Consider the following 144,179-nt stretch of genomic DNA (forward strand, 5'->3'; position numbering starts at 1 on the left):
CAATCATAGGAATCTTAAAGCATTACCCCGCCCTCTCTCTTTTTTGTTTAGAGACCAGATGAGTTTCATTTCTCTGGATTTAAGGTTCTTAATGTTTCTTTCTTCAAATGACTCAGCATAAAGGCTTCTCTCGATCTTTCTCTGTTTCTCTCTCTCTCATATATCCGTAATACAAATTAAAAGATGATGTTACATTAGAATTAGACGCTAACTATGGGTTGGATAAAATGATGCTTACAGGATATTATTCATGCCAGAACATAAATATTGTTGTGGCATGTCACTATGGTAATGATAGCACTGGCAATGTTCCATTAATGGGCTTCCTGTTATTCGAGACAGCACAGCTATCGCTCTTTAAATGGGTACATATACTTTCTTATCAGTCTTTGGGCACTGTATTGATTGGTCAAAAGAATTCCTGCTCTAATGTGCACAAGGGTGGAGGTCAGGGCACCTTTCACTTAGCCTCCAAGCTCTTTGGAGAACATCTATCTGTCAACATTTCCAGGCACGGCAAGGTCGATCTCACAAACACACACACACACACACACACACGTGTGTGAAGGAGCTTCAATTGTTAAAATAGCAACAGTTTTAAGCAATATGTTTTTATTTACTCATCTCCAGGAGGCAACCAGCTGCTGCATCTCTGAGAGCTGAGAAAATGTGGAGAGCATCATAATGAGGGTTTGGGAATGCGTTTTCTATTTGGGAGGATGAAGCATGAACAAAGTTCTGGTATTAGAGGCCATCGTACAACTATGATGTGAAGATTAAATGTTTTTCTTGTTGAGTTTGAGACACCTCAACACACACACCTGCACACGCATGCACACAGACGCCCCCCCCCCCCCCACACACACACATACTACTGAAACTCGCAGCAGGGGGGAAAGAAGTGGAGGGGATCCATTTACTCTTCCTTGCTTATCTTTCACTTAACCAAATCTTGTGATTAGGACAACTACCATCTGTTGCACTCATTTTCAAACGTGCCAGCTCTGAGTGAATATGGCACCGAAGACACGTTCCTCACATCATTTGTTGCCAGACTGTATATACAATACGTGTGTTACCTCAGCCTTGACTGTTTGTGTGTTGTACTCTTTCAAAACCTTTGGAAGTGTGTGTGTGTTTGCAATGCATTTTTCAGCAATAAGAATGTACAGTATATCACTGTACTGAGTTGGAACTGTTTACGACACCAACTAATATTTCTTGCTCTCAGATAATGTTCTCTGTCAAAGGACGAACCTTCTTATGCGCCAGAATCCAACACAAGGTGGCTTACCTGAAGCAAAACACCAATTCTTTGTATGTTTCTTTTCACAAGTCACAATCTCAAGCTTAAACTTACTCAAGCTGTAAGGAATAAGATTCTGTGGCAAAGCAAGCACTATCACAAATATTTTTCTGGATGCTTAACACACATTTTTAATGATGCCATAAGTTAGAACAGTTTGGTCCATCTTGCTAAATAATGGTCTACCAGGCACAATGTTCATCTTGAAGTTATTGTCATACCGGTTTCTACAGTACCACAAGGAAAATGTCACATCAGTACAGCTTCATTTTCAGTCATTAACCAGACAAAAATAAACAAAATATTTAAGGTCCATACTGTTACAGCAACTGTAGTAATATTATTAATCCAAATTGTAATGTTTTGTAGTTGTTTGCAAGTAGTGAAATACTGTAACCAATAGTTTGTTTGGAGATGATTGTTGTTAAATGAGAGATTATATGATTATATGAGAGAATAAAACAATGATTATCAATTTTATTGAATACTCAATGTACTGTGTAGCTGTAGTTAATTGTGAAATAGATTTATTTTTTCTTCTCAGCGATCAAAATATTCCACCGAGTCTTTGTCAAACCTTCATGAACATCTCTTTGTCACAAACATCCAGTCTCCCACACGTTCCCTTCTCCTGTGTATCCAGGTCAAGGTGTGATTTATTTTCCACCAAACTCAAAAAAGCTGTAGAGCATCCTGTTAAGGCAAAGAGGCTTCTCGGCTCCAAGGCTCCAAATCAGCAACCTTTTATTCCATTCTGGCAGGTAAGTGTGGGTGGAGCAAGGCTGTCTTGATGGGTATTTTTCCAACAGGCTGTCTGAATGATTAAAAGATAAATTAGCATTGAAAGATGTGCACACCTCCTTACAGGAGCTTATTTCACCAACCAGAAAGATAGATAACTGTCTGAGAGAGATGGCTCAAGAAAGAAAGCCAGAGCCTGAGAGAAGTTGTCTTCTTCAGCTGCTTAACTTTTAGCCTCTCCTTTGGCCCTGGGTCTCGCAACACCAAGTCTGATTCCTTTTCTCGCCTCCATTCACCCCCTTCCACCTCTGTCCCTCCTTCTGTTTTGTCAGGGCTGCTACCTGGGAAATTGAACCAGTGGTTAAGGCAGCTCAGAGAGACCAACCTGACCCAAAGACCAGACCACCAGAGAATATCTTGATGCCTTATTCTGCGTGCTCTTGGGTTTTTTAGTGGGGTCAAATCTCCAAGCTCATCTCTCATGTTGGAATCACCCTTATGCTCCACTTCCTCCAACAACACTTCTGGTGGCCCAGCATAGTTACCCGGGAATTCATCCTTGCTTGCACCGTCTGTGCCCAGGGACAGGCCTCACATCAGCCAACAGCTGGTCTGCTCTGCCCCTTACCTATGGGCTGAGCCAGTCCTCAAAATCATAATCAGAATCATCTTAAATGGCCAAGTACGTAACAACACACAAGGAATTTGTCTCCAGCAGTCTGTGTCGCCCTGGTACGACGTTCAAGTCGAGTACAGAGAAGAACAAACAAACTAACATTAAAAAAATAAATTAATCGGGAACTATTTCTTATAAGAGTCACAGGTGTGCAAAGATGCAGCATCTTCTCGCATTTAGAGGAGTTAGAGTGCGTCAACACCCCCACACAATGAAAATCTTTTACAGTGTTGTTACCCATATGGGGTTCATCGTTATAGAGCACTCTAATGACAATTTTGCAAAGGGTGCAGTTTAATTTGATGAATCATGCCATAGTCTACAGTATATATTTCTCGTAGTAATTGGACTGATTGGACCAGCAGGGTGTGAGGGTGTGTGTTAACAATCGCACAAGGCAGAAAATAGTAGGTTCACTGATCAAGAATTTATTGACTTAATTGCAAGAGGGGAAAAAAAACTTGATTGCATTCATTGGTAGCCCCTAACTGATGGAAGGAGCCGGAAGAGCTGGTAACCAGGATTAGGTGGGTCTGAAAGGATCCTGCCCACGCTGGTCCAAGTTCAAGTGGCGTGCAAGTCTTCAAGGGTGGGTATGGTGTGCCGACAATCCAGTCAGCAATTTTGATTGTTTGTTGCAGTCGGAGTTTGTCCCTTTTTGTGGTAGCCCCAAACCCGACCCTGAAGGAGGTACACAGTGCTGATTCAGTTACCACTTTGTAGAACTGTCTCAGCTCTTGTGACAGTCTGTGCTTCCTCTGAAGCTCCAAGAAGTACATCATTTGCTGGGCTTTTTTGAGGATGGCATTGATCTTCATTTCTCCGCTTAAGGTGCTATGAGGCTGTAATTACCAAGAACCTGAAGGTCTTGATGATTGACACAAAACAGTTGGAAAGCGTGAGGGCAACTGTTGTTAAGGATGCCTCCTGAAGTCCACAATCATTTTTGCAGTCTTGAGAATGTTCAACGCCAGGTTGTGTTGACCTCACCAAAGCTCCAGTCTTGCCACTCCCTGTTAATATGCAGACTCATTGCCGTTTTTTTATGACACCGATGACTGTGGTGTAATCTGCGAAGTTCAGGAGTTTGACAGCCAGGTGCCTTGAGGTGCAGTCGTTTGAATAGAGCGAGAAGAGCAGAGGGGAAAGGACACAACCTTGGGGTGCCCTGGTGCTGATAGTAGGTGTGCATGAGGTGGTGTTCCCCAGCTTCACCTGCTGTGTCTTGCCCGTCAAGAAGTTGTTGAACCACTGGCAAATGGCAGGTGAGATGATGAGCTGGTGAAGCTTGAGGTTTGTCAACCTGCATGGAATGCTATGGGTTGCAACCCCCTCTGTTTAAGCAGAAGGAGCATTCTGTGGTTGTTTCTTCAGTGAGGGATATTGAGAAGGATGTCAGGGCAGCTCACCCTCCTTCAGCCAAATGTAATGAAGCAAAAATGTATTTATATCACGCATTTCATATACAAACTAACTCAATGTGCTTTACATGAATAAAAGCATTTGAATACAAAGACAAATAAAAAAATAAAATAAAAAAAATCAATCAATACAAGAAATATCATTAAAAAGTGGAAATACTTTAGAAGGGATAAGAAAAAGGAGTTTTCAACCTGGATTTAAAAACATCCACAATTGGGGCTGACATCACCTCTGTTCTCAACATATTCTATTTGTGTGTAACACAATAGCGAAATGCTGCTTCGCCATGCTTTATTTGGACTCTGCAATCCACCAGTTGTCGATCTCAGTCAGTCAATCTCAGAGCCCCACTGGGTTTGTATTTTGTAAGCATTTCTTTCATGTATTCAGGACCTAAACCATTTAGTAATTGATGGACCACTAGGAGAACTTTAAAATCTATTCTAAAGCTGACTGAAAGCCAGTGTTAATACTTGAGAATTTGAGATATTTGCTCTGACCTCTTAGTTCTGTCAAAACCCGAGCTGCAGCATTCTGAATGAGCTGCAGCAGTTTAGTGCTATTTTTAGTCAGTGGATGAGTCGCTGGCAGCAGGACTCATCCGACCATCATCATCACCGGCTGGAGCATGATTCTTCTTCGTCAAAATGGACACATCGTTACGGCCCTGTATTGATTACCAGGGGCTTAACGACATCACCAACCAAAACAGGTACCCTCTTCCCCTGATCGCCACCGCATTCAAGCTGCTACAAGGGGCCCGGATCTTCACCAAGTTGTATTTACGAAATACATACTATCTGGTACGCATCGGAGGAGGGGACGAGTGGAAGACTGCCTTTAATACACCAACAGGCCACTACGAGTATTTGGTGATGCCGTTTGGTCTGACTAATGCGTCGGTGGTTTTTCAGAATTCGGGAGAGACTGAACAAGAATGTGTTCGTCTACCTCAACGACATTTTAATCTTTTCTCCGGACGACGCTTCCCACATTGAGCACTTCAGGGAGGTGCTGCAGCAGCTCTGACGACATAACATATATGTCAAGATGGAAAAGTGTGAGGTTCACCCACCTTCCGTCACATTCCTGGGATTCATCTTGGCCGAGGGACAGATTCGCATGGATCCCAGTAAGGTCGACTCTGTTCTCCAATGGCCCACTCCCACCAATCACAGGGATGTGCAGAGATTCATTGGATTCGCTAATTTCTTCCCCGAGTTCATCAGGAACTTCATTTCCATAGCTGCCCCCTTGCACGCCCTTAAATCACCCCGCAATTCATTCGAGTGGGATGTGACCTGCCAGGAGGCCTTTGATAGACTTAGGTCGAGTTTCACCACAGCTCCAGTCCTCATCATACCAGATCCAGTGAGGCAGTTTGTAGTAGAAGTGTGAGCAGTACTCTCCCAGAGGTGTGCAAGGGATGGAAGACTTCACCCGTACACCTTCTTATCTAAGAGACTGACTCCGGCAGAGCAGAATTATGACGTGGGTCATTGAGAATTATTGGCAGTCAAAACAACGCTGGAGGAACGGAACCACTAGCTGGAGGGATCCCAAGTGCCATTCCTGGTCTTTACTGACCACAAGTACTTCCAGTACCTGAGGACCACCAAAAGATTGAATGCTCGCCAAGCCAGGTGGGCACTTTTGTTTACCCGCTTCCATTTCACTCTGTCCTTTCTTCCAGGCTCGAAGAATAGCAAACCGGACGCAATATCCCAGATCCATGGAGGGGAGCGAACAGAGGCTGTGAGTGTTCCTATACTTCCAGAGGCCTTCGTATCCGGGTTCACCTGGAAGATCGAGACACGGGTAAAAGAGGCTCTAAGGGACTCTCCGGGTCCAACCGAATGTCCTTCCGGTTGTCTGTTCATGGTACCCTTGCTATGAGAAGACGTCATCGATTGGGCCCACACGAACAAGACCGTCTGTCACCCCGGCATGGTGAAGACCCGCTTAGTAGTTGAAAAACGGTTTTGGTGGCCAAACCTGGGAAAGGACGTGAGGGAGTATGTCAATCCGTGCCCGATCTGTATGGCCAATAAGACCTCTCGCCTGTGACCTATGGGTGAGCTACGGCCGCTACCAATTCCTTCTCGTCCCTGGTTACACATTTCTCTCGACTTTGTTACAGGTCTACCCTGCTTGCAGGGGAACACAGTGGTACTCTCAGTCATTGATTGGTTTTCTAAGATGGTTCACTTGGTACCAGCTCCTAACATTCTGTCCACCAAGCAGACTGCGCAGCTACTGCTAGACAAAGTCGTCCGCTATCATGGTCTGCCAGTGGGTGTAGTGTCGGACAGAGGACCGCAATTCGTGTCTCGATTCTGGAAGGAGTTCTGCACCCTCGTCGGGGCAAAAGTAAGCCACACTTCAGGCCATCACCCTGAGTCGAATGGCCAAACGGAAAGAATAAATCAGGATCTGGAGACCGGTCTATGCTGTCTGGCATCACATGATCACAGCACAGGGAGCCAGCACCTCGGATGGGTGGAATATGCCCACAACTCACGGATATGGCTCCGTTCCATATCGTTCATGGTTACCCTCCATCCTCCTTCATCTCCGCGGTGCCATCCGCATTGGCGGTGGTGAGACGGTGCAAGCAGACCTGGGAACTAGCCAGGAAGACGCTACTACGCATGGGAAGCTCCTACAACTCCGCGGCAGACCTCAAGAGAAGAAGGGCACCAGCGTTCAAAGTGGGACAATGCATATGGCTGTCCACAAAGGATCTTCCGCTGCGGACAGAGTCATGCAAGCTAGCTCCCAGGCTCGTGGGTCCCTTTCCTATCACCAAAATCGTTAACCCTGTCGCTGTTTCCTTAAAGCTTCCCAGATCGATGAGGGTTCATCCCACGTTCCATGTAAGCCGGCTTTGACCGACTTGTCCATCACCATTAGTCCCCCAAGTCAATCCTCCTCCGCACCCCCGCATGATTGATGGAGGTCTGGTCTACTTGGTACGTTGGCTCTATCATCCCGTTGTAGAGGAAAGGGGGTTCAATACCTGATGGATTGGGAAGGGTATGACCCAGAAGAACTTTCCTGAATCCCGTCCCGTTTTATTGTGGACCCTCGCCTTATCAGAGACTTCAACGCATCCCATCCTGAGGTTCCTGGGCCATCTGGAACCAGCCGTTGGGGGGGGGGTAACGGTCATGGTTCTGCTGGTACAAGCCCTGGCGGTGCAGGTCCCCTCCACACCTGCCCCTCATCAGGGATAATTAACCCAAGTATATATAGGACACAGCGGACAGGCTGGCTTTGCCAGATCATTGCCATCCATGGCTCCCTCCCGTACTTCCTTGTTCCTGATCCTGAACCCCTGTCTACCGAACTCCGCCTGTCCTCCGACCAACCCAGTAAGGTTGACGCTCTTGATACTGCTGCTCTCTCTGACTGACTCTCCGGCTTTCAACCTTGGAACGAATAAAGACCTTCCTTTAATTGCCTCCTATTCTACCGACTCGTGCATTTGGGTCCACACTAGAGTTCTGGTTATGACACCATTAGAGATAACCAGGTCATAAAGTGTGCTGAGGTGTATTGAGTGATATCAGTCAAATATTGTGAAAATCTGTCAGATTTACAGATATGATTCTTCATCGGTGTCACATCTTTGTGAAGGGTGGTTTAGAGCAAGGGGATTTTGGAGGAAGGGTTTGGCATGCTCCGGGTTGGACTCCAACTTTGACAATTGTCTTCATCCCATCTGTCACACCTAACAGTTCATTTGGGCCCGTAGAGAGGGAATTTTTGTGAATTTTGCATTGGGCTTGGCACCAAATGGGCAGGAATAGGTTTGGGAGATTTTAAGTGCTGGCTCATCTCATTTGTTGTTTGTTCCACTAATTGTTTGAATGACCCAGATGAGTCTTGTGTCGCCTTATCCCTTGTTCCTCTGATTGTTTGGGAACAACTCCATCCTTTGTCCTTGATTTGCGTAAGCATTCCAAGTGTTTTCTTTTCGGCCCGGTGAATTACGTACACAATAAAAAATGTTAGCAGCCAATAACTTAAAGTGCCACTGGCATGAAATGCATAATTTTTAGTATGTTATGAATGCAAAGTGGCACCCAACAGGGACCCATGCATTTTTTCACCGCAAAACATGATTTTGACGTTTACAGCTTTTTCTAACTCCTGCCATGAAAATCCTCTCGAGGGATTTGTTTTCAAGAAGAAGCAGGAAGTGACATACATGGCAGGACCGCCCTCAAGTGGACTCGTTTATTTCTATTAGTTTTACCCAGGGAAGGTCGCTCGTTGTTCCTTTGTCTTAGCCAAAGCCCTTGTGGATCTTATTGGCCTTGTGAACAACGCCGAGCCGGCCGCAGCCTTGTTGACAAGGCCGAGCCTGCCACCGGCCTTGTAGGCCGGGGTGGCTAGTTGTTGCAGTGGCTCATGTCCGGGGCGGAAGTTGGCCTTTATCACAGCCGCGCGGAGAGGGTAGTGCGGGGAGGTGGTTTGGCCGTGATGCGCATGTCATCTGAATATGGCTCGAAACAATAGTGTAATATTGCCCCGGACACTTCAGTCAGTTATGAGATGTTTTCTTCAAAAACAGCTTCCGTGTCTGAAGGAGCGTGTCCTACAGTAGGGGCCACAGCATGTTTTCAATGTCGAATGTCCAGGGTGAGGTCACGGACAGTAGATGCACCCAATATGGTGAACTTGGATGTCGAATGAGACTTCTGCAACTTTGGGCATGGATGACGCGCTCTCCGCTCATATTTATTTTTTTTTTTGTGTAGACATTGAAGTTAATAATCTTATATGTATTTTTCATTTTAATATCTTTTTTAGAATGTTTATAGGGATGACACTAGACCTTTCAACCTTGTCTATTTGGACAGAATCTGTATGCTCTATAAAGATGTCTGTGCTCCCCAAAAATCCAGAAATTGTCAATGAAACACATAGTGCAGTACACACTTCAAGTACACATCTCCAAATCTTACAAGTGTGAGAGGGCTGCTTATTAAAACCTCAGCATCCAAACATTGCACTTTTGTTAAGAGATCAATGAAGTATCGCTTCAGTACCTCTGATAGTGGCTAAAGAACATCCAGGGCCCCTGTGTGTGCAATGACATATTTCACAGTTGGATGCTGATTTATGATCTCCAGGATTTTTTTGAGGGATATCAGACATCGTGGCGGGAGCGTTGGCCTCACAGTTCTATCCAAATCACCCCGCCCCCCCTCCTCCCCTGTGTGGAGTTTGCATGTTCTCCCCGTGGCTGTGTGGATTTTCTCCGGGCACTCCAGTTTGCTCCCACATCCAAAAAACATTAATTAATTGAAGACTCTGTCACTGGAGGTGTGACTGTTGTCCCTCTCCATGTGCCCTGCAATTGGCTGGCAACCAGTTCAGGGTGTACCCTGCCTCCTGCCCGATGACATCTGGGATAGACTCCGGAACACCCACAAATCTCGTGATGATAAGCGGCTCAGACAATGGATGGATGGAGGAGCCATGGTGTCATTAGTAAAACACAGTACTTTGGTGTTCTTCTCACAGCAAAAAGTTTCACATCCTTGACAGCTCCATCACAAAGGATTAACTTTTGGGGTCCCAGTTTTTTCTTGATTTAATTTTAAACCTTTCAGTGGCTCGAATCTATTTGTTAGTCAATTTTTTGCCTTGAGTCACATTCTTTTTTATTTTTCTTCATTGTAGTGACTGTCCATGCCCACTCACTCGGGGGTTGAGGAAGTCCACAACGCAGGCCAGCCAGATTCCTCAGTAATCTCCTGCTGTTGTGCCTTCCCTTTTAGATGTCCCATATTTTTGGGCGTTGCGCCTAGTAAATTCGCAGAACTGTTGGATGATGTTTCCACGGACCACATCTGTCCTAATTGCTAAGCTAAGGGGATGGCTTTTTGCACACTTCTGCTCACTATTTTGGGACATCAGTAGATTGCTTTCATTCCTCAACTGTCCATTTACAGCCAAATAAATTTCAAGTTGGTGGATTTTTTCCTGGGTTCATATCCTCTGCAGCAGTCTGTGATAGTCATCAGTGGAAAAGGGACGCATCCCGCTGCACGGCAACAAAGACACCGTGCTCATCCTCCCACTCCTTACCGGCAACGGAGAAACCAGCAGACCCGCAGCAGAGCGCCGAACTGGCAGTCCTCACGGCCCAGGTCCGGCAAGGATTAGAGAACCAGCCATGCTACGCTGACATCGTGACTGCTACTGACTTGCTGCTGACTCAGCTTCACGCTGTAGTGGCTACGGATCCACTACCAAGCAAGGCTCATGTTTTTGTCACAACGGATCTGCTACCGAGACACGCCCACGTTGCAGTTTCAATGGACTCGTTACTGACTTTTGCTCACGCGGCAGTGGCAACTGATCCGCTACCAAGCCAAGCGCACGTTGCAGTGGGAAAGGATCCGCCACCTCGCCATTCCCAAGTCGCTGTGGGAATGGATCCGCCACCTCGTCACGCCCACGTCGCAGTTTTGGCTGTTTCACTGCAGGCTCATGCGGCGGTGGCCACTGATCCGGTGCCGAGCAGAGGTCACGTGGCAGTGAAGACCAATTCGCCGCCGCCTCACATTGCTGTCCGGGAGGTGGCGATGTCTCCGCGGCCACTCCACGCTCCTGTTTCCTCGGCGACCGGTCCGCGGCCGCCCCCCGTTCCTGCTCCGACGGTGACTGGTACGCCCATACGTTCCTGTCCAGGAGGTGGTGACGCTTCCCAGCCGCCTCACTTTGTTGTCCAGGAGGTGGTGATGGCTCGGCTGCCGCCTCACGTTCTCGTCCAGGAGGAGGTGGTGATGGCGCTGCTGCCTTCTCACGCTCCCGTCCAGGAGGAGGCGGTGATGGTTCCCCAGCCGGCTCACGTTCCTGTCCGGCAGACGGCGGAGGTGGTTCCCAGGCTGCCTCATGTCCCTGTCCGGCAGACGGCGGCGAGGGTTCCCCAACCACCTCACGTTCCTGTCCGGGAGTACGGCGGCGACCAGCCCGCAGCCGGTCAATGCACCTGCTTCGTCGACAAATAGTCCGGGGCCGCCCCACGCTCCTGCTTCATCGGCGACCGATCTGCGGCCGTCCCACGCCCCTGTCTCGACGGCGACAGGAGCTGCGGAGTTCTGATAGGCCACCCCGGAACTGGAAAGCCTTTGGCCTTCTCGCCGTCAACCTCTTCGCTTCTGATGGCTCCCAGCCGCTTCATGACCTGGCCTCGTTGGTGACCACAGCTTCCTCCTGGCCAAGCCTCGGCAGCGACCAATCCCTGGTCGTCTCGCAACCACGGCGTGGGAGCTCCTCGTCCGGAGCAGTTGCATGCCTTGGTCTGGTTCCTGCTTCGCTGTTTGGTTCCTCACCGAGGTCATCCACCCGAATCGCCCTGTGGGGATCCAGGTGCTGGGCGTCTGGGTCGTCCTCCTGACCTGTCCACCCGGACCCCCTTCCACCCACCCCTGGATGTGTTAAATCTTGTCTCTGTTTCTTTCGTTTAGGCACGTCTGGGAGCCGTGCCTGAGAGGGGGGTACTGTCATGATCCTGCTGGTCCAGCCATGCCTGTGCGGGTGCCCACGCGGTCGCGCTGATTGGGAGGTGCACACATAGCTATGTATTATTAATTATCATTCTGTACTATTATTGGACTTAAAAAAGTTCATTGGGACATTTTTTTAACAATGGTTTTAGAGCATTATTTCACTTTCAGCTTTAGAATAGATTTTAAAGTTCTTCTACTGGTCTATAAATCACTAATGGGTTTAGGTCTTGAATACATGAATGAAATACTTACGGAATATAAACCCAGTAGGGGTGTGAGATCGACAGACTCATGCCAAAAGGTGCAGTGCAGAGTCCAAAGCAAACATGGTGAAGCAGCATGTAGCTATTTTACTGGACACAAATGGAATAAGTTACCAACAGAGGTGACGTCAGCCCCAAGTGTGAATGTTTTTTAAAAAAAAACTCTTCTTTTTTTCAGGTGCTTTTTAGAGTATTTCCACTTTTTAATATTTCTTGCACTGTATGCTGTTTAAATTGTACTTTTATATTTATCCCTTAATCCATTTCCTGACCCACTTATCCTTTGACCAAGTGGATATCAATTGAACTGAAAATGTTCCAAAAATTCAAAATTACTGAAGCACCAAAATGAAAATTAAAATAAACAAATGTGTGATGCATTCAAATAATGATTTGTGATGGAAAACTGATGCTCAAAACCAAAAGCCCTAACACCAAAAGAAATTACCATTCAATCAAACTTCATATTTTAAGCACTTGTCATAGAAAATATGATACACGGACCACAAAATATAAAATAATTCAAAAATTTAAGAAAACAAACATGTAAATTATTCATTATAAAACTTTTACAATTATTAGTGAAATTGCATTTATGGCTATGATTGAAGTGCTGCCAACTATAAAAATGAACATATCAGCCTAACAGCCTATCCCAGCTACCAATGGGCAGGAGGCGGGGTACACCCTTAACTGGTTGCCAGCCAATCGCAGGGCACATCGAGACAAACAGCCGCACTCACAATCGCACCGAGGGGCAATTTAGAGTGTCCAATTAATGTTGCATGTTTGGGGATGTGAGTGGAAATTAGAGTGCCCAGAGAAAACCCGCGCAGGCACGGAGAGAACATGCAAACTCCACACAGGTGGGTTCGGGATTGAACCCTGATCCTCTGAACAGTGAGGCCAACGCTCTACAGTTGCACCCTTTTTATATTTTTCTTTTTTTGGTGGTCATTTTAAATTTTCCCCGTTTGTATTTTTTCCTTTGTATTCAAATGCTTTTACTATGTGGCGCAACAGGTTAGAGCATTGGCCTCACAGTTCGGAGGAATGGGATTCAAATCCTGGCCCCGCCTGTGTTGGGTTTGCATGTTCTCCCCGTGCCTGCGTGAGTTTTTTCCGAGCACTCCGGTTTCCTCCTACATCTTAACTGTTGTCTGTGTCTATGTACCCTGTGGTTGGCTGGCAAACAGTTCAGGTTGTACCTCACCTCCTGCCCAAAGTTAGCTGGGATGGACTCCAGCACTTGTGAGGATAACCGGTTCAGATAATGGAGGGATCTACTCTCAAGAAGCATTGATCCACCAATCACCAGTGTCTGAACTTTTTGTCAAACTGTCAATGTTCATCATTCACAAAGCATTATGTAACATTTTGCAGTGCATTGTCCCTTTTTGTAACTGTCTTCATTTTTTGGCATGTGAGGAATTTTAGACACTACTGCATACAGTTGTTCGCACACACCACTTCATTTTACATTTTGAGTTTGCCATCTCTAGTTTGGTACAAGCAGAAGTGCTGCTCATTGTAATATGGGGAAAACGGGTGAACAACATCCCTAATTACACTTCACCCACTGACACTCATTTACATATAAATACAATCACACTCCAGTCCAAAACCTTCATTATCTCCGAATTCCATTCTTGTAGGGCATGATATTCTCACTGCTATATTTTACTGAAGCTCCATTTCTTAGCACTCGTGTGTAATTACCACAGCAACTGAGTAGGGATGTTTTGACTGTGATGTCTTTATTTTTCCTCCAGAGTCTATATATCTAATATGTTAGGCGATACCATTGTGAAAATTGGTCCTTTCTGAGAGTGCTCGGACTTTTATATGGAGGGTGCATTCATCAGTGGCAGTGTACTTACAACTATCATAATAAACATTGCTCTCTATCCATCCATCCATCTATCCATCCATCCATCCATTCATTTTCTTTGTTGTTTAGCCTCACAAGGGTCGGGGGGATTGCTGGAGCCTATCCTAGCTGTAAACAGGGAGAAGGCAGAGTACACCCTGAACTGGTTGCCAGCTAATCGCAGGGCACATAGAGACAAACAGCCGCAGAGTTTCCAATGAATGCATGTTTTTGGATGTGGGAGGAAACCAGAGTACCTGGAGAAAACCCACACAGGCACAGGGAGAACATGCAAACTCTACACAGGCAGGGCCAGGACCTCAGAACTGTGAGACCAACGCTTTACCATCTTAGCCACCGTGGCGCCTCATTGCTCTCTACACAGTCTAAAATACAGATGAAGTAGTTTATTTCCCCCACCCCCACACTCGACTTTTACCGTTTGGGAGCATACCTGTACCTTTCGTTCCCTGGAGAAGGGTGGTTTGTGTTTTTAATTTAGAATTCAGCCTCTAGATATGCTACAAAAAATGTAATGAAAATGCAGTGGTATTATTTCCAATGTTTGCTTTGGATGTGCAATTTATGGGACGAAAATGTAAAGTGTCTGCAATACCTTTGAGGATACCAGGCACACTTCTTAAAGTGCACAGAAATCTAAAAAAAAAAAAAAAGAATAAGACATACAACAATCATTTCAGGGATTACCCGGTAATCCCCATTATGTATTACATTAACTACAGACTGACCATCAACTATATTTACAGTTTTGAGTCGTGTTCACTTTTGTTTTAGCTTAGAATTTTAAGGCATGGAATGGCATTGAGGGAGAGAGTGTATTTTGATTTATAGTATACCCTGTACATAATTTTAAATATAGGCTACTTATAAATAGTGCCTCAAAGGGAAATGCAACAATCTGCTCATGCTGCACATCACATAAAGAAGTAGATCACCCAAATACAGCATGCAAGTAGAGATGTCATAGTAGCACACTTCTTAAGTGTGGGTTGGGTGTTTGGTGCCTTGACAATAACCAAGAAGCAGCCTGGCATCTTTTCAATGTCTAAGTGGCATTTTCTTTGCCCATAGGAGTACTCAACCCGTAACCCTCTGCTTCCAAAGTCCTTACAGATGCTGCCCTATCTAAATTGTAAAAAAAAAAATCGATAAATAAAATAAATCTTGAATGTTTGACGACAATGCCAAAAGAGCAACTTTTACTGAAAATGTATTCATGTATTGTACCTCCTATGAAGTAATTTTCCCTCTGCACCTTGTCCATCACTCACCACTTAATATCATCTTGTATTTAAATAGGGTTTAGATTATTTATCATTTGTATGTCAGTTAATAAAAACTTTAACCCTGGAATAAAATATTGTTTGTATCCCATTCAGTAAATTGCTTTTAAATCCAAACAAGTCAAAGTTCATAAAGCATTTCCGACTGGATTGTGTTCGACCTGAGAGCTTGCATTCTCGAGGCGAAATGTCTTTTTTTTTTGCTGAGTGCACAACTTTGCCTGAGCCTCCAATGTTCCCCTCACAACTCTTTCTCTTCATCTTAAGGACTGGGCCTCCATCAAAACTCATGCACACACCCCAGATAAGTTCTTTTGTGTGCCCATTACAATGTGAATGAAGGGGCCAGTTAGCTCCATTGAGAGGTCCATGAGAAAGTGTGTGTCAGTGCAAACAGGTTTGGGAGAGAATGATGAACTCGTGAGGAGGGAAAGGGGGAAAATCTAATCAAGTTAAACTTGCTGGATTGGCATGCTTTTCCTGGCAGATAGACATCTGCCACTTGTGGATCTGGAAAAAAAAAAGCAGAGGGGGAGGACCTGTTCAGAAAATCACAAATGTAAAGGGAACCCTGTTTATCATGAGGACCATACATTACAGACCCACCCGTGAAAATCTGCAATGCAGAACAACTGCATAAAAATCTTTTTTAAAATGTAGTTTTACCCACCCCCCACACTTAAAGCATCTTTAAACGTATTGAAACAAACTTAATCCTTTTGAGAATTCCTTGGTATCAATTGTCAATCTCTCACTCCCACAATTCTCCAAATAAAAGGAAAAGGGTGCTTGCTGCAATATGTGCTTTTGCCAGTCTCAGTTGAAGTTCACTGTAACTGACGCAAAACAAAATGAATAAATATTGTATTATGTAGTTTGGATACTCTGCCCTTAGCTGCGTGGGTTTTCTCCGGGTACTACGGTTTCCTCCCACATCCCCAAAACATGTGTGGTAGGTTGAATAAAGACTAAAAATGGGAATATGAGTGCAAATGCTTGTTTTCTTTATATGTTCCCTCTGATTGGCTGCCGACCACTTCAGGGTCTAGCGATCGTGCACCTACGGATCACCATATTGCTGGTCAAACAAAGCATTGTTACAGGTTTATTCCGTTGAGACGAAACGAAAATATGTCTTATAGCATGACAGCCAGAGTTTTGGCCGATACCGTTAAGATGATAATAAATGAAGGTGCGTGGAAAAATTAGAGACACTTGGCATAGAGGATCCATATTTGTTTCCAAAGTCGATGTTTTCGGCAATAAGAAATTGGGCTGTTAATTCGCTTACGCTTCGTCTTGGACATCTTGATATACACATGTATCTGGTGAATAAGTCGTCAAGATTTACACAGAAGAGTTTGAAAACGAATAAAAATTTGGACGCATGCAAATTCTTTGTTGCTGGATCTGTTCTCAATCAGGAATAAATCAGATTTTTTCAATGCAAATATATATTTAAAGTGGGACTAACATCCCTATAAACATTCTAAAATATATATTGTAATTTAAAATACATATAACAGTATTCACTTCAATGTCTACACGAAAAAAAAAGTGAGCGGAGAGCGCGTCTTCCATGCACAAAGTTGCGCAATTGAGTGTCCCTCGACATCCAAGTGGTCACCATATTAGTCGCATCCTCTGTCCTTGACGTCCTCGTCACTTCCGCCATTGAAAACGCGCAGTGCCTGCTACTATTGAAAGCTGAACAACAGAGATATTTGCATTTTTCCGACGCCTCTTCTGACACCGAAGCTCTTTTCGAAAAGGACAACACCACACAACCGAGTGAAGTTACCGGAGCAATATTACACTATTGTTTCGAGCCCTCAGGGCAATATTACACTATTGTTTCGAGCCATATCCAGATGATATCCGATCACGGCCAAACCGCATCCCGTCCGATCCACTCCCGCGGCGGAGATGAGCCATCGCGGCTCATCACAGCCGGCCTGTGTGGCTGATGACAGAGCCGAGCGGTGCTGCTTTAGGGGGCTGCTCGCAGTCGAGCCGGGGCGCTTTATGCGCGCATGCGACTGAGTAACGCATTCTCGGCTGGGTTCTTCAGAGCCGCCCCCGTCGCAAAGCCCAACGCGCAGCCTTCGCAGAAGCTGTGACCGCCGAACGCGGCGCCTCAGCCGGTGTGGCTGAGTTTTGGCACCCGTGGTCGCATGTAAGGAGGAGGTGGAGCCGAGCTATGTTGCTTTTAGGGGTATGTTCAAAGTCGCCGCAGTACGCGATGAACACTATCGAGACATTGTTAGCTGGGCGACGCGCGCATCGACACATTTCATACGCGGATCTTTTGTTATGTTATGAGAGAGACAGATTACGTGGTCTGCCCCAAACTATTATTTTTTTTAGTAGCTGTATGCGCACATCAACGCATTTCATAGGCAGATCTTTTGCCACATTATGAGAGAGACCTATTACGTGGTCCGCCCAAAACTATTTTTGTTTTTTTTGGAGCTGTATACACATCTACCTGTTATTTGGAACCCATGAAGCTCTCGTCCTCTGCACCCGTGCAATCCATTTTTCACAACGAACAGGGTCTCTTTCAAACTTATGAAGGGTAATTACATTCTCCCGAGTGTTCAAGCAATGTCCAGCAATGCAATGAGCCGGCATTTTGGCTAACACGAAGGAACAACGAGCTACCTTCCCGGAGGTAAAACTAATGGAAACAAACGAGTCCACGAGGGGCGCCGATGTCCTTTATGTCACTTCCTGCTTCTTCTCGAAAACAAATCCCTGAAAGGATTTTCATGGTGGGAGTTACAAAAAGCTGTATACGTCAAAATCATGTTTTGTGGTGAAAAAACACATGGGACCATATTGGCTGTGGGTTTTTAATAATATACCAAAAATAATCCGTTTGATGACACTTGATCTTTAAATAAATGATACAATAGGTCTCGGGCATTGTGAAAAATCTGCTCCGGTTCAAGACTCCTGTACTGCCGAGCAGCTTTGTTTGACCGGCAATCCATCGATCTTTTCTTGTCTTTTCAGCTGGGATTCTATCGAATGATATCTTTGAAGAACTGTCTCGTCTATTGTGACAACCAACAGCACAACAGGTCTTGGGCATTGTGAAAAATCTCCTCCGGTTCAACGACTCCCGGACTGCCTAACAGCTTTGTTTGACCGGCAATATGGCGCTGTGAAAAGAGTGATGTCACATGCACGATCGCTATAGCCTACCGCTCTCCAAAGTTCACTGCAATAGGCTCCAGGAGGCCCTCATCCCTAGTGAGGTTAAGAAGTGTAGGAAATCGATGGATTTATACTCTACTTGAAAATATAAAAAGTGATTAACCAAACCATGTAATTTTTGGTAACCGGAGTCAGCTGGATGGAACACTGGAGCAACTGGTTAGAGCGTTGACCTCACAGTTCTGAGGACTGGGGTTCCAACACCAACCCTGTCTGCGTGGAGTTAACCTTCGCTGGGCACTTAGGTTTCCTTCCACATCACAAAAACCTGCATTCATTGGGCACTCTAAATTGCTCGTGTGATTGTGAGTGCAAGTGTTTTCTGTCTCCATGTGCCCTGTGATTAACTGGCAACCAGTTCAGGGTGTACCCTGCCTCCTGCCCGATGACAATTAGGATAGGCTCCAGCACTCCCGCGACCCTCGTGAGAATAAGTACCTCAATAAATGGATGGATGTTACAGTAATGACTGACCTTCAACCAAGTTAATTTATTTGTATTTTACTTCTGCAAATAAGTATTTGAATACCTGTGAAAATTAATGTTAATATTTGGTACAGAAGCTATTGTTTGCAATTACTAAGGTCAAAAGTTTCCTGGACTTTTTCACTGAGGTTTGTCCCATTCCTCCATGCAGATCTTCTCTAAATAAACCAGGTTTCTGGGCTGTCACCAACAAACAGGGAGTTTGAGCTTTGTCTTTACGCAGCTAATGATCTCAAAGAGTTACTTCTAATTTAGAATAATAAGTCACATGTTGATTGATTTTTGAGAAGGTGAAAAAGAGGTCTTGGAGAAACAGATTTTTTTTCTAATTGGCAGGTGTTCAAATACGTATTTGCAGCAGTGACATAAACGGAAACTGTTAAAAACAAATCTTACATTGTGATCTATGTTTTTTTTTTTCTTTTAGATGAAAATTTCAGAGTCCTTCATGACATTACAAACACCAAACTGTAGTGCAGTAGAACCTTGATAGATAGAACAGACCAGTTTTGTTGTATTTTCCTGTGGCCTATAACGTCCAGTACATTATTGTAAATTCGTTTTTAAAAGTTTGCTTGAGAAAAAAAAATAAAAATATCTGTTTCTGTAAAAAAAAAAAAAAAAATAGCATGTCCTGGAGTCCAACGATGTGTTTTTGTACTCCCCAACAACTTAACCCAACTGCCACTTTCTCTATGTCAGCACTGTGTTCTATGCACAGTAGACAATAGAAGCATTAGAACCCAGCACATAGTTGCCACATCAATGCCTTATGTTCAAGGTATGTCTTTTGGAATTGGATCTAGCCATATTATAGATCTGCGACCCGGAAATACCTCAGTCCCTTTCTAACCCTGCATTGCACCAGACTGACAGATTGTAGTGATGGGCTAAGCAGTTCTACGAGGGTACTGAATCACTCAAGTCGGTTAAAAGATTCATTCCCCAAATTGTTCAGTACTTTTCCATAAAATGAGTGCTTCTTCCTTCCATTAAAGATCCATCCCTGAGGTTGACCTTCACTCATCATGTGTTGTTGGTGTCGAATATTTGAAAGCAGGAAAGTTGGCAAGATTAAAAAAAAAAGACACCCGTGTGCTTGTTTTCATGTGCTTGACTGACACAAAATTATCAGTTAGCCTGAAGAAACAGCTGCAAGGATGTCAGGACTTGCTATTAAAATCACTCATGAGTACGCTCACTGCGTATGAAGTACGTTGTTCCTCTGGCAAACAAATCATTCAACCAACTAGAACATCGCACCTTAGCAGATCACAAACGAACAAATCACTATTCAGTTCCTCAGTACACCGATTCACTGAAGTAATCAATCACTTCTCTTCAGGCCCTTCCCTGAATGAATCAACCTTTAGTTTCTCAGTACACCAGTTCATTCACTGAACGAATCATCCAGTTCACTGGAGTCACTCCCCTGTATGCACGGCGCTGCCTGAAGCTGGCTGTTAATTGGTCATTCTCTGAACAATCAGAAGGGAGTGAAAGAACACTTCAACAGTTCCCTTTCCGCTCCCAGGTGACGTGGCAGGTGGGAGCCAAGCAAAATGATCAAATTCTTTCATAAAGTGATATGGTTCAGTTAGTTCACTCCAAAGTTTTTTACTTCTAAACGCGAACAAAACAACATTATCACATTGCCACTGCATCGCACCACAGCGCCAGTAAACAACAGTGGCCAACTTTGGAACTAACAGACTTTCTCAACAGCATTTTAATTAACAAATAGAAACTCTCTTTAGACACATTGTTCATTCCTGAAGGCCATTTTTTCCGCTATCTGTTATGTCAGGGTTCATTTTTTCAAGGAACAGAACTGTTACCATCCAAAGATCATAGTCTTGTTGCTGTTTGTCACACTGCATCTAAACTTTTAAGTTAACTATTTTTTTGGTCAAGTTTTTCACTTTTGGCAACACATTTGAAACTAGGAAGCACACTAATTCCTCGCAGCTCATAAAAGGGACTCGCATATAATGTGTACTGTATGTCACTAATGTCATCTCTATATGTCTAAATTTAGACTTCTTTGCACACTATAAAAGCTAAAAATCACTTACAAATTTTCAAAGGGCTACGGTGGAGTGGGAATATAGCCATTTAGCGATAGGTTATACCAAACATACATGGTTTGCATGCATGTTTGGTATAGCTGTTAAACAAGTAAATGTAATTAATTGGTACAGTAAAAGTTAAGGGATAATGTGGAGTGAGTTGGTTATTATTGCAATAGCTAAAAACAAAACTGCTTCCAGGCTAGTGACGTCTCACCTGAAGTCAGCTGAGATACCAGCCAGCACACCCGCGACCTCAGTAAGGCTAAACGGTTCATAAAATGGATGGATGAATCAAAATGTTTGCCTTGAATCCACACATCCATCCATTTTCTGAGCCACTTATCCCCACAAGGGTTGCGGAGTGCTGCAGGCTAACCCAGCTATCTTTGGGCAGGAGGCAGAAAGTGTACACCCAGAACTGGTTGCCACTCAATCGCAGGGCACATGGAGACAAACAAAAGCCACACTCACAATTGCACCTAAGGGCAATTTAGAGGCTTTGAATCATTTTTAAATATTATTTCCTGTACAATAAACTTGCTGGCAATAACAGTGTTTTACTTCATTTTTATGTTTAATATGGTCATTACACATTAAATTATCTGTGTGGTTATGCTTTTTGCCATTTCTGCTTTATCCATCCATCCATCCATCCATTTTCTTAGCAGCTTATCCTCACAAGGTTCACACCTAGGGGCAATTTAGAGTGTCCAATTAATGTAGCATGTTTTTGGTATGTGGGAGGAAAATGGGCATGCCCAGAAGAAACCCACGCAGGCACAGGGAGAACATGCAAACTCCCCACAAGGAGGGCTGGCATTGAACCTGAGACCTCAGAACTGTGAGGCCGACGCTTTAGCAGCTGCGCCGCCGTGCTACCCCTTTTTGCTTTATCTTGAGCAGAATTTGACAGATTGTTTCTTTACTCAATTCTTTGTTTGTTTTGTTTTAGACCATTGGCCAGATTAAGAGGAGCAGATGAATCTGATGGGGCTGGGGGGCACCCGAATGGGGGTTTCGCACAATTCAGGCTCGGACAACCACTGCACATAATTGATGAATTGAGAACGTGTCCTCCCCCTTCATCTAGTGTTCTGAGTAACACAACGTTCAATAAGGTTGATAAGCAGAGCGCGCCATTCACGTATCCGCCTGTGACACATCCTTCATCGCACAAACGCCAACTAACGGGCTATGAGCTCTTACCGGGACCGTGATCACTGGAGCTGCGGATGAAAAAAAATGGGGTTGGGGTGCCTTTTGTGTCAATCACCCACCCCAATTTCTACCCTCCACTCCAACCTAAACCTCCATGAGCAGAGCCTCATCCGCGTGCAGGCGCCCCTCTAGAAGGCTGTTTTTACGCACGGCCGCCAGTCGTTAAGGGGCAAACTGCCGTGGGCGATCGCTGCCAATCTGCAGCCTTAAAAGCGGAGATAAAGGCAGCTTGGCGGCGGCGAAGAGGAGACCGTAAGTAGGGGGGACAGAGTGTGATAAATGGAGAGGAATGATAAAAGGGGGAGGAGAGCGCATCATTCCGGGTGGCTGCCCCTGCTGCTCTAGTCGAGGGTGGAGAGAGAGAGAGGGTGGAGAGAGAGATGGCACGGAGCTTCAGCATCCAAAACACACGGGGGAGGTGCGCCACCGAGACCAGAGCACCGGACCCACACGGAACACTATAACGCTCACCGGTTCCCCGTCAAACCTCCTCTCCGCGTAACTGCGCTTCAACCTCGGCGAGAGGTAAGTGGGGGAGCCAGTCCTCGAGACCGATGGAACGGGGTGCATTCCTCTTGTGTTTTGTTTGTGGTCTTTTTGTCATTTGAGTCTCGGTGCTCTATACTGTTTGTTCCTTGTTGTTGCGCTCTTGTTTTACCGCATGTGCAACACTATAGACTTATATGATTTTTATTTTCATTTTATTACTATTGGCAAGTTTCCAGGTTTGCATGAAATTGAATTGGAACATGTTAAAAAATAGGTAGTATATTAACTCTAATGAAACTGTTTGTGACTTAACCCAAGAAAGGATTTTGTTTCTTTAAATTACACAAAAAATAATTAATAAATAAAATTTGTAGTTTTATTTACAGCAATAAAAACGTACTTTTTTTTACTATCACTGGACAGAGATATTAGTTTAATAATAACTTTCACACGAGCTGTTTGTTCTAAATTCAATGCCCTCGTGTGGCAACCAATGGCACGACACCAGGAGAGTAACAGGTTTCTGATATGAGATTGTTTTGCTTGTAAATTTCAGTCAATATTGAGAATATATTGACTTTAATTTGCAATACTTCCTCTTTTAATTTAGGCGAGGACTCAACTGAGCATAAGATTTGTTTCCTCGTATATGGGCCAATTTGAGAATCAAGACAAGTTTATTTGGAGATGTTAAAGAAACAAGTTATTTTCTTCAGACAGTATATACAATGATTCCTCCCCCATGAATTGTCATCTCATCAAATGATGTGGAACAAGTATCAGGAAAAAAGTGATTTAATTTCAACTGCTATAAAGGGTGAAGAAGAATGGTGTTGGTGGTGGTGGTGGTGGTGGTGGTGGTGGGGGGGGGGGGGGGGGATATGCAAAGGGATCTTTTCTCCTCTGGCTCCCGGCACACAAATTAAGATGCTAATCCTTTTTTGACTCTTTCTGTAATTCACTGCATTTTGTTCCCCCCTCTCTCTTTCTGTCGTTTCTCATTGTGTCCCTTTCTCAAATTCTCTCTCCGCTCCCCATTTCCTCTCGACTGTCCTGAGCAAGACCCCCAGATTAGCGCTCCTGGTGAAAGGAGCCCAACTCTAATTTTGCGGTACTTTAGATGATTAGGTTCAGAAATGGGACATAAGTGCACCGAGTTTGGTGCAATTACAGGGAATCTCTGCAGAGCATTATAGAACTGATTAGTTGCGCTGCTGTCCACCTCACCACATATTAACACACGACAGCTGTTGTTTATTGAGTTTTGTGTTTTTGCTGGGATGTCACGTGCGCGGGTACGTGTCCATGTACGTGTGTGAGTCGGGTAAGCCCTAAGGATGCAAGTTGTTTTCAGTCATATATACCAGCTGTGCCCTCATGTCGGGAAGTAGTACGAAAAGTACTTACACTCTGTACTTAAGTAGAAATACAAATACCATGGTTGAAAAAAAAAATCAATCAATGACTCATTCAAGATTTAAACTGTGACGTTGTCATCTGCAGAGATAAAAAAAAAAAAAGTAGCGAATCCATTTTGACACAAGAAGAAGAAGAAAGTACAGACACTTTGCATTTAACTTTTTTAAATTTTCTGACCCAAATGACTGGAACACACAATAAATAATAAAATTATTCTCTTTCATCCCATACCACTGTTTAAAATAGTGATGTATTCTGTGCAAAAAAAACCTGCATTGTTTTTAGCTCATTAACCACCATATGCCGTGATGTAAATATGGAACTACATCTGCCCATATTTTTATTTACTTACTTTTCTATTTTTAATTTTGTACTGTATTTATTTGTCCCTGCTTTAATCTTGCTTTGTTTTACTCTGCTGTCTGAAGCCAGGTCATTACTGCAAATGCCTTCGCTGGACAAAGCTAGGTTAAATACATAAATGAACAAATAAAATATAGAGAGTAAATGAAACATCAGAAAAACCTGTAGCAAAAACTCAAAATTTAAATTCAGTGCACTAATGATGTATTTGTACTTTTTTTACTTTCTACCACTGCCGGTGGCAGCACACACGAATACGTAGCCTTCATACTTGTTATTCACACCTGTACCCTTTTTGCAGGGATGGATCTCTGCACTCTGTCCATGTGAAGCCCCCGCTTCCACCGAAGATGTGTGCGCTGCGACCTCCAGCACCGCCCACATCTCCACCTGCCATGGTCACATGATGCACCCCTGAGTGGCTTTGCTCTCCCATCATAGACCAGTGGAAGTGCCGGTTCCGAAAGAGGCGTCTGCGGCCAGCCCGCCATGACGGTGGCCGTGCGCTTCCGCCGCCACTTACGGCGGCTCCTACTCTTGCTGGCCTCCTGCTGTCTCCTCTCCTTGCTCGTCTCTGCTTACTTCCTCTTCTCAAACACCTCCCCTTCCATGCAAATAGGACAGTCCTCAGAGCCCGCCTGCTCACAGCCCCTGTCCATGTCCCCGTATCGTCAACTCCCATACCCATACCCTCCTAATCCGCCTCACACGCATGTCCACACTGACTCAGCGGTGCTGGTGCTAGTGGAGTCGCAGTACTCTCAGTTGGGTCAGGACATTGTGACTATATTAGAGTCTGCGCACTTCAAGTTCCGCATGGAAATTGTGTCGGGGAAGGGTGACCTACCGCCTTTGACGGACAAGGGCCGGGGACGATATTCACTCATCATTTATGAGAATCTTCTCAAGTATGCACATGCAGACACATGGAACAGACAGCTGCTGCATCAGTACTGCACCGAGTTCAGGGTGGGCATCATCGGCTTCTACCGCTCCACTGAGACCTCGCCCCCTCTGCTTAGACTCAGAAATTTCCCGCTGGTGCTCAGGACCAATCAGGCCCTTTGGGACTGCTGTGTGGTGTCCAGCTCTCCCATCATCCACCTAACCAAGCCCGGCACAGACCGAGGGCCCTTACCCGGTGAAGAATGGACTTCCTTTTCCTCCAATCACTCCAGCTACCAAGCTGTGCTGCATGCCCGGGCCAAGGATGGAGCAGGGGTGGGTAGCGGTGACAATCCAGGGCCGGGGTTCAGCCTGGGTCTGCAGGCTACTGTAGTGCAGGACATGGGGTTCTATGACGGGGTGAGGAGGATCTTTTTTGGTCAGGGGCTGAACTATTGGCTCCACAGACTCATCTTAGTGGATGCCATCTCCTACCTCACTGACAGGAAGCTGACTTTGGGTCTGGACCGGCATATCCTGGTGGATATAGATGACATTTTTGTGGGGAAGGAAGGCACCCGCATGAACGTGAAGGATGTGAAGGTATTTCGCGGGGGGTGATGGGTAAATGAATCATTCTGCTCTCATGTAGTAACTAATGGCTACACAGTTCAAGCAAACATAAGAAATATGAAGCTGTTGCGCTCAAAATCTGAAAACCTCAGCAAAATAATTGCGGGTTCATATATTGTAGTCTGTGTTTGGGTACCTGCAGTGTGAGGAAGGACATATGTTTGGGTTCAGTGAGAGAGTCATTATATTAAATAGAGACCATTTACAGGGACAAGGATATTGAGTGAAAGGGGGTTAGGGGAGGGATGAGAGTGAGCAAGTGAATGAATAAGTGAAAAGATGAATGGCTCCTATTCCTCTTTTCCCACGTTATTCCTCTTCGGCAAACTAAAGGAGCGCCAACCCCCCAAGGCAGTTTTTGTTTCAACGCACACGCTCGTTTGAGTGGCCGCAGTCAGCTTTTCCACACAAAGATTAATCTTCTGGAAATGTACACTATTTACACACATTAGCTGGAATTTTTGTAAAAATTACCACGAGTTTTGTTTTCATGGTCCTTTCCTCACATGTAGTGGAGAAACATGATTTTAGCCCTGAAACTTTGTGAAACGCTTAAACGCTGATCAGTAACAACTGTGCCTGTTTTGGTTCAGAGCCACAATAAATGGATTAAGTTAATTAGATTTGTTCAATACAGTGGATAGTTTAAATTGTTGTTTTTCTTAACGCCTCAGTGAATTATGCTTACGTCTCACTAAAGTTGCACAACCCTGAATTTGGCACCTCAGCATCTAAGTTTCACAAACTTTGCGTCTTCATCACATTTAAAAAACACTTTTTTTTTTTTACATAAAAACAACCTACTGTACATAGTTAGTAATTTTTAAAGAGCTTTTGGCAAACAAAATTTCATGTGAAACAAGTAAATGAGTTAGAGTGTGGTGTTCATAATAAACAGGGAACAGGATCTTGCGGGGAAGCAAAAATTCTCTCAGTAAACACTTGGGCTTTGGTCCTTTGGGTGTGGTCAGAAGCTTGAGCAAGGCACTAAATTCTAAACTGTACATAGGGTTGACCTCATCAAATGGCACCTGATATCTCTGAATTATTCCTTTAGTCTCTTTTATTACATTTTTCTTATGCCAGTGGCAAGGTGCTGCTCCTACTTCAAAGTCCATTTGTCCAGCTTTCTCACACTGCGTGGGTTTTCTCAGGTCCAAAGGACAAACCTATTGAATGTGGGCTCTGATCGGAATATACAGTACACCAACTATGTGACACTTTTTACCCACATTCTTTTAGTATAATCAAAAGAGACAAATGACAGATTATTTTCCACAACTTCAAATAGTTCCCAGCTGTCTTGATAAATGTATGCGATTCTTTGGTCAAACTAAAGAAAGGATACAGGATTTCAGCAAAATTAATGTCCATTTGTTAAACGTTGGTTCTTGGGGATTTATGACTCAGGCAAATGCCAAATACAGGTTTTGTTACTTTTACAACTGAACAGTGAAAATGTGAACAGCTACTCCAATAATTCTAGTACTAATAATACGAGTTTTACGAATTAAAAAAAAAAACAACAACTCTCAGATTCCCCCCAGAGAGGATTTACCCCCCGTCCATGTCCAGACCGAGAATGAAAGTTGCTTGTATCCCAACAACTGAAAAGTAAATTTCCCATTTAACGTTCCCTTTAATAATTGGGAAACCATTTCTATAATTTTTGTAATTTTCTTAATTCGGATTGAGCTTGGTGTTTTTCTAGTTCTCATGTTTTCCCACTGTGATCATGAACAGGTTGTCAGAGTGTATGTTGGGGCTGTGAAACATTTCAGTACTTGTGTATATCCGGTACAAGCATGTTTCCATCTATGTCATTTAGAATAGAATGCCACTTTCCATCAATCCCTGGCACAAAAAAAAGGTCTCACCTGTCCATGGTTGAGATGTGGGGCGGAGATGTGAAGCATGTGGCAGCTAGAAAAGAAAAAAACATATCATAGGCGTGAAGGGAAGTGGAGAGAGGATTCCACGCTTGAATTTGAAAAGGATGCTTGTATCCCCCAAAAAGGATGAAAGAGTATACTCTGACACACACACACATAATTTACAAATTGCACAGCGGCGCTCCCTTTAGTATGAATTTTCATTTGAAGTCAGCCTGACTCCTCAGCTTTGTCGCATAAATATACATGAGGATGAACTGGTGGTGAAACACGACAGAGAGGCATGGAAGGGGAGGTCAGGAGACATAAAAACACAGAGCCGTTCAACCACAAACGTTCGCACAAGGCTGCCACATTTGCGCCTTCAGTATAGCAGCGGATCACAGAGGGGAAGAGGGAAGAAAGGAAGGAGGAAGGGAGGCGGTGTGATGCCTGGGGGGAAGAGCTTGGAGCAAACTTCCTCATTTCACAGAGACAAAATGCTGAGGGAAAATGGGGATGCTCAGGGGAGGTGGAGGAATTATAATATTGTGAGGAGGAGCAACCGTCTTTTTCACAGAAATTGCTGATGAAGGTTGAACAAGGTGACAGTGGTGATCGTACTGTGGTATGTGCTGTAATTATTTCACCTTTTTTAATTTAGTGAACGCAATGGAATTGTAATGTTGGTCAACCTCAGAAAGTTTTGCATTTTATATGTAACTGTACTATAGATGCTCACAGATATTGACTTAACTACTGGCTCAAACTACTCCCAGAATCATTTGTTTGAGCTTATTTGTGGAACTACATATGTAAAAAATGTCTTGCTACCAGAATTATGACTTTGATAAAATACGTGTAAAAAGTGCTGTTCCTCCATACCAGTAAAAGCGAAACTAAATGACATGACAGCAAAAATCCAAAACTTCAGTAAAGCTGGTTTAATAATAGCCGAGAAAACAACTTCAAACACATTTTAATGAATTAAAATTTTTTTAAAAAAATCATGAAAAAATGACAAAATAGGTACGATTAATATAGGATAGGATTAATTAACGATACTCACAATAAAATCAAAATGTGTCATGAGCAAGACTTGGCCACTGCCAAGAGGGCCGTGGCCACGCCACTGCTCTGGTAGGTGACACCTGTCACTGCTCACAGCTGTTTCACATTGGGACTGTAATTAGACGGGCATTTAAATTGGAGATTTTGTCACTGGCATTTGCCAGTTAGTTGTTTTGTGTTAGTGAGTTGCATTCACTGCCCGTGGGACTCTACGCATAAATTAGAGTAACCCTAGTCACAGTGATTCTGTGCCCTTTTGTTTGTTACTGTCCTGTAGAGTTGTTAGTTTGCCCCATTGTCGTCGGACCTCGCTGCATGTCTAGCCTAGTGTTTCTGTGCCTCTGCCTTGTCGGACTGCTATACCGTGTATGGCCCAGTTTCCGGAATTAACTACATTGAATGTTATGCCTCCGCCTCAAAGTCTTGCATTTGTGTCCGCCCCCGTATCGGAGGTTCGTGGCAAAATGTATTTTTGAAACATTTTAACACAAAAATATAAATAGGATCTTTTTCCACACCATTGAATATTACAACAATAAAATATTCTTTAAATATTCTTTAAATATTTTATTGTTGTAGTCCCAGATCATACATCTCATTTTTCTATATTCTGAATTCTATAACCACTGAAAAACTTAACAATATGGTCAGTCTCCTTTTTTCTCAGTTGGTGTCTTCTCCCCGCTTTTTGGGACTTTCCTTTGGGACTTTCTCTTTCCTACATTGTCATAAAACAGAAACTAGTTCCAGTGATGTGCGATATTCTGAGGTTTTATGTTTGCTAGCACAGTGTTTCACAAACTTTGGTTGGCCAAGACACACAACTGTTAAAATCTCAACATACGTCCCCAGAGAAAACTGTTAAACATTTTTAAACACGGAATTAATGACGATCTTATCTTAGGTGCTCTAAATTGTTCACAGTTTTACTGTAAAATTAGGAACTCATCCCCCCACCCCCAACTCCCAGGGCTCCTGGACAGGTGTCCACTTTTTGCCCCCACCCCCACCTCCCTGTTCAAACACCCTTGCCTCTAGATAAACAAGCATCCACATTCACAGTCACACCTATGGACAATTTCGAGTCTCCAATTACGATTATGTTCAATTATTGTTAGCAGGACTGGGCAAAAATGTTTTCAATGGTAAGAAAATGTAAACAGGTTCAGGATTGGGTATCTATTGTATATAGCTGTATGATTTTGTCTCAATGCGAATGATTACTATGTAGCCTTTGCATATGTTTGTACTATATTCAATGTTTCCAGTTGGGAAGTTGCTCAGCCTGGTGAACACGTTTTATTGTAAGTGATGTGAATACATATGGAATATTACAGTAGTACAACCTATATTACTTTTGGACTTGCTTCAAGTTGATATTTTGCCTCATATCAAATCTAGCTACCATTTGAATTCCAGTTGAGAAGCTTTAAAACAACTAAACCAGACTGTTGGTAACCCTGCATCAAATTAGGAAATTTTATTCAGTAGTTAGAACTCTCCATTTTCTCGTCTCCCTTTCTCCAACAGAGAAGAAGAGTGAAGAGTGAGGCAGACCAATTAAAGTGCTGCCCTCTTTCTTTCACCACTCTTCATTAGTCTCACCACATGAGTTCATCTGGTGACAAAATAAAAGACACACAGCCTTTCTGACTACACACACACACACACACACACACACACACACACACGCACACACCTTTATTCCCTCCATTAAAAATGATTCACAAGGAGGGAATCAGCAGATGACATTTCTCAAAATGAGGGATGATGCCAGTCAAAAAGTGCCATCAAAGATCCAAATGCGCTGCTCTGGTGTTTTTTTAATTTTGTGCAGAGCTCCCACTTGACATCAAGGAGGTGTCCCATCCTCGTTTTCCTTCTTACTCAACCACCCCCGGCCGCTTCCCCAACTCATTGATCACGATCTGTGGCCTCTTTATATTCTCCTCCTTGCTCTTTTGCTCATGACCCGCTCTGTGGACTCAAGCATTTACAATTGAAAGCAGTGTCATTGGGCATCCTTCTTCCCTGAATGCTCTGCTGTGCTTAATATATTGTGATGTTAGTACTAGTTAAATTTGAGATGGTCAGCTAGGATGTGGAAAGGAATATCCTTATGTTCGTGTAGTTACAGGCTGTGCTTAGCGCAACTGAAAGTTTGAGTGAAAAGAGGGTTTGTCTAGTGTTCATGCATTCAAAAATTCACTTTAGGGTCCACAAGAGCATCTGCATTCTTTAAAAAAAAATTCAGTTCAACACAATATCATTCCTATTTTGGCATAGTTATGAATTAGTCATTGTTAACATTTTTATTGGTATCATTTGGCTGGAAAGGACACCAAGACAGCGACAAAATACAGTGAAGAAAATAAGTATAATTTTAAAAGTCCAGCTCCACTCCATGTATTATCCTGAATCAGATACACCTGTGTGAGGTCATGAGCTGCATAAAAAAAACCTGTCCATCCCTTAAAATCAGTAAGACTCAAACTTGTAACATGGCCAAGACCAAAGAGCTGTCCAAAGACACCAGAGACAAAATTGTACAACTCCTCATGGCTGAAAAGGGCTATGGAGAAATTGCCAAGCAGCTTGGTGAAAAAAGGGCCACTGTTGGAGCAATCATTCTAAAACGGAAAAAGCTAAACGTGATGGTCTATCTCAATTGGAGTGGAGCCCCATTCAAGGTATCACCTCGTGGGGTCTCAAAGATCCTCAGAAAGGTGAGGAATCAGCCCAGGACTACACGAGAGGACTTAGTCAATGACCTGAAAAGAGCTTGGACCACCTTTTCCATGGTGACTGTTGGTAATACACTAAGACGTCATGGTTTGAAATCATGTATGGCACGGAAGGTTCCCATCCTTAAACCAGCACATGTCAAAGGCCGTCTTAAGTTTGCCATTGACCATTTGGATGATACAGAGGAGTCATGGGAGAAGGTTTTGTGGTCAGATGAGACCAAAATGGAACTTTTTGGTCATAATTCCTCTGACTGTGTTTGGAGGAATACGAATGATGAGTTCCATCCCAAAAACACCAACGTTACTGTGAAGCATGGTGGTGGTAGCATCATGCTTTGGGGGTGTTTTTCTGCACATGGGACAGAATGACTGCACTGTATTAAGCAGGGGATGACCGCAGCCATGTATTGTGAGATTTTGGGGAACAACCTCTTTCCCTCAGTCAGAGAATTGAAGATGGGTCATGGCTGGGTCTTTCAAAATGACTTTGACCTGAAACACACAGCCCGGAAAACCAAGGAGTGGCTAGGCAAGAAGCGTATCAAGGTTCTGTCGTGGCCCAGCCAGTATCCTGACCTAAACCCAATAGAAAATCTTTGGAGGGAGCTGAAACCCCGTGTTTCTCAGTGACAGCTCAGAAACCAGTTTTATCTAGAGAAGATCTTTGTGGAGGAGTGGGCCAAAATCCCTTCTGAAGTATGTGCAAACCTGGTGAACAACTACAGGAAACGTTTGACCTCTGTAATTGCAAACAAAGGCTACTGTACCAAATATTAACATTGTTTTTTTTCTCAGGTGTTCAAATACTTATTTGTAGCTGTATCACACAAATAAATAATTAAAAAATCATAAATTGTAATTTCTGGATTTGTCTTTTTAGATTATCTCCCTTTCAGTGGACATCCACCTACGAAGAAGATTTCAGACCCCTCCATGATTTCTAAGTGGGAGAACTTGCAATATAGGAGGGTGTTCAAATACTTATTTTTTTCACTGTAATATACAACAGAATTTAACCAAATCCTTAAGAATTGGGAAAAACATTTCCTCATTATTGCCAGGGATCTTAATAATTTTATTATCGATTGAGTATATAGCACTCATGTGTATGCCATTGGACAAACTGAGATGATAGTAGCTTATACAGTGTAAGACAGTACCATTGGAAGGTCATCAGGCTTTGTTTAAAACATCACGATTTATTTAGAAAGCAGGAAAATTACTTTATTATTCATAAGTGGGATGTGATTATGTGACCCAGTGCGCAAACACACTGTACTATGTTTACCACATGGGATAGGCCCCGGCTCACCCAAGACCCTAATGAGGAAAATCTGTATATGAATCAATATGGATAATGTATATGAGGACATACTCATTTGTTTGTGTACAAATTATGTAAGTAAGTAAGTTTCTTTCGGCTTGTCCCTTTCGGGGTCGCCACAGCGTGTGTCATCTCAGATGAACGCACATATGTTTGGCACAATTTTTACGCCGGATGCCCTTCCTGACGCAACCCTTCTCAGGGAGTGGAGGCCCCAGTGGGATACGAACCCACAACCCCTGGTTTATCAAACCAGTGCTCTAACCACTGAGCTACAGGGCCTCTTGTGTACAAATTATGTACTGAGTTAAATTTTAGGCCGCAGATAATGTGCTAAAGACGTCTTTGTTGTCCTCGTGTTCACTTTAGTTCTTGCTCTGACTTCAAATTGAAACTTAAAGAAAAGGCTTTGTACAATATGTTAATGGTCCTAACTTCAGTCAAGGTTTTTGGCTGAGCAGGCCGCTATTTATTGCGCATTCCTACTTTGAGTTAATCTTTAGAGCTAATTAATATGATGCATATTTGCCACTTAAATCTGCAGAATTGAGCTGACTCCTTATCCATTTGTCACCCAGCCAAAGGCATAGCAGAGTTGGAAAGGAGGACAAAAATGCTATTAAAAAGAGTTTCAAAGTTATTTCTCATGCAAGTCCAGACTACATCATTCATTTATTTCACGGCGGAAGGTGTTATCCTTAATCATATGAGATAAGTGAAGAAAACCACATCGTACTTTTCAGGTATTGGCATCAGCCTTGCATGAACTAGAGACACTTGTCCTTTGAGGACGGTGCTTTCATTACAATGAACAAGTGATGAACACAACATGGTTTTTATTTGACCGTCTTGTAAGCTTTGTGATTCAAGAGCTATAACAAGCACTAGTGATCCACATACAAGACTAGCAAATGCAGTGCTTGGTGAAACGATGCTATGTAAAGCAGGCATTGGCTCGAAGTTGAAGAGCAGGAGGGACAGAGACTAGCGAGAGATACAAAGAGACTGGCATCGACTCTCTCATCAAATAGAGATGCCTGACCCACTTAAGTTTGCTGGTCTGGTGTTCGTATTAGACGCATAGCTGCACAAACAGGCGCATGCACTTCACAATCCATAGCAAGAATTAAATCTCATATGCAGCAATGTTTTTTGACAGATTAAAACAAAATAATTCAAAACATATTGAGAAGAGCAAACCACTTAAGAAGTACTACATACAAGAAAAACGACATTATTCGTTCTTACTGCCAAATGTGCTTTCATAGCCCTGCCTAAGCCATTATACTTGGGACTAAAGCATATATTACATGCTGGAAATGTGTCATACTGATTTCATGTTGTTTCTGAATGAGCAGATGAAAAGTAAGAGAAGAAAGGGATGCACATCTGCAACATTTATAAAGTACTGTCACACATTTCAGCCCATAACTGTAGAAACAAATCCCGCCAAGCAACCTTATATTGGTCTGGATGTTGTTGAAATTATGGATACACATTATTTTTATTCAACAATGGATAAATAAATTGAATAATTGCTCAAGTATTTTTTTTCCTTTTGCTAGTATGTGTTCAGACTCTAAACTGTCTGTAGGTGTGAATGTGAGAAGTTGTGTGTGATTGTTTGTTTCTATGATACATCAGTGTACCAAAATTCCAATAATAAACAAAGGGGTGAAAATAGCATGACAATGCTATTGAGTATTCCAGTGTCTGTAAAACTGTTGTAAATCTCCTTTTTTTTTCTTTTTAGGGTTGAGGGGGACTACTTCCTTGATCTGCAGAACAAAGCCATTTGACGTCATTTATATTGGTTTATATAGTTGAGCGTTCCTCATACGAATTACTTCACGGTTAGGCCGTGGCCCGGGCTTCCTTCACCCGCATTCGGAAATGATAATCTGTAAGGCTTAGGGAGAAATTCAGATAACGTAGGTCGAAGATGAAAAAAAGAGGACGAGCCCGGCTTGGTCGGCAGAAGAAGAAGAGAAATGCACAGACAATACAGCTGTGTGTAGGGGACTTTGGATGTTGAGACTATGACAGAATAGCTCAGGAGTTAGCTAACATGATGATTAGGAGAAAGGTTGCTATATTGTGCATCCAAGACAGCAAGTGGAAAGGGAGTAAGGCTAGATGTTTAGGAGCAGGGTTTAAATTATTTTACCATGGAGTAGATGGGAAGAGAAATGGAGTAGGGGATATTTTTAAAGGAGGAGCTGGCTAAGAATGTCTTGGAGGTGAAAAGAGTATCAGATTTAATGATGATGGTGAAACTTGAAATTGAGGGTGTTTTGTATAATGTGGTTAGCAGCTATGCCCCACAGGTAGGATGTGACCGCGAGTTGAAAGATAAATTCTAGAAGGAACTAGATGAAGTAGTCCTGAGCATCCCAGACAGAGAGAGAGTTGTGATTGGTGCAGATTGTAATGGACATGTTGGGGAAGGAAACAGGGCGATGAAGAAGTGATGGGTAAGTACAGCATTCAGTATAGGAACTTTGAGGGTGGTGGTGACTTCGCAAAAAGGATGGAATTGGCAGTGGTGAACACTTATTTCCAGAAGAGACAGGAACATGGAGTCACCTACAAGACCGGAGGTAGAAGCACGCAGGTGGATTATATTTTGTGCAGATGATGTAATCTGAAGGAGGTCACCAACTGTAAGGTTGTGATGGGGGAGAGTGTGGCTCGACAGCATAGGATGGTGGTGTGTAGGATGACTCTGGTAGTGGGTAGGAAAATTAGGAAGACAAAGTTTGAGCAGAGAATCCGGTGGTGGAAGTTGAGAAAGGAAGAATGTTTTGTGGCCTTTCGAAAAAAGGTGAGAGAGGCTCTACATGGTCAGGAAGCGCTCCCAGAAGACTGGAATACTACTCCCCAGGTATTCAGAGAGGCAGGCAGGAGAGTACTTGGGGTGTCTTCTGGTAGGAAAGGGGAGAAGGAGACCTAGTGGTGGAACCCCAAAATACAGAAAGTCATCCAAGAAAAGAGATTAGTGAAGAAGAAGTGGGACACGGAGAAGACAAAGGTAGAGGTGGCGAAGGCTAAATAGTGGGATATCGCAACATATACTTCAGGTTGGATACGAAAGAATGAGAAATGGATCTCTACAGTCTGACCAGACAGAGGACTAGAGATGGGAAGGGTGTGCAGCAAGTAAAGGTGATTAAGGATAGTGTTGGAAATATGTTGACTGGCGCCAGTAGTGTGCTCAGTAAATGGAAATGGAATGGAATGGTATTTTTATAAGTTAATGAATGTAGAAAATGGGAGAGAAGGTATAGAAGAAAAGCAAGCGTGGATGACCAGGAAGTGGCAGTGATTAGTAAGGGAGAAGTTAAAATGGCACTGAACAGAATGAAAAATGGAAAGACAGTTGGACCCGATGATAAACCAGTGGAGGTATGGAAGAAATTTGATGAGGTGGCTGTGACGTTTTTGACCAATTTATTCAATAGAATACTAGCGGGAGCGAAGATGCTAGAAGAATGGAGGAAAAGTGTGCTAGTCCCCATTTTTAAGAACAAAAGAAGAAACTACAGAGGAATAAAGATAATGAGCCACACAATGAAGTTATGGGAAAGAGAAGTGTAAGCTAGACTCAGGACGGAAGTAAGTATATGCGAGCAACAATATTGCTTTATGCCTAGAAAGAGTACCACAGATCCATTATTGGCCTTGAAGATGCTTGTGGAAATGTACAGAGAAGGTCAGAAGGAGCTACATTGTAACTTTGTAGACCTACAGAAAGCCTATTACAGAGTACCAAGAGAGGAACTTGGTCCTGCATGTGCAAGTCTGTTGTGGCGGAGAAATATGTTAGAGTAGTTTAGGACATGTACGAGGGCAGCAGAACAACAGTGAGATGTGCCGTAGGTGTGTCAGAAGAATATAAGGAGGAGGTAGGACTTCACCAGGGTTACGTGCTGAGCCCCTTCCTGTTTACAGTACTAATGGATAGGCTGTCAGATGAGGTTAGACTGGAATCCCCTTGGACCATGATGTTCACAGATGATACAGTATTGTGCTGTGCAGTGAAATCAGGGAACAGGCGGAGGAACAATGAGAAAGATTGAGGTACGCACTGGAAAGGAGAGGAATGAAGATTAGCCAAAGTAAAACAGAATATATGTGCGTGAATGAGGGGGGAGGAGGAAAAGTGAAGCAATCTCTTCCAGGGAGAAGAGATACCCAAGGGTGGATGACTTCAAATACTTGGGGTCAACAATACAGAGCAATGGTGAGTGTGGTAAGGAAGTGAAGAAACGGGTCCAAGCGGGATGGAACAGTTGCCGGAAGGTGTCTGGTGTTCCATGTGACAGAAGAGTATGAGTATCGAGTAAAGTACTAGGATGAAGGCCAAAGTTTATAAAACAGTGGTGAGGCCGGCCATGATGTACGGATTAGAAATGGTGGCTCTGAAGAAATAACAGGAAGCAGAACTGGAGGTAGCAGAAATGAAGATCCTGAGGTTTTCGCTTGGTGTGAACAGGTTGGATAGGATTAGAAATGCGCTCATTAGAGGGACAGCCAAAGTTGGATGTTTTGGAGACAAGGTTAGAGAAAGCAGACTACGATGGTTTGGACATGTTCAGAGGTGAAAGAGTGAGCATATTGGTAGAAGTATGCTGAGGGTGGAGCTGCCAGGCAAAAGAGTGAGAGGAAGACCAAAGAAAAAGTTGATGGATGTTGTGAGGGAGGACAAGAGGACAGTGGGTGCTAGAGAGGAAGATGCACAAGATAGGTTTAGATGGAAAAAGATGACGCACTGTGGCGACCCCTAACGGGACAAGCTGAAAGACTAAGAAGATATTGTTGCGATATATATTTTTTTAGAAATTCCAATACCAATGGCCAATAATCTTTAGAATTCAGAATGTTTCCATCACTAATCTCTATAAAAGACAGAGCCACATTTTGGGACCCAGTCCTCAACTCTACTTTCATGCATATATTAGTTTTATAAAGGGAGTCGTCGGGTTGCAAACAAGTTGCATTCCTTGCTAGTAATATAATTCGAGTTTCGTTGTAAATCGGATTTTACTATTAAAGTCAGAATATACATAAAAATACTTTGCAAAAAAAAAAACAAATACATTAAAATAAAGAAATAAGATACTGTACTTACCATTACTGCTGAGAGATGGATGGAGAAGAAGGGGAGGCTGTTGCGAAAGAATCTGGTCCTCAATCCATAACCTAAGTAGCCTCTCCATCTTGACAAGTATCAAAGAATGTTGTATTTTGATAACTGTATCCGACATATCAACGGAACCCTCCACTTGCGCTACAATACGGCTATGTATTTAATATTGTCACCACGGTCGACCGACTGAAGCCTAGCTTTTTACCGATGTTCGTCAGTGTCTCTCCTTTCTCTCCTCTTTTTTGATCTTGAGCTTTTTTTCCATAGGAATTGATTTTCTTCAGCTTTCTTCTTTGGGGCCATAATGTCTAAAATGGAGGCCGAATAATGTGAAGATACTCCCGGCGCACAAACATGGATGAGCACTATGCACATTAGCGAGCCAAAATGCCAGACGGGGACAGGCGTTTTAATGTTGAAGCGCTTTAAGTCCAGACCATTTTAACCCAAGTACTCCCTGTATTGGCCTGAGTTTGGCGACTTGAATTGAAGAATGTTAACATTTGAGAAGAAAAAACAATAACAACAGAATGAGGATATATTAGTCACGTGGATGACAACAACCTAGCTGTTCAGATAACAAGTCCCCCCAATCACCCCCATTTATTTAAACCCCAACATGTAGCTGGCACCTCTCACTACGCTCAGGACACACAATCACACTCACACATACGAATATGAAGCGAGATGGCATTACTTCTGACACTGGAAGTGGGTTGCAGCTGTGGGATTGGCATGGAGAGCAGGCCTATCGCTAAGCACTAATCCTCGTGTATGTTTACCTTCATCACCAGAATTGTCAATATGCTTCGTGGCTTCCCGGACTACATAACACCATCCCTCTCCGATACTTCCGCTAAGCCAAATGCAGTCTTTTCTATTACAACCTATTTTATCGCCACACTCACCATCCAGGAGACAGTTTGGCCCAGTATTGCTTCAAGGCTTCAGCTCAATGAAATAGGGCGCCATTGCTATCAGGGGAAAAAACCCGGCAGGTGACGACTTGATTGTTTCTCTGAGATTCTAGAAATGCGCTTCTGTCCAAGAGGTCTGTCACATTTAATTGTTGAGTTTAGTCCGTAGTCTTCCCCCAAGCCACGTCGTAATGGTCATCAGTTTGTCATTGTCATTGTCAAAAAAAAAAACTAAAATCAAACTCTACTGTTTGACGGAAAAGTCCTACAATTTGCATGACATATTTTCTTTTTGTGATAACACATCTTTTCTTTTTATTCTTGTAGTATAAATATTTTACTGTTGCTGTTGAGGTCTTTTCACATCTTTGCTGAACATGGTATACAGTGGGACCTCCAAAGTCAAATGCCATTAAAGTCATAAATTTCAGAGTCAGTAAAAAAAAAAAAAACTTCACTTGAAAGCAGCGTAAGACTTTTATAAATCTCATGTGACTTCAGTTCAGTGTGCATCTTTGTTAAGGATACATTTCTTTTTCAAAAGTTTTTTTCACATGCTTTTCTTTTTTCTTGATTACCATCCAAAGGTGCCTTTGAGGCTTCCCCATTTTTTCAAAAAAAGTTGAGATTTTACATTGTACTTGATTTTCATTGTATTAATTCGGTGTTATGTTGCTAGAAATGCATTTTGGTGTAGCTCCTACACCTTTTTTAAAAAAAAAATCCATCCATCCAACCATCCATTTTCCATCCCGCTGAACCTCACAAGGGTTGTGGGCTTCACCCAGCACTCTTTGGGCGAAATGTGGGGTACACCCTGAACGGGTTGCCACCCAATCACAGGGTACATATAAACAAATTACCATTCGCACTTATATTTACACCTATGGGCAATTTTGAGTCCTCATTATTAGCCTGCCATGCATGGTTGCATGGATGGATGCATGTTTTTTTGTTTGTTTGTTTTTTTTGTGGGAGGAAACCATTGTACCCACACAGCCATGCAGGCACAGGAGAACATGCAAACTCCACACAGGCGAAACTGAATTTTTACCGTGGTCGTGATAACTGTGAGGCAGATGTGCTATCCAGGTGTCCACCGTGCTGCCCAATATATTAAATAATATATTAAATCAAGCAGATAATATAAATATAAACATCAAAACATGTGAGCTTGCTGAGAACATGGACAATGAAAAGGTGGATGGTTTAGGCTTTTGTTAGCATTTAATAACTTCATGTTGGACATTCACTTAGGAACATGTTTCTGTGAGAAAACTAGCAGTTTGTTTTTCAACATATTGTGGTGCATTGAAATTTCAGATGTCGAAATGTTTCACCTGAAAACTGCACAATAGTGGATTTGGATTTGGTTTAAGACCAAAATACCCTTTTCTCCCTGAAATAACGTGACGGCGACACGGTGAAGCAGCTGTATAGCGTTGGCCTCACAGTTCTGAGGTCTGAGGTTCAAATCCCACCCCCACCTGTGTGGAGTTTGCATGTTCTCCCCAGGCCTGTGTGAGTTTTCTCTGGGCACTCCAGTTTCCTCCCACATCACAAAAATATGCAACATTAATTAGACACACTAAATTGCCCCTAGGTGTGATTGTGAGTGCGGCTGTTTGTCTCTATGTGCCCTGCGATTGGCTGGCAATCAGTTCAGAGTGTTCCACGCCTCCTGCCTGTTGACAGCTGGGATAGGCTACGGCACTCCCCACGACCCTTGTGAGGATAAGTGGCTAAGAAAATGAATGGATGGAACATATTTTTTATAATACAGACACCTTTATTAATCCTACAACAGGGACATTTGCATCATTTTATTAGTATGAGGAGATATAGCAAATTCACAAATAGGGCACAAAAGAACACTTTTAGCTGCAAATGTATCCATCATTACGATAAATACTTAATATGTGACGAATACATAAGATACATGATGAATATTGGCGTCATAAGTTATTCATGTTTATGATTATGATTATAGAGAAATTATTATGTTGTAAAATTGATGACTATGCAGTTTATTTTAAACCTCTTCCATGACATATTGCAATAACTTTCTCGGGTAATGGTCTTTAGATCATTAAAAAATATAGAAATACCATGCACTCAAATAGTTCTGGATCTTCATTTTTATAGTTGGCAGCACTTCAATCATAGCCATAAATGCAATTTTACTCATAATTGGAATAGTTTTGTTTTCTTAAATTTTAGAATTATTTTATATTTTGTGGTCTGTGTATCATATTTTCTATGAAAAGTGCTTAAAATATGAAGTTTAATTGAGTGGTAATTTCTTTTGATGTTAGGGCTTTTGGTTGTGAGCTTAACTTTTCCATCACAAATCATTATTTCAGTGCATCAAACATTTGTTTATTTTCATTTTCATGTTCATTTTGGTGCATCAGTAATTTTGAATTTCTAAAACATTTTTAGTTCAATGGATATTCACTTGGTCAAAGGGTTTTCTTAAAAGTTACTCCATGATGACGTGGTGGATAATAATTTTACAGACCCGGCAACTATATGTATAAATACTGGGCAACTTTAAATAAGACCACAGGGTATCATTATTCTACTATATTTTCATGATTATTGAATGACTCTGATGGTATATGGTAATTGTAGAAAAGGGACGTAAAATGAATTGTGGTATTGTTGCATAAAAAAAGAATGAAATGTTCAGTCAGTTGTGTTTGGGGTTGATGTGAACAAACCCACCTCCCAGAAATAAAAAACTATTGTTCCGAATTTTGGATGGAAAACAATCTGACAGCCAACATTACCGGCCAGTATGGCACTCGTGTCCGGCAAGTGTGATGTAAATTTCACAAATGAATTTGATGAAATAATCACAATGTTGTTTAAAAAAAATGAAGAAATAAAGCTTATTTTTATTTTAGCACTAAAATAAATTGATAAATACTGTATATATAATATTTATACTTTGTTGTTTCTTTTCATCCTTGCATAAGTTTTTGCTGGTTCTCTGGCTCTCTCACACATAGCAAAAACATATCTGTCATTACATTACATCATGCTAAATCATCAGTGTGCCTGTTTATGCCTCACTGTATCAAATCCCTTTGTTTTTTTTCGTGTTTGTGTTATATGTTGGCTAGCAGAAAATTAATGATGTGTCTGTACAGATACAACACACCCTTGGACAAACTCCCATGCTAGCGTTCATTCTTCCTGACATGTGCATTAATAATGCATACTGACCAAGTGCAACCATGAGAGTAGATTGAGTTTAAATGCAAAGCGCTTGACAACAAAGTTAATTTAATTCTGAGTAATCTGAGTATAGTTTGTGTGTTTGTGTGTGCATGCATGTGTGTGTGTGGGTGTGCGAGTGTGTCTGTGCAGGTGTGATTTAGAGGATGTCATCGCAGTGGAGACAAGGGATCAGATTAGAGCTGTGCACATCTGTCAGCAGGCAGCCATCTTCAACACCATTAGATTAGTGTTAATGAAGATACTGCACCTGTATCTCTATATTTGTTAACACACACGCGCCTTAACACGTACTTACATGCACACACACACGCACTCGGACATGGTCACATAGTCATTCACTTCCAATGTAATACCAAGTAACCCTGCATCCGTCCAGTCCAACCCATTCCTTCTTTGCTGCAACCTCTTCCTACTTTGGGAAAGCTGCAGTCTTTCTCTCTCACACACTCTCTTGAAACTCCATCTCTCCATCACTTTCTCAAATGTCACATTCTCAGGAGACGAGCTTGTTCTAATTTAAAAGGGAGGCTGAAGCAGCATGGAGGATATACCGCTCTCTGTCTTTCTATAACTCCCTCTGTTCTCTCCCAGCCCTCCTTCTTGCTATCATTGCACTTCTTGCTGTTTGCGCCCATAAATATTTTTTTATGAAACTTTTATTATTCCGTGCGTATTTCAGGCTGGGGGTCATTTTGTTGGGCTCAGTGCCACGTCTCTATTAAAAAATGTTTGTCGGGCCCCTTTTAATCGATCCCCAGGTACCTTTTCTGATTTATGAGATCAGCAACTGATGTGAGAGCAAAGAAGTCCTTGGAAGCAGGGTTATGTGTGTGTGTGGGAGTGTGTGTGTATTGGAGGGGTCATGTAGGGGGGTATTAGTCCATCTTCTGGAAGCCTTTAATGCATTGACCTTCATTAACTGATGTTATTGCATGTGTGTGTGTGGCCACAGGTGTGTAACACTGTTTGGTTAATACTCAGCCTTTGTTTAAATGCCAGAATACTAATGATAGCATTAAAAAAATGAAAAAAAAAATCCCAATTTAAGCATTAACACCTGACACTAAGGTGTGTTTCAGGATACAAGAAAACCGCAAAGCTGAACACTTTTATATCAACCAATTTTCTGAGCCGCTTATCCTCACAATGGTCACGGGAGTGCTGAAGCTCATCTCAGCTGTCATTGGGCAGGAGGCACGGTACACCCTGAAGTGGTTGCCAGCCAATCGCAGAGCACATGGAGACAAACAACACTTGCAATCATAAGCACATGTATGGAGCAATTAAGAGTCTCCAATTAATGTTGCATATTTTTGGGATGTGTGAGGAAACCGGAGTGACCGGAGAAAACCCACGCAGTCACGGAGAGAACATACAAACGTCACACAGGCAGGGCCGAGATTTGAACACCGGTCTTCAGAACTACATGCTGCTATATATATGTATGTGTGTATGTGTGTGTATACATATCCATCCATTTTCTTAGCTGCTTAACCTCACAAGGGTCACGGGAGTGCTGGAGCCTATCCCAGTTGTCATTGGGCAGAAGGCAGGGTACACCCTGAACTGATTGCCAGCCAATCACAGGGCACATAGTGACAGACAGCCACACTTTTCTCTGGGTACTCAGAAACTTGCAACATTAATCGAACAGTCTAAATTTCCCCTAGGTGTGATTCTGAGTGTGACTGTTGTCTGTCTCCATGTGCCGTGCGATTGTCTGGCAACCAGTTCGGGGTGTACCTAGCCTCCTGCCTGCTGACAGCTGGGATTGCCTCCGGCCCTCCTGCGACCATTGTGAGGATAAGTGGCTAAGAAAATGGATGGATGGATTTATATATATACATACACTGTCCATCACAAAGAATTTAACAATAATCTCTGATCTATAGGCACTGCTGGACACTCAAAGACAGTTGCGTTCTCACATCTCCAACTTTACCTTCAACCTGGGCTTTTCTGGCAAGTTCTATCATACAGGTAAGTAATCGTCAATGACGAAAGCCTTTAAAAAACAGTGGTAAGGTGAAGCAGAGTGAGAAACATTATAATTTTTTTCACATGCTACTTATGAGAATACATTCATTGATTCATCCATCTTCCATTCTGCTTCTCACATGGGTTGCGAGCGTGCTGGAGGTAATCCCAGCTATCTTTGGGCGAAAGGCAGGCTCCACCCTGAACTGGTCGCCAGCCAATTGCAGGGTATGAAAATACAATTGGAAAAAATAAAGCTAAGATAAAGTCAAAAACATAAGATAATAATGACAAGTTATAATGACTTGACCTATTTAAAGTGGGCTTCAGTCAAGTGACTTTAATTTTATGTACTTCGGTCATAATCGCAAAAGTGTGTCAAAAGGCCTTGTAGGCATATTCCAAAGTTGCTAGAGGTGTTTAGGCACCAGATAGCTACTTCCACCACACGCCAGTGGCTCACTACCCCTGTCCTGTCCTGTCCTAACGGTTAGTTGCTGTGTCGCTTCCTCACACGGTCGATCCTTCACAGATAATGAGACTCCTAAGGAGCGTTAGAATCAGAACCAACTCATGGTCACATACAGTACCATGTAACTCTGCTATGGTTCTGTTATTCAAAAGTTCTGTACTCTTGTTGCTATCTGTCCCCTCACAAGCCTTGTGGTCTCAAGGCAGCATTTGCAATAAATATAACAATTTTAACAACCACAGAGGGAGTATTTCAAAGGCCCTCTTGTGCTGTTTTCAGCATGAAAAGCTCCATTCTGCATGACCATGCAGCTGAGCAAGAAATAAATACCGCTACATTCAAGAAAAGATTGAGAAGCACAATTGAAGCCTCCAAATAGAACACAGATGTGAAAGTGAGTGTGAGTGTTCTTTTGGTTCCATGTGGCCTGCAATTGGCTTGACACCAGTTCAGGTTGTACCCCACCTCTCGCCCAAAGATAGCTGGGATAGGTTCAAGCACAACTGCAACTGTAGTGAAAAAAAGCGGTATGGAAAATGAATGAATGAATATACGTAGTTGCTACTTATCATTAGTCAAGATCTAAATCTCGTCATCGTGGTAGAGTTAATTGGGAAAAGAGATATCGAATCCCAATTTTTGTTTAATGCTATCTCAGTAATTTGGAGTCCCAGAACCGTGGTGTGTGAATGTGTGTGTACTTGTGTGGTTGTAGCTCCAAGGACATTTTTTAGTTGTTTTCATATTCAAATCTGCTCAGTCTCATGTTTAAAAAAAAATAAAACGAGAGTTTGAATTTGTAAGGAAATATGATATATTATAGCGTGGAATGTATTAGTAGGGATAACGCCACATTACACCATAACACATGCCTAAGAGAAGCTTGGTACTTGTTAACGAACACTAACCTGACATTATGTGTCACTACATCTGTCACACTGTGTCCTTTTGTAGGTACCATGGAGGAGGATGAGGGAGACGATTTACTGCTGAAGTACGTGGATGAGTTCTGGTGGTTCCCCCACATGTGGAGCCACATGCAGCCTCACCTCTTCCACAATGAGTCCTCGCTGCTGGAGCAGATGGTGCTCAACAAGGAGTTTGCATTGGTGAGATTGATTTACACACTCACGCACACGCTGCTTGGCGCTGTCTATATTCCCTTGTCTTTCTTTCCTTTCATCCGTCCTTGAAATCAGATTTGCTTTCTGAACCACCTCAGTGTAAAATAATTTTCATTTCTTTGCCACAAAGCACCCCAAGGCAGAACAATATTATCCACTTTGACGCACACAGAGCAACATCATCAACGTAGAATCAAATTCTGGGCCCCCATACATAAGGCTTATGAAGAGCTCCCCACACCGCTACACCCACTGCTGCCGCCCAGCACACACAAACACCATGTCCTATCCTGAAGTTGTTTTACTGTGGCTGCAAATAATGTTTGAAGTTTGAGTGCACAATATTGGATAACAAAAGGCAGGCCTATGAATGACCTTCAAAGTAGACTACAATGAACACAGTTATCAAATTTCCTTCCTAAGGTTTATCTCAAAACATTTTGTGCGATAAATTTAATTAATGGCATGCTATGATAGTTACACATTTACTCAAATATTATAACTAATTATTTACTAATAATTACTATCGGCATCAATATGGTGTTCACTTAAATAGCGCTTCATCTACACCATCACAGTGCCCAAATTGCATTACAGAGACTCAGCAAGAAAAATTAGGATTATGGGTTAAGATTATGCAACATGTTTAGTAATACATTGGTAGTTCATCATTCAATACAAAATATGTTTCGGTTTAAGAAGAAAAAAAAGTAACATCGAGTGGATACTGCCCCAAATACCTCTAATGCAAAATCACCACAGTCTGTATGCATAGTCCCAGAATTTTGCTCCAAACACAAAGACCCCTCCCCCAAATGTAACCAGTCAATCGCAAAATGCAATCAACATTATTCCCTCAGTTCCCTAGAGCCTTGCCTCATCTCCAGATCCTTTCTGAGATCATTCAAACAGCCCTGCCCTTTGTTGAAAATAAAATGACCACAGATGCAAATGAAATCGGTGTTGTGCCCGACACTTTACTAATCTCCTAAATCCAAACAAATCTTAATTCATCCATGGCTAATGGGGCATTCACCTTAATGGCAACCCAGGAGCCATTTTTATCCCTGACTATTTAATCTGAATTCCTCAAGGTAGGTGGCTGTTATGTCTGTGCTCCTGTTGCCTCCAACTGTGTATGTATATGTGTGAAGATAATTTGTATGGCCATACAGGAATGTCACACGTAAACTATGATACAACAAGGGTGGCTGTAGGTTCATGTTATTGAAGGTGAACGTGATCGTAAAGTGCAATCCCTAACCTTTATCGCACACACACACTGCGCACGCTCATCCTGTGAGCGCCGATGCTTTGCTTTGACGATGTAAGTGGATGTGTGGCACGGCGAAGGACAACACCATTTGTCTGCAAGGTACACTAAGAAAACATCCACTCTCACAAGTGCCCTCGTGAACACATCTATTTTTAATTTCCCCTTGTCAAGTCATGTACTCAGGGTTCTCAAACGTTTTTTAAATGTGTTTTTGTTTTGTTTCTTTTAATCTTCTACTTTAATTTTCATGATGCTTACCAGAAAGCTAATGAACCAGGGGTGGCCAGTCAATAGAGGGTAAAATGGTTCTGCCCCACCCCTCTTGATTCAAATTACAAATGAAAAAAATTAATGAAATAAAAAAATTAAAATGTTACAATTTTTATGTATGAATATTTTTAGATGTCAGATACTAAATGGACAAATACTAAATAGAGCTCGTCCATGTGACGTCACCATTTTCACGACGCCATATTGCCGATCAAAAAGAGCTGCTCGACAGTGTGGGGGACATTGAACAGGAGGAGAATATTTAAAATGCCCGAGACTTGTTGTGCTATTAGTCATTACAACAGATGAGACAAATATTCAAAGAGGTCATTCTATAGAATACCAGCTGAAAAAACGAGTAAAGATCGATGGATTTTGGCAATCAAATGTGATGGATGGTGCCCAACCAAATACACACGACTGTGTAGCGATCACTTCATTTCAAGTAGGAATTATTCTTCTCAATCTCAAATTACCAAGAAGTATTTACAATACCAAATTGGCTCATTTGAGAACAACGCATATTTAAAAAAATATACGACAGGGACAGGAACAGGTCTACAACATACACGGAAATCCAACAAAATCAAAAAGAAAATAAACCGTCTACCGCATGCTTTACGTAGGTTAACCTGTACGGGGGCTGAAGCCTATCCTAGCAGTTTATTTTCTTTTTTATGCATTTTATATGAATTGTTCTCAAATAAGTCCATTGCATATTTAAAAAAAAAATGTCTGTCACGGAGAGGTTTACCGAAGTTTAATGTGTGGCCACAACACGCTTCCGTGTACAAGGAGCCGACTCGCTGTCTTTTATTTTTTTCCAATCATAGTTAATGAATGTGAGTTTGTGTAAAACCAGGGGTCATTTATTTAAATATTGGTATATGTATTGAAAAAATCCAAGTGGCTCCATCACTATGTGGGATTTATTTTTGATTGAGGACGAATCCAGCAACGAAGTATTTGTATGCGTCCAGACTTTTAAACACTTTCAAACTCTTCTGTGTAAATCTCGACGACTTACTCACCAGATCCATGTGTATGTCCAGTTGTCCAAGACAAGCGAAAGCGGGTTAACAGTCCACTTTCTTATCGGCGAAAACATCAACTTCGGCATTAAATATGTGTCCTCTATGCCAAGTGTCTCTAATTTTTCAACGTACCTTCGGTTATCATCACCTTCTAAGTGTTTCACGGTATCGGACAAAAATCTGGGTGTTGTGCTATGAGACATATTTTCATGTCGTCTCCAACCGACTTAGCATTGAAGAATGCTTTGTTTGACGGACAATATGGCAACATAAACAAAAGCCACGTGACTACGGTGACGTAGTTGCATGAGCTCTATAGTTAATGATGATGAAAATTGATTCAGTTGTCTTATTTCATTATGTCACTTCCGGTTTTAGAGCACCGAGACGACATGTAGTTCTCTTAACTCTAACTAAAAATGTGACATGCACAGTTGAGTGCTTTATAATTAGAGAGGATATTGCCAAGGTAGAGAATCGAATTCTAGCACCCATCAACTAAGAACTTTAGTTAACAATAACAAGTTACCACTCCCCCGACTCGGGAACATCTAGACAAGCATGCGACATCATTTTCGGTACAGCAAGCCTGGCTGCAGAGATGCATATATTTAAAATGTTGTGACTCAAAGAGTCGAATAAGTATTTATTAGAGAATGAATGGATGGACAGACGGATGTACAATTATTTTGAAGGTAAGACTTGCCTTATTAATGTGTTGCGCGCAGGGCCGCTGAACAGGGCGGAAAAACGTAATACTGTAAAGGGGCTCAGACAACTTGCGGGTACCAAGATGCATGACAGGGGCTGTCGACAAATAATTTCAATGTTCTTCCGAGGGGGCCTTCCATGAAGTTTCTATTGGTGGGCCAATAATCTTTGGCTACACCTGAGAGAGCAGAGCTCAGACACACCTACAAACCTGCAACATACTGTATGTATAAATTTATTTCGTGCCTCCATTTAAAACCGCCATAAAACATAACCAAGTTAAACTGAATTACATTTAATGTTAATTAATTGTTGTGAATGCTCATGCCTGCTGCTTACACTCACAAGGTGGCTGCGAACAGGTAGCTAAGTGACTTTTCTAACCACTCTAGGAAGTTTTTTTTTTTTTTATAAAATCCAGCAGCGTGTTTAAGTCCTACTAAGAGACTCCTACTAATAGCGTGAGAGCAATCATTACCCCATTTCCCCAAGTAGACCTCTGAAAGCCAAACACAGAGTCAATTGCAACCCCCACCCACCTCTCCACTACCCCACACCCAGCCCCACTCTACAAGGGTCAAAAAGGGGGCATTGTTTATGCCTGCCTATTCACTCATTCACAAATTAATTGTGTGTGTAGCAACATGACATTCCGGTGAACATGGGCTACGCCGTAGCCCCCCACCACTCGGGGGTCTACCCGGTCCATCTGCAGCTTTACGAGGCTTGGAGGCGTGTATGGAACATCCAGGTGACCAGCACAGAGGAATATCCCCACCTCAAGCCTGCCCGTTACCGCAAAGGTTTCATCCACAGTAACATCAAGGTGAGAGCGCACTCGTACTGTAGTTCTTCATACTTCCTTTATAAGATCCCAATGTCTGATATTATCGGCATTGTCAAGCTGAAAGTTTATTTCCCTCAACCATTTGAATGTTTTCTATTTATCTAGCCTGTCCAAAAAGAGTAAATAGAAGGGTGTCCATATTTTCAAGCATTTTTAAAAGCCGAATTTCACGCTGCCTGCTCATGTGTCAATCGTTTCTTGTGTTCTTCAGATGAAAATCAATGATGCCATGTGTCTTTGCATGTGTGCACGTGTGGCTTTGAACTTTTTGATTTTGTTGGACAACTACATCCTTTTCTGTGCTTTAATTCAATATTTAACAGTGGCCAGTGTGGTTGAAGAAGCAAGTCATCTGAATCTTTGCAGTATGTGCCTTGCTCCAGGAACACGGCAATGGCGTTTTACCAACAAGTAACAATGGGGCAACTGAAGTATCTGCGTAACAAACTCAAACACATCCAGCAAATTAACTCGGAAATGAATGCTGATCATTATTTTTGTTTACTGTGAAAAATTTTGCGCGACTAAAACAATAGAAAAAAAATCTGTAGAGGGGCAGCCCAGCGACATAGGGACTTAGGTTTGGCTTCACAATTCTCAGGGTTAGGGTTTAAAATTTTGGCTTTGACATTTCTGTGTAGAGATGCACGTAGATGTGCTTGAATAGGCTTTCACCAGGTACTTTGTACTTATCCTACATTCCAAAATAATGCACGTTAACGTTAATCAAGACTTAGACGTGTCACTAAATATATTATACTCCGCAGAATCTACTGTACACTCCATACACTTTAGATAAATGTGAGTGTGAAAAGGGCTCAAATTGGACTCAAACTGGACTAGAAAATCTTCTGATCCACAAGGCTCTTGTTAAAAGTCCATATTTTTTTCCGGTTCAAAATTGTGAATGTAACAGAGACCTAAATGGTGCTCTGAGTTTGTTGAGGAATCTGACCAAAAGGCAGTGAAGGCAGAATTTATCTTCAATAATTATTTTTGGCCAGTAGCAGGTGTTGCACTTAATGTTATGGTTTAGATTTTTTTCTTTTGTTTTGTTTTAATGTCCCCCGCCCATCCCCCCCCAAAAAAACCACAACCAGTCGCCTATGCTTTCGAGCCTTGTTTGCCTTTCAACACAATAAGGAACCCTTTACACATAACCCGTTACTTGATCAGAATGGAGAAATTAACATTTGTCATTCATTCCATCTGTTGAAGTTGCAGCTCCTCCTCCACCATTCATATGCCAGACAGGCTATTTGTCAAGACAATTGCAGCCTTAACAATGGGAGGGGAAAAAAATCACATTCACATTTGACACCAAAATTACTAGGATTTGAAAGAACGCTTTGACATGACAAATGTAATTTTTTAAAGTCTGCTTTTATTTCCTGACTTCTTGTTGTGACATAAAAAACAGCATTTAATTCCTTACAATAGATAACTGACACTTGGACAAATTACTATTATGTGCTGTTAATTTTCAATTTGTGAAACACTCCGAAGCATCACTGTTTCACCAATTAAACAAGAAAATATTCAACAAAGGAATCAACAAAGAAAAATTTGATGAAACAAGTTAACCACATTAGTTATTTTATGTTATTATTATTATATTTTGGTTATATTAAAAAATGTAAACATTTATTAACATCATAAACATCTCAAGGAACCAGAAGAACATTAATCTCAAATCCAATAATTCTTTTACATTTATTGTCTAGTGAGGTCCTTAAAAGTGTATGGATTGTGAAATTTCTAGTGCAAATTATCTTACCTAGATAAAAATATATGTTCAAAAGTTCCATAAAATGCATATCCTGTTCGATGTTTTTACCAAAAAATGAAAGTGTTTATAAATTGAAGTCTGTGAACTTTGACCTTGTTTCTCTTACCTGCAAAACAACTCGTTTCATGGGCAGACCTCTGACCATTTTTGTATTCACATCGAAGAAAAACCCACTCGTTTCGAGAATTCTTCAGTGATTGTAAACTAAAACCAATCTGTAAAAAATGTATTATTATTTTTATTTTATTTTTTTATTATTATATTAGTACTTATTTGTGAAAATATACCAATTTAGACTACGTTATCTGCTTCTGTGTGTTTTGGTGCTGTAATAAGCATTTTACATGCAAAGTGATTGTCGCATACCAAATCACGAAATACACGGCATTTGCATAATTTAGAAAAAAGACCTAAAACTTCGGATATACATTCAGAATCCCTTATTATGTATCAGTTTTTTAATAACTTAACCAAACAAGAACTTCACAAACGCTTACCAGTCGATATTTTCAATTTGAGGCATATCCTCCACGAGGGGTCAGACTGCTGTGTTGGCTTCTTCATCGCTAGTTACTTCGTCTGAATTCGAACGTGTGTGCTGTCTAACTGACTCAAATTGACAAGATTTAACGCCTTCATGAAGCTCGTATTCTTCAACGTCTTCATGGGACCCTTCATGTTCATTCCTCGAATTATCAGAAAATTAATTGCTGTTCTTACAGTGCATTCCTACGAGATTCATGCTGTTGTCACAACATCCTATGTCACGCCCCTGATCGGCTTTTTCCGTGGCGTTTCCATCCTTTTCCGGCAGATACAGCAATGTGCGATCTTTTGTTGTAAATAATTGAAAAATAAAAATGTTTCCTTCATCGCGGATTTCAGATTCATATTCAGCATAAAAAAATACATAATAATAGAAAAAAGGTGTATTGCGATCCTTCCATTCCCTTTGATGGAGAAGTCCGTTCATTTGGATTAACAATGTATCTAATAGGTCATGTCATATGTACTGTACCTTGAAAATTTGAGGTCAATCATCTATCATTTAGTGGGGTTTTGAGAAGATTTTTATTGGCAATTACGAATTTTCATGTGCGCCGCCATTTTCGCAAGTCGTATGACCTACGTGCGTGGATGTGACATTTTACGAGTGCAGACAAAGGCTCGCTTATGTTGGGAAACAATTATGGCCAGTGCTGATTTCTGGGATTTATCCTAATCTGATGAAGAAATAGTCGTATCGGTTGATCGGAAAAACGGAGGAATACGTCCATACAGACTTGAACCTATGACTGTAAATAACGTTAAATATTCGGATGGTTCTTTGGACAGGAATGACACGGAGTTTGACTACTCAGAGACCAACGTGGCGGACATTAAGTGCACAAACAAAGGCTCGGTTACATTTCTACACAATCTTGGACAGCGCTGATTTCTCGACTTTATCCTCATCTGATGAAGAAATAGCAGTATCAGTTGCTCAGGAAGACGGAGGAAAACGTCCATACAGATTTGAATCTGTGGCTGTAAATAATGTTCAATATTCGAATAGTTCTTTGGACGGTACTGACACTAGTCTGACAACGTGGATCACACCATTCATCCATCCTAATGATTTTTGAGTGCGTTTAGGCCAGGCAGCAGAGGGACTGCACTGAGGACAGCACTCGTGGCCATGAAGGATGGTAGAACCCATCAGTGAAAGGTAGGCTTTACAGTATATTGTGGGAAAGGTTGTTTTAGCCAACAGTGATAATTAAATGATCTTTGGCTTGGTAGAAGTTAATACTAGATCCACAACAGCGACATGGTAGCTCAGCTGGGAAAGCATTGGCCTTACAGTTCTGACGACCCGGATTTGGTTTTTGTGGAGTTTTATTTTTTTTTTTTTTGTGAGTTGTGTGTGTGTGTGTGTGTGGTGTGTGTGTGTGTGTGTGTGTGTGTGTGTGTGTGTGTGTGTGTGTGTGTGAAGAATTTTGGAGTTTGCATGTTCTCCCCGTGCCTGTGTAGGTTTTCTCCGGGCATTCCTGTTTAAGGTCCTTAAATGATTCTTTTTCTTACTGGGCAGAACATGCCACTAAACATATCTGAATTATGGCAAAATTTTGCGATACAGTAAGGTATTTTACCATGTGCGAACGTGGTGGTACCGCATGTGAGGTCATGTGACTCATCAAAACAACGATGCCCATGAAAATTCATAATTTCCGTTAAACACCATTAAATGATAGAGAATTATCTTCAAATTTTCAAGGTACAGTACATATGACAACACCTATTGGATACATTGTTAATAAAAACGACCGGTCTTCTCCTTTAAGTTTAATTTCACGCTCTCAAGTTGAACTCAAAACAGTGTGAGGTTGTGGCATAAACATCCAACCATTTTCCATAGTACTTGCCTTGATTGTTTTATTTTATTTTTTATTGGAGGTGGGGAACCTATATAATCCATCCATTTATCCATTTTCTTAGCGACTTATCCTCACAAGAGTCGCAGGAGTGCTGGAGCCTATCCCTACACCGTGTATGACCCAGTTTCTGGAATAAACTACACTGAACATTATGCCTCGTGCCTCGAAGTCCTGCATTTAGGTCCGCCCCCGCACTGCCATATGTCAAAAATTGGCATAGTAAATACAAAGAACAGAATAAAATATAAATACAATGAAGAATTATTAAGTCATGGCTCTATAGTAAACAAAATATATATTACTGAGGGGCGGCACAGTGACTCAGCTGGTAAACCGTTGGCCTCACAGTTCTGAGGTCCCCAGTTCGATCCCAGACCCGCCTGTGTGGAGTTTGCATGTTTTCTCCATGCCTGCGTGGGTTTCCTCTGGGCACTCCGGTTTCCTCCCACATCCCAAAAAACATGCAATATTAATTGGACACTCTAAATTGCCCCTAGGTGTGATTGTGTGTGTGACTGTTGTCTGTCTTAATGTGCCCTGCGATTGGCTGGCAGTCAGTTCAGGGTGTACACTGCCTTCTGCCCATTGACAGCTGTGATAGGCTCCAGCACTCTCCTCGACCCTTGTGAGGATAAGTGGCAAAGAAAATGGATGGATTTTACAGAGGGGGAATGCACTTTTGATTCAATAAAGACTTACTGCTGCTTATCCTGAAACGACAAGACGACAGGTGCATTTTAAAAGTCTGACATAAACATAAGTCATAATGTCAGAAAAAAATGATGTACCAAGAATGGGTTCTAGATGAATCAAGCAGTCTTCCGTTGCCACTGTTGCTTGACAATCACTTCCTTCTCATGACATGCATGGAACTGCAAATTTTGTTGCAGGGTAGGATGATGGATGATGGCTGGATGATAGATGATGGATGATGATTTTCGTGCGAAAACAGGACACACTCCAGGCCTGAAAAGGACGGTTTGGTGACAAATGAGAGAAGGCATGAAAGATTCAGGGCTTCATTTACACAAAGTTTGAATGTTCTGATGTGACCGGACCTTACGGGAAGATGACTTTTCTTATAAGGCGCAGTACTTCAATGATACTGCAGAGTCATAGTTGTATCGTGATTTAACATGGACTCATGCTCATTTCGCATAGGTCCAATCAGACTGATACTAAACCTAAAGCCCCCATAGCCTCTACTTGATCCTGTTTTTGCAATTTCTCTCCATTCGTCTCTTCCTCCCGTGCCTCTCACTTCATTTTTGATGGCTCAGAGGAGGACAGGAAGTCATTTTAAGGTTGTAAAATTGCTCTTCGTGTGTCTGGGAGCAGATTGAGAGATGCCCACTGGACCCAGGTTATCAGAACAAATCAGGCTGAGATATGGGAGATATGGGATTGTCTGGGAGTGCATGTGTGTGTTTGTGTGCTGTCTTTTTAAAATGTACTATATCAGTTTGAGCTATAGTCTTGTGGATAATTGGTTTGGTGAAATAGTGCTGAGTGTCTGAAGCGCTGGTGGCCTTCCATCTCTTTCTCTCTTCCTCTTGCTCTAACCCAATACACCAACAAGCTTTCTGATCTGTGTGTGTGTGTGTGTGTGTGTGTGGGTGTGTATAAGAAAAAAGAGAGAGATGGAGGGGAACAGAGAGAGAGAGAGAGAGAGAGAGAGAGAGACCACGCTCACAAAACTCTTCAGAAGGGACTGCAGTATTTTACTGTTTCAAACCCATATCGACAAGTTCAATGTTTAATTTCTACAGAAAGTGGTCTATATTGCAAAATAATGATTGACAATGATCTATTAAATTTCCAGCACTGTCTATTGAAAGCATGTATCTCCAGCTTTTTGTAAGTTTTATCTGAAAAAGATTGATTCACACCAGCTCGTCAGTATTGTATCTGAACGAGTTCAATGAACAAAAGTTCATAAACTACTTCATCTTTTGGGTGAATGTGAACTGAACTTGGTTCATTTCTGCCTGATGAACGTTAGTGAGATCGCACTCATTGGGGCATCTGTTGAATGGCCTTCATTTCGGTTCATTTTCATTTAAGTGGGCTTGATTTTGTTAGAGATTTTCCAGGGTAAAACCTGAACACACAATATACAGGCCCTCATATGTTGGCGGGTAGACATCATGTTTGACAACCCATTCAGTCGCCATTCATATTTACATTGCAAGGTGACCAATGTGTGAGGTGCATTTAATGACGCTGCATAAATGGGAGCAAAAGTGTTGTTTGGTACAAAATTATAATAATGGATGACTAAGAAAAGTATTATTTGTGTCAGAATGCTTTAGTCGTAACACTGTACAATCGGCCCATCACAATATGGAATTCATTTTTTTTTACATTATACTGTAATACTAGATAAGATAAAATTATTTTGTTAAAATACTAGTTGGCCAGAGCTGCGAGCAATGCAGTAATGTTCTTTCACCCTCATTCATATTATTGCATTTTTTAATCACATTAAGGGGAAAAATCCTTTTTTTTTTTAAATTACTCATTTAAAAAAGACCATACAGCAGGCTAGTAGCCTGCAGCTGGTTAGTAGCCATGTAACAGCAGCAATGGGGAAATGAAATGCCTGGATTTTGAAGGTAATAGCCCATCAGCAAAAAAGGAATCTGAATGAAGGCAGCACAGTGGAACAGCTGTAAAGCATGAGCCTCACAGTTCTGAGGACCGGGGTTCAAATCCTGATTCCCACCTGTGTGGAGTTTGTGTGTTCTAAAGTAGAAAATTAACTTTCCCAACACTGTAGCATGGTATCTAAGTTGTAAGTACACAACTTTTTGAATATATGTTCAGGCCCTTCTTTGTGGAGTCTTGTCCCTATGCTTGCATGGTTTCTTATCCGGGTACGCTGGGTTCTTCCCACATTCCAAAACATGCATGTGAGGTTCACAGGACCACTGATACAAAGTGAGGCGTTTTCTTCCACATGATGGAACTAACCGAGCAGGTTTTGTGTTGTCCTCACCCAAATACAGAAGATAGGGTGACCCATTTTGGACTGTGCAGACCCTTTCACCACAGACGTTGTCTTGTCATCACATGAAAAGCACATTAGACTAATAACATTTAAATGCTACTCCGTTATTCATCTCAATGCTACCACTTGTCTGGAAGTAATGCGCCTAACATGCCATCCGTTACACTTGATCTGATGCTTTAGAAATAAGGTCTGAGCATGTTTAGCAATGCGTAAAAAAGTCACTTTCATCACTGATGAAATTCTCATTTGCCCTATGACGTGACACTTGGCAATATCCCTGACCTGTTGGAAGGCACATGTCACACATTTTAAAATTTGCTGCATGCCAGTGTGACATTGGAGCTCTGTTTCATCTGTTCATCTGTCATTTTTTTATGCCCTTTGATGAATTATTTCTGTGCTGACAAATATCTGCATGACATGTTTGTTGCCACCTTGGAGGGCAATTTGTCACCGGAATGTATGGGGGCTCCGCTGTAAATGTAAAACGACTCAGAATTTTGTAAAACACTCGCTTCTTGGAGGAGAAGGATATTAAAAGATTAATGCTGCTCTAATTAATGCACATTAAATATACAAATAGAGTAAGTCTAGCATGACTCTGTTTAATGAGGCCACCATCTCTTGCTAAATAATATAGCAGCACTCTCAAATGTTACATGAAAAAACAGAATTGATTTGGATGATTAATAACCCTGTCCTTGCTCGACCTTCCTCTTGATCACTGCCACTGTTGTCCATGTCACCAAAAATTGACAATATATATATATATCATTCATTTTACACTGCGTTCACATTTGGAATTTTGCCAATTTGTGACGGCAGAATTTGAGTAACTAACATTATAAACTGAGAACATCTAAATGCTGACCTTCCCTGCCCATGACTTGACAACTGAGCTAGTTCAAGTTTCACCAATTTCAAGCCATAGCTTCCAGCCGCCTGACTCCACAGAAGCACAAAGTACGTTGGAAATTGCCAACAAGTTCCTAACAAACCATTATCTATTGCCAGGACATTCTGAAAATGTTAGTTATGCGTTTCTGTATAGTTTTGTTGTACGATACACAGTAGAGCAGGCACGAGGCATGCAAGGACAGATGTTCAAGTAATCGGCCCAATAAACTTGCTAAAAGTGAAAACAGTGAGTGTTCTTGATGGATTAACTTAAATCTGTTAATGTAAACATGGGAGCAGAGAGTAATCAAAATGTTAGTTGGAAGTACAGGTAACTATAGAAGAATTATAGCTGCAAGAAATAACAGAGGCTAATCTTCTAAAGCAGCGCTAACAGATGAATGGATGTGTGTCTTTCACAAGCGTGTACCAACGACTTGTTTCTATTTTGAATTATCCTTAAAAGTCACAATCTTCAGGTTTTATAAATGTCACTTAGTAATCTGAGAAAATCATTTTGTTTATTCTATGCTTCCACTTTGGTGGGAAAAGTTTTGGTGCCTAGTGAACATGTTACAAATGAAAACTTTGCCAGTATAATAACAGGTGTGCCAAGTCTAAGCTCCGTATCTATTTTATCACTGTATTTTCTCTATTTGCGAGAAACAAGCCGATGTGTTTAAACTTAACTTACAGCCCATCACCCAACGTGAGCTAGGATATGCTCCTCTGTCCTTGGAGTTTGCTACTTTGTTTCTGTTTTTTCCACAAGGAAAGAGTTTAAGTTCTGTTATGGAAAAAACTTATCATATCATTTTCAAAACCGTTATTTTGTTAGTCAAACTTTATATAGTTTTTTTTTTTATAAACAATGTATGGGAATTTCTTTTAAGAGAACTTTATGTCATGGTTTTGTGTTTGGGTTGTGCATAGGTGCTACCTCGTCAGACATGTGGCTTGTTCACTCACACCATCTACTACAAGGAATATCCCGGTGGGCCGAAGGAACTGGACAAAAGCATAAGAGGAGGGGAATTGTTCCTTACTGTACTTCTCAACCCTGTGAGTCCAAAAGACATAAACATGCACACTTTCACGTGAGGATTGTCCCTTCTTGTTTGGATTGTTTCTTGAAAAAAGCAGCATCAAGAAGGTTCCCTGCTTCGTCGGCATGTCTACCCATGATATCTTTTGCTCGTTTAATTATTTCCATTTTTATTTTGTGTGCATGTGTTTTGTCTTGTTGTCACCGATGGCTTCTTGCTGTGAAGCTGTGTTCATCATTCCAATTTAAATTAGGTCTCACCGCAGGGTGGGTTGCTCTTTCACGCTCGCACACACACACATCCCGACACATACTGCTGTGTATGTCAGTTCAATTTACTTCTACTTTGATTTGAATTGCAAGAATAGTTTGAACTACTACTACTACTACTATCTGATGTGCCTGTGCCAACGATAATACACAGGAGTACCTTCACCAAGGCATATTTGAAAAAAATATATATATAAAATAAATAATTAATAATAATAATAGTAATTAAGTAATAATAAATTTTATATATATATTTTTTTTTATGACTGGAGTAAAATGTCAAGGTTTCCTGTCACAACATAGTTTTTGTGTCTTCTCAACAGTGCACAAACCTCAGCCAAGTCCAAGCAATGATACCAGAACGTGCTTTCCTCCTTTTGCTGTTCAATCATATCAAATAAAATCAAAAGCCTTGATCATCTTTATGTGACTGTGCATACAATGAGATAACGAGCACTACTCCACAAGGTGCTTGAACCAATATAAATGCAATAGAATACAACTTATTAGATGTGAGGTAAAGTGACTCGGACAAATATTTACAATCAAGGCACAGTTATTGCTAAAAACAACGAAGAAAATAAGTTGTTTACAGTATTATCCATGTCCAGGCATTGGAAAGATTATTACACATTGGTACATATAATATTGCACAGAGAAGTAAGAAAAGCACAACTAAAGGAAAGTGCATTTGCATAGATATTCATTACAGTGGAGAGGTAGTGTTTATGGTGGTGTTGAGTTCAAGGTGTTGATGGCTCAAGAGAAAAAAAAAAAACTGTTTTTGAATCTATTTGTCTGGGTTTTGTGGAACCTATAACGTCTACCAGAGGGGAGCAGAGTTAACGGGTGGTGGCCAGAGAGGCAAGAGTCCTTAGCAATGTTAGTAGCGCCGCTATGGTAGCGAGTGCTAGCAATGTCCTCTATGGAGAGCAGAGAGCAGCCACTGATCTTCTTGGCGCTGTTGAGCACCCTTTGCAGAGGTCTCCTCTAATGAGTTAAAGGTTAAGGGTGAAAGAAACAAGTCAAGGTCATTGGAGTTTGACAAGGTCAGTCATCCTGAAAAATAACTTCGATCGATAATATTTCGCTCCAGTCCTGTAGGTGCCGGTAGTGGACATTTTGAAGTGGTTGACAACTGCTGATTAATGGGGGAGATGCCACGCGACCCACTTGTGTGGATTTTGGGGCTTTCACGATGATGAATAAAAAGGTTCGAAGTACACTTTCTGGATTTAGGACAAAATGTAACCATTTATAAGTCGCCTCGTCTCTCTATATGTGCCTCTACCCATCAAAAAAGTTGTGGAAGAAATTAAATAACAGCGATGCTTATTAACAGATACTATTTCCATTTCTATCCTTAATCACCTTGACCTGGTGAACATCCTTCCCATCTCCATCCCTCTGTCTGGCCAACCTGTAGAGATCCTTTTCTCCTTCTTTTGTGTCCAACCTGGTGTACATGTCGTCATATGCTTTCTCCACTGCTACTTTTGCCCTACGTTGCATCTCAATGTACTCATTTCGCCTCTCCTCAGCCCTCTCAGTGTCCCACTTAATCTTCACTAATCTCTTTCATTGTATGACTTCCTGTATTTTGGGGTTCCACCACCAAGTCTCCTTCTGCCCTTTCCTACCAGAAGACACATCAAGTACTCTCTTGCCTCTCTCTCTGATCACCTTGGCTGTAGTAGTCCAGTCTTCCAGGAGCGTCTCCTGTCCATCGAGAGCCTCTCTCACCTCTTTCCGAAAGGTTGCACAACATTCTTCCTTTCTCAATATTTAGGTATGGATGAAAAATAAAAAATACAATCACATTGTATAGCCATATACAGGTACATAAGGTGGTTAAAAAAAAGGTACACATAGACATTTCGATATGATATTTGATGTCTTATGTTTATATTTACTACGGTAATGTGCACCCCCAACCTGAAGTCTCGGGGGGCTTTGCATTTTACGATCATTAGCATCGCATGTTTGTTGCTACTGCACCAAAGATCAGAAATGACTGCCCGTGAGTTTGCTTGAACTTAAACTTAGACCAAAAAAAATGTCGACTACAACGGCTAGTTGTGCAGCTGCTTCTAAAAGAATTGTGTCATCACATGTGCTGATGACGCCCCCAACCCGGAAGTAAGCGGCAGTCCAAAACAACGAGAGCTCAATGGCTTCAAGTGGGTATCAAAACAATGTGAGCTCAAATTACGTAGTATGAGCGTCATGGGCACGTAAAAAAAAAAACAGCAGAGCGCACAAAATTGAAATCCTCACTTTTTTTTAAAATGTGCTCATTATGCTCTTTTCTACGTTGTCTGAGCTCATGAAGTTTTGATACCCACCTGACGCTAGAGTGAAAGCTGCTACAGATTGGAGCTGAATGGAGGGCCAGAGGCTCTGCTGTAGAAAAAAAAAACTCTTGAAATTCAAAAAACCTTTACTTACAAAAACCATGGATGGTACAGAGGATGACATGGTGTATGAGTAAGATGGGATCACTGTTCATGATGCAATGCAGAAGGCACCGGAACTGGACCAAGTCATCAATGAGGAGTTCGACAGTGATGCACAAAGGTAGCTACGATGGATATTTTTCAGATTGGAGATGAGTCAGATGCTTCTTTTGAAGGCTTAGCCAAGGATGTATAATGTAGTGGATAAAACTGCACTATTTATTATTAATAATGATTGTTGTACAGATAGTTTTTTGAAAAACAACACAAGTACAAACCTAACATAATATAAATACAGATAATTCCCAATATTTTGAGCATATAGGTAGCAGCAAATTGGTGGTGCATATTGCACGTTGGTAGAAGGGTTTTCCTGATTTTTTTAGGTCAACTTTGCCGGTACGCATTATATTTCAGGAGCATTATTCTCGAGAAATTATGGTATGCGTTGTTTTTTCAATGACCACAACATGCACACATCCCAATGATGTGTGGAAAAATTTCCGTTTGTGAATCTGTGGAATGAACAAGAGTTTGAGTCTCCTTTGTCAGTGTCACCTTCAACCAAAGGTTTACTGTAGTTGCAATTCAGACATTTACAATGATCTGGAGGAATCTTTTACCGTTACACTTTACAAGCCAGTTACAGTGCAGAAAAATTGGTTGTACCCGGAGAAAAGCCACTCAAGCAAAGGGAGACTATGCAAACTCCACACAGGCAAGGCTGAATTTGACCCCTCAGAACTGTGAGACAAATGTGCCAACAATTTGGTCATTATGGTACCTGTTTTAGTACATCCTGAGGTTCTTTTGTTTGGGTTTCAAGTCAGGGCTCTTGGCCTCTTGCACCAACCTCATCCAATTATGGATCTGTGGACCAAACTTGGTGCTCTGGAGTAGAGTCATATCCCGTAGTTAAGATGGCTATAATGCTGTGAATCAGGACAAATGTGTCTTCTTCATTATTTCATTTAGTCTCGATGTGTCTGTTTTAATCATTAACAGTAATTTCAACATTTTTCACATTTCTCTACCTCTGACACATGGACGAAAACATATACACACAGGCTAATTACAATTTTCCCATGTTTCGGTTGTCGTTTGTCCTCCAACATGGGATAGAGCTTATGTTGTCGCTCCTAACAAAGGGACCATTTTAAACATAAAAGCCATTTAAACCCTCCGTGACAGTCCTCTGCCACGTCTCACACACACGCACACATCTGCACAATGTAGATACTGATGATTCACTTTCCTGTCTCCCTGCTAAGTTTCCATTTGCAGAGACAAAAGCTTTCATTACACTGTGTGCTTTGCAATCAATAGTGTTCTGAAGTGCGTAGCTTTCATGCCTCCAGGCTTTCTTTTTCTGTGATGATCCACGTGTTGGTAACATTGTCACTTCCCATTCAATGATTTTTAATCACATTTGGCCCATGGTGGAATTCAGTGACAACCACCAGCATATTGGCTGCACGGGTGCATGTGTCCCCAGGATGTTTGCATACTTTTCATTCCGGGGCCACATCACTAATCATTGAGCCCCCAACCAACCCGGCACAAGCTTGGCAATTGATTGTCTGACCTGGGCCCTGCAAACAGCCAATACGGACAAAGTTGTCCCTGCATAAATGGTCAGAGATGTGGTGAAAAATCTGAGGGATAGAGTTGAATAAAGGAGGGGGAGAAGGTAGCAGACGAATTGAGTTTTAATTTTCAGGTCACGGCATCTTATGTCACTTGAGAATCCAGAAGCATACAGAGTAGGAGCACACATGCACACATATACACACTGGCCAATGCTTACGTTAATGTTTCAGCACCAACCTGATGGTATGTTTATCATGTGGAACTTGCTGACACCAGCAAAGACGTAGATATTTATCAGGGCTGACATTTACCAATTAGCTTTGCCTCTCTGCTTATTAGGCAAACCGAAAAAAGTCAGCACTATACTCTCCCCCGCCTCGCTGGCTTCCTGTTTTATCCACACACCCCTATCCTGGAAGCTTGACTCTTTTCTTCATCTTTTTTCCTCCAAATCCCCAACCGGAGCATCCTGACTTTGCTCACTCATTGCTTTTTTTTTGTTTTTTCAATTTCTGTCTTATTTCCACTCTCTCCTCCACTTTCTCCAGTATCCTCCTACTCACCTCTAATAGTTTTGGCAGCTAAACACACATGGACACGCACACATGCACACACACACACGCACACAATCTGACAAACTGGAGAAATTACAAAGTGGAAGCAAAGCAGTAAAAGATAGCTAAATAGAAAGACACAGTAGCTCTTGATTGGAGGGGACAGAATGAATTGAATTGGAATCATTTGCTGTGTTGACATTCAGCTTTCAATTATCCACAGTAGGGACAGTGATAGCTAAATGGGCTGAGAAAGAGAAAAGAGAGCGAGGCAAGGGCAAGTCAGGAAGGAACAAGGAAATCATGTGGGGGGGAGGGTTTGTTTTTAGTAGCAAAAGCAATTCAATAAAGGATAATTGTATGTGGGACTAAGTGGTCTGTAACCTCAAACACTGGATGAATGGAAGTATGTACCAGAAGATTACACATACAGGAAATGCAAGTAGAAGAAAGTGTGGAGTCAGCCTTCATACATACAACAGTATCTGTTCTTCACAAAAGACGAAGGCCTGTGGTCACTGATGCTGAACCTGAGGGAGGGCTGGCTGGCTTGCCATGGCTCTTCAAGCTCATCCCAAAAATGTATGATGAGGTCACATGACTGTGCTGATTCTTCTTTGTCCACTGGGACACAGACGTGAAGGAGTTCAGGAATGTAGAGACAGATGATAAATACAGTGTGTAGTGAAGGCTGGGTGGATGGATGGTGGGCCAGATGGATGGAACAAATGATTTATGGCATGGATGGATGCATAGGAGGATTAGATGAGAAATACAGTGGTACCTCTACTTACAAAATTTGTTCATTCCAGTAGTCGTTTCGTAGCGTCAACTTTTCAAAGTAGAAGCACTTTTTACACGTAAATAGCCTAATCTGTTCCAAGCCCCCCACCAAAAAAAAAAAAAACAAACATTCAAAGTACATTATGTGAAGAATAATAAAAATGATGTTCATTTACATTTCGTATTGGGTTACTTTGCGAAGAGAACGGTGAGTGACAAGCAAAACGCATCGTGGGGGATGGAGGGAAAGCAAACGTTTGAGAACTGAGAGAAATGCATAGAAATTGATGCACACACAACTTAATTCCACTAACGTTTCTTGGGACCCATGGTGAATAAAGATTAATAAACTTGTAAAAAAGAAAAAAAGCACACACACACACACACACACACACACACACACACACACAAACAAAAAACTCACGAAATATTGTACTTCTCCAATGTGCACTAGCTTGTGCCAGCGTGTAAACGCTTTGTGACGAGTGTCCAATGGAAACGAAAATGATTATAGGTAAAGATTGATAGCCAATGGGATGCCAGGAAGATGCTACATTGATAGCCAATGGGAGAGCAGCTCTATCGCACCACACACATCAAGATACAGGATGCTTACGCTTGATGTAATTTGAGGGCTGCGAATCCAGCTCCTATTTTTTTCTTTCATATCCTGACTTTTCTTTCGTAAATAGAGACAATAATTTTCAGTGGAGAAATTTCGTAACCTGAATTTTTCGTTTGTAAGTAGAGGTTCCATAGTACTATAAAGAAACTACTACTATACTACTATAAAGAAATTGAATAGGTTCAGTGGAAAGATGTATAGATGGCGCCTGTGTAGTCACCTCGGTTTGGTGCTCCCTATTACTGTCTATACTTTTGTGTTTTTTGTTCTTCTCTGGACTCGTATACACATGGGAATACTTTTTAACCATCAGGGAGTCTACCCCTGACATTATTTCAACAACTTTTGAAAATCCACTTTTTTTTTCCCCTGAGTTACTCACTGGAGAAGTGACTGCGACAGCGTCTGTGATCTATGGGGCATGGAATCAGTGATGCTGCAGGTGGACGTGGGCCAGGATCCAAGTCATTGTTTGCAGGAGAGGACACAGATTGGCATTCCTGTCAATTCACTTCATGGATCTACGCTCCCTACCCAACAAAGATCAAGACCACCAAAGACTTTGCACATTCCACACTTTGCTTCACTGAGTCCTGGCTATGCAAACACAACCCCGACAGAGCTGTTAGGCTCCCTGACTCTGAAGTTCACCAGGCAGAGTGTGTTGCAGAGTTGTCGGGAAAAACAAAAAGCAGTGGAATATACTTCTGTATCAATGCCCCTTGTAGGGCCACCCATGGCAAACAGGTCCTAGGGGAGGGACAAGAAAAAGCATGGCTCCATAAACACCTATGATGAGTAAAAATAATTGATCTAGGTTTCCCTTGCCCACACACGGGTCATAACCCAAGCCTGGAGGTGGAGCTCGAAGGTGAGCACCGGGTGGCTTGGTCTGCATCTTTGAGGCTCGGTTGGGCACAGCCCGAAAGGGTAACATGGGTCCCCCTTCTCTTGGGCCCACCATCTGTGGGAGGGGACATAGGGGTTGGGCGCTGTGTGAACTTAGCGGTATTCAAAGGCATGGACCTTGGCGATCTGATCAAAGGCTACAGAAACTAGCTCTGGGGACATGGAATGTCACCTTTCTAACGGGAAAGGAGCCTGAGTTTGTGTGTGAGGTTGAGAAGTTCCAACTAGAGATAGTCGGGCTTGCCTCCACACATGACTTGTGCTCTGGTACACGTAAGCACCCTCTCTTGAGAAGGGTTGAATACTTTTATAATCTGGAGTTGCCCATGGTGAGAGACACCGGGCAGGTATATTAGTGCCAGCAATACTCCAATACTCTACGGTTCTTCTGGCCAATGACAATGAGACCTGGAAGGGTGTGATTGGGAGAAACGCCCCCTCCCCCGATCAGAACCTTTTTGTCTGGACAACTTGGAGCTGAACGTACAGAGATGATTATGGACTTCAGGAGACATCCTTCACCACAACTACCCATCACGGTGTCCAATTGTACTGTGTGAACCATCGAGACCTTTAAGTTTCTTGGAACTGCAGCTTCACAGGACATGATGTGGGAGATTATCGTCAACTACCACCGCAATCAACTCTTAAAGGTCAAGTGTCATCCCTATAAATATTCTAAAATAGATATTGGAATGAAAAATACATATAACATAATTCACTTCAATGTCTATACGAAAAATTATATGTGAGCGGAGAGTGCATCATCCATGCACAAAGTTGCAGAAGTGTCATTCTGTAACATCCAAGTGCTCATCGCAGCTGGCCGGTGTGGCTCATGCTTGGCGCCGAGGTGGCTTATCACGGAGCCGAGCCGGGCTGCTTTAGGGGGTTGTTCATAACCACCCCAGTATGCGCGATGAACAACACCGTCGAGCCGCAGCGCTTTACTGCGTGTTTGTCGTCACACGGGGCTGAGTCAGGCATTGTCACCTGTGTTCTTCAGAGCGGCCGCCATACCCGACGTGCAGCCTTCGCTGGGGAAGCGATGCAGCAGCCCGACGCCGTCCGACGCGCATATCGACACATTTAGCATGCCTGTCCTGCGCACGCGGATCTTTTGTTACATTATGAGAGACCGATTACGTGGTCCGCCCCAAACTATTATTTTTTTTTTGTAGCTGTATACACACCTACCTGTTATTTGGAACCCACGAAGCTCTCGTCCTCTGCACCCGTGCAATCCATTTTTCACAACGAACCGGGTCTTGCAAACTTATGAAGGGTAAATCCATATCTCGAGTGTTCAAGCAATGTCCAGCAATGCAACGAGCCGGCATTTTGGCTAACACGAAGGAACAACGAGCTACCTTCCCGGGGGTAAAACTAATGAAAACAAACGAGTCCACTTGAGGGCAGTCCTGTCCTGTATGTCACTTCCTGCTTCTTCTCGAAAACAAATACCTCGAGAGGATTTTCATGGCGGGAGTTACAAAAAGCTGTATATGTCAAAATCATGTTTTGTGGTGAAAAAAAATGCATGGGTCCATGTCGCCTGCCGTTTTTTCATTAATAACATACTAAAAATCATGCATTTCATGACAGTGGCCCTTTAAGGAAACACGGCCTGCTATGAGAGGCCGAGACAATTCTACACATCAGTAATCGAATCAGCACTGTATACCTCCATCACAGTCTTGTTTGGTACTGCCATAAAAAAGGACAAACCCTGACAGCAATGGGCAATCACAACTGGTGAAATGATTATCGGCAACACTCAACCCTACCCTAACTCACCCCTACATAAAGACAATAACAAACAAAATCCTCTCAGACCCTCCACATCCTGGTCACTAGTTCTTCACTCAGGTAGGTGCTACTGAGCAACACAAACCAAAACTAGCCAACATCTTCTTCCCCCTCACAATTAACTTTTTAACCCCCTAACTTAAAATTCAATTGCAAAATGCTGCCAATTATTTTTCTTGAGTTTGTTGTTTCATTCTGCTGGACCAATTATTATTAAATATCGTACATTACTCATCCACGCACTGTAGTAGTCTCATCCAGCTGGACCATCCGCCTGTCATGATCCTGCCGCTCCAGCCCGGGCTATGCGGGTGTCAGCGCGGTTGCGCTGATTGGGAGGCGCACACCTGCGCCTCATGCGGGCTGATTATCCTGTGTATTTAGACGACCCCGATGACGACTGGTCCACGCCAGTTCATTGAGCTTCATGTCCCGTTCGAGTACTCCCGTATCCCTGATCGACAATCCGTGTGTACCGACCTTCGCCTGTTCTCTGACCAACCCCGTAAGCCTGACTCCTTTGACACTTCTGCCTGCTTTGATCGTTCTCCTGTGTACCGACTCCTGCCTGCCCGCTCACCTGCTCTCTTCGCCGGACGTCCCAATTACCGCTGCTGCACCTGACTGCCTGCTTGATCCCCGACCACGGAATAATAAACGTGTCTCCCCGAACTACCTTGCATCGTCCGAGTCCTGCATTTGGGTCCTACTCCCGTTCTGATGGGTCGTGACACCGCCCATCTGTTGTTGAACAGTACTAGCCACTCACACCAGAGTAGCATCGACTCCACTTGCACAATCAACTGAGAAATGTTAAAACATTTGCACAATCGACATTGTCCCAGTTTACTCCATAACTTGTCACTTTACTCTGCGTACATTCCTTCAAGTCTTGACACCTTTTGCACAATGGTCATTTCACTGGACTATTGCTCTATTAAGCACACTAACTGCTCGAAATGCCAGAGGACTCTGCATCCTTCACATAACTGTAAAAAAAAAAAAAGCACTTCCATCATTGCCAGATTACTCGCATCCTTCATTGATCCGTGACTGGTACCGCAATGTCTTTATGTCTCAATTGACTGACTGTTGTTGTCATGTATGTTCCACTTGACCGTCTCCAACTACAGGAGACAGATTTCTGGTATATTTCCGACATGCTTGGCCAATAAAGATGATTTTGATTCTGATTATATTTTGTCAATGATTAATTGATACAGCCAATGGATGGATGGAATGGTGGAAAGAGGGATAGTACATAAAGTGTATTGATGAGCAAATGAAATATTGATGGATAGAGAGTTTTTGAATGGAAGACTACAAGGATGATAGGAAGGATGGAAGGATGAATGGGTAGATGGATGATTAGCAGAGGTTTATGGACGGGTATATACAGTTGATTACGAGATTTTGTCTCGATGAATGGGTGGGATGATGAATTCAGTACAGTCGATGGGAAGAGTAGTAGATGTATACAGTGAATGGATGGAAGGACTGGTGATGGCTGGCTGGATGAATTGACAGATTGAAACATGCTTAACCAAGGTCAAGTAAAACAAGTCATTTCTCCCAATCATGCAACCGTGTTAAACGAGGTTACAACATGTTATAGCTCAACTACATGACTCGCCTAATCCTGTGAGATTTTTGTTTGCACATGTGTGTGTGCGTGCATGTGTGAGTGCCGATGGATTTTAAAGAACATCACTCCATGTAGCAGTGACACCCTTGATCAGAGCATCTAGGTCAGTGTGAAGTGGGAGTGGGGAGGAAAACATAAAGCGACATTTTGGGGCAGATGAGGGCTCTCCAGCAAGACGTTCAAAGATGAGAGAGGAGGGCCAAAATGAAGATGTTTGCGTGGGAGCGTATGGAGAAAGAGACATGGGACAAAGATTAAAAGAGGGATGCTGTGCGCTTGACTCCTTATTTCTCTCAGGTTTTCAGACTTCAGCTTTCAGTATGTGAATGATTTCAACGGAATCCCATGGTTAAATTCTTAGCACTGTATTCAATTTTAAAGTAATGAACGGGACTCCAACATGTAAGAAATGAGTCAAGACAGTGGATGTTGGGAGAAGGGGAAAAAAGAATTTACATGGTTCACTTAATTGAATTCCAAGCCACAGCGGGCTGTTCTTTAGAGAGGCTTTGGGTCTTCCACGATGTCAAGTGGCTTTTTAAATTCAGACCTACCAAGGTTACATTCTCTTTCTTTTCCATTATGCTCCTTGTATGTTGACCTCTTTTTCAAATTTTCTGTAGGACTCCAATTCCCAATACATCCAGACTCCTTCTCTCTTTGTTTAATTTGGGAGCCAAAGCTCAAGCTCTATAAATAATGTTTCAATTTTTGTATCCATTTAGCTACTCTTTCTCTGTGACCTGCACTGAGGCCCACTACACACTCCTGTCCCTCGCAGCCAAAGTATCATAAGCTATTGAATGTTCGGAAAAGAACATGAATCACGTTTTGATCTGCTTACCTGCTTCAGAGAGAGAGAGAGAGAGAGAGAGAGAGAGAGAGAGAGAGAGAGAGAGAGAGAGAGAGAGAGAAGAGGCAGTCTTTATAAACATCTTATTTACATCACTGCATATCTATTTTATGTCCACATTATGCTCTTCCTCTCCCACCGCCTTCCCCTCCGCTTCGTGCCATAGGCAATATTCCTTTCACATCCCCAATGTGAAAACAGTTGAGACTGTCTTGTTCAATTTTGCACATCTCCAAGAATTCATATTCATGGAAGAGAAGGTTTCCAAACTGTGATTCATAGGAAACAGATTTAGTGGCTGACTGCTTGGTGAGATTCACTGTCCTTCCGCTATGTTACCGCCGCCACCCACTAGATTGTGATGAAAAAGGATGGACAATTCAGCTGTGAGAGGCCAACGTGAGGCGGACGCACTTAATTGTAGTGCACACATAATTAACTCTGTGTGGACACAAACTGCACACAAACGGCTCACAATACTGATGTGACAACGTGTGTGCTGTCAAAAGGACGCACACATGTCACCACATCAGTATTGTGAGCCTTTGTATTCACGACAGCTTTCCAGGTTGGCCGGATGCTGATCCGTCAACCCCCGAGGCTGTCGCTTTCCATCCACGACAGCATTCATACTTTAAAGCACAGCCCTAGCGGTCCTTTCTGCGTGTGTGTGTGTGTGTGTGTGTGTGTGTGTGTAGGCGTGTGGGTTTGTGTGCGTGTGCAAGTATTCACATCCTCAACCCTAAATATTCTGACACACAATCCCTCATGCACACACCCACCAAATAATTCATGTCATAATGGCTAATGTTACCATTTCTCCCAGACATTCCCCATGTCCTCCAATCACAAATGTGTGTGCCTGTGTGTGTGTATGCATGTGTATCCCTTGTCTCTTTGATCATCCTCTATGAGCACCAATGTGGAATAGCACACATCACCCCCCCCACCTATTTTATACCCAAGGTCCCAACCACACACACACACGCAAGCACGCAAACACACACACTCACAGTAAATGTGTGAAGCCACACGTCTCTGCCATCAACACCCAGTGGCTGTGAGGCGTATTTCCTCTGCCTAATCTGTCACAAAGATTGAATATATCCATTTTCAAATGTCTGTTTTTTTCTCTTCTTCTTGAATCTACTCTCATTGTTACATAACTCAATGAGCCTTTTTCACTTTGTGAAGGTCTAACAAATATTGATTCCCATTGGACAGGTGCTCTGACTTTCATAAAGTCTCTCCTAACAACAATGATTGGATTTCCTGCGTTCCCTTAACCCAGAGGTTTTCAAAGGTTAGGTTTGGACACACCCCTGTTTTTGGAGATTAATTTTATTGTGCCACCCCGCTGCTTGAGATTGTCTCTGGTGTTGGTAGGTGGGAACAATACAGAACCCCCCACCCCCCACCCCCACAGTTTGAAAACCAATTCAATGAAAATTAATTTTGCACTTAAATACGTAAACACAGTAAAAGACTGCATCCCAATTCAGGCTGCTTATCGATCCTTGACCCCCCCACACCCCCCTCTCTCTCTCTCTCTCTCCACAGATCAGTATATTCATGACCCATCTCTCCAACTACGGCAATGATCGTCTTGGTCTCTACACGTTCGTCCACTTGGCCTCTTTTCTTCACTCATGGACAAACCTAAGGCTCCATACGCTTCCTCCTCCTCAGCTCGCAGACAAGTACTTCCAGTTGTTCCCTGAACAGAGGGACCCACAATGGCAGGTGTGAAGAAACATACGTACTGTAATACCACACACAAACACTTGTTCCTGTAATTGCTTATACACTATATGAAAATAGTTGGGTCTCCGGCGTGCTTTTCTATTATGTGTGCACCTAACTCATCAAGTAACTCTTTTATTATCAACCAATTTTTAAAAAATGCATCAGGAAGGGAGCTATTCTGCATTTTGCCAGTTTGAGGTTAAATTTGCATTTTGAAATTTGTCTGCTCCATTAGCCAGATACACGCATCAAAAGAGTAATTTATTTGTGTAATGTTTTCTCCATGAGTTAAAATAATAATTCTGGTTTCGTTTAATTTCATCATGAGCTTGCGTTTCTCTTGAGACCTCGGGCCCTTAGTCTGGCCCTGGTCATCATGGGAACGAAACTCTTACTCGGCATTATACAGGCTGCGGAGATGAGCTTTGGCTTATTTGCATGAGTAAAAACCACCCCACCCCCCAAAACTGAGGGATTTCTACCAGGGAATCTTCTTGTTTTTTATGATTTTTTTGTGAAGAATGTCAGACATTTTATTGAGATGTCTGGGGACTGAACATTTTGTGTTGCTCTACTCTAGGGCTCCACCTACAGGAATGAGTGTGTCCTTAATGAACAGTGTACTCAGACCAATGTCTCAAGAGCCAATACAGTATATTATTGACATGTCAAGCTTATGGAAATAGATGCAATATAATGGTCAGAAGTTTCAGTATGTAAGCGACTTGAAAATTTGATAGATGGATGTTGATCCATCCATTTTTTTTAGCCACTTATCCTCACAAGGGTCACGGGAGTGCTGGAGCCTATCGTAGCTGTCATCAGGCTGGAGGCAAGGTACACCCTGAACTGGTTGCCAGCCAATCGCAGGTGGATGGATGTTATTAATTTAAAAATTTGACAGAGCTGTTGCAGTTGAATGCAGTAAGAGATGGAGAACATTCATAGTTACTCGCAAGGCCTCTTTCAATAATGCACATGTTTATGTTATCACGCGTTGCCACACTGCATGTCGCATTCATCCATTGTCTGCCCACTTGCAGAACCCATGTGATGACAAACGACACAAAGATATCTGGTCTAAAGAGAAGACCTGTGACAGATTACCCAAGTTCTTGGTGATAGGACCACAGAAAACAGGTGAGCTCCCCATAAACACATAAAACACTGGGTCCAGCTTTGCTTGTTTTACAGCAGTATTATTGATATAGGTAAACATTGAGCGGGGACAGACAAATAACACAATTACCTTAATACATGGCACATAAGCAAGGGGAAAAAATGATTATAATTTTGTGGAAAAATGGATATAATGCAGGAATTCACAGTGTGGCGTTTTGAAATAGTACACCCCAATACTTATAATGGCACCAGTCATACGTTATCCCCTATGAACAAGGAAGTAGCTTGCTTCCTAAGATTTACATTTCCACTGTTTTCCCGGTGGCCATTGCAGCCCTGTTTCAGTTCATAGTTGGCAAAACAGGATGGCTCCACCATCTGGGTGTTGTTTACAGGATGTGTAAACATAACAGGCTTCAAAATATTTGTTAGCCACAGTAAAGTGGGTTAAATGCAACTTAACTTCACAGTATGCAGTTGGGTGTCAAACGTTAGGCAGTCCGTTGTGAAACAAACCGTATGTAGTCCCTGGCATCTTATACTCGCCGCCTCAAACACAATGAGCATGTTTGTAAAGCTTTTTGTTCAAGTGTATAATATCTGTCTGAAACATTGAGGGAGACAAGAGAGTGTGTGTGAAAGATAGAGAAATAGAACATTATTCTGGCAATGTGAGCGCACTGTGTAGTATGTATGGGAATAACGGGCTCTTTTGCATGTTTGCCACAAGAGATGGTTTGATGAATTGATGATTGACAAAAAACCCAGGACTGGGTCTAATGTTTGTGATTCCCATTGAACTCTTTGAGTTAAATCTTAAAATATCTCCCATTGATGCATTACAGTTTTCCACCAGTTATAAATACAAACACAACGCAAATTTAAAAAAAATATTTAATTAACAACTCTGGGAAGGGCTGAAAATGATGTGGCTGGTCAGTAAATTGTACACTACTACATACAGTAGCTGTAGATTAGAAAGCCGGTTTGTAAACAAAGCTACTTTCTTCACATTCCATGTGAGACATTCTTTTTTTTTTTTGTAGCTCTCTGGATACTGTCAATGGGAGATCATGAAGCCCCATTATTCTACCCACATGCTATTTCATGTAGGGATAATTAACAGAGCAAACCCCTCTCATGCCTTTCGTTTGTCATTTTGGTCTCATTAAAAGCAACCAACAAAGAGATAGCATGCTCAAAAACTATAAACTGTAACGGGTGACCTACATTAACAGTAATGCTAGTTACTCATACCATTTTTGTTTATTTGGTTGATACAGTACACCAGTGAAGAAGCTCTTTAACCAAAATGATATTTTTAATTTTAAAGTCTAATTGTTATTATCCATGAGTTTGAGAAGGATTAAGTCTCAGTATAAAAATGTTGACAGTGTTATTCAAAGGGGTTCACGGAACGGAACTCCCTGCATATAACGAAAATCTGCAAATAGTGGATACAGTATTAATATACCCAGATATGTATCATATTTTTGCAACCATAAGATGCACTTAAAAGTCTTAACTTTTCTCCAAAATGGACAGCACACCTTATGTGCACAATTGTTGCATGACTTTGTGTTTTAACATGTATGTAAGCTATCCTATGATTGCGCTCATGAAGGAGTGAGGAACAATTGCATTTCACATTTGTAAGCAGAAAACCTTTATACTGCCCTGGAGACAAGTCATTACTTATGATGATGTACACAGTCACGGTGTCACGTCGAAACTAAAATTATCACAACACAGAAAATAGAATAGCATAACTAGCAAATAATAAAACAAATAAAAGAATGAAAATAATTGAGACAAAATATGCACTTTAAATGCTATTTACATGCTCCCAGCATTCTTTGCAACAGGAGGACATCATTTGCAAGTGTTGGAACTCAGTGTGCACTTACGGTGCACCTCATTGTAAAATGTCATGTCTAATGTGGCACCTCGTCTATTTAGAAGAGAATTTAATATATCTACCATTGTGAAAATACAGTATATTTAAAAAAAAAAATTAAACTTGAAGAGCAAAAATTTGGAAGTGTGTGGGGCTGCGAATGGTGAACCGCAAAGGGGCAAGGCCACACTGTATTCAGTTTCGATCCAGTATAAAAATGGGAAAATGCCGAGATCTAATGGAAAATACAACATCTATCAGCCTACACTATAGTGCCATGTGATGTAAGACACGTATAAGAGAACAGCATTCACAAAAGACAATAATGCTCAGTTGAAATAGTGTGATTTTTTTGTTTTTTTTTTTGATTGGAGTTGTAATTACTGTAAGTCAATATTTATGGGGAGGGGGAACCTCTCGTGTAAAGCACTGTTGCTCAAAACTACTGGCAAGTATTCCAATAACAATCAACATTGTCGAATGATCTATTAGGATATTGAATCTAATTGTAAAGGCGTAGTTAATGGAATTTGTTGTGCTGCTATAGAAATAAAACTAAATTGGCCTTCGCACATAGGATTGCCAGCTTGGAATGCTACAAATTCTTTAGTGCCATAATTAGTGTTTAGCACAAGGGGTGTGAAGGTCTGTGTAATAGTGGAAATTAACCAGGTGTTGATATTTCGACGCGAGTGACTATGGCAACGGGAGCATTCCAGCAACTATAATTCAAACACATTTTATGGAACCGGGTCCCTCATATGACAGAAAGGATGGCAGGGGCAGGGGGAGATGTGCTACTGGCAAAAGGGACACACAAAAAGGTTTTGGAATTATTTGACAGACATGCCTTTGATCATTGAAGACATACACTGTGTATTTTCAGCAAGTTGACTGGTGGAGGGAAGAGAAAGCATCAGGTATGGCTCAGAGGGTGACATTTGTCACACATGCACGCCTCTGGGCTCAATTGAATTAATGAGCCCCTTTTGAATTATGCCCTTTCTTGCAGGGACAACAGCACTTTATCTCTTCCTCCTTATGCATCCATCCATCTCAAGCAACTTTCCCAGTCCAAAGACTTACGAGGAGGTCCAGTTCTTCAACACGAACAACTACCACAAAGGCATTGACTGGTGAGGATATTCACCCTGCTGTTGTGTATTGTCATGAGATTTTTTTTTTCAACCCTGATTGGCTGGAACCCAAAAAGGAGGAATGGTTACAAACAAGCCATTCCATAAAAAAAGACCAATTCCTCCTTGCAGCCTTGAATGACACATAAACCATTTGGTTGTCTTCAAAATGATCCTTTCAAGCGTTTAAATTTAAGCTTGGAGACTTACATGAACCAATAAACGGGTCATTTAGCTGGCAGGGACGCAGATGCTACATACTTGAAAGTCACCTGCTTGAAGTGTATGGGCAATTCCAGTTCTAGCTTTTTATTTGATGCTTGGAAATGACTTTTAAAACTTGAATCTGACTTTGAAGAAACGAGTACAGCAGCATCTGATACAATCTGCAATTAGTGCTTATGTTTCAGAAATGTGTTAAATAGTCCACGTGTGTACTAAAAGAATGTAGTGGGAGACAATTCTCACATTCTCTTCATTTGATCACGAGTATTTCCATAATGTCAGCATACTGTATGTATATATTCTGCATGAAATTATAGACACAGTATGTGAATGTACCACAATGTATTCATTTGGCCATCCCCCAATAGTTTATATGGGTACCGTAAAATCTGTTCTACAAAGCAGATTTGAGTGATAAGGTCTGATAAAAATTATTATGAATCTATGGGGAGAAAAACATTCAGTTATGAATCTATGAATTTGAAAAAACAAACATCCATTTACACTGCCTTGTGAAAGTATTCGGCCCCCTTAAACTTTTCAATCTTTCACCACATTTCAGGATTCAAACATAAAGATATAAAATGAAATTTTTTTGTCACGAATCAACAACACGTGGGAAACAGTCATGAAGTGGAACAAAATTTGTTGGTTATGTTATACTTTTTTAACAAATAAAAACCTGAAAAGTGGGGCCTGCAATATTATTTCCCTCCCTTGCATTAATACTTTGTAGCGCCACCTTTTGCTGCAATGGACCTTTCCAATGGCGATCTTAAGCTCCGCCCCCTTAGCCATGTCCCACAAGCTTCAAAATGGCAATTGAACAGAACATTTTTGAAGTCGATTCTCTATCGCGTATTCCAGATAATATTGGGGTATGTTTTTTGCAAAATACGTCAGACTTGTCCAAGAGAGTTCTACAGAGAGGTCTCAACTATTTCACGCAAGGATGTGACAGAAGAGTACCCGCCAGGATGAAGGGCAAAGTTTATAAAACAGTGGTGAGGCCGGCCATGTTGTACGGATTAGAGACGGTGGCTCTGAAGAAACAACAGGAGGCAGAACTGGAGGTGGCACAAATGAAGATGTTGAGGTTCTCGCTCGGAGTGACCAGGTTGGATAGGATTAGAAATGAGCTCATTAGAGGGACAGCCAAAGTTGGATGTTTTGGAGACAAGGTGAGAGAGAGCAGACTTTGATGGTTTGGTCATGTTCAGAGGTGAGAGAGTGAGTATATTGGTAGAAGTATGCTGAGGGTGGAGCTGCCAGGCAAAAGAGTGAGAGCAAGACCAAAGAAAAAGTTGATGGATGTTGTGAGGGAGGACATGAGGACAGTGGGTGCTAGAGAGGAAGATGCACAAGATAGGCTTAGATGGAAAAAGATGACGCTCTGTGGCGACCCCTAACGGGACAAGCTGAAAGACAAAGAAGATATAATTGTGATATATATTTTTTTATAGATTACAATACCAATGGCCAATAATCTTTAGAATTCAAAATGTTTCCATCTCTAATCTCTATAAAAGACAGAGCCACATTTTGGGACCCAGTCCCTCACCTCTACTTTCATGCATATATTAGTTTTATACAGTGAGTCGTCGAGTTGCGAACGAGTTCCATTCCTTGCTGGTAATATAACTCAAATTTCGTTGTAAATCCGATTTCACTATTAAAGTCAGAATATACATAAAAATTCTTCATATAAAAAAAAACAAATACATTGAAATAAAGAAATAAGATACTGTACTTACCATTACTGCTGAGAGATAGATGGAGAAGAAGGGGAGGCTGTTGCGAAGGAATCTGATCCTCATTCCATAACCTAAGTAGCCTCTCCATCTTGACAAGTATCAAAGAACGTTGTATTGTGATAACTGTATCCGACATATCAACGGAACCCTCCACTTGCAATTACACTTACAATACGGCTATGTATTTAATATTGTCACCACGGTCGACCGAGTGAAGCCTAGCTTTTTACCGATGTTCGTCAGTGTCTCTCCTTTCTCTGATCTTTTTACGATCTTGAGCTTTGTTTCCATAGGAATTGATTTTCTTCAGCTTTCTTCTTTGGGGCCATAATGTTTAAAATGGAGGTCGAATAATGTGAAGATACTCCCGGCGCACAAACATGGATGAGCACTATGCACATTAGCGAGCCAAAATGCCAGACGGGGACAGGCGTTTTAATGTTGAAGCGCTTTAAGTCCAGACCATTTTAACCCAAGTTCTCCCTGTATTGGCCTGAGTTTGGCGACTTGAATTGAAGAATGTTAACATTTGAGAAGAAAAAACAATAACAACAGAATGAGGATATATTAGTCACGTGGATGACAACAACCTAGCTGTTCAGATAACAAGTCCCCCCAATCACCTCCATTTGTTTAAACCCCAACATGTAGCTGGCACCTCTCACTACGCTCAGGACACACAATCACACTCACACATACGAATATGAAGCGAGATGGCATTACTTCTGACACAGGCATGATCGTGGGCCTATTGGCTGCATTTCTGATCAGTCTTCTCCTTGTTCGAGGTGAACGTTTAGAAGGATGGCTGGGTCTTGGTAGATTTGCAGTGGTCTGATACTCCTTCCATTTGAATATGATGGCTTGCACAGTGCTCCTAGAGATGTTTAAAACTTGGAAATCGTTTTGTATCCAAATCCGGCGTTAAACCTCTCTTCAACAGTATCTCGGACCTGCCTGGTGTGTTCCTTGGTCTTCATGATGCTCTCTGCATTTTCAACAGAACCCCGAGACTATCACAGAGCAGGTGCATTTATACGGAGACTTGATTACACACATTCTATTTATCATCATCAGTCAACATTGGATCATTTAGAGATCCTCACTGAACTTCTGGAGTGAATTTGCTGCACTGAAAGTAAAGGGCCGAATAATATTGCACACCCCACTTTTCAGGCTTTTATTTGTTAAAAAAGTATAAAATAGTCCATAAATTTACGTTTGTGTCCCACCTGTTGTTGATTCTTGACTAAATGTTTTCATTTTATATCTTTTTGTTTAAAGCCTGAAATGTGGCAAAAGGTTGACAATTTCAAGGGGGGTGAATACTTTCACAAGGCACTGTATCATTTCTACACAGTCGGTTCTGTGGCTCTTCCCATCAGGGTCATGGATAAGCTAAAGCCTGACTTTCATTGATAGGGGCTGGACTACTCACTAGCGAAGAGTAGGGCACATATAACAGCTCTTTTTACATATACATTTACTGTACACCTTCGGATAACATGGGGTTTTTAGTTCACTTAACATGCATGGTTTCTCCAAGGGAGAGCCTGGAGACTTGGGAAACTCATTTTGGCCGCTTGCATCATCTTGTTCTTTCAGTCACAACCCAAAGCTTCTGACCTTAGGTGAGGGGAGGATTTACTCGTTGATCTATGGATTAACCACTTAATGTCATTGAAGAAGCCTGTTCCCATAGCGGAGATTGGAACATTATCCTTTTTTGACTGAGGAGCATGGCCTGACCCTTCAGCGACAGTTGAGGTTCAGAACCCAAAAAAAACCTCATCATTTGTAAAGCAAATGCAGGCACATAATAACAAGCCACCAAACTAGACATCCGAGATGCCTGGCTGCACCAAATTTTGTCCATAAAGGTTATAAATCAGACTTTCTGTCAGTTGTGCTGACCAAACTGATCAATAATATGAGGAGTTGATACCTAAAACTCCCAAGTACCTACCACAAGGCTAACCAAGGATTACAGTGTAATGCACTCTCCAAGTCCACAAAGTACATGCACACAAGATGGGTGAACTGCCAAGCACTATAACAGAACCGTGTTGAGGGCATAGAGCTGGTCCACAGTTCCACAGCAAAGACAAAACCACACTGCTCCTCCTGAAGCATAAATATGACTTTTCAATGGACCCTCCTCTTTAGAAGTTCTGCATAGAAATTAACAGGGAGGCTGTGGAGTGTGAGCTACCTGTAGTTACAACACATCCTGCCGTCCGCCTTATTAAAAGGGGGACCACCACTCTGTTCTGCAAATAAAGAGGCACTCCCCTTGATATCCACGCAATATTTCAAATATGTTAACCAAGACAGTCCCACAACAATGAGAATGTTTAAGATCTCAGATCTCAATCCCTCCACCACCACCCAGAAACTGGTGCAGATCTGGCCACATACATCAGAGACCCACATCCTGCTGAGAGAAAACGAGTCATCCATCTATCCTTTTCTGAGCCGCTTATCCCCAAAAGGATCGAGGGCATGCTGGAGCCTATCCCAGCTGTCATCGGGCAGGAGGCAGGGTACAACCCGGAATGGTTGCCAGCCAATCGTAGGGCACATGGAGACAGACAATGGTCGCGTTTACATTTACACCTAGGGGCAATTTAGAGTCTCCAATTAATGCATGTTTTTGGGGATGTGGGAGGAAAGAGAGAACCTACGCAGGCACTGAGAGAACATCCAAACTCCACTCAGATGGGGCCGGGAAATAAAACACGGTCCTCAGAACTGTGAGGCCAATGCTCTACAGCTGTGCCACCGAAAACAAGTCATCCATCCATCCATCCATCCACTTTCTTAGCTACTTATTCTCACAAGGGTCGTGGGGAGTGCTGGAGCTTATCCCAGCTGTCAACGGGCAGAAGGAGGGGTACACCCTGAACTGGTTGCCAACCAATCGCAGGGCACATCGAGACAAACAGCCGCACTCACAATCACACTGAGGGGCAATTGAGAGTCTCCAATTAATGCATGCTTTTGGGATGTGGGAGGAAACTGGAGTGCCTGGAGAAAACCCACGCTGGGATGGGGAGAACATGCAAACTCCACACAGGTGGGACCAGGATTGAACCCAGGACTGCAGAACTGTGCGGCCACAGCTTTCCAGCTAAGCCACCATGCCTTCGAAAACAAGTCATTACTTTTTAAAACAATTGTAGTCCCGATAGTTTTTTTTTTTTTGCTTTTTTCTGTTTCTTTTGTTGTTGGTGTTATCTTTTTCTTGCCCCTCACCTTGGACCTGTCCTGGATATTTGTCCAATGGGGCATAAAGCCCCAGACAAATAAACTACGAGGATCATTGGAACACACAAACCACTTCACCCCGATAGCAAGACAGCTCAGGCATAAAGTTGATCCAAAATTTTAAGAAATTTGTTTATCTCTTGCCGTAGGTATATGGAGTTTTTTCCTGTACCCTCCAATGTTAGCACGGACTTCCTGTTTGAGAAAAGTGCCAACTACTTCCCCTCGGAGGAGTCCCCCCGGCGTATTGCAGCCCTGCTACCTAAAGCCAAGATCATCACCCTGCTCATCAATCCCTCGGATAGAGCCTACAGCTGGTACCAGGTGCATACAAACACATGAACACAACACAGGCTATTTTATCGGATAATGTCTAAGGAAATCAAATACAAGAAATGTAACATAAATTGTGCCTTTACAAAAATAAAGATGCTCAGTTTTGATTGACACTCTCAGAAAATTGAAAATGTAACCGTACATTTATTATCCTGGTTGCATTTTACAGAGATCTGCCTCAATATAGGACCTGTTTGGTTTCTGATTTTAACACATGTATAAAAAATAACATCGAAGTGTCAGCTGTTAATAACCAGAGGTAGCAAAAGTACTCACACACAGAACCCAAGTAAAAGTACAGATATGTCTGTTTAAAAAAAATAACATAAATAGATGTATTTATTCAACTCCTGTAATTCAGTGAAGTAGAAAATTACGGCTGCTGAAATTTACTTTAGTATAAAAGTAAATGGTAAAAATGTTTTTCTACTGTCAATTCTATAAATTCCATCGATGGGGCGGACTCTGCAAATACGTCACTCTTGTTACATAGACAAACACAAAAGTCCAGTTGCGATTGATGCAATGCCTTGAGAAAGAAATGACCTGACTGAATGAGACTATTCACAGGCATGAGTTCAGAGGTTTTTTTGTGTTGGCCAAATCCACTTTACCTGTATGTGTGTTGTTGTTGTTTTTCCAATTAAATATTGTAATGCCAAAATATGAAATTCTTTAGTCTGGCACAAGACACAATAGCTTCTGCGTTAATATTTCTTGGAGAGGGATATACCTTCAATTAAGGCATGGATGGGGATACGTTCATGTTTTTTCGATGTTGGTGCCTGTCATGTTTTTTTCATTTTTTAAACTAATGGGAGTCACAGTAAAAAGTCAGAAAACATAAATACTCCTACTTGTATCATTTATTTGTACAAACCCATTTCTGAAGATGTTGAGACGTTGTGTTAAACAAATAAAAACACAATACAGTGAATCAAAAATAATATTTAACCTATATTTAATTCAAAATATTACAAAGAGAAAAATGATAAATGGTCTTCTCTTTTTAGCAAATAATCATTAACACATACCCAAAAGCTGAGACAGGGTCATGTTTATCCTTGTGTTACATCACCTTTTCTTTTCACAACATTCAATAAACATTTGAGAGCTGATGGTAGTTATTGTTCAAGCTTTGATTGTGGAATTATTTCCTATTCTTGCCTGATGTACAGCTTCGGCTGTTCAACAGTCTGGTGTTGTTGCATTATACACTTCATAATGCGCCACACATTTTCAATGGGAGACAGGTCTGGACTGCAGGCAGGACAGTCTAGTACCCGTACTCTTTTACCACAAAGCCACACTCTTGTAACACGTATAGAATGTGGTTTATCATTGTCTTGCTGAAATAAGCAGGGGTGTCCATGAAAATGACGTTGCTTGGATGGCAGCATATGTTTCTCCAAAACCTGTATGTATCGTTCAACATTAATGGTGCTTTCATGGATGTCTAAATTACCCATGCCATTGGCAGTAAAACAGCCCCATACCATCACGGATGCTGGTTTTTCAATGTTGTGTCCATAACAGTCTGGATCAGGGGTGCCCAGATTTTTTTACCCCAAGAACTACTTTTCAAGCAGCCAGCCTCTCGTGATCAACGGGGGCATCTTTTTTTGTTTGTTTGGTTGTTTTTTTTTTTAGAATGACCAATAATGAAATAGAATGACCAAGTCACAAAGATCTGCCTACTACAAAAATGCAAAACATATTTATTTTAAAATATATTGAGGGTTCTTTGTGTTTAAATGTTTTTTGTGTGCCTTGCATAACCGCATGAGGCAATATTGCACAACACAACATAACTATGAACATTTTTTGTAACTACCTGAGTTCACGTTGATGCTCACTAAACACCACACAAATGAAAATGCACATTTGGGCTGTGTCACTCACGTCAGTGGATTCGTCCAACTGCAGTGAGAAACACTCACATGCTCGGATGTCCTTCCACACATCAGCCATGGCTTCACAGCGCCATGTGACTGTACCCCTTGACAGCGGTAGAGCTTTTTTTAAAGATAGTATTTCTGCCTTATTTTTAAAAGATCAGAATAATGACTCAGCTATGCCTCTTTTACCATCCCTAAATCTTGGAAGGACCTCTTTTTATAAACAATGATGTGACGAACCTGAATGATGCTTCGGTGGCTATTGAACTATGTGTGAAAAGTGACTCTTGTGCAGCACTTTTCTCATTCTCAGCTCGCTTTTTGACAGAATGCCGGTGTCGTATTTGCCATAAACTTAAAATAGTGGGGGAACTCGCTGAATTTTGTGTTTTGCTGTGCTCAGTGTCATTGTTTGCACATGCGCAGTGAGCTAAAGGTCAGAAAAATACAGCTGATGTTTTTTTTTTTTTTTTTTCGGCACGCTGTTGCGATCGACCAAGACTACCTGATCGATGCATTGATCACCCCTGATTTCCTTCCACAATTTCCAGAACCAATTTGAAATGTGGCGGCATGGTGCCGCAACTGGTTAGAGCGTTGGACTCACAGTTCTGAGGTCTGGGGTTCAAATCCCGGCCCCGTCTGTGTGGAGTTTGCATGTTCTCCCTGTGCCTGGGTGGGTTTTCTCCAGGAACTCCGGTTTTCTTCTGCATTCCAAAAAACATGCATTAATTGCTCTTGGGTGTGATTGTGAGTGTGACTGCTCTATATGTCTTGCGTTTGGCTGGCATCCAGTTCTGCCCGTTAATAGCTGGGATAGGATCCAGCACTCCATCAACCCCAATGAAATAAAACAACAAGTACAGTACAAAGTATTTTTTTTCACTGCTTTTGTCAAAGTTGCAAGTCTTTTCATGACAATAGATTCAAGTGAAGTCACAAGTCTTTGCTGTTCAAGTCCAAGTCGAGTTGCAAGTCTTGTATTATAGTGACTATCGAGTGAAGTCCAGTCATCGTGACTCGAGTCGGACTCCGGTCCGAGTCATGTGACTGCAGTTATGCTTCCCGCCACTGCTCAAAACAAAACATTTAGAACATGTAACATTTGTTTTCATCACCCCAGCATCAGAGAGCTCACGAAGACCATGCAGCACTTAGCTTTACCTTCTACGATGTCATCAGTGCCAGAGCGGGTGCACCGGCAGAACTGCATTCCCTGCAGAACCGCTGTTTGAACCCAGGCCTGTATGCCACACACCTTGAGAGGTGGCTCACGTACTATCCTGCCAACCAGGTGCCTTATGCATAATTTCAACATGATCGTAATGTTACATTTTAACATACTACACTTTTAACGTACAAGAAGATTTTGATTTTTGCTTTTTTTTTTTTCTGGATGTACTGTAGGTGATGATCATAGATGGTCATCAACTGAGAGCAGACCCTGCTGCTGTCATGGATGAAGTCCAGAGGTTTCTGGGAGTCACTCCTCATTTCAACTACTCACAGGCCCTCACGTAAGTCACCCATCCATGACGTCCCATAAAGAAATACTCTTAAAGGGGAAATCCAGTGCTTTGCATGAAGAGTGTATCCAATAGGTCATATAATATATACCCTATTTTTGACAATGTCATCAAATTTGAACCTGTGGCTATAATTAATGTTGAATATTGAGATGGTTCTTCGGCCGAAATGACGCAGAGTCTGACTACTCGGAGGCCTACGTGTGACATAAGTGCGTAAACAACGGCCCCCGGGAGCTCCGGGCCGGCAGCCGTGGATGGTTCTTTGGACGGGAATGACACAGAGACTGACGAGCGAGCTTTTGCGGCGGGCCGGGAGCGGAGCTTCAGGCGCCGGAGGCCTTTAGCCGAACTTCGGTGGCGGCGGAGGCCTTTAGCCAAGCTTCAGCGGCGGTGGAGGCCTTTAGCCAAGCTTCGGTGGTGGCGGAGGTCTTTAGCCTAGCTTCAGCGTCCGGGGCTAACGGTCCCCGCTGCCTGGAAGCCCGGCTCGCGGCCCGCCGCCAGAGCTCGCTTGTCAGACTCTGTATCATTCCCGTCCGAAGAACCGTCCGCGGCTGCTGGGCCGGAGCTCCCGGGGGCCGTTGTTTACGCACTTATGTCGCGCGTAAGCCTCCGAGTAGTCAGACTCCATGTCATTCCCCCCGAAGAACCATCCGGATATTCAACATTAATTACAGCCACAGGTTTAAATCTGTATGGAAGTATTCCTCCGTCTTCTCAATGAACCGATACGGTTATTTCGTCATCAGATGAGGATAAATATGAGAAATCGCAGCTGGGCGTAAATGGTGTTCCATTTAATCAAGCCTTTGTTGCGGCACGGTACACGTCACATCTGCGCACGTAGGTCATGTGACTTGCAAAAATGGTAGCTCCACTGAAAATTCGTAATTGTCGATAAAAATCTTCTCAAAACACTATAAAATGAGAAAGGATTTAACATCACATTGTCAAAATAGGGTACATATTACATGACCTATTGGATACACTGTTCATGCAAAGCACTGGATTTCCCCTTTAAATATATGTGGACTCGAGTATAAAGCTAATACACGCGTTAATGTAAGAAAATGGAGTCGGTCCTCCTTTGCAGTTATAACCAAGTCATTTCGCAGTGTGTGTGAGAATTGTGTCTATTCATACAGACATATCTGATGTATGTAAAAGGATAATTAATTAATAAAAACAAATTAATATTAATTTGATACCTGTATCTCTTTAGCAACTTCTTCACATTCAGCTCTCAGACATCATTGCTTCCACAGCCAGCTTTTTTTTTGTCTCAAGCTGTGCGAAAAAGAATGAAATTAGTCCAGCTCATTGTGCCATTCCCAAAACTTACAACTGCAATGGAGATTCACCTGTTATAACTTTGTTTATACACTGTTTGACATTTTTCTCAGCTAATTATTTTCTGTGATGTTGCTTGAGAAGGATGGATGCTTATTTTTGTGTGTGACTTAGCAACAAGAATGTAAAAACACATGGATGTACACGGTCATTCACATTTGGAGAGTGTGGTCGCGCCCGTGCACCACCGCACTTGCAAATCTGCACAGTCAAGCACAAAAAATCACACTCGTAAAATTTCTTACGAGTAGAAAAAGTAGATATTGAAATACGTCGCTTATTTTGTGTAGTCTTGACATTAATTTACGTGTTTATTTCATCAGCATTGTGAACAAAACAAGCCTGCTCCAAAACAATCAGTATTCAAACGTAAATAGGAAATGCAAGTTAACCGTACGGAGCATGTACAGAAGTGATGTGAAAAGCATATGTTCCAAGCTGCTTCACGTACTGCGAACGCATTTACGTTAAAAGTCATCAACATCATGAGCCATGTCAAAGGAAATTCAGTTACACGAGGGGAGCTCAATGCATCGATCACGAGGCAGTTTTGGCTGATCGTATGACGGCGTGCCCAAAAAAAAAATCAACGTTAGACTATCATCCACCTCGTCGCTTGATTCTAGCAAGTTGGCCTCCTATTTACGGCTGTCGTGGCAATGCGCGCGTGTACCCCCCCATCACCACCCCACCCCATGTTTTCCCCCCACCCCCCCACCTCCCCGCCGGTCAATCGCGAGAGGCAGGTTGCTTGAAAAGTAGATCTTGGGGGGGAATCTGAGCACCCCTGAATTACATTGAAAACATTTCTGGGCTATAACACAGGTAATGTTTCAGTATCTAACTATAAGTATGAGATTGTGATTTACTTTGACTAGATCTAAGTTCTAATGTTAGACTACTCTGTCCATATTTCTAAATGTCAATGGTCATTTCCCCCCATGGTACCGTGTTATTTTGAAGTTGAAAACGTTTCCCGTCTCCATGCTTTAGGAAGATATAGATACTGTTATCTTTCATCAATGGATTGACAATAGATACTGCCCTAAATTACGCTAGATTATAACAATACATCAATGAGGAAATAAAATAATTTGGTTAGATGAATATTTAGTTTAGAAATTGAATGTCTATTGATCTCTTTAAAAATGTCTGTCTCAGTCTGTGCACTGTCAATGAATTCTGATCATGGTATTAGGTAACTACATACTCTGGTATAACAACTCAGTAAGTTATTTTAAGGTTTTGAGATTCCATCGCTAATCACACCCCCAGCTCTATATCTGCGGGCATGACTGGTGGACCACACCCGTAACTTTATATCTGAGGGCCTGACTGAGCACACCCGTACATTTTTTAAATGTGAGTGATTGATACTACTAAATAGCTGTATCTTAGCTGTATTCTGTAAGGCACGGTAAGCACACTTACTTTTAACATCCTAATAGATTTAACTATTTACATTTAATGACTTTGTATGAATAATGTTGCTTACTAATTGGGATTTATGACATTTTGTAAGGGGGAGCCCTCCAACTGTGATCCCTTCTCAAGGTGTCTTTTGTTTTCCCAAATGTGTTATTTGGAGTAATGGGATGGTGGCACAACTGAAAAGCGTTGACCTCACAGTTATGAGGACTGGGGTTCAAATCACGGCCCGCCCTGTGTGAAGTTTGTATATTCTCTCTGTGCCCACGTGGGTTTTCTCCTGAGTACTCCCACATCCCTCCTGCCCAAAGAAACCTGGTATAGGTTCCAGCACTCTCGCGACCCTTGTGAGGATAAGTGGCTCAGAAAATGGTTGGATGGCTAGGTTATCTGGAAGTTTTTCCTTACCTGGGTGGGTGTTGGATAATGGGATGTCATCAATGGCTGTGAATTGTATGCTCATGAGCGCCTTGTGAGTCCTTTATGATTAAGGGCAGTATAAATAAACTTGACTTTACATGAGTCACCTGACACATGACAAGGAAAAAAAAAATGTGTTGCACGATCATCTCTTATGTGATCTACTCGAGGCACACCACACACATAACGATGTCATCTATAGTACCATGACTGACCTGTAAGAGGCATCATGCTGTCACAGGGTATCCAAACACAGGGTTAGGGTTAACCCTCTGATATATACAAGAGGAAAAAATAAGCAATAGAAGAAACAAGACTAAGCCTGAAGTCCAAGTCATTCACTCTATTCATACGCCATATTCAGGATACTAAAAAAGGATCGTTTTTTTTTTTTATCGTGGACTAAAAAATATATTTCACTCATCAGTCAAATAAATAATAGTTTTCCAATACTACTCGGAAATGCCATTAATTATATTTTTGCTCTCACATGTTTACAGCATACAAGATCAATTAGCAGGTGTACCTGCAGTTAATACTATTCAACAAATTAATTAGAACCAAGAGTCGCTGATGGTATAGTGGTTTCACATGCCTGACTGCAGTGTGAGTCCAATTCCTGCTCAGTGATGGTGTCGGTGTGTACTTTGTGACTGACTGGTGACCAGTTCAGGGTATAGTTTGCCTTTTGCCCAAAGTTTGCAGGTACCAGGTTCTGGCACTCCCATGACCATTTTGAGAAGAAGCGGCTAAGAAATGGGATGGATGGATGAAATACAGAATTATAGTATTTTAAGGTGAATATACCTCACCAATATTAGGGCAGACAAAGTACTTTATGAACATATGAATAATAGCTCCCACAGCTCATCTCCTCCATCTCTCTCTGCTATTCTTTTCCATTCCTTTTTGTTATATAAGAACATTAGGTAGTTTATACAGTATTGTATTTCTTGAGGTCCTATAGCTCAGTGGTTAGAGCACTGGTTTGGTAAACCAGGGGTTGTGGTTTCATATCCCACCGGGGCCTCCACTCCCTGAGAGGGTTGCGTCAGGAAGGGCATCCGGTGTAAAAATTCTGCCAAACATATGTGCGTTCATCTGAGATGACACGCTGTGGTGACCCCGAAAGGGACAAGCTGAATGAAACTTACTTATACAGTATTGCATTTCTAGAGACCAGAGCATGGGCAAGGGCACTATATAAGGGATGAACTATAGTCACAATATATCCAAAAAAAATGACAAATTCACTCCATAGGGCACTGTATAGTGGAGGGGGAATGCTTTTGATCACAGCCCTCGCCATAGGCTTGTTGGTGACTTTGTTGCAAACTTATCAGCTTGTCATTTTTATTCTAGAGAGTGAACATGAGAGACACGTTATGCAAACATGCAACACAGTCGCTTTTTATCACAATCATAGAGTTCCAGGATTGGCCGAGCTAAGTTCTGACCAAAGACAGAAGGATTTGGAATCAAATATATGATCTTCAGAAATTATGATTGTCACCATCAAAGTTTTTCCACATCTGGGAGGAGACATTGCGATTTACTAACCCAATACCACAAAATAATCACCCAAAATAATCTTTTAGAGATATCCAATAATTATGTCTTTGCTTACTTTGATTATATCTGAGTAAAAATGCTCAGATTTTGCCCAATTTTTCAGAATGGACTTTATGTAGCCCGCTAAGCATCACATTTTTGGTACCCAGGTGTTCCATTTCAGTCATCTTTTTGCATTCTAAAACAACTAAAGAGGGTTTTTGCACTTTTATTAAAGAGATCAGGTGTGTGGTCTATAAATGTGCTTATTGGTTTATTAGCCAAGCACTGCTCATCAGAATGCAGCCTGTATGTCTTCTCCAGACAGGGGCCTCTGAAGTTTTGTTCATGGGGACAGAGAGCGCCTCTGTCAAAGATCACAGACTGACGTGCATACAAAATAATGTGCAAAGAGATGCATCTTGACAGGCTTGTGACAAAGTGTGTGCGTGTGTGCGTGTGTGTGTGTGTAGGTGTGCATGTGTGTGTGTGTGTATGTGTATGTGTGTGTGTGTGTGTGTGCGTGTGTGTGTGTGTGTGTGTGTGTGTGTGTGTGTGTGTGGTGTGTGTGTGTGTGTGTGTGTGTGTGTGTGTGTGTGTGCGTGTGTGCCTGTGTGTGAGCATGCATGTGTACATGAGGGGGAGTGCAAAGACAGTCCCCGAAAAAAGCTTATATTTTTTTTTTTGACATGGCAGCAGCCTGACAGCTCTTCAACAACAAAGCCTTTTTATCTAATCTTTTCTTCCTCCTGTCTTGTCACATAAAGAAAGAGAACACTTGATGAAAATGCCAAATGATGCATGAAGATAACCAGCAATATTTATGTCTTTCACTCACATTCACGTTTGCCAAAAGGCAGTGCTGGACTTACCAGGCAAAAAGGGAAATGTCTGGAGACTCCAATTGCCAATAGTGTGCTAAATAGAAGAAAAGAATACTTTGAGAAGTTAATAAATGAAGAAAATGAGAGAGAAGGAAGAGTAGAAGAGGCAAGTGTGAAAGGACCAGGAAGTGGTAATGATTGGTAATGGGGAAGTTAGTAGACATACCTGTGGAGGTATGGAAGCAATTTGGAGTGGTGGCTGTGGAGTTTTTGACCAACTCATTCAACAGAATACTAGCGGCCGAGAAGATGCCTGAAGAATGAAGGAAACGTGTGGTAGTTCCCATTTTTAAGAACAAAGGCGATTTGCAGAGCTGTGAGAACTATAGAGGATTAAAGTTCATGAGCCACACAATGAAGTTATGGGAAAGAGTAGTGGAGGCTAGACTCAGGACAAAAGTATGTATCTGTGGGCAACATTATGGTTTCATGCCTAGAAAGAGTACCACGGATGCATTATTTGCCTTGAGGATGCTTGTGGAAGAGTACAGAGAAGGTCAGAAGGAGCTACATTTTGTCTTTGTGGATCTAGAGAAAACCTATGACAGAGTACCAAGAGAGGAACTGTGGTACTCCATGCGTAAGTCTGGTGTGGCGGAGAAATTTGTTAGAAGGATATAGGACATGTATGAGGGCAGCAGAACAGTGGTGAGGTGCGCCGTAGGTGTGACAGAATAATTTAAGGTGGAGGTGGGACTGCATCAGGGATCACCTTTGAGCCCCTTCCTGTTTGCTGTGGTCATGGATAGGCTGACAGATGAGGTTAGCCTGGAATCCCTGTGGACCATGACGTTTGCAGATGATATTCTGATATGCAGTGAAAGCATGGACCAGGCGGAGGAACAATTAGAAAGATGGAGACATGCAGTGGAAAGGACAGGAATGAAGATTAGCTGAAGTAAATCTGAATATATATCCATAAATGAGAGCGGTGGAGGGGGAAGAATGAGTCTCCAGGGAGAAGAGATAGCAATGGTGGACAGCTTCAAATACTTCGGGTCAACATGCCAGAGCAATGGTGAGTGTGGTAAGGAAGTGACAAAATGGGTCCAAGCAGGTTGGAATAGCTGGTGGAAGGTGTCTGGTGTGTTATGTGACAGAAGAGTCTCTGCTAGGATGAAGGGAAAAGGGAGGATGGAGCTGCCAGGCAAAAGAGCCAGAGGAAGACCAAAGAGAAGGTGGATGGATGTTGTGAGGGGAGACATGAGGGCAGTGGGTGTCAGAGAGGGAGATGCAGGGGATAGGCTGAGATGGAAAAAGATGACACATTATCAGGACAAGCCGAAAGGAAAAGAAAAAGAAGTTTATCCTCAACAGGGTCATGGGGATGCTGTAGCCCATTCCAACTGATTCTAGCCGACTACCAATCGGAGGGCACATGTCAACAAAACACCATTCGCACAAACAGATAATTTTGCGTCTCCATTTCATCTACCAGACATGTTTTTGGGATGTGGGAAGAAACTGGTGTGCCCAGAGAAAACCCATGCAGGGAAGGGGACAACATGCAAATTCCACACACAAGAGGCCAGATTTGAACCCACGTCCTCAGAACTGTGAGGCAGATGTGCTAGCTGGCTATTCACGGTGGACCCTTGAAGGTAATGGCTGAAGGAGGTGTGTTGTCAATCAAAATTGGGTAATGTTAATTTTTTTGCTACATTTGTTGTGATGATCTCATTACATATAGCAGTGTAGAAACTGGTGAGTATAAATATGTGTTCAAACCCAAATAATGAATCTTCCTTTTTTTTTCAAACCAGGTTTGACCCTCAGAAAGGTTTTTGGTGTCAGCTCCTTGAGGGAGGAAAGGTAAAGTGCTTGGGAAGGAGCAAAGGGCGAAAGTATCCTCCTATGGAACCACAGGTAAACACATTAACGCCGGCAAGATTTAGAAATATATATCTTGTATTGACTGAATGGGGAGAAACTGTGCTGTAACAAACAGTGATGGTCGACAGGCCAGACTTCTCCCAGGACGTTTGCATGAGGTTAACAGAGTGCAGCAAACACAGCCAAAGTAGCACGGTGATTATGAGGCCTCAGTAATGACACAACACACATGAGAGGTGCCGGATAGTGAAATTAGGATGGAGTGAGGACGCGAGAAGGAGAAAATCCAATCTATAAATCATTGTCCAGGGCAGTGATTCCACAGAGGGTGGCAAAATCTCACATTTGCTTTCAAATAAAGATGAGCGCGTATGGATTCAGTCCATCTTCCCCGTGCACTCACACGTGGCTAATGACTGCACCGCACTCACCTGTAATTAAAATGTTGGCCAGCAGCCTCCACCAGGGAAGAAGCAAAAATAGACAGATAGGAGGAGGCATTCTCTTGGCTTATCAGAATGTCTTTCATGATCATTATTATTAATTCTCCATGAAAAATCATGAGGTTGTAATAAAAAAAAAATCATTTGCATTTAGTGTGCACTGTACTTCATTTAGTGTGTGTTCATTACTTGCACTTTGATTTTGCAGGATTGTCACAAAGATCAGTGTTTACCCAACCTTGATTGAACCAAGGGACATTTGACATTGAAAAAAATCTCACAGAAAGTCACCAAATGAAAATGTTACAAATATGGCTATTCTACTTCTTTTTATGCCATATCTCATTGACGAACATTCTGTCCCCTATAATTACAGGAATGAAAAATGCCTGATCTTCATCAGGGTCTGTGTTATTCTGGAAAAAATCCTGCATATGTCAGTCATATTCACAAATATGTCTCAGGAGTGGGGGGATGGGATGAGGATCTTTGCGTGGTGTGACCTGGAATCCAACATTGAAAATAGATTTCAGCCTTTCCATCAGACCTGACATTGCATTTAGGCTAGTAGAGAGTGTGTTTTGCGTCTGCCGTGGCTCCAGTGAAGCAGGGAAAAGTGTGGAAATTTTAAAGTGCTGGCTCATCTCATTTGTGCGATGTGTGCAGGCTCGGGCATATCTGTCCAGGTTCTACAGGGAACACAACGTGGACCTGTCAAAGTTGTTGCATCGCCTCGGACAACCTCTTCCATCTTGGCTGAGAGAGGAACTGCAGAAGGTCAGCAGCATTTAACTCTATAGAACTATTCTTACCTAGCATCAATAAGTTATATATTGGATTGTTGTATTTATTTATTCAAAAAGGGAGAAAACTGGGGGCGGAGGTGAATAGGAAGTAATCTATCAGCCTTTTACACTTTTTTTTGACAATATTTTTCCGTTGTACTTTAGAAAAGTGCTCCAATCATTTTATGGTGTGAAAAGCATCTCCTGAGCACGGTCTCAGATTTGGAGGTGCTGATTCTCATCCTAGCTGCTTCACACTCGACTGTGAACTGCTCCAGTGAGCGTTGGGGATCACGGCGTGTTGAAGCCAACAGAACCACATCATCTGCAAAGAGTAGAGATGCCATGCTGACGTCACTAAACCAGAACCCTCTACGCCTCAGCGACACATCGGGATTCTGTCCATAAAAGTTCTGAATAAAATTGGGAACAAAGGGCAGATTTAGCACAGTCCAACTCTCACCAAAACGGAGTCTGATTTACTGGCCCCTGAGGGGGGCCCCGGTGACCTATGTCCGGGCAAGGAAAACCTGAATCCCTTTGTGTATACCATCATGGCAGTCTTTTGGCCATGCTTTGTCTGGTCCCTCATCTAGAACCTGTTTGCCATTGGTGACCCATGGGTAACCCCCAAGACAACTTAGCTCCTACGATCATCAGAACACACAACTCCTCCACCATGATAAGGTGACAGCTCAAGGAGGGGCAATGATTCAACATATGTTAATTTAATGCTCACCATTGACTTTTGCCTTTTTTTGGAGGGGGGTAATGGGCATTACACACGATAAATTATGACACGAATCTCCAGTTTTTGCTGCTATTTCTTCTCTCAACATGATTTGCTTCACCCAGTAACTGGACTGAAATCCCGCTGAAGAATGACCTTTTTCGAAAAATGGACAAGTTATGAATACTTCCTGGCTTAAACTCCTTTAGGCAGCATGGTGGGGCAATGTCTGTCATCAAAAATCATTTGACTAGCACAGCAATGGAACACTGTATATTAAATATTCATTTCTAAAGGCCTTATCTCCATTGTTCTTTGGCATTGCACAACTTTTTAAATGTTGGTATACTGAATATTTTTACAAAAGTGTCCACAAAGAAATCATTTGTTTAAAAAATTCATGTTCTTCTACCCTTTTTACCCTTCTCTCTTTGTTCATGTCCACTCGGTCTTTACCTCTTTCTTAAGGTTAGATAACCTTTGCATCCATGAGCCAAAAGGCCAAAGCTGAAATGGCAAAGAGCAAGCCTGGAGCACCTGACCCTCAGACATACTCTGACGCGAACTCCGAGGGCAAAGTGAGGACCGCGGAGCCTTGCTTCACACCACTGAAGGGCAAAGAAAGTGATGGGAGGACAAAGAAACTTGAACACTTGAAGGGATAAATGGTTGGAACAGCTCAGAAATCATTGAGACAAAGAGGAGTTCACCAATGTTGAACTCTCTCGCAGTCCTGCAGTAACTTTGAAGGTTTTGTGCAACTTTCACCTTTAATTTATCACACCACAACAGCGCTGGTCAGCTGTGTGAATCCCATCATGAGCACTTCTTCCTTGAAGTGAAAAAGAAAAAAAACATGATTCCCTTTAATTTCTTGTGTTGTTCTTGCCACAGTGAGAATGAGAACAAGGTGCATCGTCTCAGGGTGTGTGGGAGCCCATTGGTTTATTTTCTATGACTTTGTTTGTTCAGAGTGAAAGTAGCTGCTGGTTGAGCTGCCAGCCCTGTTCACCTTAGAGATGTCACCCCTGGCTGTCTCCAGAAAATAACAGGTGGGAAGGCATTGCTGAGGCAACTAGCCTGTGCCATGTTGAAGGTATGAAAGCTGAAGACAGCAGCAAAGACAACCAACCAAAATGAGTGGATGTCATACATGTAGAATGTGATACCAGGGTGCCCCCCCCTCGCCATTTTGTCACTGTACCAGCCTTCGTTTACCTGTTTTGCTTAATGATGTGTGTCCCTCTCTCACCCCAATTTTTCCACTGTACCCACACTTCCTTCCCCTGTTTTTTTTTTTTTTTTTTTTTTCACAAACACCACTTTTAAGTTGTTTACCTTGAGATTCATGACAACAACCTACAAATGTCAAAAAGGGAAACCAAAATTAAAAGAATGCTGGAACTCATGTGTGGGTCCTTGCAATCATACGTTTGCAGTATGAAGTTACCATACCACAAATAAAACAGACTCAAGTACTTCAAACTGCAGTAAAACTTGAGTTGTTTTTATCACTCTGCTGTTCATGCTTTCCTTTCATCATAAAATATGAACTTTCTGTGAGAAGCCTTGAATAAAACGAAAGAATCTGAGAAGGATTTAAAGACAAAGCAGGAAAAATGAGACAAGGGAGCCATGAAAAGCCATTTCTTGTGAGAGTGAGAGAGAGAGAGAGAGAGAGAGAAAGAGAAAGAAAGAGAGAGAGATCTTAGCCTTGCTTGATACAACGTTTTGTACATACACTCATCAATAACATAAAAGGCATAAAATCCTGTTTCATAAAAGAAATATTAACTATTTGTTTTAAAACACATCCATCATTATAAAATGTTAAATTACTGGTCTAGTAAATTCTGAGGAGTGACACTCCTAAAAATTAAATTGATATTGTGAAAAAAAACCTATTTAAGAGCAAATGATGAGCACATTTCTCATGGAGTGACTAATGATATTACCTCCAAAAATAAATAAGGGCAAGCGGCTCAGAAAATGGATGGCTTGTGATCTGTACATAATATTTGGTTGGTGGTTGGCGCCAAGATCATTGCGGAAATATTGTTTCAGTCTTGGGATTAATCATTCCCTGACAATGACCGGTGCATTTGAAGAGTTCAGACGCAAAAGCAGATACATCCATTTTTGTTTCTGTATATTCTTTGATTATCTATTACATAACAGAAACAAAAAAATGGATATTTCTGCTTTTGTGTCTGAACTCTTAATTTTGTTTGTTTACTTGATATGTTCTGGCTCTCCATGACACAAGAAAGCATAACTTTTTATAAAAAGTTGTGATCACAGATCTTAATATTATTCCCATTTTGATGCAATCTTTTTTAATCTGAAGCAAGGGTTGCTAACATGGTGCTTGCAGCAATGAGGGTAGCCCCCAACAACCCCCTGAATTACCTGCCCTGCAGGCCTTTTTTAAAAATATCTCACCTGGAATATGACATTGTACATCCCAGGAATGCTGGAGAACTTATCATTTGAAAATATACAGATTGGAAGAGGTTTATAGAAGTAAAGTGTGTCATATTTTGCGTTAATTAACTTGACAAATCATAAACACGATCGGTGCTTTTACATAGATGAGATTGATTCTTAATCATTTATCATCAGAGGCAAATTTTCCATTTTTTTTTTCAGAAGTGTGGAACAAACTGACAGCTCTTTGCATTAATCAGTACCCAAGTGGCCGTTTCCAACTATTAACTAACTAATCCTATATCATCACCTATGGATAACCACACGGGGGCGCGCTTGTATTTGACTGTGAGTGGCTGTCACGTGAGCCAATTTTATCAGAGAAGGAAAGGCTTTAGGACAGTATTCCACATTTGAGGAGACACAAGCAACTACACGAGTAACTACACAGGGCAACTGCCAGCCTGTCACCATGTTTGCCTGTTCAAATAAATAGAGACAAGTCTTAAAATGGCAGCTATTTCTGGAGACATGGTGTCAAATACTGTACCGCTGACACTGACAGAGAGACGGGGAGAGAGAGAGAGAGAGAGAGAGAGAGAGAGAGAGAGATAGAGAGACTAAGCTGACAAAACTCTTCAGAAGCGTGCATGCTAGGTACAATAATGAAGTGATCCAAATCCATCCAAGTCGCACAGTGGAGCAGCTGTGGAGCGTTGGCCTCGCAGTTCTGATGACCAGGGGTCAAATCCTGGCCGCATCTATGTGTAGTTTGCCTGTTCTCCCTGTGCCTGTGTGGGTTTTCTCCGGGGACTCCCGTTTCCTCCCAATGCCAAAAACATCCATTAATGGAGACTCTAAATTATCCCCAGGTGTGAGTGCGACTGTTGTCTGTCTGGGAACTGGTTCAGTATACCCTGGCTCGTTCCTGCCTGATGAAAGTTGGGCTGGGTTCCAGCAATCCCACGACACTTGTATAGATAAGCGTCTCAGAACATGGATGGATGGATGGAAATCAATCCATTCATCCATCCATCCATCCATTTTCTAGACCACTTATTCTCACAAGGGTCGTGGTTGTGCTGGAGCCTAAAGCAGCTATCTTTGGGTGAGACGCGGGGTACAGCTGAAACTGGTCACCAGCCAATTGCACAGCACATATAAACATCCAATTGCATTCAAACTCCTAATTAATTTAATCTTCAACCATCAATGCATTATGAAATTCATTGGAAAATATTTGGTTAATCAATTAATGGTTCTGCACCATTGTTTGGAGTAAAATTGTCCACATGCTTTGATTTCAGCCCCTCAACTGTAAATAGTATCTGATTTCTGACGTCGCCAAAGAAAGCAGACTGAAAGTATTGACTCAAAATAAGACAGATCCTTTTACTTGAGAAATAAATCCTCATCATATATATAGATATATATATACATCCATGCACCCATCCATTTTCTTAGCCACTTATCCTCACAAGGGTCATGGGGAGTGCTGGAGCCTATCCCAGTTGTCAACGGGCAGGAGGCAGGGTACACCCTGAACTGGTTGCCAGCCAATCGCAGGGCACACAAAGAAAGAATATATATTCAGGGAAGAAATTAAGTATTTGAACACCCTGCTATATTGCAAGTTCTCCCACTTAGTAATCATGGAGGGGTCTGAAATTTTCATCATAGGTGCATGTCGACTGTGAGAGAGGTAATCACAAAGAAAAATCCAGAAATTACAATGTATGATTTTTTAACAATTTATTTTGTGATACAGCTGTAAATAAGTATTTGAAGACCTGAGAAAACCAATGTTAATATTTGGTACAGGAGCCTTTGTTTTCAATCAAAACCTTTCCTATAGTTGTTCACCAGGTTTGCACACACTGCAGGAAGGATTTTGGCCCACACATATCCTCTCGAGATCAAACAGGTTTCTGGGCTGTCGCTGAGAAACACAGACTTTCAGCTCTCTCCAATGATTTTTCTATTGGATTTAGGTCTGGAGACTGGCTAGGCCACGCCAGAACTTTGATATGCTTCTTACTGAGCCACTCCTTGGTTTTCCTGTCTGTGTGCTTCGGGTCATTGTCATGTTGAAAGACCCAGCAACGACCCATCTTCAGTGCTCTGAATCTCACAATGCATAACCACGGTCATCCTCTGCTTAATACAATGCAGTCGTCCTGTCCCATGTGCAGAAAAACACCCCCAAGGCATGATGCTGCTACCCCCATGGTTCACAGTAGGGATGGTGTTCTTGGGATGGAAGTCATCATTCGTCTTCCTCCAAACCCGGTTCAATGGAATTATGACAAAAAAGTTCAAAACAAAACTTTCTCCCATGACTCCTCTGTATCATCCAAATGGTCATTTGGCAAACTTAAGACGGGCCTTGACATGTGCTGGTTTAAGCAGTGGAACCTTCCCTGCCATGCATGATTTCAAACCGCGACATCATACTCTATTACCAACAGTCAGCTTGGAAATGGTGGTCCCAGCCCTTTTCAGGTCATTGACCAAGTCCTCTCGCGTAGTCCTGGGCTGATTCCTCACCTTTCTAAGGATCATTGAGACCCCACGAGGTGATATCTTTCATGGGGCTCCACTCTGATTGAGATTGACCATCATGTTTAGCTTCTTCCATTTTCTAATGATTGCTCCAACAGTGGACCTTTTTTTCACCAAGCTGCTTGGCAATTTCGTCGTAGCCTTTTCCAGCCATGTGGAGTTATACAATTTTGTCTCTGATGTCTTTGGACAGCTCTTAGGTCTTGGCCATGTTACAAGTTTGAGTCTTACTGATTGTATGGGATGGAGAGGTGTCTTTATGCAGCTAATGACGTCACACCGGTGCATCTGATTGAGGATAATACATGGAGTGGAGGTGGACATTTCAAGGCGGACTAACAGGTGGTTGAGGGTCAGAATTTTAGCTGACAGACAGGTGTTCAAATACTTATTTGCAGCTGTTTCACACAAATAAATCATTAAAAAAATCATACATTGCGATTTCTTGATTTTCTTTTAAGATTATCTCTCTCACACCGGACATGCGCCTACGATTAAAATTTCAGACCCCTCCATGATTTCTAAGTGGGAAAACTTGTCATAACCAGAACTCTAGTGTGGACCCAAATGCACGACTCCGTAGACAGGGAGGCAGTTAAAGGAAGGTCTTCATTCATTCCAAGGTCGTAAGCCGGAGAGTCAGTCAGAGAGAATAGCAGTATCAAGAGCGTTAAGTTTTTGGCATTGGTCGGAGGACAGGCGGAGGTCAGTACACAGGGGTTCAGGATCAGGAAAAAGGAATTGCGAGACAGAGGAATGGATGGCAACGATCTGGCGAAGCCAGACCGTCCCCTGGGTCCTATATATACCAGAGTTAATTATCCCTGATAAGGTGCAGGTGTGCAGGGGACCTGCACTGCCAGGGCTGGGACTGGCAGGACCATGACATAACTTGTAAAATAGCAGGGTGTTCAAATACTTATTTTCTTCACTGTACATATATCTGTATATATATATATATATATATATATATATATATATAATTTTTTTTTTTTACAAAAGACATTGGATGGGACTTTTTAAAAATAGGTTTATTGGTAAACAGTACACTTTATTGAAACAGACAGATTCATTCAACAAAACAAAGAGACAGCATTCAGAAATGTTTTCTTATTCAAGTGTATCAGATTTTCCACCTGTTGTTAATATCTCGTAGCACAAGAAATTATGGCAAACAGGAAATCAATTTGTAAAAATCAACAGTAGAAATATTATTTCCTGTAATTCCTAATCACATCTGACCCTTCTAAGGAGAAACACTGATATATTCTGATATCAGCGTGACAGACTCCTACCTGAAAAATATGACCGCAAATTTAAAACCGTAAAAGAATGAAATGACGTGTTTGGCTTTGTCAAGCAAGGGTGCACAAAAGCAGATTCAATTGAAGTGCAAATCTGGAAAAACAACAATGCAATCATTCCACGCATGCATGCTTTTGTAAAGGGTGGTCCCTTTAAACAATCTTATGACTCACTTGTACAAAATGTTTTTACAAAACACAGACCATTAAAAAATACATCTTTGTCACAATATTGCAGAGACAGTACTATGGAATGTGTTTCAATAAGGCTTATGACAAAGACATGCTTTTATGGGGCATAAAGGCCGCTATTGTCTTTTTTTTTTTTTTTTTTGGTCATGTGTGTGACCCCCATTACCAACCAGGTAAGTCAGTGTGGAGACTGAGAGGTCACTTTTGTTTATCGGCTTCTATGTTTTCTCTCATGATGTGTCATCACCTTGTGTATCCAGGAGCTGAAGGCAGACACTTTGGTGTAGACGCCAGGTGACTGCTGCGTCCTGCAGGCGTGACCCCACGATGTGACCCCATAAACAACCCAGCCCCCTCCGGGACGCTCACACACTAGCGGCCCTCCGCTGTCACCACGGCAACTATCCACACGCCTATCTTGTTGCAGGCTGCCGGCACACAGCATGCGGCTGGTGAAAGCTCCATGAAAGTACTGCTGGCATTGACGGCGAGGGAGTAGGGAGAGCGGCGCCTGCTGGAGGGTCTTGGAGTATGAGCGGCCTGTGGAGAAGTCCAAAAGTGCACTTCAGACCCTTTCTTTTCATTTGTGTTACAATAAACACTTAACTAACACTTTGTCCATTTTTTAATGTAATAATTTGACTTTTCTGCATCAAATTGCACGTGTTTCTGCTTTGTAAACATTACATCAAAGTGAAGAAAAGGCTAAAAACATCTGCCCACCTTCGAGACCCCTTGTCCCTGGGTTGGGGTGCAATCAAGCCTAACCCAGCTGTCTTTTGGCAACCTTGATTGGAAAAGCCAATTGCAATACTTATTAACAAACATTCACACTCAAATTCACACTTGTGAACACTGCTAGAGTATTGAAATAAATCCACAAACATGCTTGGGGATTATGGACAGAAACTGGAGAGAACCCACGCAACCATGGACAGAACATCCACACTCCACACAGGAAGGCCAGAGTCCAGATTCAAACCTCAGAAGTATGAGGTGGATGTGCAACTCACTACCCCTCAAAATTATTTTAACCGAGGTTCAAGTACATATAACTATTGCCGTAATGATATGAAAGACTCTTAGAAAGTTTTACGACCATAACAAAAAAAAACATTACATACTGCGCCTACTGGCCTGAATTTCTGGGTTCCTTAAAAGGAAAGGCAAATCAGGACCATTCCAACAACTCAACCTTCTGACCTGATTTATAGCATCAGTCACCTCATATTTTATACTAAAGTGAATAAAATGTGTTGTACACAGAAGATGAGACCTATGAGCCTAGCTACTAAAGCATGTCAGAACTGATATGTCAAAATCAATATTATAACTGCCATGAAAGCATTAAACAATGCTTTAAATTAAATTAGCTGTTAGAATAAAAGTATATACTGCACCTATTGACCTGCCTGTTATCTGTCAAGTGAGAAAAATAAAATCTTGCTATAAGTCAAATATCATAAAATACTCTGTTAATGTTAACTGTTGGAAATAATATTTTACCTACTGCGCCGAGTGAACTGGCTTTTTAAACTAGCTACTAGACACATTTTACAGGACGCCAAAGAAAATGTGAAGAAAGCTAAAAACATGCTAGAGATGTGAGATTGAAGCCAAGGTCTTAAAGCATGTCACATCGGATACAGGTATATTTCAAAATACAGGATTACTACCATGATACTAGAACGGTGTCCCAGTGGTCAGTACCTTTGTCTAAAAGCTGGGAGGTTCTGTGTTTGAATCTCAGTTTAGGCATTCCTTTGTGAAAGATGCATGTTCTCATTGTTTTTCCCTTGGTATTCTGTGTTCCTCTCACATTGCAAAATTGTGTCTGTTGTTTTTTTAATTTTTTTTTAATACTCTCAATTGTCCCTTATGTGTGAGAGTGAATGTTTTTGGGTTTTTTTCTTTGGCTTACGTCCCGTGTGATTGTTGCGTGATCAATGCAATTAAAGTCAGGCCAGGATAAGCTCCACCTCATAGACTACCTAATGAGGAAAATGTAATGGAAAACAGTATTAAAATAATTATTTAAAATTGGACAACCATTAACAACTACCATACATAGAGCATCTGACTTGACTTTTAAACCCAGCTACATCAAAATAAGGATGGATAAAAAAATATAGGATTCCTTTTTTTGACAGGAGGGGTGTTATTATGAAAGACCAAGTTTAAAAGCAATACTATCCATAATAATCCTGAGATTATCATGGATAGTAAAATCCAGATTTTCCGTGGGAAATTTTCCTGGACTGAAAATAAACGTACCAATTTTACCGTTTAACCGCAACAAACTGTCATGATCCTGCCGCTCCAGCCCGTGCTGTGCGGGTGCCCGCACGGTTGTGCTGATTGGGAGGCGCACACCTGCGCCTCATGCGGGCTGATTATCCTGTGTATTTATGTGACCCTCATGACGACTGGTCCTGGCCAGATCGGTGAGCTTCATGTCCCGTTCGAGTACTCCCGTATCCCTGATCGACAACCCGTGTGTACCGACCTTCGCCTGTTCTCCGACCAACCCCGTAAGCCTGACTCCTTTGACACTTCTGCCTGCTTTGATTGTTCTCCTGTGTACCGACTCCTGCCTGCCTGCTCTCTTTGCCCAACGTCACAACTCCCGCTGCTGCACCAGACTGCCTGCCCGATCCCCGACCATGAAATAATAAACATTTGTCTCCGAACTACCTTGCATCGTCCGAGTCCTGCATTTGGGTCCTACTCCCGTTCCGATGGGTCGTGACACAAACTTGAAGTTGGACATTATTGAAAATTGATAAGGCTCTTTCCAAGAGTGTTCCCACAAGCTTGTAAAAAATGAAGCAGTCAGGCAGAGCAACAAAAGTTTTTAAATAGCTCAGACTCTTTCCATGACTTGGGTGTTACAGTATGTCCAGGGGTTGTTACATATGTGTTAGTTTCTTAGTGTGAGTGATGCAAAAGTGGGAAATTCAAACACTTGTGCACAGCAGACATTTTGTTCTTTTAAGTCAAAGTGTCACTTCTCTTCAGTACAAGAGATACTTTAAAGAGTGTTGTCACAGCTCTTAAGCAAACTAATAAAACACCTCTTTACCCTCCCCCCTTTACACACATAATTCAAGCAAACATGGATTTAATAAAACAGATGGCACTCAACCACTATACTCAGCTGTTTTCTATCTTTTTGTTTTTGTTTTTTTGGGGAGGGAGCAACAAAAGCAGCAACCGATGCCGTTGACATTTAATCATGACTAACAGATTGCATACTATGACTTTCATATGGTGACTATAATACATCTTGACAGAGTTCACTACTGTTCAACAGTCTTCTTGCAATGTGACCCCCTCCCCCCCCAAAAAAAAAATGTTGTGGGAAGGGTAAGGCCCATTCTGTATTTGTTAATTATGAAGGAGTACCGTGGCACCCCAGATTCCTGTTATATTGGAAGAATGATATAGCAACATGTTATACATAATGACATTCCTTGACAGTTTACTATCTGATTTTGATGGCCTCATATCAAAGTAATAACTATATGGATTTTAAAGGAGGGCACCAAAGTATACAGATCCCATGTTCGACTCTTGGCTCAGCATCACCTGCGTGTGGTTCCAGGTCATTCCACTGATACGCTGGAAATGCACATGTTCAAAGATGTATCACTTTCCATGATGCCCATTGGCAACCTACGCAGATATACCCCCCCCCATACGTACAGTACATTGATGATGAGATGTATCATTCAAACATAGTTCCTTCCTTCAATAGCAGGGGATACGTTCTACTGAAAAAAATATAAATAGGTCAATGCGTAAATAGCTAAGTATTGGAAACTACTTTATGTATTCATTTACAGTAGGTGAGACCAAGGACAGTTGTAAGAGGTCTCTTGGAAAACTTGCAATACCTCCAATCAAGAAAAGGTTATAATCCTCTGATTCACCCAGAGCATGCTTAATTCAGCCCTTAATTCACATGTGGAAAAGCAAAGACATATTTGACGGAATACATAATTCTGTCATGAGTTTTTTTTTACACTAATTATTTTTGTGATTACATTGCCTGCTTTGTAGTTGCACTCATTAATCGTATGTCATATTGATTATGTGTCTGAAAGCTACTGTATATTTCATTCAGATGGTTTGTGGTAGTGTTTTAGCTCTTAGGTGTAAGACAAGCTAGCTTACTGCTAATGGGACCGCTATAACAGACTTGCTGTAACATCTATAAAATGTTTCCTGATACAATGTTAATTGAATTTGACTCACATGCATACAGTAAAGATTCTTTAAAAAAAAAAATGAAAAAAAATTGGTCATACAATCGAGCAACATTTGAGGTATGCAAGTTTGCAACCTTCACAAGTAACAAGTAACAGATCGTCCGGGTCCATCTCATTAGGCCACAAGCTCAGCTACTGGCCAAGGTTCTCCTGCACCTACCATGTCAGCCACTGCTCCACTCACTCAAAAAGCCAGTCTCTAGCTGACAAACATTGACTTGACTTCACTTTAGTTCAAATGTTGTTCAAGGTTTACCAAAATAAAGACGTTTAAACAAACAGCAGTATTTGCCGACAGACCTCTCAAAATGGCACTGGAAATGTAGCAGACGAGTCACTAAAGACAAAATAAGTTTGACCTTAAAAAGTGGTAGTGGCACCTTTTGTACAGTTGCATTAATATTCAGATGTTAAGTAACTTTGTGTAGTTTAAATACTGTACTCTCCAAAAACACAAAATGTTAAAAAGTTAGGAACAAAAAATTTTCAGTAGCTGTTACTCATTGATATGATCTTTATTTAACAACATTATATTTCAAACCAGGGAATTGTTACAATTGACTTGAAGCTATTGTAACATTTCAATTACTGTATTTGATATGAAGCTATATATTTTCTATTTATGTGACACAGGCATTTTTAATGCCATTGATTAACACACATTTGAAGGTAGTTTGTTTAGCAGCTTCAAAACCCTCTGTTAAAAGAGGTTAAAGAAATGTAAAAAAATATTACAATGTCCCTGGTCTACAGTACATCATGTTTTCTTTTGTGCAAGGTATGTTCTAATTGTTATACTTACAGGGATAACACCTCTTGGTGTTGGATAACATCCACTTTAAGGTGTGTGACACAGCTCCACTATGAGAGGCTTCAAAGGGACAACAAACTGTCACCTGCAACTGTTTCCCAGCTTGTTCTGCACCTCAGTGGGACTCTGCCTTCAAACCCCCCACCCACCCACACACACACACACACACACACACACACACACACACACACACACACACACAAGCTCACCTGTATCACCCCAACCAGTGATGTGACAGTTGCTGGCTTGTTTGAGCGCTCTCTCCTTCCTCAGGGGCAAACAGGCGGGAAGGATGTGACGGCTGAATGACAAGCACTCTCCTGGTGTGTGACCCACAGCCCCTGGTGACAGCCGAACCAAGGCCAGGTCATAATCGTTGCTGTGGGAGCGGTAACTTGGATGGATTACAATCTGATCAACACCGTACTCCTCCTCGTGCTCCTCAGGGACAAGGGAGTGATAGTCACCCACTCTGACTTTGTACTGCTTGGTGCTGTTTCCGTACCTGTGCACAGATAGAGGGATAAGAAGCGTGATAGTGCCAACTGTTCCTGATATTCTGAAGAGTTCTCATGAAGCTACTGATAAATCATATCAACATAATACAGTATTAAAAATACTGTGATGCATTGGACTCTTTCAGAAATGCAAACAATGTACATAAATGTCAGTTGCTGTTTCGAATGTGGATGTAGCTAAATTATACTCCCATCAACATTCAATCTTGTGACAAAAGTCATAAACATGAAATGAAATTTGAAATTCCATTTTTGGCCAATGGCTAGGTGAAAGTGCTTTGAATAACAAAGTTACCAATGTGTAATACAGAACATGGAGAGATGCAGCTCACATGCACTCTCAATCCATTGTCTGAGCTGCTTATCCTCACTAGGGTCACAGGTATGCTGGGGTATATCCCAGCTATCTGGGGTAACAACCAACTCGCTACCAAGCCAAGCTCACATCACGGTAGCCACCGATCCACTACCGAGCCAAGCCAACGTTGCGGTGGCAACTGACTGGCTGTCATGCTACACCCACTTTGCCTTCGCGATCGACTTTCAGGTGAACCATGTTCCTTTGAACCACATTCCTGTCCAGGCGGCGGTGAAGGCTCGTCAGCCGCCCCACGCTCCTGCCCAGGTGGCGGCGGAGGCTCGTTGGCTGCCTGACGTTCCTGTCCTCAGCGGTGACCATTCCACAGCCACCTCATGACCAGAACTCAGTGGCGACTGGTCCCCGGCCGCCTCACGGCCAAAACCCAGCGGCGACCGACCCACGGCCGGCTCATGACCACATCCTGGGTGATCTTGGTCTGCAGCCGTCGCCTGCTCCTGCCTAGTTCCTACTTCGCCTTTGCCTTCCTCGAGGACGTCCTCCCGAATAGCCCCGTAGTGACCCTGGTGTTTGGCATCCTGGCCGACCTCCTGACCTGCTCGTCCGGACGCCTCGTACTGGGTTGCCTGGAAGGCCACCAGACGGAGTGGAGTTGCGGGGTTTGTCCCCTTCCGCCCCCCGCAAGGGTCATTTTTTTTGTTCTGTTTTGTTTGTTTCTCTGTCATGAGCAACACTGGACCACGGCCAAGAGGGGCGTGGCCTGGCCACCACTCCAAGCAGTTTCCTCTCTGACACCTGCCGCTGGTCACAGCGGTGTCACATGAGGCACTATGATTAGACAATGTATTTAAGTTGGAGTTTTGTCACTGGGTTTTGGCAGTTTGTTAAGTATGCCTTCCTGCATCCAGGGTTACTCTGCCACTGCGCCATTATAGTCCAGTCATGCGTTTGTTATGCTCTTTAATTGTCTTGTAGTTATCGGACATTGTTTCTTGTTTTTTGGATCCCGCCTTGAACATCATGTCCTCGTCTAGGAGTCCTACATTTGGGTCCGCCTGTGCACCGTTGGTTCATGTAAATTCACACTCACATTCTTACCAATGGGCAATTTGGCATGGATGCACATGTTTTGGGGATGCGGGAGGAAACCAGAGTGACCAATGAAACTCCACACAGGCAAGGCTGCATTTGAACCCAAGTCCTCAGAACTGTGAGATGGATGTGCTCACCAGTCATCCACGTGCAACCCCCACACGCCATTAATGCATATTTTTTTAAACAGATTAACCTCATAAACTACACTTAATCTGGATTTAGAACTTTTTATTCTCATTCATCTAAAGTTACCAAACATCTTCTTTTAATGGCGCTTTGTTAAATCCCAGCAAAAGATTTCCGAATGATAAGCAGTCAATCTGTCATTCTGTTGGCTTGTGTTTATGATACAATCTGAGTCACAAGGCCACATGATGAAGTGTTTCTATTCACCTGTTAACGTGTTTGGGTGTTTCTAAAAATGTGATTGGCAGAAAAAAGAACTGGTTATTTTGAGACCCACATAGCACAAAAGTATCAGTGTAAAAAGAAAAAAAAAAAAAAAAGAGAGTGTAACAATTCATGCAGAATGACCAGCTAGCTAAATACATTTATAAACACACACTCCATCCATCTGTTAATGTGTTTGGTGTCAGGTATACAGTAGATATTAACTTTCCATCATGCCCAACTTACCTTTCCTGTTTAAGATGGCCTGAAGTTTTGTTAGACTTGGCAGCCTCTGAGCTGTACAGTCACAAAATATAAATAGAGACAATCTGATAGCTGTAAGGACGCCAAATGGCATCTGGCCGTCTCTTAAAGCTACAGGAACCAATGATAGTACTGTAATAAATGACATGCCAAGTCGTAAACTAACATTTAAACCATCACATGTGGAAAGAAAAGGAGGGGAGAGATGAGAAAGCAACTCAGTATTCATTCTGCAGTGGGTGAATGTCATACGCTCCGGGTTACATTGTAAAATTTCCAGTCTTTGTTTGCAAAGTATTTTAACGAGGCAGACCCATTGTTTAATTCATGGGGAAAGAAACACGACGTTCCTAATTTCTTGTCACGTTTTTTATGTGTTTTTTTTTTTGCTCACTGTTAGAGTGTATATTTAACTTTTATTTAAAAAGCCCTACTTATTTTGTCATTATCTCAGTTTGCTTTCATGGTTCCAGTGTTCTATGGTTTCCATGTCACGTGTGCTCATTTTGCTAGCTGTTTCCACCTGTTCGCGTTTAAACTCCTCCCTTGTGTCGACCAGTCAGCTCCCTCCAGACACTAGTGTCTTGTCCAGTTGTTCTTTGTTGTCTCGTCAATCTCTGTGTATTTGACTTCCTGGTTTCTTTCAGTCCTCAGATTTTGATTTTTTTTGGCTACTTCCCTCGTTTTACAAGTCCAAGTCAATTTTAGGCCATCTATCTGGGACCACAACCTGGTGGCCAGTGGGCGTGCCCAAGTAATGGTCTGTGTCTTCCTAGTTCATTCCAACTTTTCCTAAGTCACTTAACTTTTCTCCAGTTTCTTCACCTATATCCACACCTATGTGACATCAATCCAAAACAGCCCCGAGTCACATTGTTCCTTGCCATTTTTCTCACCTCGTTCCATACACCCTGCGTTTCCTAGTTCACCTTCCTGTGGACTCTGCCCCTCTCATACTCACTCCTACCAAGCCTCAATGGCGGCAGGCTGAAGAAGCAACAGCAGACCTCGTTCCTGTTCCCCGGCAACTGCGGCACACTCCCATTCCTGCTACCTGGCAGTTGCAGGAGGCCATTTTTTCCTGGTCTGGCAGAAGCACTGGACAAGCAGGCACCACATGCTCCTACTCTGGTGTCAGCAGTCAACCTGCAGCCACCACCTGCTCCTGTTCTGGCGATGCCTGGTGTGCAGCTGCCACCTGCTCCTGTTCCAGCAGCGCTTCACCAGCAGCTGCCACCTGCTTCGGCAGGGCCGCTTCCTCAATGGCTGACTCCTGCTCCAATAGTGGCAAACCCCGCTAATGACACTTGTCCAGCGGCCACCACCTCTTCCTGCTCATCCAGCAGCACTCATCCAATGGCTGCCTCCTGTTCCTCTTGCCTGGCTCCTGATTTTCTATTGGGTTTGTCATCATGAACTGTAAAGACCCTGGTGCTTGGCGTCCTGGGAAACCTCCTGAACTGCCCAGCCAAGCGCCTCACATTGGGTGGCCTAGACGGCTATCAGACTGACTGACTCTATGCCCTCCTCCAGGCCCCTTTCTGCCCACCATGGGTTGGGGACCTTTTTCGTTTTGGAATGTCTGGAATCTGTTCCTTCAAAAAGGTGTACTGTCATGGTCTCAGTTTTGTTTCAGTTTTTCTGTTTTCCATATCTTGTGTCCTCATTTTGTTAGCTGCGTCGACTTGTTCGCATTTAATCTCCTCCCTTGCGTTTAGCAATCCGATCCTTCCAGCCACGCCTGTCTTGTCCAGGTGTTCCTCATTGTTTCGTCAATCTGTGTGTTGATCCTGGTTTCTTTCAGTTCTTGTTGTTCCATTCCGTAGTTGATTGTTGACGTCCTGTTGATATGTGCCCATGCCATTGTCTCTCTGTGCCACATATTGTTTCTGTCTTAGGTTTAATTAAGCTTGTCTTTGTTACATTGATTATTTGGTTGTTGGAATGTTCGTTCAGTTAGATATTTTTTCAAACTAAGTCTCATTTTTTGAGATTCTTGGACTCCTGTCTTGCGTCCCTGCTTCCCTGCACTTGGGCCGTCATTGCGGTGTCTTCCACACTTTCATTAGCCCTAGCCCTTGAATTATTAATTATCTTAATTTCTATATATATATGATATATATGATTTCTTAAGCGCTTGGCCACTCTTCAAGTGTGAACTGAAATTGCTAATTGTATCTGTAGTTGACCTAATTAAAAAAAAAAAAAAATGTAACACAGAACACAGAATATGCCTTCCCTTCCAAATAAATGTAAACCAGTGTAACGTATGGATGTTAAATAAGGTCTATGATTATGAATCCATTTTTAATTTTGACTTTAAAATGAATTTTAATCAAGATACTAGAGAAAAAAAGCATGTCTCGTTAGAGCAACCCATCCATTTAATATACTACTTATCCTGTTCAGGTCATAGGGAGTTGAAGACTTTTTCGTCTGATATTGGGTAAAAGGCAGTCTACTTGGGTGCCACATAATCACAGGGCACATATAGAAATAGAAAAACATTTGCACCGTCACTGAGTGGGAAAAGTCAGGCGAATGAATGACTCCACATTAGGGACTTGTCTCTATGTCTCTATTTACTATTCATTTACATTAATTAGATGTTTCTATGCCCCAATATGCTTGTCCATGTGCAGAAATAAATAAATCTGCTGTATGCACTTACTTCTTAAAGCAGTGTGCTGATGTGAGGACCCAGCAGGTGTCAATCAGAGTTGCTCCACACACCAGTCTCCCGTCTCCTCTGGACCCCCGCAAACGTATCGCAGCCTGCCATGGCCAGCCACTCCTAAGGCGCAAGTATAAGTCCACCAATATAGACAAGTGACTACAAATGCTAATGGAGAATTAAGAATTGTGTCAATTGTGTGAAATCAGAATCAAAATCAAAAACCTCTTGATTAGCTCAGTATGTCAAAAACACACAAGGAATTTGTTTCCGGCAATTGGAGGAGCTCTAGTATGACAATAGACAGTTTTTACAAAAAACAAAATACAAGGCCATACTGCAAAAACATAAAAAGAAAGTACTGGGAGTCACTTAGCAATAAAAGTTATTGGTTATGTGGTAATGCGGATATAATTACAGTTGTGCAAATGGCGCTAAGTCCTTTTGCAATTTAATGACAAGATCATAGAAGCTGTTGGAAAGTCTGCTTGATTGATATCATTGATCGAACGCCGATCTGAGGGAAGGAATTGGAAGAGGTGTGATCGGGAGTGTCCAAGAGCACTTTGCATGCTCGTGTTAGTTCTCGCAGCGTGCAAATCCTCAAGAGTGGGTAGGGCGGTACCGACAATCTGGCAGGCGAGAAGCCACAAAAAATACATCCTGCTGGTCCTCTTTGAGGATGGAGTTGATTGTTGTCTGCCACTTCATGTACTGAGAGACTGGAAATCCAAGGAAGTTAAATGTCTTAGTAGTTGACACAGGACATTTGGACAGAGTGAGGGGCAGCTGTGGCAGAGGATGTTTCCAGAAGTCCACAATCATCTCTATAGTCTTGAGCCTGTTCAGCTTCAGGTTGTGTCAGCTCCAGCTACTCAAGCCACTCAATTTCGTGTCAATATACCAACTTGACACAGTTTATGATGAGATGGAATACTGTGGAGTCATCTGTAAAGTTCACGTGTTTGAGAGCTGGGTGTATTGAGGGTTCTCCTGTGTGCAGAATGAGAAGAACAGCGAAGAGAGGACAGATCCTCAGGGGTCCCGGTACTGAAGGTGCGTGTGGATGATGTGGTTCCCCAGAGTCACACCTCTTCGTCCTGTTCACCAGGAATCTTTCAATCTAGTGCCAAATGGCAGTTGAGATCCAAAGCTGGGGAAGTTTGGTCGTGAGGAATAGATAGGTTTCCAATTACCAGTAGTGACACACAAGATGGCAGATATGGGAATCCTGGCACTGTGGTGACGTCATCAGAAATCTATGTATTCAGAGATGATGGTATTGAATGCAGAACTGAAGTCCATGAACAGGATCCTCGCATCCCTGCACCATTGCGGTGGTCCAGGATTAAAGTGTAGTCCCATGTTGACTGCGTCATCCATGGATTTATATGCTTGGTAAGCGACAGGCTAGGAGTGATTCAGTCCTGATAATGTGCAGATCTCATCTTAATTATTCTATGTGTGTCATGATCCTGCCGCTTCAGCACGAGCTGTGCGGCTGCGCTGATTGGGAGGCACACACCTGTGCTTCATGCGGCCTGATCATCCCCCGTATATATAGGACCCGGTGACGACTGGTCCTGCGCCAGTTCGTTGAGCTTTATGTCCCGTTCCAGCACTCTCGTATTGCAGACTGAACCTGTGTGTACCGACCTTCGTCCGTTCTCCGACCAACCTTGTAAGCCTGATTCCTTGATACTTCTGCCTGCGCTGATTGTTTCCCCGTGTACCGACTACTGCCTGCCCACTCATCTGTTCTCTTCGCCCGACGCCCCAACAACCGCTGCTGCACCGGACTGCCTGCTCGATCCCCGACCTCGCTGGCGGAGCGTAAGACACGGAAGTGGAGGACATCAGGGAGCCTACCCGGATTGGGCAGGCTTGGTCCTCCAGCAGACGGTCTACCTTGCGTCGGTCCCGGCGATGCCGGGTCTTTCCTGCAGGGTCCTGTATTGGCCAGTTCGTTCTGTCACGTCCCATCGGAACGAGAGGTAGGACCCAAATGCAGGAACTCGGAAGACGCAAGGTAGTTCAAGAAGAGACACGTTTATTGTATGCCGAGGTCGGGGATCGAGCAGGCAGTCCGGTGCAGCAGCGGTTGTTGGGGCGTCGGGCGAAGAGAACAGATGAGTGGGCAGGCAGTAGTCGGTACACGGGGAAACAATCAGCGCAGGCAGAAGTATCAAGGAATCAGGCTTACAAGGTTGGTCGGAGAACGGACGAAGGTCGGTACACACAGGTTCAGTCAGCAATACGAGAGTGCTGGAACGGGACATAAAGCTCAACGAACTGGCGCAGGACCAGTCGTCACCGGGTCCTATATATACGGGGGATGATCAGGCCGCATGAGGCACAGGTGTGTGCCTCCCAATCAGCGCAGCCGCACAGCTCGTGCTGAAGCGGCAGGATCATGACAATGTGAACACAAACGGGAAATGTCTAGATTTTCTAGTTTAATCCAAGTATCTTTATTTCAGTGTGTTCCAAGCCATTGGATTGTACTGCTCACACTTATTGCCAAGTATAATAAAAATCTATTCTTGCTTTCTGTGTGGGATTTGTAGTTTCCATTGCATTATTGAAACAGAAAAGGCGTTCCATATCCAATATACTTTTGCAAATATAGTATGTGGGACTTTATAAGGTGAAAATCTCTGGTGCCTCTGTAATTAATATGAACTAAAATGATCCATGCTTTCCAGGGTTAAACAGAAATACCTGTCAGTTGGGCCTTTTGTGGACACTAAGGTGGTTTTATGAAATGGACACTTTTATTCTAACTCCATATTAGAGAGTCTATCTATGGAGCTTTACGGTAAATAGCCACAATACAGGACCTTTAAATCTCTTCATCACATTGTGGCCTCACCTCAGAGAGTTCTTTCCTCCGATTATTCGACGCTGGCGAGTGTGTACGAGCCGCAAGCCGCAAATCTGATTCACAGGAGCTGATTGAGACAGATGAGAGATATGTATCTATTAATATGTGTGAGGAAGTCTGGGACAAAGGTAATTGCTTAACCATAAATTCAGGCTTGATTGTTGCCTTTATTAAAAAGTTAACATGCTTTACTACTTAAGTATCTAAATCAATCTTTTTTATGATTAACAGCGGTCTGGGATATCCAAGGAATATGATTACTTACAAAGAAAATTTGGGTTTCTTTCAGAGGTAAATCATCACCCAAATGGTGTTGACTTACTACAGGGTATAAATGTGTCCACAGCTAGTGTAATGTGGAGGAAACCAACGGCTATGTGAGTTGTCCCCATGTGTGATTGACAGGGTGAAGCAATAACATAGAAAAGGTCTATTTCACCATCTGGACATGCCATATTTACAGTACACCACCATCACGATGATTTATTTTGGCTCTTTAGTTTCTCAGTACAGGACATGACAGACTGTGCACACTCAGTTCACATGTCGGCTAAACCAATAAATCACGGGGCGCACACATTGCTTTAAAATCTTTTTAAGAAAAGAGAAACACACCGAACTAACAGACTCACCTTTCACTTCTTTTTGGCCAGGATGGTTTTCACCATAGTCACAGATGACTCCGGCATCCTCACTGTGTCGGCAGTTGTGTGTGCCGGGTTCCTGCTTGATGCAGTCGACGATGGAGCGCTCGTCACCACTGCACTTCACATTGTCCACGTGAATGGGCCCCCTCCCCTCACCAAAGTATGCCATCACACGGGCCTTGGCCAGGCCACTGCAGAGGACAAATTGAAATGTTGAAGTCTTTTATTCACGTATTGGGTTATTTTTTTTAACAAAAGTAGACCTGAAATCTGACTTTCATGACTCAGTGGTGGTGTGAATGTGAGTGGTCATGGTTGTCTATGTGCTCTCTGATTGCTCCTAGACCCTGTACAGTATAGGAAGAGGAAATGGATGGATGAAAATATGAAAGGTTGACCTCACATACCTCAACCATCTCAAAATAGATACTAATGAGATTTTTTTAGGATTCATAGATGCGTGTCATAATTAATTTTAATCATCCTGTGAATTGAATCTAAAGAAAACACTTTCAAGAACTTGTTGTCATGATCCTGCCGATCTAGCCCTGGCTGCGCTGGTGCCCGCGCGGTCGCGCTGATTGGGAGGCACACACCAGCGCCTCATGCTGGCTGATTGGTCCCGGTGTATATAGGACCATGGGGACAACTTGTCCGGTGCGAGATCGTTGCGGTTCATGGCCTGTTCCAGCACTCCCGTATCTCTGATCATATTCCTGTGTGTACCGACCTCCGCCTGTCCTCCAACCAACCCCATAAGCCTGACTCCTTTGATGCTCCTGCCTTCTTTGATCGATCTCCAGTGTACCGACTCCTGCCTGCCCACTGACCTGATCTCTATGCCCGACGTCCTGACTACCGCTGCTGCACCTGACTGCATGCCCAATCCCTGACCGTGTAACAATAAACGTTTTTCTTGAATTACCTCTGCGTCTCCCGTGTACTCCTGCATTTGCGTCCTACCTCCGTGTGGATGTGTCGTGACAGAACGATCTGGCCAAAACAGGACCCAGCAGGAAAGACCCCGCATCGCTGGGACCGATGCAAGGTATACCGTCTGCCGGAGGACCAAGCCTGTCCAATCCGGGTAGGCTCCATGACGTTCTCCGCTTCCGTGTCACACGCTCCGCCAGCAAGCTATTAATACGTCCCGACCACAACCCATCCAGAACCTCACATTCTCTTGGACTCTGATTTTTCGGACTACGAGGAGGACCATGATTTATATGACCGGCTGCCTGACTACAATTCGGATTATTTCGACTATGAATCTCTTTGCCCGATCTTTAATCCCAGTCAGTTTGTTTGACCTCCCCGCATTTCCAGCTCCTGTGTGTTTTCGCCCGGTAGGTCCGAGTCCTCCAACCCGTTTAAAGGAACTCGCTTGGCCATCTACCCGGGTCCTCCGCGTGGTGGCCAGTGGAAACGTCCAGGCCGGGCGCCCCTGTGTGCCTCCTGCTGCGCGGCAACAAAGACGCTGTCCTCGTCCACTCACTCCTCACCGGCAACAGTTAAACCGGCAGACCCGCAGCTGGTGGCCAAGCTTCCAGCCCAGAGGGACGAGGGGCTGCCAAATCACAAGGTGTTCTGCGCAAAATGGGGGCGGAGTTAGAGCGGCAGAGCGGCGAACTGGTGGCTCTCACGGCCCAGGTCCGGCAAGGATTAGAGAACCAGCCGAGCTACGCTGACATCACCATTTCAATAAAATTCAAGTCTGGACTTCGATGAAAAAATTTGATTCTGTGATTTTAAATCACGCAGAAGTTGACTTGCTGGTGTGTTTTGGATCGTTATCCTGCTCCAGAACCCAAATGAGCTTCAGGTTACAAACTAATGGCCATAAAATCTCCTTTAGAATTTTTTATTAAAGAGCAGAATTTATGGTTTCATTAATCACAGCAAGTTGTCCAGATCCTGAAGGAGAAAATCAGCCCAAGATAATTAGATGAAAACCACATTTGACTGTTGGTGTGCTGTTCTTTTCCTGAAATGCTGTGCTACATTTACATCAGCTGCAACAAAACACATTCCTTCGAAAAACAACTTTTATCTTGTCATTCCATATCATAGTTTCTTGTCGATCATGCAGATGTTTTTTGCAAAAGTAAAACAAACCTTTACGTTAGTTTTGTTCAGCAGTATTTTTCCCCTGGAACTCTACCACAGATGCCATTTTTGCAATGTCTTTTAAATAAGATCTTTTCAGACAATTCGATTGACTTTTCCATTCATTGCGTATGTACTGAGGGGGCAAATCTCCAATTTTCAGTCAAACGGAGTGGGGCGACAATGTAGAGAGCATCTGACGCTCAGCGATGCAAACCTCGAATCCAAACAGGCTCTGTTTTAAAAGTGATTTCACTTTCACGACAGAATGGTCTTCCAGTGGGAGAAGGGCTGTTGGAGTGATTTCTGTGTTGTGGAGTGGTGGACTTGTACTTGGTTTATAAACCTCAAAGCAGTCCCGGTGAAATTGTAGCTCACTGACAAGGCATTATTATGAGGTCTACCCATTTTCGTTTTTTTTTTCTTTTCTGCTGTTCATCTCCTCAAAATGAGCAATTCTGGGAATTTCTTTGCAGAACTGGTGCATACAGTACATATTACAGAATTCTTCAACCTTCTTGTCATGTACTCATAGGCGTCTACGTCAACACTTCATTATTTGGGCATGCGGCACCTGGCATTATGGTCACTCTGGTTGCTGTGATGGATGGTCCTTTTATATTATTAAATAAGTGCATGTGAGAAGGCCTTTCGTGTTTAGTCATGAACATTGTCCTTCACAGAGGCAAGGGAGGGTTGCAGTTCTATCGAAGTTGTCCTGATTTTCTTTGTGACCTCCTGGATAATTCTTTGCTGTTCTCTCGTGTTATTCTTTGTAGGCTGGCCACTCCTGGGAAGGTTTACCACTGCTGTATAATTTAATGGCTCTCCCTGCTTCAGTGGAATCATAAAGCTATAGAAATGGCTTTGGACTTCCCTGACAGATGTCAATTTTTTTTTTCTTGAGTGTGTTTGAATTTGTTTGTATCATGTCATTTTTCTTGCACCTTTTTTAGTGCTTTTGTCCCACTTGATTTTGTCAAACATGTTCTGTTTAAGTGATTTTATGATTGAGTAGGTCTAGAGGTATTCAGGTTTGGGTGTTAGTAATGAAAATTGACCAAATGTGATTTTACAGAATAAATTAAATTACTTTTTCACACAGGACTAGGCAACCATGATTTTTTTTTTCTTAATAAATGAACTCCTATGATTGACTGACAACCAGTTCACGGTGTACTCTGTCTCCTGCCCGATGATAGCTGCAATAGGCTTCACCACTCCCGTGACCCTCGTGAGGATGAGCGACATCCAGAAAATGGATGGATACTGGATTTGATATATGATACGTGAGCAAGCTCAATGTAATGTAATCGAGCTTTGGGGCTGACCGGGGAGCAAGCTCCGCCGCTTGGCTGTCAATAATGTTGAAAATTCGGATGGTTCTTCGGGCGGAATGACGCGGAGTCTGATGAGCTCACTCGGCTGGGGATGAGCTCCGGAGCTCGTCGGGGAGCGAGCTCATGGCTCTGGCGCTCGGCGGCATTATTTACAAACACATGTTCAAATCTGTATGGAAGTATTCCTCCATCTTCCCGATCAACCGATACAGCTATTTCTTCATGAGATGAGGATAAATTAGCGCTGATCATAACGGTGTCCCATGTAATTGAGCATTTGGAACGGCACGTATCACGTCACATCCGGCCATGTAGGTCATGTGACTCGAGAAAATGGCAGCACCACTGAAAATTCACAATTGTTGATAAAAATCTTCTCAAAACACTATTAAATGAGAGAGGATTTAACATCACATTGTCAAGATAGAGTACATATTACATGACCTATTGGATACCATGTTAAGGCAAACCACCGGAATTCCACTTTAACTTTGTTTTCGTTCAAAGTGTCGAAATTATTCAAAAATATAATAATTTAAGGAGGGAGCCAATGATTTTTCAAGACACTATATTCTGTTAAAGGTAACAATGGCTTAGAATAAATGCCTTTGGGAGAATAAGAATATTTTGCTGGACCTGTCCCCAGTCAATCACAGGGGACATACAGAAACAAACAATAAATCGTACATTGACAGATCACTGAAGGGGAACTGAATCCAAGTGAGGTGAGTGAACTGCTACATTGTCAGTGACATCCATTGAACAAAAATGTAATTAAATTACAGCTGAAGACAATGAAGTGTAAATTCGCAGAACAGACTAAGCTAGAAAGAATCTAAACAGAATCCAGACATTGTCAACACTGCAAATCTGCATCAGCACCAAAATGTACACCATCATAGATAACCATCTCTTGCAAATGATTGAATTCTGTCACTAATCCTATTTGATAACTGTGTCATCAGTGAGGTTATGGAAGGGAAAATAAATATATGGAAGATCACTTAGTGTGTTGGGCTGATATCAACTTGCCAAGATATGCAAAACTAAACAGTGTGTCAGTGTGTATTTCAATAGAAAACTATTAGGATACATATTGGTGCTTATCAAATTCTGGGTCCAAAAACAACATGTAACGCTATTACAATTAACCATGGGAGTAAACAGAGGAACTCAAAAAGTAATTTAATTCATTCACTGCCAGTGAAGTCAGTTTGCATACAGTCATCCTAAAAAAAATCTCTGTTGATCATTCAGTAAAGTTCAGTAAAGTTACATAAAAAAGTTACATCAAAATGTAGCTCTATTCCTGCCCAAAAATGGAAAGAAAAAATATATAAGGACAATGCTTGTTTTAAATAATGCATACATATGCAAACATATTGAAAAATGTGGGATGCTATGTACTTTATAATGGGCATATTGAAAGCAAAGAAAAAAACATTTCAAAATGGAAAACGTCTGACTCAAATCCCAGTTGAAGTGTAAAAATACTAGACTTCTTAGTTTCAGTATGACTCAGTGTGACAGTTTGTGTCATTCAGGTCAATCTGGGTCAAAGATGAGGCTGTATATCCAGTAATTTGTATACATTTCTGCTTTATCACCGCGGGAAAACAATCCAACCACTGGGGAAGAGTTGGTTATTTAATGACCTTTCAACACACTCTATTTCAGACATAACGATGATCCTAGCTTGGTGTTTACGTGCCTCTAACACGGTCCACTGATCTCACGCTTATGCTCACCAGATGTGTCTTTCACCTACACACGCGTGTGGAAGAAAATGCACAGCCATGTGTTGCCGGAGAGTGAAGACAGTTTTGTGTCCTTATGACAGCATTCCCCCGACAATAACTTGAGATTGGAAAGAGGACAGCATCTCAGAGGGGCGGGAAAATAGCACATAGTGTAGATGAGATAATATGTCACTTAGCACAATATACTCCCCTAAGAGGTTGTTTATTTTGGTCTTAAAAACAATGTCGGAGGCTTGGTGGAGTGACTGGTGAGAGTGTCTGCCTCACAGTTCTGAGGACTGGGACTTAGAATGGTTGTTTATGGACTTTGGAGAATGGTTCTTTGTTTCTGTGTGCCCTGCGATTAGCTGGCAACCGGTTCAGGGTGCACAGCTGGGATAGATTGCATCGCTCCCGCGACCCTTGTGAGGATCAGAGGCTCAGAAAACGGATAAATCGATAAACGGACGATGTACAGCATTACCAATTTAAAGTGAATAAATTACAGTAAACGTATTGGATTAAACATTTCAATACTGTATCTTCAAAGCAACATTTGACGTTACCCCTTGTTGTTAAATTTAAACCTCAATGTGATGAGATATTAAGTGAAAACAGAGACACCGTGAGAAAGAAATGAAAAACAAAGACAAAAGGAGGGCGGTAAGACAGCTGGCAATTCCAAGATGTGATGAAGGTTTCTGTAAGCAAAGATGACGTTCTGGATTCACTTAGGTGGGAGCATAGTAACACATAGAGTGATTACGTTGCTATGTAACAGCTCACAGAAGACTTCCATTATTTTTACTGCGCAAGCCTATGAAGGCCTGGAGCGAGAAATATTCTTACTTGCTACAACATTAGGTACAATATCTGTACAATTATCTTAAAGGCAGGAGCAGTATCAGAAACCCTCACTAAGATAATAATGCTCAGTTTTGGTGCTGATTTACACAGATAAATGCAAAGTCAAAGTAGTTAAGTTCAGTTAAGTTTAATTTGCAATATTATTCCACAAATCAGTAGTCAATACAAAATTTTACATATGAATCAAACAAAGACTAAAAGGTGTAGATTGAAATCAAGGCTTTTACTATTGATCCTTTTACCAAAAAATTGAGTCAAAACAGTGGAAATGAAAATTTAAGAGAATGAAAGAAGAACTAAAAGAGAAGATATTCCTGAAACTGGCATGGTCTTGTTTTTAGCAACATTTAAATCCATACATATATATGTTCATCTCCACTCACAAATCCACATCTATGTCCACCGAGGTTTATTTTTATATAGAGTACATACATGCAGTATGCAGATATTTATACTTACTTTTACATACATAAATATACAGTGCTATATTGCAAGTTCTCCCACTTAGAAATCATGAAGGGGCTGAAATTTTCATCGTGGGTCCATGTCCACAGTGAGAGATAATCTAAAAAGAAAAATCCAGAAATCATAATGTATGATTTTTTTAATGATTTATTTGTGTGATACAGCTGCAAATAAGTATTTGAACACCTGAGAAAAACAATGTGAATATTTGGTACAGTAGCCTTTGTTTGCAATTACAGACATCAACCATTTCCTGTAGTTGTTCACCAGGTTTGTACACACAGCAGGATGTATTTTGACCGACTCCTTCACACAGATCTTCTCTAGATCAAACAGGTTTCTGGGTTGTCGATGAGAGACACAGAGTTTCAGCTCCCTCCAAAGATTTTCTATTGGGTTTAGGTCTGGAGACTGGCTAGGCCAGAACCTTGATATGCTTCTTACAGAGCCACTCCTTGGTTTTCCTGGCTGTGTGCTTCAGATCATTGTCATGTTGAAAGACCCAGCCACGACCCATCTTCAATGCTCTGATTGAGGGAAAGAGGTAGTTCCATAAAATCTCACAATACATGGCCGTGGTTATCCTCTCATTAATACAGTCCAGTCGTCATGTCCCATGTGCAGAAAAACTTCCCCAAAGCATGATGCTACCACCCCCATGCTTCACAGTAGGGATGGTGTTTTTGGGATGGAACTCATCATTCATCTTCCTCCACACACGGTTAGTGGAATTATGACCAAAAAGTTCAATTTTTGTCTCATATGACCACAAAACTTTTTCCCATGACTCCTGTGTATCATCCTAATGGTCATTGGCAAATTTAAGACTGGCCTTGACCTGTGCTGGTTTAAGCAGGAGAACCTTCCGTGCCATACATGAATTCAAACCATGACGTCTTAGTGGATAACCAACAGTCACCTTGGAAACGGTGGTGCCAGCTCTTTTCAGGTCGTTGACCAAGTCCTGTCGTGTGGTCCTGGGCTGATTCCTCACCTTTCTAGGATCATTGAGACCCCACGAAGTGATATCTTTCATGGGGCTCCACTCTGATTGAGATTGACCGTCATGTTTGGCTTCTTCCATTTTCTAATGTTTGCTCCAACTGTGGACCTTTTTTTCACCAAGCTGCTTGGCAATTTCTTCGTAGTCTTTTCCAGCCATGTGGAATTGCAAATACTGTACCTGATGTCTTGCCAGATCGCAGATCTCTTGTGAATAGCCCTATTCAGATCACCCTGCAGATTTATTATTGGATTTATATCTGGGCTCTAAACAAAATATATCCATCCATCCATCCATTCTCTACACTGCTTATCCTCACTATGGTCACACCTATGCTGGAGTCTATCCCAGCAAACTGCAGGCATGAGGTGACTCACACCCAAAAATCATCGCAAATTTCATTCATTTATTCATGGCGATGCCATTAATACAAGCAACTTTTCTCGTCTGAACAATTGTTCTTAACTATTATGATGATTAACCTATTCCTTTAGTACACAGATGAGCTTTGTTGTATCTGTAGACTAAAAACATCCGATGTGTATTGCTGCTTTTTTTTAGCAACACCCATAATACGTGTTGCGACCAATCAACCAAATGCACCAGCTTCAGCCACCCACACCTGTCCACATACCTGTATCCCATCTGTCGACACACAACTTCAGCATCGTGATCAGTCCATCCGTCATCACACACCGTCCCCCACTGACCAGACAAGTAGATCTCCACCCGACCTTCTCTTGGGCTTTCTCCTCCCACGAGCCTCACTGGGACACCTGGATAACACATAAATGTACACACACACACACACACACACACACACACGCACACATACACAAAGGGACATTAAAGTAACTGCTGTTGCAGGGATCCACAATTGCGTCCCGGAGTCACAAACACACACCCCCAATGACCTGCTGTAACTCTACTTGTAATGACCCCACCATCAGAGCCGCCGCCTAAAGATTTGGATGAGGTTACACAAAAATATAATTTACACTGACTATACTCAGACACTGTCTTGGCAGTGATTTAGTCCCTATTTAGTTAGTACCCTATGCTTTTGAAAAGCCACAAGTCGAGAAGAAAAAGTAAAGCATGCATAAAGGGATGTGCGCTCATGTTTCCAACAAAGGAAACAGCCACAGTACCTGTCTGCTTACCTGAAGATCATCACGTTGCGCTATATGTGCGTTTGTATCTGTTTTTCAAAACATTTATTCTCACTATTTTAGTGTTGAACCCACACTCTTGTTGTTTTTCTTCAAACTATTTATTCAGAGCATCAATCAAAGCAGTCATAGGTCTACATTTAAAGATTGTATGCCTTTTCTCGGAACATATGTCAAGCTATAAATACACTAAAACACACACACAAAGACATTGAAGTAACTTTCGCTGTCGTTACACAAAACTTACGTTTTAGATTTCTTGTGTTTAGGAAAATATTTTTCATGTAAAGAGAATTTGTTCTACCTTGCGAACAGTTTCAGCTGACACCTTAAACTTCATCAGAGCCAAGCCACACTAATCCTTGTTGAAAGAACACTTTCTTGTTTGTTTTTGTAGCCCATTTCTTCTCTTTTTGTAGCCCATTTATTCCTATTTCAATGAATTCAGTTGCAATCAGGTACTTTAAAAGATAAAAAGCAATAGTTTGTTTTGCCCAATATTATCTTTTATATGTAATGAAATCAAGTAAGTATAATTTAAGTATCTTGGTCAATGAAAGCCATCAAAACAGAAAGACAGATTCTACATGTTTCACGATGTTTAATAATTGGTTCCAGTGGTGCTCGTTGTCATTCTACAATCACTTTTATTTTACTTGCAGTACAGGTATTTGAAAAAAAACTGTAACCAACATGTTCATACAAGACTGAAGATATGGAATGTTGGGTGGTGTGTTGGCCTGTTAAGTACTGGTGTACATTTATAAATCAGAGTTCCAGACAATTGTAACTATGTGTATAAATACTAATAAAGTAACAATAACAACTACAAAATATTTTAGTGGAAGAACTATATCAAGATGTCCACAGGTATGTTTAAATAGTAAAAGGGTATCAGAAAAATCGGGTTCATTGAGAGCAAACTATAAAGCTGTTTTTGCCAATCATAAGGCCAAAGAAAGTTATTTTTCAACATTTCTACAGAATAACGGTGAAGCGAGGAAAAGGGAAATCATACATGCGGAGTCATACTGTATATATCACACTAACAACCAAATCAGTTAGAGCATAAACCAAAATAAACAAAACCAGTTAGAATACGAACAAAATATTTAATTATCCATCGATATACTTTCTATATTGCTTATCCTCATTTGGGTCACAGATATATTTGAGTCTGTTGATTGTAGGGGAGAGGTGGGGTACAACCTGGACCGCGGTTGCCAATGGACAATATATAATCAATGGTGTAAAATATTACATCCACTCTAGAGACCATCTTCAGTACTATCATGAAACCTTTAAATGCCAACTCCTTCCCTTTCAGTGAGCAACATTCTACCAGTTTGAGCAATAAAAAGGATCAGTGGATTTTTCTGTTAATGAGCACAAGTAACTACAATTTGAGATCGTAATGTTTCACAATTTTCAACAGTAAATATGAAAATTCATGGTTAACAATACATAAATGTACTTTAGCTTTAAAAATAGAGGAGACTTTAGGTTAAAGAGCAGCTTCATATTGCTGTATTAACCATCACTGAAACTGGGCAGTAGTTTTTAAATAATGAAATTAATACCGTTATTGAAAATGCTTGATTTCAGTGATTGCTGCCAAGGGTTGTACAACCTGTTATTAAATTCAGGGGCAATTACTTGCTACTGGTCTATAAATCACTAAATGGTTTAAGTACTGAATACATGAATGAAATGCTTATGGAATACAAACCCAGTAGAGCTCTGAGATTGACAGACTCAGGTCAAACAGTTTAGCACTGAGTCCAAAGCAAACATGGTGAAGCAGCATTTAGCTATTATGGTGCACACAAATGGAATAGGTTGCCAACAGAGGTGAGGTCAGCCCCAGGTGTCAAGGTTTTTAAATCCAGGTTGAAAATCACTTTTCTTTCTCATGCTTTTTAGAGTATTTCCACTTCTAATGATATTTCTTGCACTGTACACTGTTTTTACTTATACATTTATTTTATTTATTTTTAAATATATATATTTTATTGTCATTTTTAGTTTTTTCCCATTTTAAATGTTTTATTTCTTTGTATTCACGTCATTTTAATCATGTGAATCACATTGAGTTACCTTGGGTATGATATGTGCTATATAAGTAAATTTGCTTTGCTTTGCTTTGCTTTACATTTTCACAGAGGGTCAGAAAGGTTTGGATTTTTTGTGCCTTAATAAATTGAATTGTCATTTGAAAACTGCATTTTGTATTTCATTGGGTTCTCTATGAATGATATTAAAATTGGTTTGATGATTAGAAACCTCCGTGTTTGATAGATATGTAAAAAAAAAATCATTAAGGGGCGAATACTTTTTCACCACACACGACATATCATTTGTGTCTGGGCTGTTTCTATGTGGTTTTGTGGGGGAGGTCTGTGTGTGTCTTTTTGTTAGTGCAAATGTTGATACCGTGTTTCACACAGTGTGTGTTAAACCTGATTGTTGCTCCACAGTGTCACAGTAAGGGATAGGCTACAAGCATGTCTTTGTCCTTGTACTGTGTCATCTGTTGTGGGTGTTTTTTTCTCTATTTGGATTGTTGCTTCTTGTGCTTACACAAGACTCTTTTAATTCAAGTGTTTCCTTGTTTTTGGATCTCAAAGAACCTGCTCTCATCACGTCAACAAAATCCAATGCCATGACATACTTGACATGTAACCACAAAAACTCGAGTTTTGGAAAATTTTTGATCCGGCTGCAGCAAGCTAAATTGAAAAATTAATTCTCTGGGACCAGTTCACAGTAATTGACAGCCAGGGGGAGCACCAAGGTGTAGCAAAGAGGCAAGCTGTAAGGTAGCTAGCAAATTAAAATGTGTACATGGCACATGCACCGGGCATATCAACAACAAAAAAAAAAATCATCGTAATTGATCAAATTTATCCATTTTCCACAGAAGTTATCAGTAGTAGTCATGACTTGGACTTGATGTCCATATCCATTTGGTTCCATTCCATCAGTGACTTCACAACTTGAGAGTCCAGTCATGAATTCAATGACTTTCGACACCAGCACTTCCTGCTCCTTTCATGGAGGAGGCAGTACCAATCCATGCAACAGGCATTCCAACAATTTTCTTTGTCCTTGTACTGTGTCATCTGTTGTGGGTTTTTTTCTCTATTTGGATTGTTGCTTCTTGTGCTTACACAAGACTCTTTTAATTCAAGTGTTTCCTTGTTTTTGGATCTCAAAGAACCTGCTCTCATCACGTCAACAAAATCCAATGCTATGACATACTTGACATGTAACCACAAAAACTCGAATTTTGGACATTTTTTTTATCCGGCTGCAGCAAGCTAAATTGAAAAACTCATTCTCTGGGACCAGTTCACGGTCATTGACAGCCAGGAGCAGCACCATGATGTACCCAAGAGGCAAACTGTGAGGTAGCTAGCAAATTAAAATGTGTATATGGCACATGCACCGGGCATATAAACAAAAAAAAAAATCATCATAATTGATAACATTTATCCATTTTCCACAGTAGTTATCAGTAGTAGTCATGACTTGGACTTATGTCCATATCCATTTGGTTCCATTCCATCAGTGACTTCATAACTTGAGAGTCCAGTCATGAATTCAATAACTTTCGACACCAGCACTTCCTGCTCCTTTCATGGAGGCGGCAGTACCAATCAATGCAACAGGCATTCCAACAGTTTTTTCCATCAGCGAATCTACCATTCCACTGTTACGTGCTGCCAGTTTTCTGCCTTGAGTTGTTGTCAAACCCTGCTGGGTCAATTAGTATTAATTCTATATATAACAGACTATCGCACAACTCGTCTCTTTAAACTGTATACACTCCAAAAACCTTAACACCCTTTGTACAATTGTCACTCCACTGGACTGTTGGTCTAATCGGCTAGCTAACTGCTCTAAATTCTAGAATACGTTGCATCCTTGCACAACTTTGTACAACTGTGAGTTCTTATAAGGGAAAAAAATGGCTGTCTATTGTCCTTTGTTCTTGTTAGTTCGTTTATTCTGTTCTTCGTACTGAACATGTATGTCACACTAGGGCAGCACCAACTACCAGAGACAAATTCCTTGTTGGTTGTTACAAACTTGGCCAATAACGTTGATTCGGATTCTTATTTGACACTATGTTAGAGGACTTGAAATTCGACTTGTAGAACAATGACTTGACACTTGAATTTGAAGCCACTACCTTGAAAAGACTTGGGACTTTGATCGAAGCACTGAGAAAGCATTAATTATCACGTCCCATCGGAATGAGCGTAGGACCCAAATGCAGGACTCGGAAGATGCAAGGTAGTTCAAGGAGACACGTTTATTATATGCAGAGGTAGGGGATCGAGCAGGCATTCCGGTGCAGCAGCGGTAGTTGGGACGTCGGGTGAAGAGAGCAGGTGAGCGGGCAGGCAGGTGTCGGTACACAGGAGAACAATCAAAGCAGGCAGAAGTAACGAAGGAGTCAGGCTTACAAGGTTGGTCGGAGAACGGACGAAGGTCGGTACACACAGGTACAATCAGGGATACCGGAGCACACGAACGGGACATGAAGATCAACGAAATGGCGCCGGCAAGTTGTCATCGCGGTCATATAAATCCACAGCATAATCAGGCTGCCTGAGGCGCAGGTGTGCACCTCCCAATCAGCGCACCTGCGCGGGCACCCGCACAGCTCGTGCTGGAGCGGCAGGATCATGACAGTACCCCCCCCCCCCCCAAATGAAAAAACAGACAATAATTAACACAGGCAGGGGTGGGCGGAAGGAAGTCCGGCGGAGGGCACGCCCCCCCGAAACCCAGTCTGGTGGCCATCCAGGCCACCAAACACAAGGCGTCTGGGTGGACAGGTCAGGAGGACGACCCGGATGCCAAGCACCTGGGTCCCCAAGGGGCAATTCGGGCGGACGACCTCTGTGAGGAACCAAACGACGAAGCAGGAACCAGGCAGAGGCAGGCAACTGGTTCGGACGAGAACCTCCCACACCGTGGTTGCGAGACGACCAGGGACTGGTCGCCACCAAGGCTTGGTCAGGTGGCAGCCGTGGATTGGTCACCAACGAGGCCAGGTCCTGAAGCGGCTGGGCGCCCTCAGGAGCGGAGAGGATGATGGAGCGCAGGACCAGAGCCATGACCCCCACCATCCCGAAGTCTCTCAAGCTCCAGGGTGGCTCCACAGAACTCCCCAGCTCCTCCTGGACAGGAACGTGAGAAGGCGGTGACACTATCGCCACCTCCTGGACAGCAACGTGAGAAGGCGGCGACACCATCGCCACCTCCTGGACAGCAACGTGAGAAGGCGGCGACACCATCGCCACCTCCTGGACAGCAACGTGAGAAGGCGGCGACACCATCGCCACCTCCTGGAGAGCAACGTGAGAAGGGGGCGCCACCATCACCACCTCCTGGACAGCAACGTGAGGCGGCTGGGGAACTGTCGCCACCTCCTCCTGGAGAGGAACGTGAGAAGGCAGCGTCATTGTCACTGTCGCCACCTCCTGGACAGGAACGTGAGAAGGCAGCGTCAGTGTCACCATCGCCACCTCCTGGACGGGAACGTGAGAAGGCAGCGTCAATGTCACTGTCGCCACCACCTGGACGGGAACGTATGGGCGTGCCGGTCGCCGACAGAGCAGGAACGGGGAGCGACCGTGGGCCGGTCACCGACAGAGCAGGAACGGGGAGCGACCGCGGGCCGGTCGCCGACAAAGCAGGAAAGGGGAGCCACCGCGGGCCGGTCGCCGACAGAGCAGGAACGGGGAGCGACCGCGGGCCGGTCGCCGACGAAGCAGGAGTGTGGAGCGTCCACGGGCCGGTCGCCACTGGTACTCCAGAGCACGGACGAGAAGCGGCTGTGGAGACGTCGCCACCTCCTGGACAGCAACGTGAGGCGACATCGGGTCGGTCCCCACTGCCACATGAGCTTGCAGGGCATCCGTTGAAACAGCAACGTGGGCGTGGCGCGGTGGCGAATCCGTTTTCAGGGCAACATGAACGAGAGTCGGCAGAGAGTCAGTCGAAACTGACACGTGGGCGTGTCTCGGGAGCGGGTCAGTTCCGACTGCCGCGTTAACTCTGCTCGGAACAGCCAAAACCTCGACGTGGGAATGGCGAAGAAGCGGGTCAGTTTCCACAGCTGCGTGCGCTTGGCGAGGTGGTGAGTCCGTTCCCACTGCGAGAAGGCGGCGCCACCATCGCCACCTCCTGGACAGCAACGTGAGGCGGCTGGGGAACTGTCGCCACCTCCTCCTGGACAGGAACGTGAGAAGGCAGCGTCAGTGTCACCGTCGCCACCTCCCGGACAGGAACGTGAGAAGGCAGCGTCAGTGTCACCGTCGCCACCTCCTGGACGGGAACGTATGGGCGTGCCCGTCGCCGACAGAGCAGGAACGGGGAGCGACCGCAGGCCGGTCGCCGACAGAGCAGGAACGGGGAGCGACGGCGGGCGGGTCGCCGACAGAGCAGGAACGGGGCGCGAGCGCGGGCCGGTCGCCGACAGAGCAGGAGTGTGGAGCGTTCACGGGCAGGTCGCCACTGGTACTCCAGAGCACGGACGAGAAGCGGCTGTGGAGACGTCGCCACCTCCTGGACAGCAACGTGAGGCGACATCGGGTCGGTCCCCACTGCCACATGAGCTTGCAGTGCATCCATTGAAACAGCAACATGGGCGTGGCGCGGTGGCGAATCCGTTTTCAGGGCAACGTGAACGAGAGTCGGCAGTGAGTCAGTCGAAACTGACACGTGGGCGTGTCTCGGGAGCGGGTCAGTTTCGACTGCCGCGTTAACTCTGCTCGGAACAGCCAAAACCTCGACGTGGGAATGGCGAAGAGGCGGGTCAGTTTCCACAGCTGCGTGCGCTTGGCGAGGTGGCGAGTCCGTTCCCACTGCGAGAAGGCGGCGCCACCATCGCCACCTCCTGGACAGCAACGTGAGGCGGCTGCGGAACTGTCGCCACCTCCTCTTGGACAGGAACGTGAGAAGGCAGCGTCAGTGTCACCGTCGCCACCTCCTGGACGGGAACGTATGGGCGTGCCCGTCGCCGACAGAGCAGGAACGGGGAGCGACCGCGGGCCGGTCGCCGACAGAGCAGGAACGGGGAGCGACCGCGGGCCGGTCGCCGACAGAGCAGGAACGGGGAGCGACCGCGGGCCGGTCGCCAACAGAGCAGGAACGGGGAGCGACCGCGGGCCGGTCGCCGACGAAGCAGGAGTGTGGAGCGTCGGCGGGCCGGTCACCACTGGTACTCCAGAGCACGGACGAGAAGCGGCTGTGGAGACGTCGCCACCTCCTGGACAGCAACGTGAGGCGGCATCGGGTGGGTCCCCACTGCCACGTGAGCTTGCAGTGCATCCGTTGAAACAGCAACGTGGGCGTGGCGCGGTGGCGAATCCGTTTCCAGGGCAACATGAACGAGAGTCGGCAGAGAGTCAGTCGAAACTGACACGTGGGCATGTCTTGGGAGCGGGTCAGTTCCGACTGCCGCGTTAACTCTGCTCGGAACAGCCAAAACCTCGACGTGGGAATGGCGAGGAGGCGGGTCAGTTTCCACAGCTGCGTGCGCTTGGCGAGGTGGCGAATCCGTTCCCACTGCGACGTGCACTTGGCGAGGAGGCGGGTCGGTTTCCACAGCAACGTGAACGAGAGTAGGCAGAGAGTCAGTTGAAACTGACACGTGGGCGTGTCTCGGGAGCGGGTCAGTTCCAACTGCCACGTGAACCTGCGTCAGCAGCGAGTCCGTCGTCCGTCGTTCGACAATCCTTGCCGGACCTGGGCCGTGAGAGCCGCCAATTCCGCGCTCTGCCGCTCTATCTCCGCCCGCATTTCGCGGCGGAACGCCTCGTGATTTGGAGACTCCTCCTCCCTCTGGGCTGGAAGCTTCGCCACCAGCTGTGGGTTTGCCGGTTTCGCCGTTGCCGGCGAGGAGTGGGAGGACGATGTCTTAGTTGCCGCGCAGCAGGAGGCATCGGGGAGCACCCGGACGGGGCGTCTCCTCTGGCCGCCACGCAGAGGTCCCGGGTAGATGGCCAAGCGGGTTCCCTCATACGGATTGGTGTACTTAAACCTACCGGGCGAAGACGTTTGGGTGCTGGAAACGCGGGGAGGTGAAACAAACTGACTGGGATGAAAGATCGGACGAGCAGATTCATAATCAGAGTAATCGGAGTCGTACTCCGGCAGCCAGTCATACAAATCACGGTCCTCCTCATCCTCCGAAAAGTCAGAGTCCAGAAGATTATGAGGAGCCGGACGGGTCGTGTTCGGGACGTATTCATACCTCGCTGGCGGAGCGTAAGACAGTGAAGCAGAGGACATCAGGGAGCCTACCCGGACCGAACAGGCTTGGTCCTCCGGCAGACGGTCTACCTTGCGTCGGTCCCGGCAACGCCGGGTCTTTCCTGCTGGGTCCTGTATTGGCCAGTTCGTTCTGTCACGTCCCATCGGATCGGGGGTAGGACCCAAATGCAGGAACTCGGAAGACGCAAGGTAGTTCAAGAAGAGACACGTTTATTATATACAGAGGTAGGGGATCGAGCAGGCAGTCCGGTGCAGCAGTGGTAGTTGGGACGTCGGGCAAGCAGGAGTCGGCACACGGGAGAACAATCAAAGCAGGCAGAAGTATCGAAGGAGTCAGGCTTACAAGGTTGGTCGGAGAACGGACGAAGATTGGTACACACAGGTTCAATCAGAGATACCGGACCACACGAACGGGACATGAAGATCAACGAACTGGCGCCGGCCAGTTGTCATCGCGGTCATATAAATCCACAGCATAATCAGGCTGCCTGAGGCGCAGGTGTGCACCTCCCAATCAGCGCACATGCGCGGTCACCCGCACAGCTCGTGCTGGAGCAGCAGGATCATGACATAAATTGCAGTTTCTCTTTCAGGAGCTATATCTGTTACTTATTCTTTTACTACAGGAAAATATGAAAAGTTACCACTTAAAGCTGCGGATCTTAGTGACTCAAGTAGGTCAATGTGTACTACCCTATTATTTATATGATTAGTAAACATTTTCTTTGGAAAGTTAACATCCTGATGGGCACGATCTTCTATGGGAATCGAGCAAGCGCTCATTCTTTCAAACACTACCAAAATCTTCCATGGAAAAAACAAAAACAAACAAACAAAAAAATAGTACAACATAAATCAGCAATAATTGTAAGACTTCATTAGAGTATACATCCCAAGAACCAATCTTAACATACATAGAAACAACAATTACCATAACAACTAGGATGTTAATTATTCAAAAATAATGTGGATGTGGAAATTGCGCTGCTTGATGTCACGTATCCTTGTTTTCATCAGCATTAGCATAACCTCTGTAGCGATCACACAAATTGTTATAACTGGAGGGCAGCCCTGCACCGTCTGGAATTCCCGTACATTAGTTTAGTTTAGTCAGTGTAGTGTTCATAAGAATCAGTCTTGCATATTTTTTTCCTCTGTTTCTTTAACAAATTGGGCAGCATAGTTGTAGCGTCTGCCTCACAATTCTGATGACCGGGCTTCAAATCCCCACCTGTGTAGAGTTTGCATGTTCTTCCGTGCCTGCATGGGTTTTCTCTGGGCATTCTGGTTTCCTCCCACATCCCCAAAACATACATTAATTGGAGACTCTACATTGCCCATCAATGTAAATGTGTGTGTGAATGATTGTTTGTTCCTATGTGCCCTGCGATTGCCTGGCATCTATTTCAGTGTCTACCCAGCCTCCTGGCCAGAGATAGCTGGGATGGGCTCCAACACTCCCGCAACTGTTACGAAGATAAGCGGCTCAGAAATGGATGGATGGATGGATGGATGGATGGATGGATGGATGGATGATGGATGGATGGATGGATGGATGGATGGATGGATGGATGGATGGATGGATGGATGGATGGATGTTAAAATGCCTGGAAAGGACTTGAAATTTAAGTTTGATAACTTGTGACTTGACTGGGGACTTGCATGTTTCTACTCGAGACTTGGCTATATTAATTGGGACTTGACACAAGACTTGAGGTCAAAGACTTGAGACTTGTAAATTGCAAAGCAATTACTTGGTCCCACCTCTGTTATTTGCCATATTCAGGTCCACAAGTTGACAGCTGTCACAAATAGTGTGGTAAACCTGGGCTCTCCAGCTCTCAATCACATGAGTGTAAATGTCCTTCGCCATAACTATCCGTTCTTACTAAATCTTTCCATCTCATATTTTTTGTGACCTTTATTATTCTTCGCTGACTGCCCTAGTGACATCATGCAATCCATGTAGCATATGTTGAGTCATCAGGACCAAAGTGTATACCCACTTGCCATTTTTAGTTCCTTGTCAAATAAACGGCATTGATGGTGGTAGTGGAAAGTTAATTTTTCTTTGCCACTGTTTTAAGAGCACTGGAGAAGGCCTTTGTCTTCTTTCTTATAACATTCATGCACTAACATGATGTCAGTGTGAAGCTCTCTGACAAGATAAGAAAACAAGCAAACCAAAGAGTGTGACTTGAAAGCCCTGTCTGGCTTATCTACATTGTCTGGCCTTTTCATAATAAACAGAAACCAATCTGCAGCAGGGTTAGGTGCCACAAATAAACTTCCACAAATCCACAGAAGGAAACTCAAAAATGCTTTGCAGGAATTACATAAGTCTTTTGCGACTGAGAATGTTCATCTGGCTCTTGCCAAAGCTACCTAAGCTGCATCAATAAACCCCCAGCATGTGAAACAGCTATTTCAGTCTTCACTGTGTGACCTCTGACCAAGGAAAAGGCTCACATGCATTCTTTTACGTGACATTCAGCAGCCATTGCATAAAATTTACCGTATGTTGCATGCTGCATTAGCAAAAACAACAGAGAAGTGAACTCAATAAAAACAACTCGGTTTCCTCCATCTCTCTCTCTCCTTTCTCCTTTGTTATTGCCAGAAGCCATTGAAATACAATTGATTAATGGTGTTCAGGTCCCCAAAATCTTCCTCCTGCCTCTTTTAGCCAAGAGTCACACTACACAATGTTTTTGAGAAGAGTTGTGAGATGCAGTTTTACACATGCACAGGCAATATGTGGGCGCACTAAAGCTTGCCTGCAATGTTTGGTCACTTGCAAGGGGCTTAAATTTACACACCAGGTACATTAACAATCAGTCCAGTTCTTACTGCAGGGTAAGCTAAAAGGCAGACATGCTTGTAAAATCTCATGTGACATCACCATCCGGCCATTTTCTAAAATGAGGTTTTAATTTAGTCCAGGCTGACTTTGACAGAGATCTTACAAACCTTACAAACCTTACAAATCTTACAATACAGTAGACAGAGGAAATTGGTGTAAACGAAAACTTTCCGAATGCCTTGGCTGCTCTGGAATATGTGTGCTCAACACATCATTGTCAGAGTCTGCAGTTAATGCATTAACCACTGAGAATAAAACTCCCATACCTACACTGATAAATCATTATAGTCGTACCTATCAGCATGAAATTAGAAGTTGTGGTTGGCTGTCTCAAATTTCCTGTTGGGAACCCTTTTTAGTGCTTACCAAAACCACAAAGAAAGAGAATACTAGAAGGGCTCACAGTCAGGTCATTAGAAAATGCTTGGATTCCAGAGATTTCAGATTATTTTACACAGTAATGAAAGTCTGTGGTTTGTTAACTCTAAATCTTATGACAAACAAATTCACATGCATATGCAAACGTTATCGTTAGAATTTAATCTGACATTTTTCAAAAAGTCAGTGCGGCATGAACGTGACCTTGAATTAGTAACTAAAAAAAATGTTCCTACTGTAACAGTCAGTCTGCCGGGATTGGCTCTAGCCAGTCGATCACCGAAGTGTGGACATTTGCCATAGAAATTGAATATATATCTTTAATGAGAAGGTAGAATCACTTTCTAAATCTTCTGTGCTCCTGTTCTGAAGCCAGTTTTGGATTGATGAGTATAAGAGGAGGTCTCCATGGCTGTAGCACAACATCCCATAGCTAATTCCATGTTAACCAGTTAACAAATGTGGCTCTGGTGTTTGGACCAAAGTAGATGAAACTACACGATAATTTGAGAATCTACCTAAAAATTATTCTTCTAAAACTTCAGGCAATAGTGAACTTCTACCTTTGCACATACAGTACATTACATATTGTCTACATTCAGTATGGACCTTTATATCTGACATTTTAAATATTGGTCTCAGATACGGTTGCATCTTACTCGTTGCAAGCCCATCTCCAAGGCGTTCTCCATTGCAAGCAATGTTAACATCTTCATGGTGTGTGCAGTCATGACGAAGCCACTCCTCCCTCTTGCAGAGCAACAGGCTAGGCTCTTTGCCTGTGCAGATTACGTCATCCAAAAGAATGGGACCAGATGCAACCCCGAAACGAGGGACCAGTGTGATGTCTCGTCCTTCAGGGACCAGAGTTTGGCCTAACCTGCACGGTCCACACATGCATTATAATGCAGCAAAACCAAATGATCATACACGTACTGTATACTGTATGCCGAGGGAACTATTTAAGGGTACCTGTAACCAAGTTGGCGACACACCACTTGAGTGTTTGAGTCTGTCCAACCATCATCACACACCGTTCCCCACTGTCCATGGTAAAAGATCTCTAAGCGTCCCTCGTATCCCACAGTCCCACCTACTAACCTAATGGTACCATCTGTGGAGACAAAAGACAGACATCTACAATAAAATAAAAAATAAAAATCACATGAGAAGTTAAAAATCAGGAAAATAGGTGTACCAGAAGACACACCAAAGAAGTAGGACACTGAGAGGACTGAGGAGAGCCGAAAAGAATACATTGAAATGCGACGGAAGGCAAAGGCAGAAGTGGCGAAGGCTAAACAAGAGGCATATGACGTATGTACACCAGGATGGACACAAAAAAAGGAGACAAGGATCTCAACAGGTTGGCCAGATGGAGAGAAAGAGATGGGAAGGATGTGCAGCAGGTAAGGCTAATTAAGGATAGAGATGGAAATGTGTTGACTGGTGCCAGTAGTGTGCTGAATAGATGGAAAGAATACTTTGAGAAGTTGATGAATGAAGGCACTGTGAGAGAAGGAAGAGTAGAAGAGGGAAGTGTGAAGGACCAGGAAGTGGCAATGATTAGTAAGGGTGAAGAAAGGCAATACAAAAGATCTTCTTCTTTTCCTTTCGGCTTGTCCCATTAGGGGTCGCCACAGCGTGTCATCTTTTTTCATCTAAGCCTATTTCATACATCTTCCTCTCTAACACCCTTAAGGACCAGGAAGTGACAATGATTAGCAAGGGGGAAGTTTGAAAGGCACTACAAAGGGTGAAAAACGGAAAGGCAGTTGGTCCTGATGACATAGTAGTAGAGGTATGAAAGCAATTTCGAGAGGTGGCTGTGGCGTTTTTGACCAACTTATTCAACAAAATACTAGCGGGCGAAAAGATGCCTGAAGAATGGAGGAAAAGTGTTCTAGTTCCCATTTTTAGGAACAAATGTGTCTTGCAGAACAAAGGTGACTTGGAAAGCTGTGGAAACTATAGCGCAATAAAGTTGATGAGCCACTCAATGAAGTTATGGGAAAGAGTAGTGGAGAGTAGACTCAGGAGAGAAGTCAGTATCTGCGAGCAACAGTATGATTTCATGTGTAGAAAGAGTACCACAGATGCATTATTCGCCTTGCGGATCCTCATTGAAAAGTACAGAGAATGTCAGAAGAAGCTACATTGTGTCTTTGTGGATCTAAAGAAAGCCTATGACAGAGTACCAAGAGAGGAACTGTGGTACTGCATGTGGAAAACTGGTGTGGTAGAGAAGTATGTTAGAATAGTACAGGACATGTATGAGGGCACCAGAACAGTAGTGAGGTGTGCCATAGGTGTAGTAGAAGAATTTAAGGTGAAGGTGGGATTGCCTCAGGGAACAGATCTGAGCCCCTTCCTGTTCGTTGTGGTAATGGATAGGCTGACAGATGAGGTTAGACTGAAGTCCCCTTGGATATGATGTTTGCTGATGATATTGTGAAATGCAGTGAAAGAAGGGAGTAGGTGGAGGAACAATTAGAAACATGGAAGCATGAACTGGAAAGGAGAGGAATGAAGATGAGCTGAAGTAAAACAAAATAAATGTGCGTGAATGATAGGGGGTGGAGGGGGAAGAGTGAGGCTACAGGAAGAAGATATAGCGAGGGTGGACGACTTAAAATACTTGGCTTCAACAATCCAGAGCAATGGTGAGTGTGGTAAGGAAGTGGAGAAACGTGTCCAAGCAGGTTGGAACAGCTGGCGGAAGGTGTCTGGTGTTTTATGTGACAGAAGAGTCTGTGCTCGGATGAAGGGCAAAGTTTATAAAACAGTGGTGAGGCTGGCCATGACATACAGATTTGAGACGGTGGCACTGAAGAGACAACAAGAAGCACAATTGGGGCTGGCGGAAATTAAGATGTTGAGGTTCTTCCTTGGAGTGAGCAGGCTGGATAGGAATAGAAATGAGCAAAATAGATGGACATCCAAAGTTGGATGTTTTGGAGACAAGGTTGGAGAGAGCAGACTTCGATGGTTTGGACATGTACAGAGGCAAAAAATGTGTATAGAAGGGAGCTGAGGATGGAGCTTCAACGCAAAAGAGGGTGAGGAAGACCAAAGAAAAGGTTGACGGATGTTGTGAGGGAAGACATGTAGACAGTGGGTGTAAGAGAGGAAGATGCACGAGAGAGGCTTTGATGGAAAAATATGACACGCTGTGGCGACCCCTAACGGGACAAGCCGCATGGAAAAGAAGAAGTTTTGCATACAATTAAACTATTAGATATTGCCATTCAGAGCACACAGTTACATTGTCTTGGAACTAAAAATGATTGTACAATCCAAGCATCCATTAATTCTTTTTCTATAGCACATGTGGCGTATACAGAATAGTTGCAGATGAGCTAGAGCCCATCCCAGCTGACAAGCAGGGGATTGGTTGTCAGCTAATCACAGGGGCACATGTAAGCAAACAGCCATTTACACCCAAATTCCCACATCTTAACAATTTAAAAGAGGGAGAAGTTAAAAATTCTGCACAGAAAGGCAAGATTCAAACCAAGGATCTCCGAATTGTGAGGTCGATTGCATACTACTACTCCACTGTTCAGCCAGAATCGAAGCTTTTTTTTTTTAATTCATTCTAAAAACATTTAGAACAATTGTCCACCCTTCTGATTCCATACGATTAGGTCACAAAGCCAGTAATTGGATTTATTTGCAATTATTTCCATCTCGCTACTGAATATGCAGGAGATGGCTCTAGGGTGATAAGGGCTCCTTTGTTTTTCTCCACAAAGTATAACAAATATTTAAAAGGTTGGTGTCACACAATTATTTTCCCCCCAAAAAACCATCACAAGTTCATGATGATGTAGGTAGCTTCACTTACCTAACAGAGGGCTACAAGAGACCCCAGCATCCTCAGAATGGAGGCAGTTGTGTTCTCCCCAAGCACTTTTCAGACACTGCTCCACAGTGAGTTCATTTCCTGTGCAGCTCACCTTATCCAGCCACACACGGCCTGAACTCTTCCCATAATGGGCCTGGCCCCATGCCCGTGCAATACCACTGAAAGGAAGAAAGATCGTGCAGAAAAAATATAGGAAAACATCCTCGATTTTCTGTTTGTTTATGATTGACCACTGGCTTGTGACTCTAAAAAAACTGTGTGCCTTCACCTCAGCCCCAATTGTCGACATATCACCTCTGCATCACTGTCGTCCCACTGGTCATCACATATGGATCCCCACTGGCCAGCATGGAACACCTCAACTGTGCCCTCAGACATTGACTGGCCTCCTACCAGCCGTACAGGCAGCATCACTGTGTCTGGTAAACATACAGATCAGCACCGAAATTCATAAGAAATGTATACAATCCATCCAAACCTTCTCCCCATTCCAGAGGATGACATACCATGCTGCTTAGTGCAGGTCACAGCTGCAGCCAGAGAGCACTTGCCTCCATTCCACATGGTTTTGGGACACTGGAGCAAGTCAGGTTCATCTCCCTGACAATGGACAGCCCGCCAGTGAAGCTTGGCCATGCTCGGACGAGATAGAGGGAGCGCATGAGCACGGCCTGAGAGGCTGCAGAGGAATTGGGACTCCAAATGTAAATCCAGATTTGGGATGACAAAAGGGTTTTAAAGAGAAACACAGACTAACAGTTCTGCTTCTTAACTATTTCCTGCAGATCCCACTGCAAAGCTGGTGACGAGCCTTTCAAAGCAGAAAGGCTTCAACCTGCTTACAATGCCCTTTAGCCACGTGCAAGTTCACGATCTGCCATTCCGAAGAAAATATATCATAAGCAATTTTGCACCCTGCAGTGTCCAATAACTGGCCATGTGACGCATATAACTGGCTATTCTGCCAAACATATGGCTGACATTACTGTTCTCGCATTCTGCTCTGAGTTCTCTTGCATGAAAATGCATGTATGCGTGCCAGAGCGGGTTTTAGTGTCAACAGATGGAAGTATGCAGCATGGTCCTCCATGTCATGACACTTGTACACGTGTTTCTTTTTCAACATCCCCAACTTAAAGTGTTACATTGCCTGGTTTTATATTTAGAGGTGAAAGAAAATGTAAGACCAGGTTGTGCATTTGGAAATTAACACAAAGGCTGAAAAGAGTGCGAGAGAGTGTAAGGAGCAGGAGTTGTGGTAACAAGGTAAATAAATGGAGCACTCAGTACTTTCAGGGGAAGCAGGTTTGGAATGCAAAGGGCACTGACAATAAAAGGAAAAAAAAGTAAAAATAACTACTGACGTGCTTATGCTTTGTAAAATTCTTAAACCTCCCTTTCAATTTCGCATCATGCTGTCATTATCTGGTAGATAATTGAAGACTGCATAGCATTGTGAGTTTTTATGGTGCACGTGCATCAAATATGAATGCAAGACAGGGAAGCACAGAACAAAAAGTCTCAATCCAGTGATTTTTTTTAGATGAAATAAAAATGATGGGATGGAAAAGACATTAAATGGTCATTAATTCAATCATTTTCCGTACCGCTTATCCTCACTAGGGTCTCCGGCATGCCTATTGCAGCTGACTCTGGACGAGAAGCAGGGTATACAGACACCCTGAAATTTTTACCAGCCGATCACAGGCAACATATCAAAAACAACCACTTCGCTCACATTCACACCTATGGGCATTTTACAGCCTTCATTTAACCGTGCATATATTTGGGGTGCGGGAAGAAATCATAGCACATGGAGAAAAGCAATGAAGGCACAGGGAGAACATACAAACTATACAGAAGTGAGAATGAATTTGAACCCAGGTCCTCAGAACTGTGAGGTAGATGTGCTAACTAGTTGTCCACCATGCCCCTAATTTAACTATCATTTAGCTAAAAGACAACAAATTACATTTTGCCCCCTTCTCTGCGGAATCATAATATAAGTGCTAACAACATTATGTCCGCAGATGGAGGTTTTAATAGAATTGTACATTATTTCCATAAATGAATCATTCCTTTGTTTTACATGCCATTTTAAAAGTGTCAGAATGGGAACGTATGCATGAGTGCACACTCACCCCTTGCCAAGCTGCCTGCACACAACTGCAGCCTCTTCATCACGCCAGTCGTCGCTACATACGGAGCCCCACACTCCATCCACGTAGACCTCCAACCTGCCTTCTCGTTTGGAGCGGCCTCCTTGCAGTCGTACTGAACCTTGACGTGCGGAGCGGGGGACATCCCATGCAGAAGAATTGTATTTATTTATTTGTTTGTTTGTTTCTTTAGTTATAAGCACAGGTTTGTCATCAAAACAATACAAAAGAACTCTGTTTAAGTCGGGAAAACTCTAAGACTGTGATTCGCAATCAGTGTGTCATGTTAGCGCTTACGGTGTGCCGCAGGAAATGATCAAATTTCACTTAATTGGTCAAAATATTATTTATTTACAATAAATAATGTATCTTTGTTCATCTATCTATGGCAGCAGCATATGAAGACAGACAAACAAATAAATGTTACTCTATTAGATATCTGAAAGTGTATACAGTAATTTATTGGCATGTCCACTTTTTGTGATATTTTTTGGGTTTGTTTGTTGGTGTGCCATGACATTTTTATAATGTAAGATATGGGCTTTGGCTCAATAAAGGTTAGGAATCACTGCTTAAGAGATAATGACTCACACTAGTCCATTTGTTTTTATGTGTGGTTATAAATCTGTCGCATGTGTGACAAAATTACTGTATCATATTTCACTTAGGTTCATGGGAAGACATCTACGACAGGTTTAACCACATTATCAACAAAGAGATAAGGACATATAAGGTAGTTTTTAGAGCAGGAAGGGTGTTGAAATATCTGTTTGGCATTCCAACTCAACAGAGCACTTTTCATGACACTGACAAGTCTACGAGGTCTCCCTAAAGTATGCACCTACATGCAATTGATGGGAATGTGGACTTACTGTATTAAGTTCAAATGAAAGAATTTTTACATTACACGTGTTAGAACTGACATTGAAGTTATTTGTTAACAGTATAAAACGTTGAAAATGTGATTTATTGAACATAATATTTTTTCTCTCTTGGTCCAGATTTTAGGGACACCTTTGTTTAATTAGTGGATCTCACTAACATAGAACAACACTGATTCTATTATTATTATCTATTTTGAAAAATGTACCGGTAAATTATCGGATGCGCACGTCATGATACTTTGTAAGAGTAACCTGATTAACATACACAAAAAGAAATGTATCACAGCAAGAGACCTACCGATGCAGGGTGGAGCTATAGTTTTCCATTCACGTTAGAGGACACCAACTGTAATTTGAGTAGTGATCGTCCACATATACTTAATAAATACAAGGCTGAGACAAACGTATGAGAATTATAAAGGACTCGAACACCAAGCGAGAGTAACATTCCTGGTCAGATATACAATCCATGCATGTATTGAAATTAATATCCATCCATCAATTTTCTGAGGCGCTTATCCTCACTAGGGTCGCGGGAGAACAGGAACCTATTCCAGCTGTCGTTGGGCAGGAGGCAGGGTACACCCTGAAATGATTGGCAGCCAATCACAGGGCACATGGAGACAGACAACAGGCGCACTCACAATCACACCTAGGGTAATTTAAAGTCTACAATTAATGATTGATAAGAAATGATCAGTGTATTTAATGTATGTGACTATATTGCACTATTTTGCATGACAAAACCACAATTTCAACATGTTCAAGGTGTACCCTGCCTTCTGCCTGCTGACCGTTGGGATAGGCTCCACCACTCCTGCGACCCTTGCGACAAAGAAAATGGATGGATGGAAAACCACAATTTATCCTTCATATTTATACTTTATGGTGGCACGGTGTTTCAGCTGGTAAATGTGTTGGCCACACAGTTCTGAGGTCCCGGGTTCAATCCCAGACTCGCCTGTGTGGAGTTTGCATGTTCTTCCCGTGCCTGCGTGGGTTTCCTCCGGAAACTCCAGTTTCCTCCCACGTCCCAAAAACATCCAATATTAATTGGACACTTTAAATTGCCCCGAGCTGTGATTGTGACTGTGGCTGTTTGTCTCAATATGCCCTGCGATTGGCTAGCTGCCACGTCAGGGTGTAGCCAGCATCATGCCCGTAGACAGCTGGGATAAGCTCCAGCACTCCCCCCGACCATCGTGAAGATAAACGGCAAAGAAAATGAATGGATGGCTGGATTTCTACTTTGTACTTCACACTTCATGCAGTACATTTTTGAATGAGAAACAGTTATGAGCATGTCATCCAAACAGAGTATTTCAAATGGCAGGATTTTTGTTTAATGGAGGTCTTGTATTGGATCACTGCATCTTTTCATATAATGATCTGTTTTTAAACAAACAATATTGTTGAATTATATTGTGCAGAATTCAGACCCATTGTTTCAAAGTTGGTCAACGTAAGGAGATTTTGAAGTGGTGATCTACTGGGTTGTTTCAATATCGCAATAAACCTCATTATAACTTTCCAAATGCTTATTTTTACTGACCACATGTGTTAAAAAAATGAAAGCATAATTGTTCTTGGTTGTCAACACGAGATGAAAACCAGTCAATGGTAATGGAGAAAGTGTTCGGCCATGTGATGTCTTTCCAGGCCTGCTGTATAGGTGTATACCTTGTTTACAGTCGCAGTAGCCCCAGTCAACTCTGCCTCTCTGGTTCCGGAAGAAGCACCATGCGCGGATTCTCCCGTCAGGGTT

At 42.7% G+C, this 144,179-nt stretch overlaps 2 protein-coding genes, 1 long non-coding RNA gene and 1 other non-coding gene across 8 annotated transcripts in view; 2 read left to right on the plus strand and 2 right to left on the minus strand.

Annotated features, from left to right (window-relative positions):
• Positions 1–22,495: 22,495 nt before the first annotated feature.
• On the plus strand, positions 22,496–96,203 carry ndst3 (N-deacetylase/N-sulfotransferase (heparan glucosaminyl) 3). 2 transcript variants are annotated; one of them, XM_061830823.1, is made up of 15 exons: positions 22,496–22,634; positions 24,682–25,868; positions 44,116–44,203; positions 45,627–45,781; positions 49,728–49,913; positions 58,984–59,112; positions 72,150–72,332; positions 73,379–73,475; positions 76,367–76,490; positions 81,886–82,060; positions 85,094–85,264; positions 85,378–85,487; positions 92,893–92,995; positions 94,072–94,182; positions 95,394–96,203. In XM_061830823.1, the coding sequence occupies exons 2-15, from the start codon at positions 24,870–24,872 to the stop codon at positions 95,583–95,585; spliced, it is 2,823 nt and encodes a 940-aa protein (XP_061686807.1). In that variant the 5' UTR covers positions 22,496–22,634; positions 24,682–24,869; the 3' UTR covers positions 95,586–96,203. The 2 variants fall into 2 exon arrangements, with proteins under 2 accessions (XP_061686807.1, XP_061686808.1); XM_061830824.1 differs by having other exon boundaries at positions 95,389–95,531.
• trnai-gau (transfer RNA isoleucine (anticodon GAU)) lies at positions 33,121–33,193 on the minus strand. Its single transcript has one exon. It is a non-coding gene; the product is annotated as a tRNA-Ile (tRNA).
• Positions 96,204–101,024: 4,821 nt separating the features above from the next.
• Positions 101,025–144,179, minus strand: part of prss12 (serine protease 12) — a 43,468-nt gene continuing 313 nt past the window's right edge. Inside the window, exons 1-15 of one of the 4 annotated variants that reach the window (XR_009796529.1) lie at positions 144,095–144,179; positions 141,513–141,651; positions 139,878–140,050; positions 139,640–139,790; positions 139,351–139,529; positions 136,476–136,617; positions 136,163–136,383; positions 123,433–123,574; positions 115,264–115,469; positions 114,620–114,698; positions 111,745–111,867; positions 106,915–106,992; positions 106,697–106,828; positions 102,129–102,192; positions 101,893–101,945 (exon numbers count right to left, since the gene is read on the minus strand). The exon at positions 144,095–144,179 is cut by the window's right edge and continues 313 nt beyond it. Coding sequence is in view for 3 of the 4 variants with exons in the window: in XM_061830840.1 (XP_061686824.1) it covers positions 101,614–101,945; positions 106,697–106,992; positions 111,745–111,867; positions 114,620–114,698; positions 115,264–115,469; positions 123,433–123,574; positions 136,163–136,383; positions 136,476–136,617; positions 139,351–139,529; positions 139,640–139,790; positions 139,878–140,050; positions 141,513–141,651; positions 144,095–144,179 (2,268 nt within the window). In the remaining variant the exon portion in view is untranslated. Of the gene's footprint in view, positions 101,946–102,128; positions 102,193–106,696; positions 106,993–111,744; positions 111,868–114,619; positions 114,699–115,263; positions 115,470–123,432; positions 123,575–136,162; positions 136,384–136,475; positions 136,618–139,350; positions 139,530–139,639; positions 139,791–139,877; positions 140,051–141,512; positions 141,652–144,094 lie in introns of all 4 variants that reach the window. The other 3 variants (XM_061830841.1, XM_061830842.1, XM_061830840.1) reach the window with 3 other exon arrangements.
• LOC133506575 (uncharacterized) overlaps positions 144,166–144,179 on the plus strand; it is a 3,910-nt gene continuing 3,896 nt past the window's right edge. Inside the window, exon 1 of the long non-coding RNA XR_009796530.1 lies at positions 144,166–144,179. This exon is cut by the window's right edge and continues 114 nt beyond it. This is a non-coding gene — a long non-coding RNA (uncharacterized LOC133506575).

The sequence above is a fragment of the Syngnathoides biaculeatus genome, chromosome 9 (assembly GCF_019802595.1).
Source record: "Syngnathoides biaculeatus isolate LvHL_M chromosome 9, ASM1980259v1, whole genome shotgun sequence".
Taxonomy (NCBI): domain Eukaryota; kingdom Metazoa; phylum Chordata; class Actinopteri; order Syngnathiformes; family Syngnathidae; genus Syngnathoides; species Syngnathoides biaculeatus.

Coding starts and splice junctions, on each gene's coding strand:
- ndst3 (XM_061830823.1), top strand. CDS start 24,870: ATGACGGTGGCCGTGCGCTTCCGCCGCCACTTACGGCGGCTCCTACTC. Junction 85,265..85,377: donor CGTACTATCCTGCCAACCAG/GTGCCTTATGCA, acceptor GATGTACTGTAG/GTGATGATCATAGATGGTCA. Junction 85,488..92,892: donor AACTACTCACAGGCCCTCAC/GTAAGTCACCCA, acceptor TTTTCAAACCAG/GTTTGACCCTCAGAAAGGTT.